Source organism: Zootermopsis nevadensis, unplaced genomic scaffold (genome assembly GCF_977971745.1).
Source record: "Zootermopsis nevadensis isolate Lab colony 2312 unplaced genomic scaffold, Znev_1.0 Znev_ptg000093l, whole genome shotgun sequence".
NCBI classification, from domain to species: domain Eukaryota; kingdom Metazoa; phylum Arthropoda; class Insecta; order Blattodea; family Termopsidae; genus Zootermopsis; species Zootermopsis nevadensis.
Window position 1 is genome coordinate 1 of NW_028259224.1, and position 116,202 is coordinate 116,202.

Genomic DNA, 116,202 nt, shown 5'->3' on the forward strand with positions numbered 1-116,202 from the left:
GACGCCCTTAACAACATATCCATGGCTATAATATTATCTCATAGAGCCCAAAATCTCTTAACAGGAAATGATCACCAACCAACCAATAGTGTGCATCCCTTCCAGATGCGGGGTGATGACTGCATTACGACCATCGCATCATTGCGATGGACCAATTGACTTTGAGCTCAGCTTAAGGCGCGTTCCCGCCGTTGTGGGGGAACGAATCAGGTCGCAGCTTTTAAGCCAAATTCAATGACAAATTACGTAATGCAGGGGTATTTAAGCGCGATCGTGGTTGCGGGGCGCTCTCTAAAGTTTTGGTCCTTCGGTTGAGCGGGGGTGTTTTTCTTAACAAACGTACGACAGAACAAAGGAACAGCCGAGCCATCCAGCTGCCTCCGTGAATAGTGCTTAAAAGATATATATGTTCCTGCGCGTATTAAGGAAAAATAAAGTGTCGTCGATCAGTGCAACACAGAAAGACTTTGTTGTCCATTTGTGTAGAAACCTGCTCCACCTTCTAATTCCCGTATATTCCCAGGGAGTCGGAAACTCGTGCTCACCGACAACCTCTCACCATCATCAACAATCCCTTTCTGTATCTTTACATATCCCACGTCAAGAAGCTGTAATCATATGAGCAAACCAGGCTACGACTACGAGTATACTAAACAAGCAGTGTGACGTGTGGTGGACGGAAAGGGACGGTTACAAGTCACCAGGGAAAGGTACCTACTAACCTAACGTAATTAGGATACGACAGATATTAGAAAGTTTGAAATGTATGAACTGTGTTTGAATCATGAAAAAGTTTGTACTCTCAAAGACTAGACCAGCAAACGAAAGACAGAAGTAAGGGGGGGGGGGAAACAACAACAACAACAGCATTCGCAGTAAATGTGAAACATGACTGTCGGAAGTAACGTTCTTATAAAGAATCCATTATTATCACAGACGTTTAGGGAATCAAAAATACAAGCTGTATCATACTTAACTTCATCATAAATGTTTTTTTCAAACCTGAGGTCCTAAGGCATTCTTCTCCCAACAGGCGCGCTACCTTCAGGACCACAGAGTCCCTCAAGTCCCCTTGACTTGGGTGCGGGGCATGCAGTTATATCAGTTCTACCTGCCTGATGAACTGCCAGAATTTGATTCCTACCGTGTCACTAGCATCACCGCTGATGTTGAATGTCTGCTGAAAAGGATTGCCTCTCTGATACCTCCTCATTATAATCCAGGTGATATATATACTATTACTCTGATTTTTAAAAAGAAAAGCAATTTTGTAGGACAATATCTGCTGTCTGTGATAGCCACTTTAATGACGTGGTTGACTTCGTGAAATGCAGAAGGAATATCTTCATGTTGGGTCGTACTGTAAGGCCATATACGAAGGATTGTAAGGCAAACTGTAAACGGAACTCCAGTTTGCCTCCGGCCGTCTTCACCATCTGAGAACGATCAGCGTGCGCAGCCCCCTGCTGTGTGTTTAAATATTTCACAAATGGTCCCGACCCCGCGGCGACACTCAAAGTGTCTCTGATCGGGATGCCGTCTGTTCACCATACAATATCGCAGCATCTGCAGAATTCTGTGCCCACATCTGCCAAGAGCTGGCTAGCCCACCGTGCATGGTATTCCATTCTGACACTTCGGTACCGGTAACAGCTGTTAGTCGTAACAGCGACCACACGCAAGGGGCTCCACAATGTTGACGTACCTGCTTCTGCCCCATCTATATCGGCTACTGCGAGCACGTACAGAACTGATATGAATTTGTGTTGCTTTCAGCACATCTGGTGGAAAAAGTGATGGCATATATCGATGGGACGAGCCCGTCTTTTCCCGTGTTGGGAGATGCTCGTAGTCAGTTGCCTCGCTCCATGTCAGCGATCTTCTACCTCTTGGCTGACTATTATTTCAAAGTTAATGAATGGGTAAGTAGTTGATAAGATATGTGAATTGTGCTTCCTTTAATCTTAATTTCTTTGGATTCTCTTTTTGAATATTCTACCTTCCTTAATGCCCTCGCTTCACTTCTGTACTGTAACACCAAGACAGACATTTCATTACAAAACTTTGTTAGCATTTCTTCCTTGATTTTGTCTTCAGTGTCCTTGTAAGTATGAAGCTTGTAATTTAGTCCTGTCAGTAACTGCTTCAGGTCGTGTGGGGTAATTCCTGTAAAACCCATATCTTACTTTTCTGTACTGAAATTTTAAAATTGTGCCATGCACATGAAATGTTCGACTCGAACACGAACCTTTGAAGTTCCTCTCCAGAATTATTAATGGACATACATAAGTGTTTGTGGAAGAGTCCTTAGTGTTATCTGAATGATTTTGACACCGATTATTGCCGTGCAGTGTGGAAACAGTGAACACAAGGTTAAAGTGCGGAGTGTCTGTTGCAGGGGAAGGCAATTAGGCACTACCTGCTGGATGTTTGTGTCAATCCTGTACGCATCGACTCCTGGGCAGGAATGGCGCTTGCTCGTGGGAGTCAACTGGAAACTAAACTTAATTCTGTAAGTAAAATATTTACAGTGCGTTCCACTTAATGTAATCACTTTTGCAGGATGTGCATGAAGTGAATGCATGTGTGTGGCTGGTCATATCTGTCTGCGTGATTGAACTTGAGACCCACTGGATGGATTTTGATGAAATTTGGTATGGACTTATGCCATTGGAGTGTACTCTGACTTGCCAACTGCATGGGGCAGAGTCCTGAGACCAGTGGAGTGCCACATGGGAAAAGCGGATCCGCCACTGGGAGCAGACTCCTATGTGTATAATTTTGCTAGTAGCAATCAGTATTTTGTAAATAGGTAAGGTTCAACACAATTTTATGTCGCAGTGTGAACCATTGAAGAGCGAGATGGACTTTTTGCGTCAAGCGTCTGCTGCTCAGCGTTGCTTTCAGCGTGCTCTGGATATTGAGGCGAATCATTCATTGATGTGGATCGAGTACGGCTCCTTTGTCTATATGGTGCATTCCTTCTGTTCCCGCCTGCTTAAACAGGTAAGATAAAAGAGCGTTTCTTGTAGCTGTAAACTCGCTTTTGAGCTTCACTGAGAGCAAGAGTCGTATAACAAGTAACTGAAAATGCTGTCCACTGTTTGATGCTGATGACGGAGGATGTACGCAATAGAATATTCTCAGGTGATTGGTCTATCAGTTTGAAGCAGAGGTACGATTTATAATCTCCACCATCAGGGAATGGTGTTTATTGACACACACACACACACACACATTTACAGATTCACTGGGGCCTACATTTGTGACAACCATTGACCTTTGAAGGTTAGGTTACTTATGCAGAGTAAAGTATAAACTCATGTCGTCACCATTAAGCTCACTGATTCAAAACTTGCAAAAACAAGTTAGAGTGACGCACTTATATGATATTTTTCTGACCTTCTGACATGCATAGTTTTTTCTTCAGAAGCAAGATGGCCTTTCTGAATGTTATTCAACATTCTTGTGAACCTAACCTAACCCTGCTGTGGTTTCTTGGAGTATGTTGGTGAGCTCTTCAAAGTCAGTCCTTGCACCTCCCAGATCATCTTTCAGTTGTCCCAGTATGTTAATACTCTTCTTGTTCAGCCACTGCATTGTCTTGATGTTATTTGTGGTGAGAAACTTGCTGATATCTCCAGAGGAGGAATGCGTATGAGATATTGTGACCATGCCAGTCTTTTGCTTCTCTCTCTCTCTCTGGTTTATCTGTGATGTGCTATAGCCATCTTGTTGGAATGATTTCCATCGATGTTTTATTTACCATTCAGACTTGGCCCAGACGCATTTGCTGTAGCAGAACACAGTACAGAAAGGCAATTCAGAGTGAAGTAGGAGAAGAGTCAATGAGAAACATTTTAGGAACCATGTGAGTAGGAAAGTAGGTGGAAGAGTTTTAGTGACCCAGTGGTTGAAAGTGCGTTAGTTCTGCTGAGTCAGTCACTGCTGGTGAGGCTTAGCAGTTGCTTGATGAAGGTGTCTGAGTGGTAGGTCTGGTTAGAAAGGTGATAAGAGTCTTTACTCGGTCTGTACACATCTTTACAGTTGAAGTTTTGAAGGTGCTCTCTTATTTCAGTGGTTTCCCTGATGGTGCAGGTGTGACTGATCCTGTTGTACATGCCCAGTTCTTGATTTTGGAGTTGTCTGTCCTCTGTGGAACCGAAGCAGACGACTCCAGACTCAAAGATTGGCGTGCACAAGATCCTCTGCTAATGCAGTAAGGTTTACTTGACCAAATGGGTCTTCATATCTCCACCAGGAGTTGGGAACACATTAGAGACTCCAGACTGGAGATTGGCTGTAACAAAACTCTCCACAGAGATGAAACACTGCGTCATCTTTGACAGACAGAACAGAAGACATAGCCATTATCTGCACCTACAATTTCACATCATCAGGGAAGCCATTTAATTAACAAAACATTCTCATTATTGCATTGTAATTTTTGTAAACCATTGAACACTGTGTGTCTGCAGGAAACAGACAGCCTCAGCCTGGAGATGTTTGAGATATTGGAGAATCGAAAGGAGAAGATGTTGGACACGGCAGAGAAGTGTTTCACCACTGCCAGCAAGGTCAGCGGTCAAGTGAATCTTTGTTTGTTGTTTCGCTGTTCTGAGTGTTTTTATTTTTAAAATTGCAGATGTAGGCCATTTATCTCATATGACTAACTCCATGGAGCAGAGTTTATCGTAAGAAGCTCGTAGTCTCTCGGGTAATGAAGAAATTCCCCATCTTGCGTGCGATCGGAAGGTTCATTATCGTGATGACCAAGTATGTACGACTGGCCCCTGACCAGTCCATTCCTAAGGAACTATTAAAAATCTATTTTAATATTATCCCTTATCCAAGCCTTTGTCTTCCATGTGGTCTGTTCCTTTCAAGTTTTCTGACTAAAATTTTGTATCTATTTCTTATCTCTCCACGTGTTTACCCATTTGATAATTCCCTTTGATTTGTCATCAAAATACAGAAAGGCAGCTCAAAGACTAGGTATGCTTCGCCCTGTCTTTAATAGGAGAAATCGCATGTCCATCGGAAATGGCGTGCTGTTTTGTTAGACGGTCATATGTCCTATGATAGATTATACTTCAGCTATAATTTTTGTGGCTAAAATATCAGGACTGGTGTATGTTGACAGATATGGTATGCTGCAGGAGAGGATTGTGGAATACAAGATGAGCGCTGGGTAAAGTGGCAGAGAAGAGAGACCACAATCCAAGAGTTTTCCTTAGCCATTTTGCAAAGGTAAGAGCAGTAGGCTTCCTTGGTGTTTTTATAAATGGATTATAATTATTCTTGGTGTTGTGAAATAAGAGCCCGGTTAGAGTCAGAGGTAAAATGATCAAGAGAATGGGGTTTGTGAGTGGGATCCTGGGAGGGCTGGCAGAGATGGCTTTGAAACTCCTCCACAGACGACGCGAAGTGGGAAATGCCCTCAGGCAATTTGTCTAGGGAGGCAGGATTGGACTGGTCTGAAACTTTCCTGTCGGCAAGGTCACGAGTCCCGTAGGTCAGCTGGCATAGGCGCATCATAATCCTGGTGTACTGATTAGGAAAAATGTTGTCAGCCCAAATGTAAGTTTCTATTTCCTGGATCTGATTAAATTTATTGCACAAGGTTAACAACTCACCAGAGGTTTGATGGAGTCCGAGGCGGACGCGTGAATCTCGCTGCCTGCTAATCACCTAAATATTCTTGGAGGCCGGTGACCTTCCGTATGTTGATCTCATATTCCAGCTCATCCTTCCTGAGGTAGTCCAAATTCGGAAGTGCACGATCCATTGTAAAGATGATAAACAGCTGACAGATTAACAACAATTCACAATAATCAGTACAAAAGAAAAAAATGTGAGTGCAATAACAGAAGACCTTGAGTTAGATAGAATCACAAAACCACGCTCTGTGCTACCACTTGATATGCACAAAGGCCCAGAACCCTTGATAAGAAAATGGTTTATTAACAAACTATGAACTGAACAAGAGTATGCCTGTTGAATATAGACGCGACGTTTATTGCAGGCTTGCGAACACCTTCATCAGACGCAGGCTAGTTATGCCCGTAGGATAAGCTACAGTAATCCACAGAACTTGGCAGTTGAAGCCTTAGAAGTCTACTATAGGATCCACGCTTGCATACTTAAATATTTGGAGCAGAATGAAGGCAGAAAGCTCGATGACAATTTGAAGACGCTGTTTGAAAAAATGCTCAAGGATGCTGCCGCAGGACCATTCATGGCTTCTAATTTGAGAGAAATAGAAGGGTAAGCGTGTTTCTGTGTCATAAGCTACCGTATTGCTTATTAAAGTAACTTGCAGCAGGTGTGTTGTATGACAGCCTTGTGAATTAGTTTTGTTAGAGTACCCGAAACTGTTGTCAAGTCTTTTAAATTATAGATTCCAACAGAAAGTGAGTGAGCGAAAGAGTGATTCATTTGTGGAAATTTGCTTGTGTTTATTGATTGTAGCTGCTAATTTTAACATGTCTTTATCTGAAATAAACATGATTTTCAATTTTTTTTATTTTTGTTGTAATACTATGTGGGGGCTTTTTAAATGTTTGTGGAACTAGGAAGTTGTTTGTAATAAACTGAGAATTTTCTTTAGTTCCATATTTGTAAGTATTCTCTTAAAATGTCTCTGTTGTTTCAACAGGTTTATAATTTTCTTTCGTATTCCGTATTTACTTGCTTTAGGAAAGCCGAGAGTGACGAAGAAACGACCGCCCGTGTCTTTGGATATTTTCGAAGAGGTCCCATTTACAAAGAAAGCACGTCTGGATTTGCCTCTGGTTAGATTATTATTAAATATAAAGCACTATATATAGTAACAACTGTGAGCACATATTTAAGAATGCCTCATTGCAACTTCTTTAACAATTTGTAACCCAGTGTCAGCTGGCAATTGACGTGACGGCGTTACGCCACTGCAGCGCAAAAGGTTGTAATATTTTACTTCTTAATACAACGTTTGCAAGTTACTGACAACAACAGTTACGTGTGTTCTTATTGGTGGTCAAGTGTAGGAATTGAGGCAGTGGGACACAGGAATAAACAGAATATGGGAATAGCTGAGGAGAAGAAGATTAATTGATCCTTGGGATTTTACTCGGGGGAAAGCTGTCTGCCACCTGTCCAGCCTACTGCTTGCCAGGAAATCAGTGGATTATGTTCAGTACACTTGGCAGGCTCACTTCATATCTCAACAGAAAATTGGCTGAGATCATGAAGGGCACTCCTGTCTTCTACAGATGTATCTGTCTCAATTTGACGTGCATTGTGTAAGTACACTAGCAATATGATGTATTAGATGTGCTTGTCATGTGATAGAGTTAAGTCTGTCCAAGAATATGTGGCACTGTTTATCATTACAATGCCCTTTGTAACTTGGTTGTTGTATTTCTTGTGGTATAGCTCTTTTGCAAGATGTTTGTTAAAATATTAGAGTGTTCGAGCTGTCTGTTAGTAAAGATTCCTTTGCATATGAATCTTTATCAGAAAAGCTATCAGACTGGTAAACATTTATTGACATATATTGAGGTTGACACTGCATCAGCACAAATTTTTTTTAAGTTGAATGGTTTATTGAGGACCACTACATGCTTAAACCTTAATTTTTAATCTTCACTATTGTCTCTTTAAGTGCTTGAATGTAAGAGACAAGACTGCTAAGTCGTGTACATGTTTGAAGCAGATAACTTTCGCATGGACCCATTGCAAATGCTTTACGATTATTCATATGAGTTATTTACCAGGAAGCATGGGATGTCTGAGCTAGAGTAGAAACACAGTTTTTTCACCAGGTTTAGAAGCACATGCTGAAATGGAAGGGAGAGGAATTTAAGTGGTGTAGCTCTTTTGCAGGATGTTTGTGTTCGAGCCATCTGTGAGTGAAGATTCCTTTCCGTATGAATCTTGGAGGTAGAAGGTACCTTATTGATCTTGATATTGGGTAGTCAATCAGCATATGATTATCATGTTGAAGGGGTCCCGGGATCTTAATAAACATTGTGACCACAATCCGAAATTGTTGTGTAGACACGCTGTCAATTCAGTAATCAGCGTGCACTAAAACGCATATCGTAAAACTGTTTATTGACGTAATGTCAGATATAAAGGTATTGTTTTGTGGAATGGCCTCTGTGGTAAGTTGCATTCTTTATTCTGTTCTGTTTCTGCTTGTTAAAGTTGTTTCATAGAGATTGCTGCTGGTGTGTCATGGAGAGATGTTTCCTCAAGGTAAGGCATTTTGGTGCGCTCTCCTTTACTTAGTGGGGAATCCCCACGTCCACAGTACAGAGTGTCTAAGTATTTGTGACCAGGTTGGTGGCCTCAGCACTCTGCCAGTTTCTCATAGTAACTAGCTCCTTAGCACCTACAGTCATCATTCCATCACTTCTGCATGATGTTCTGGCAGATGCATTTCTCTCCTAATCTTCTGTGAGCGTGGAAATGAGCCTTTGTAAAAACAAATTTCTTGACTAGCTGAATATCAAAGTATTCAGAGAAGGTTTTGCGTCATGGACGTGTTTAATTCGCCATTTTGCAAGCAGGACGTGATCAAGATATTTCCTCATCAGCACAAATCTAAGGTTGCCAAGGAGACAAATATTACCAATTTAATGACTCAAGCCTCAACTTCGGCGCTTGTTTCCACACATTTGCTCGACATTTTTTAGAGCGGGTTACCTTGGCATCTCACTAATTGTTGAATACCTATGTACGCGCATCTAATTATAGGGCTGATACTAACCAAATGTAACACAGACGTAATTAGCTATAAGAAGATGAAAGGGGTTTGGTAAGCATTTTGTAGTTATTGCAAACCTTTTTATACATTTTCAAGATTTCCATCACCAACTGTTTTGATATGGGCGACAGGAAGTCTTTATCTTGTCCACTGAAGACAAGTTTATTGTTTCGTCTTCAATTACATGCACAGCTGCAAATGGCCCGCTGAGGTCAGCACGCCCGGACTTTGAAGGGTCAGAGAAGGTTGTCAACACTGCATCTTTCAAATTACACGACATATTATTTGCAAATGATATCTTATGAAGCCAACTAATTGACTATATGGCTTACCGAACCCGAAGGTTCATCACCGAATTAACCAAAGCCCTGTCCTGGGCCAACAAAATCCAGGCTCCTTCAACTTCTGTCTCCCATAGATCCCGCCTGACATTATCCTCCCATCTACGTCTAGGTCTACCCAGCGGTCTCTTCCCTTCGGGTATCCCAACCAGTACCCGGTGCACACCTCTTGTCTCATCCATGTGCGCTACATGCCCCGCCCATCTCATTCTTCTCGACTTAATCACCCTGACAATATTGGGGGAGGAATATAAATTTTGAAGTTCATTATGCAGTTTTCTCCAGACCCCATCGTCTGCTCTCCTAGGCCCAAATATCCTCCCTTAGAGTGAGAGACCACGTTTTGAACCGATGCAAGACAACTGGCAGAATTATTGTTTCGTATATTATAATCTTCAGGTTCTTAGAAATCAGTCGTGAAGACAAAATATTTTGAACTGAGCAGTAGCAGGCATTTTCGGAATTTAGCCTCCCCCTAATTCCGTCGTGAATAAATTTTGATTTGTTATTGTTGTTTCATTGTTCCGTAAACCCGCGTACTATATAGTAACAGTATCAGAACTTTAACCTGATTTTCGACCACTTTCAAGGTCACTGACAATTTATTCTGGCCGATTAAACGCACGACGTCGCTTTCATTGCTATCGTAAACCACGTGCACTCTTAGCTTCGTGTTGTTGATGATGTGTCCGTGCTATGAATGCTTTTACGAAATCTTGTGACGTATTCGAGTATGGTGACCAAAGAACGTAGAAGCGAAAATCAAGGTAATGCATCGTGGAGATGTACTTTGTATGTCGACTGTTGAACGTTTGAATACAGTCTCGCGAATAATGGTATACGTTGTAAGTGTGCGCGTAGATGTGGAAATGGAGTGCTGACAAGAGTAGGTTTTCTCTCTGCGTTTCTGATAATGTCATCTCTGGTCGCGACGACGATGGCGCCATCATTCTACTTCGTGTGTTTGGGATTGTTTGACTAAGATATTTTGTTGTGACTTCTGCTTCTGTTTTGTAGCGTGATTATTAATCTTTTCTGTATTTGTTAAGAAATATTGAAATAATTTGCTAAGAGCTTAATATGTTTTATTACATTATCATTTATCTTTATTAATGAGGTCAATATTTCTGTAGAATGTTTCCCTGATTTATTTCTTTCATGTTTTCCAGACTGCTTTTATTTTGTTTTTTTGCTCGAGGCTGTTTAGTCTGGTTGTCACATTTAATCTGATTTAGACCTCGAGAAAGTAAGTATCTTATAATATTTCGTGCAGTGAATTTTCATTACTTGGTTGTTCCACTATTGACAAATTAGGTAATCTTTTTTTATCTTTGTGATCCAGTCATTCTTTTCAGATATTTTATCACTGTTTTGGTGGTGAAACTTGCTTATACATTTTTAAGAGATTATTTAGGAATGTGTTGAATTTTGAATCTACATCAAGGCTGTTTAATACTGAGTGCCAATTTTCATTCGATGTGTTATACATTCTTTAATAGTGTCTTCATTTCTGAGTCTGATTGATATTCTGTACTTATGATAACTGGAGATCGACTTTTTTATTATTAATATTACTAGAAGTCATACATCGTGATCAGATGGAGTAATTTTGGATTCTTATGGGGAAATTAACTATTGCCATGACATTGGAAGATGCTAGTCGATCATTTTACACATTTTTATGGTGACTTTCAATAAGATAATTTGTATTGATGATAATGGGACCACAGTTGACGATGTTGTGCTGTAGGTTTAAAAAGATAATTTATAATGCTTTGTAACTTGTTTAGGAAAGTCAGCATTGCCAGTGGGGGCTCTATGTATAGCTAGGACATATATGTTGGAATGTTTAGATTCCAATTGCACAATGCAGCATCTATTTCTTGTTATTTTAGTGACACAATACATTTATCTAATTAAATTTTAGGTTCTTTTTGGCAATAATACTTGCACCTTCTTTTACCATATTTCATCTAGAGTAAGTACCTCCAAAAGTAACATTTTCAAGTTTACCTGTGGTGTTGTGTTAAACACAGATTAGGGTGTGTACTTATTATTAATGGACACTGATAGTTGATCAGTTTTGTTTGAAAGTCCTCTTATGTTATGATGGTGCATGACAGAATTGTTATCTTGATTGTATTCTGAATTTAGAACTGGTTTATTAGCATTGATGTAGACATCTTTCAGGTATTTGGTGACAGATTTGGGCTTAAGCCTAAAAGAAGGGTTAGATCTTACATCAGTGATTACAGGTATCGAGTTTGCACCTAATCTAATTAGCAGTGAGTTGCACAAGCTTCTCCTTGCCCTTTGAGTTACGTTGTAATCCATGTCTGGTATGATCATTCCTATTTCAGGATGAATTGTCAGTTAATCCAATATGTGATTTGTCTGCATTGCAAAGGGCACACTCAAGTAGAATATTTCCACTCCCCACCAACTTGTCTATATTGGGCTTGTCATGGTTGCAAAAGGAAAGTACTAGAAATCTGGTGACTTTGTAGGTTATGATTGCGTAATGTCATGAAAGAGAAATTTATGGGTTTTTACTTGTTCAATAAGCTCCTGATTATGAGTGTTTGGAATATTCATGCATTACTTCTTTTTTAAATAAGCACAGGTGAAATAGGCCTTCAACATCTTACTTGCCTGTGGGGTGGGGCTGGGGGTTCTAAAGAAGATGGATGAAAATCATAATAAAATTCAAGTGACAGTAAAACAAAGGCTTCGTGTACTTAGGAAATTTGAGAACAAAGAATGGGCAACAGAATTTATAATAAAAGTATGTGATAGGGATTGAGTGATTCCATCCTTGAAAGAACACCATATACCAGGCTGACCTACTGATGGCGTATTTTGGGCATAGTTTTCTGGGAGTCCAGTAACACTGGTTTGATTAAGGGGTAAACTTTCTCCAGAGCTAGTAAGAAATCAGGAAATCAGAAGTTCATGTCATGGTGTGTGCTATGAGAAGTTTTGAAAAGATTGACAGTGAACTGAAAAATGGCTTCAGAGTGGTGCGTGTGAAGTGGACTTCCGGCACATGACAGACGGACATTGTAAGAGCTGCCGTGAGACAAATGACAGTGAAGTTCATGCTGTCATGAGGGAGAGTCTAAAGAGATTTCAGAACAAGTGAGCATTACAAACTGTTTCGTAAAAAAGGTCTGTTGTGTAAGAAACGTTAAGCAGTTTGTGAAGTTCTGTGAATGCACCAAACAAAATAGTTTGGATTAACTCTCTTTTTTTATTATCTATGCATCTTCTACCCTTCATTAGCCCTGATAATCAATACAACAGGTGGGAAAGGGAAATTCTTGAAATCTCTTAACTTTTTTGGTTATGGTTGTAAAAGAAAAGTTGTTTAACTGTGATGTCTTCGTTATTATTGTATAAAATATGAAAGACATTTTCTTGAAATCAGTTTGGCTATTATTCTGTAATTCATACTCATGTAATTCGTATTTGTTTCAACGTAAATAATTACACGTTTCCCCAGCGCGTGGGGTTTTATCTAATTTTTTTTCTACATTATTTAGCTTATTTAAAAACTCTGGTTTCCCTACAATAGGCATAAATCTTTTGCCTTTTACTAAAGTTTTCTGTTGAGGGGAACATATGATTCATACTGTTTCATTCTTACATTTGAATTACTGGTTGATTTTTTTAACTTTGTTGTATTGAGAATGTCAGAACAAAAATGTCTACTCTGCAGTTATGAGATCTAACGTAATATTAATCTCAAACACTACCGTGTACTTATCAATTCACTGTTACAAATTCCATTGCTCATCTTAAATCCTAGATGAAAACTTCTTGTATGTTCTTTCTACATGCTGTATGTTCACAGGTGTGGGGTATGGAGGGTCATCGGAGGAAGCAAAAGAAGCAGCTGCTAGATCAGTTTTGGACAGGATCTTAGTTGCTTCCGAAGAGTAAGTGCTCATCATTACTTCTCTCTGATGTACAGAGAATATTTCTTTCAGCACAGGGAACCTGTAAAAGTATGAAAGTAAACCACCAGGTGTATCTGAAGTCTTGACCTGATAACCGTCTGTCCTTTTGTTTGCTAGGAATTCTGACATCCCGCTCGACCCCAATTATATCACTAGATACTTTGTGTCTCTCTCGAAATTGGCCGTCTCCTTCTTATAAAGGAGGACTCGCTGAGCAAGGCTCATACACCTGTTCGTGTATTGTTACCAAACAAGAAGAAGAAGAAGAATATTTGAAGCTTGAGGAAACTGGTTAGTTGAGTCATAGCACTGGGTATACGAAGAGTGGTATGTTTGTGAATGTGTATGCTATGATGTGGTTAGGAATACCAATAGGTGATGATTTTGTGTCGTCATAGTAATCTATAATTTCCCTAGAAAATTTTGAAATTATTTTTAATATTTATATGAACCTTACTGTTTCATTCTTACATTTGGATTACTGATTGATTTCTTAACTTTGTTGTATTGAGAATGTCAGACAAAAATGACTACTCTGCAGTTATGGGATCTAACGTAATATTAATCTCAAACGTTACCGCGTCCTTATCAATTCACTGTTACAAATTCCATTGCTCATCTTAAATCCTAAATGAAAACTGCTTGATTTTTCTTTATAGATGCTGTATGTTCACAGGTGTGGGGTATGGAGGGTCATTGGAGGAAGCAACAGAAGCAGCTGCTAGATCAGTTTTGGACAGGATCTTAGTTGCTTCCGAAGAGTAAGTGCTCATCATTACTTCTCTCTGATGTACAGAGAATATTTCTTTCAGCACAGGGAACCTGTAAAAGTAAGAAAGTAAACCACCAGGTGTATCTGAAGTCTTGATCTGATAACCGTCTGTCCTTTTGTTTGCTAGGAATTTTGACATCCCGCTCGACCCCAATTATATCACTAGATACTTTGTGTCTCTCTCGAAATTGGCCGTCTCCTTCTTATGAAGGAGGACTCGCTGAGCAAGGCTCATACACCTGTTCGTGTATTGTTACCAAGCAAGAAGAAGAAGAAGAATATTTGAAGCTTGAGGAAACTGGTTAGTTGAGTCATAGCACTGGGTATTCAATGAGTGCTATGTTTGTGAATGTGTATGCTATGATGTGGTTAGGAATACCAATAGGTGATGATATTGTGTCGTCATAGTAATCTATAATTTCCCTAGAAAATTTTGAAATTATTTTTAATATTTATATGAACCATACTGTTTCATTCTTACATTTGGATTACTGATTGATTTTTAACTTTGTTGTATTGAGAATGTCAGACAAAAATGACTACTCTGCAGTTTTGGGATCTAACGTAATATTAATCTCAAACGCTACCGCGTCCTTATCAATTCACTGTTACAAATTCCATTGCTCATCTTAAATCCTAGATGAAAACTGCTTGTATTTTCTTTCTACATGCTGTATGTTCACAGGTGTGGGGTATGGAGGGTCATCGGAGGAAGCAACAGAAGCAGCTGCTAGATCAGTTTCGGACAGGATCTTAGTTGCTTCCGAAGAGTAAGTGTTCATCATTACTTCACTCTGATGTACAGAGAATATTTCTTTCAGCACAGGGAACCTGTAAAAGTATGAAAGTAAACCACCAGGTGTATCTGAAGTCTTGACCTGATAACCGTCTGTCCTTTTGTTTGCTAGGAATTCTGACATCCCGCTCGACCCCAATTATATCACTAGATACTTTGTGTCTCTCTCGAAATTGGCCGTCTCCTTCTTATGAAGGAGGACTCGCTGAGCAAGGCTCATACACCTGTTCGTGTATTGTTACCAAGCAAGAAGAAGAAGAAGAATATTTGAAGCTTGAGGAAACTGGTTAGTTGAGTCATAGCACTGGGTATTCAATGAGTGCTATGTTTGTGAATGTGTATGCTATGATGTGGTTAGGAATACCAATAGGTGATGATATTGTGTCGTCATAGTAATCTATAATTTCCCTAGAAAATTTTGAAATTATTTTTAATATTTATATGAACCATACTGTTTCATTCTTACATTTGGATTACTGATTGATTTTTAACTTTGTTGTATTGAGAATGTCAGACAAAAATGACTACTCTGCAGTTTTGGGATCTAACGTAATATTAATCTCAAACGCTACCGCGTCCTTATCAATTCACTGTTACAAATTCCATTGCTCATCTTAAATCCTAGATGAAAACTGCTTGTATTTTCTTTCTACATGCTGTATGTTCACAGGTGTGGGGTATGGAGGGTCATCGGAGGAAGCAACAGAAGCAGCTGCTAGATCAGTTTTGGACAGGATCTTAGTTGCTTCCGAAGAGTAAGTGTTCATCATTACTTCTCTCTGATGTACAGAGAATATTTCTTTCAGCACAGGGAACCTGTAAAAGTATGAAAGTAAACCACCAGGTGTATCTGAAGTCTTGACCTGATAACCGTCTGTCGTTTTGTTTGCTAGGAACTCTGACATCACACTCGACCCCATTACGTCATTGGAGACAATGTGTCTCTCCAGGAATTGGCCGGCTCCTTCCTATGTAGGAGGTGTTGCTGTGGGAGGCCTATACACCTACACGTGTATTGTGATCAAGCGACAAGAAGAAGAATATTTGAAGCTTCAGGAAACTGGTTAGTTGAGTCATAGCACTGGGTATACGAAGAGTGGTATGTTTGTGAATGTGTATGCTATGATGAGGTTAGAAATGCCAATAGGTGATGCTGTATGTTCTCAGGTGTGGGGTATGGATCTACTGAAGATGGAGCCAAAAGTGAAGCAGCAAAAGTTATTATTGACAAGTTGTTTATTGGTTCATAATAAGATTCAGATAATTGTACCTACAAGATGTCCGAAGTTGTGTTCATCATTTTTGTTTATAATCGTTGCAGCGCACTTATTGCATGTGCTGTAAATTTAATTTAATTTCTGGTACATTTTGTCTACATACAGTGAAACGTCTATCCATCGTTCCCGGATGCATCGTCTGTTTTGTTCGGTCCCGGATACATCCCATATAAAATAATGTTATATTTTCCCGCTTCTATCGTTTTATGGCATCGATCGTCTAAAAATCTTAGTCCCGGCCCACAATTTTCCCGCAATGATCGTTTCTGAGAATTTAAAATGCTGGGTTTTGAGATAAATTAATACCGAAAGACGCACAATGTTTTTGGAATACGCAGTAGCGGTAACATGTTATGTTGCCCAACCAGCACAGATTCTTTTGGAATGAGTGGTCAGCGGTGCAGGGGTGATAGTTGGAGTGAATGTCGGTGCTCATTGTCAGAAATTTTATGAGTTTAATCAGGGTGCACTCATATTTCGTTCCAGCGATGCCAGATGGCATGTGCAGTGTGAATTTCTTCACAAATGCTTTTATTATAAGTACAAAGGAAAGGCCGGCGACACTTTTCATTCTTCTGGTTCATCTCGTTTCCAGTGGTTCAGTGTCTTCTACAGCTACGTTTCGTCGTGTTCGGCAGTAACAGTACTTCCATTCTTCCTGTTATAGTTCCATTCTATACTTTTGTAGTTGTTCCCGTAAATATTTTGTTATTCCTGTTACTACTGTTAATTATTTTGTTATTATTCCTGTACCATCTCTCGCCCAGTAAAACAAGTCAGAATTCTTCTAGAAAGATTAAAAATCATAGAAGAAGTGGAGAAAAATGCATTTGAAAAAAGAATCGACTTTGCTAAACGCCTTGGATTAGCACCATCTACTTTAAATTCAATGATTGCAAAGAAGAAATAAATCCGAAAACAAACTGACAAGTGCGGTAATTCATGCAAAAAAAGGAAAACCGGAAGGAAATCAACTTTCAGTGAGCTAGAAAGTGTCCTCTTCACTTGGTACCAGCAATCGCGGGCCTCAGGAATTCCTGTTGATGGCAACATCTTGCGGGAAAAAGCCAAGACGATAGCCGCAAGACTGAATATTGAAAATTTTGCAGCGTCGAATGGCTGGATTAGTAGATTTAAAGAACGACATGGTATGGTCTACAAGAAGTTAGCCGGCGAAAGTGCTGCTGTGGATGTGGAAAGAACGGAGCTGTGGCTCGAGAGTCTGCTGGAGGGACATTTATAATGCGGATGAGACAGGACTTTTCTACAACGCCCTCCCGGATAGGACGCTGGCATTGAAAGGTGAATCTTGCCACGGGGGAAAACGTGCAAAACACCGAATTACTGTTCTTCTGTGTGTTAACAGTGACGGTAGTGACAAACGGGTTCCGATTGTAGTTGGAAAATCACTAAAACCGCGTTGTTTCAAAAACATGAAAAAACGTCCGGTGAAATATCACGCCAACAAAAAGGCTTGGATGACCACAGACATCTTTACGGCGTTCTTAAGTTCTCTGGATGCCTCCATGGGCACACAAGGCAGAAAGATTTTGCTGTTTGTAGATAATTGTGCCGCTCATCCGAAGGACACGACATTTCTACGAAATGTGAAAGTCGTGCAGTATCCAGCAAATTGCACGAGCGTTTACATACGCTTGATTTAGTCTTTCTTTTATGCGCATAATATTATTGAACGTGACGAGGAAAACATTTTGAATGTGGAAAGGTCTCTGTTTGGCTTAAAACGTAAAGTTTCGACAAACCATTTGTCCATTAAAGACTTTTTTGGTAAAAAGAAGTAACTTTGAAAGAGAAACATTGCTTTTTTTAAATTTTTAATGCTTTCCCGTATTCATCGTTTTTATTTCCCACCCCCGCCGAAACGATGCATCGAGGTTTCACTGTATATGCTTGAAAATGTCTGTTACGCACAGGCACAAAAATGAACACACAAATGGTACAATTATCAGTTCTGGGAAAACACCAATAATAACTTTAGTTTGCTTACTTTAGGTGAGTGCCACTAAGAAATCTGTGAATCATCTCTTCCTATAATCCTGTCATCAGCTTGCTGAAATAAGCTTAACATTTCTTCTTTATGTTTTCAAGGTTATGCCTGCAAGCCTTGTTCACTAAAATGTGTGCGATGTTTACCAGTGTCTCTGAATGGATTTTAGCATTAAAAATGGCTGTCTTCAGCATTGTAGCGTCGTGTATTCTGGTGAAAGTTTACCAGCACGGCACTACAACCTGGATGACAGCCATCTTCATACTCGCCAATTTGAGAATCTCAAATCTTGCAGTTTATGTTTTATCTGTTTGTTAATAATAAGATTGTCATTCATTATTGTTGTGAGGTTTAAGTAAGCAGTAAATAATACTTAAAATGCAGTTTATACCTCAAAGGCAATTTAACGTGTGTCTGTTACGAATATCAGTTAGCTGTGCATTTGAGGGAAATTATCACTGTTTATTCCAAGAAAAATTAATGGAAAACAGGTGCACAGTATCCGGTTTGCAGATTACGAGGTGCGATCAGAAAGTTTCCAGACTGTGTCAACAGAGGGCGAACCGGATGTAGTACGAGCTTCTGCCGCTAGGGGGTGCGGCCTACAATCATAGTGAATCAGTGTGCCAGCCGGCATCATCGAATTAGCATTTGTTTCTTAGTTACGGGCGTTTTGGTAGTGCATTACACCGACCCTCCTGCAATTTCGGAATGGCGTGTGCATCACATTTTGCCAAAGACTCGCCAAAACGGCTACGGAAACCTATGAAATTCTAAAGCAAGCATTTGGGGAGTCCGCAAACTTTTGTGTGGCATTCACGTTTTAAAAATGGCCGAACCTCTGTCGATGATGACGAGCATTCTGGACGACCATCTTCGAGCACAACGCCCGAAAATGTTACGAAGATCGACGTCGTACCATCAACGACTTGTGCGACATTGTTGGGATAGGCTATGGGACCTGTCAGCTGATTCTAAAGGAAGAACTCCACATGCGACGCATCATGACAACGCGCCAGCACACACCGCCCTCAAAGTTCGGCAGTTTTTGGCCTCAAACACCATGGCTGTCATCCCGCACCCTCCTTATTCGCCGTGTGACTTCTTCCTCTTGCCAAAGATGAAAATTCAGCTAAAGGGAAGGAGATTTGAGACGATAGAAGAGATTCAGGCAGAATCGCAGATGGTGCTTGACAGGCTGACAAAGAAAGATTTCCAGGGATGCTTCCAGGCTTGGCAGCGGCGCTGGGAACTACTCCGAGGGTGATGGATGAATTTAATACCTGAGATAAGTGTACAGGTTTTTATAGGCGCAGTCTGTAAACTTTCTGATCGCACCTCGTACATTGCAATAATAGCAAATTGATAAGGTGAAATGAACAGGATGTTTGGAATGTTTAACAAAAAACTAGAGAAGTTCCAGCTAAAAGTAATGAACTTGACAGTGACTGTCTTGTGGATATGGATATGGCATGATCTTACGTGTTTGACAGCTGTTGAGGCATCTGCAAATTAGCTGATGACAATAGGGAGGGCTTCTTGAGCCCATAGCACAGTATGGAGTCAGCATTTGTTTAGTAGCCTCGTTTCTGTGAAACAAGTGATTACTGACTGAAATGCTTCAAGCGCTCGTATTCACGCTGATTTTGATGAGGCGTTGTATATTTTACGTGCAGAAGTTTGGAAATTGCATGATCTGTGAAATAATCCTACAAAATAGACGATGCGGTACTTTTGACTGATTTGTGGATTTTAGACGATACTGATCAGGTCTTTCTGACACAAAGATCCAGATGCATTCATTGGTCTGGCTGCATTGATTATGTATTTAACAAGAAACAGCAGCGACATGTCGCATCATTCCCTGTAGGTTTCTGAAATGCTGGACTTTGCTCCAGATTGATGCTGCTGGTTGCCTGAGAAGATTTTATCACATTTAGTCACTGTGAAAGCTTCAAGTCATTTCTGACTGATGTTCAGTTTTGAAAAGTTTATCATTATCATACTTTTGACTATGTTATGTTACAAGTTATGTGATTATGTTTGATTTTCAAGAATGGTGATATAGGAAGTCACATTTTCAAATAGTTTATATGTATATATATATATATATTATTATTATAAAATTATGTTTGCTAAGAAAGCAAAGCATTACTGAAAGAGGGAACTTATTTCATATGTACATTGTTTTCAACAGTAACTAGCCAGTTAATGTGTTTAAAGCAAATATATATAATTACAAAATTATATGAGATATTTAGTAATATTACTATTTTCATGTATTACATGCAATTGATATGTATATGTGTCTTCCATGAATGAAAACTGATGGAGCAGCATTTTGCATTTATGTATACATGCATATATGTCTTTATATATGTACACCTAATAAGTGCATACATGCTTATACAGTGTACATGAAATGTGACCATTAAAAGTTTTGGAACCCGTATTTACAAATTTCATGGAGAATTGATTTTTGTATGTGAAGAATCTCTTATGTATGGGTGAAACCATGTGGATGGACGTCTGTTGAGTAGAAGTGAATGTTGCAGTTTGAATATCATAGAGTCGAGTTCTTTTAAGTATATATCAGGTTGCGTGCCAGAGACAAAGTTTTCTTAGTAATTAAAAGTTTGATCTCGTTTGCTTGACACAGAAGAAGAGGACAGTGCAGGCATCTGCAGTCACTGTCGTGATGTTGAATGCCTGATGATAATACACAAGATTTATATAGGAATTTGCTATTCTTGTATTTATATGCAGTCCTGTATGTCAAAAACAATACTGAATAGTTTTCATAGTTTCCATAGGGCCATGCTCTTGGATACCTATATTTATGTTAGTTTTTTTAATGGCAGATCAGAGTTATTGCTTTGCTGTTCTGTTTGCCTTATTGACATGAATTGTTCGTTATATGTTCATGAGTAGGTATTGATTAAACGAGTTGTGATTGTGTCTTTTCACTATACACTTATTGTATAATAAAATGAAAAAGCATAGTTAAAGACTAGTGATAATTCACTATATGATATGAATGAGCAAATAAGGATATATTTGCTTTTAGAGACAATTGGGCATTAAAATATCAACATGTGACTTGTGCGTAACTGAAAAGTTGTTCAGATTTGAAAGGATTCATGAATGTTCAATTGACAGTGCCTGTATCTTTCACCCTTATTGTGCATTTACAACCTATTTGTAATTTTAATTTAGTCCTTATAACCCCTAGTGATTACTGGCTTTAAGATACTTAGAGTAAAGGTGTATTACTGTAAACCTCATTTGCTATACCTTGTGTTCAAAGAAGGATGCATTAAAGAATAATCAAGTTTAGTGTGGATAAAATATCCAGTAACTTCTCTGTTATGGCATCTGACTATGATGAATGGCACAAGCACATTATTGAACCACAGTTCATTATCGAGGTGTCTTACAGGGATTTGGGGAAGTTTTTCCCAGTTTTGGCAAGTGGCCTTGAAAGAATGTGATCGTGGATTTAAAATAACTGGCTGTGATAAAATATTGCATACTGTTTTTACTCTGTATAGCAGCTAAATGTTTTTGAGAAGATCATATTACTCTGCTTGAATTTCAGAAGTATGGATGGAGGATGTCTGAGGACTGGTAAAATACAAGTATCATTGCTTATCTTGTGTCACTTGAAACACTGCGTGCCTCTACACGCCTTTACTGGTAATTGTTTTTCAATTCTCCTGCATGAAATGCATGACATTGCAATATTTTACATTGGCCAAGCTTGCCTCTTTGTGAAATTGCCATTTCTTTTGTAAGTCACAAACCCTCAAGGTAGACATGCTTGAAGAAAGGTGAAAGTACTCACACTGGGACAAATAGTTATTGGGGATTGTCTTTACAAATAAACCAATCTACATCACATACCTTGTGCAGTGATAGTTACACAATTCATCTCTTGGTTTCACACAGCATTAGAAATTACATACACTGTTCTGTCAGAAGTCTTTGTAGAACAAAGCTTGCTATTTCTTTGTGTTGAGAAACTGTTGATAATCTCTGAATATATATATATATAAATTGTAAAAGTGGTTAAAGGCATGTCAGAAACTGTTTCGTTTAAAGTTAAAATGTAATTTCCAGTATTGATGATGTTTGTACTGTTTGTTGTAAGGAATACTTTGTTGTCCATGTGGAATCCCAGGTTTCCCCTTTTTTTAGGGCAAGTGTAGAATTTTCTTATGGATCTGTCAAAGAATTACTCTGTTTAAAGTTATATGTCTCTGCAGCTATGCGTGTGCAGTTTTACAATTTTTGTTAGCAATAATGTTCATAATTTAGCAATATAAAGCAGTTGTACTGTTTAATGGACAGACAGGTTATGTAAAGCTGATGGCAAAGATCATATTAACAAGTAGTTTGAAGAAGTAAGTAAAGTTTGTCCCACTATACGCCATGTAGGCGTTTGGGGTGAGAGGAGGTATAGCTCCTCTCTTCCTTGACCTCGGCACTAGATGGGGGTGAGTGGTCAGCATCACGCCCCGGCCGGCTTTACCCCCGGGAAAGGACCCCGGTACCCATTGTAGAGGAGGCTGGGTGGGCCCCAGAGCCGGTCTGGACGCAGAGGCTAGAGGAAAAATCCTCTGCCCCCGTCGGGGATCGAACCCCGGCCGTCCAGCCCGTAGCTAGTCACTATACTGACTGAGCTATCCCGGCTCGCAGTTTGAAGAAGAGGGGATGTTACTGAAATGGTTGTGAGAGTGTGAACCAGGTTGAGTAACTATGAATGTAAACACACACACAGAAACAGTTGTTTAATGCCCACTTGTCGTGTTGGTGTCAGATTTTTGTCTTGAATGTTATAAAAAGGAGAGAGTAGTCAGATTGAGATTGTCGTTGTCTATTTTGAATTAATTTTGTTTCCTGCTTGTTTCCCTTAACCTGACGTGTGGACTCATTGCAGACAGTTCAATGTTCATAAAGAGCATGCATAGGAAAACTTTGAAAAGCATAATATTGTACCTTAAATGAGCATAAGAGTTTCAGCAGGATCTAGGAAAGAGCATTTAACAATCCTGAATCCATTAAGTCGTGTAATTGAATATTTTATGTGAGAGTGATTATGAATATGAGGAAGTAACAGTTTGAAACTCAGTGGTTCTAATGCGAATGAAGGCTGGATGATCTTTTAGCTTGGGTGTAAGCGACAAGAAATGCATCAGGAATTGTTGGGGTTTCGGAGGAGGAAGCAGACTTATAAAAAGAGGGAAGATGTTAAATTTTGTTATTTTTGACCCAGTTTAGTGTCATCTACGTGGCTACTGTTTGTCCTGGCTAACAAGTCTCATTGGTCGGGTCAGAGCATATAGCACAAGGGAACATGGCTTCTGGTCATGGCTTAGCTCAAGTGTGTCAGGGTCAGTGTCTGCGATAGGTCACATTAGAAAGAGGTAAAATAGTTTTAGGGGCAATCACAAGAGCATGAAAGATTATAACCATCTATTTTTACTAATTCCGAAGCTTAAACTTGGTGTTTGTTTGTTATTCTTGTATATTCCCACATGTTAATGAAATGTGAATTTCATTTAAACAGCAGTACACAAGTAGCTGTCGGACATGTTATTTGAAACATAATTTTATATTAAAACTGTGAGATTTGAGAGCTGCTGTGTGGAATCTCATAAAACATTGAAGAGGACCCCGTGAGCTGAAATGTTTGGCAATGCCTGGTGTAGCTGTAGTGACATATCACACACAAACCCAAGATGGGGAGACCTCAGTTTGAGGTGCAGTGGGTTGAATGTTCTGTGGGAATGTGAGCCATACTTGACTTAGTGCGTTTGAAATGTGGAGGTGCAGATGCAGAGGTAGTAGTTTGTTAACCTCTAATGTATGAGAACTAGGGATTTAAATGCGAATACTTGAGGCTGCTAGCTGGACTCCAATTCTGGGCCGAGGCATAAGACCATTGAAGTCAGATTGTCACAGGAATATTGAAGTGTCTGAGGTACAGTGTTGTATCCCTTTTGCTTCTGTTTATAGTTATCAAGTGTTACGGATTTCGGAGCAGTTCATGTCTTATCTATATTTCAAGATTGTCAGTTGTTAGACAGCGGTCAGTAATATATCTCTTCAATAACATTGAAGGAACCCCACTTCTTGCAGGTAGCTTTGTGAGAGCTGAATATGTAGAGTTTATAGCCTGTTGTGTGTTAAGGGAAAACGATTTTTGTTTTTCTGGTGCTGATATATTCATAGGTTATTTAGCATATAAACTGTATGTCATTTATATGTTTAGCGTTGGTTGCAGTTCCTTTGCCAGCTTCTGAATTAGGTGGTTTGTAGGCTGTATGGATACCTTGTATGGTGATAATAAGTATTTGAATGGAATTGTGTGTGTGTTTTAGCAACGATCTAGAAAGTGGTTACTTTGGGGACTCAAATGGTAGTGGGAACATGATACTAACATTCACGGTTGTCCTGATATGTCCAGGGTATGAATTTGTGTGAACATTGAATTTGATTGAGCGTGATAGGGGGATGAGAAACGTAGACTGGTGAACAGAGACTAGGCAGATACAAGAAGGAGAGGTAGGAAAGGCCAAAGAGGAAGTTTAAGTGGTGGAAAATGAAGATGGTCACTATTTTTGGAATTTGAGTGTAGAGTCCTAATTTACTATGTTCCTGTTTATAAGTAGGAAGATAGAATAGGTACAAATCTTTAATGCAGCAGAAGGTTTGGCTCCTGTTGGGATGGTGGATATTCTGCAGTGTTTTTTGAACCCTTGGTATGGCAAAGCAGAGAAAGTGGCCTTGAAAACAGTGTTTAAAATTACGTAAAATATAAAATGTAATTAATTGCTTCATATTGTGAAAAATAAATTAAATTATATTAAATCCTTTAGTTTTACCCTAAACAGAAGAATTAGGAAAATAAATAAAATTTCACTTCATTTTAGTGTGCTAATTTAGAGGTTTAGGGTGATTAGATAACACATTTTCCAAATTGGAAAGTCTGACTGTGAGGCATATGATGTTCCACTTTGAGACATGTATAAATACATTTTGGTGTTTCCCGATAGGAAGAGAGACAGTCATATCCATCACATCTTGTTGGACAAAAGACAGCATTCAATTATACTTGATATAAAAGCTTTCATAGAAATTTACTGAGATAACGATCAATATCCAGTGGTTACAACAGTTGGGGAGTGACTGTTACAAAACCAGTGAGTAGCATAAAAGCTTAATAGGGAGAGATTTAATGCGAAGAAAGTACACAGTGTGAATATTAAAGACCAGGAAACAACTTTACAACTTCAGAAATATTTGAAAAAGTGTTATAGTGAACCTAACATTCTCTACCAAAGAGAATGTATGTAGTTACAAATTGAAGCAGCATAAACTATGTTTTGATGAAGAATTCTGAAAATTAACATTAATAGCAGGGGGATAGTTTTCAGTTGTAGCAAAATCAAGACAGGATGAATGGAGATAGCCTAAACAGTATAACATGAGAAAAGTTGATGTTTAACAACAGAGAAAGGGAGACAATTTGAAAAATAAAATCAACTTGAACACAAAGGAAGAACAAAAAATATTGCACATGTGTTTGAAGTGCTGACGAGAATAGTGGTTCTCTCTGCGTTTCTGATAATGTCATCTCTGGTCGCGACGACGATGGCGCCATCATTCTACTTCGTGTGTTTGGGATTGTTTGACTAAGATATTTTGTTGTGACTTCTGCTTCTGTTTTGTAGCGTGATTATTAATCTTTTCTGTATTTGTTAAGAAATATTGAAATAATTTGCTAAGAGCTTAATATTTTTTATTACATTATCATTTATCTTTATTAATGAGGTCAATATTTCTGTAGAATGTTTCCCTGATTTATTTCTTTCATGTTTTCCAGACTGCTTTTATTTTGTTTTTTTGCTCGAGGCTGTTTAGTCTGGTTGTCACATTTAATCTGATTTAGACCTCGAGAAAGTAAGTATCTTATAATATTTCGTGCAGTGAATTTTCATTACTTGGTTGTTCCACTATTGACAAATTAGGTAATCTTTTTTTATCTTTGTGATCCAGTCATTCTTTTCAGATATTTTATCACTGTTTTGGTGGTGAAACTTGCTTATACATTTTTAAGAGATTATTTAGGAATGTGTTGAATTTTGAATCTACATCAAGGCTGTTTAATACTGAGTGCCAATTTTCATTCGATGTGTTATACATTCTTTAATAGTGTCTTCATTTCTGAGTCTGATTGATATTCTGTACTTATGATAACTGGAGATCGACTTTTTTATTATTAATATTACTAGAAGTCATACATCGTGATCAGATGGAGTAATTTTGGATTCTTATGGGGAAATTAACTATTGCCATGACATTGGAAGATGCTAGTCGATCATTTTACACATTTTTATGGTGACTTTCAATAAGATAATTTGTATTGATGATAATGGGACCACAGTTGACGATGTTGTGCTGTAGGTTTAAAAAGATAATTTATAATGCTTTGTAACTTGTTTAGGAAAGTCAGCATTGCCAGTGGGGGCTCTATGTATAGCTAGGACATATATGTTGGAATGTTTAGATTCCAATTGCACAATGCAGCATCTATTTCTTGTTATTTTAGTGACACAATACATTTATCTAATTAAATTTTAGGTTCTTTTTGGCAATAATACTTGCACCTTCTTTTACCATATTTCATCTAGAGTAAGTACCTCCAAAAGTAACATTTTCAAGTTTACCTGTGGTGTTGTGTTAAACACAGATTAGGGTGTGTACTTATTATTAATGGACACTGATAGTTGATCAGTTTTGTTTGAAAGTCCTCTTATGTTATGATGGTGCACCACAGAATTGTTATCTTGATTGTATTCTGAATTTAGAACTGGTTTATTAGCATTGATGTAGACATCTTTCAGGTATTTGGTGACAGATTTGGGCTTAAGCCTAAAAGAAGGGTTAGATCTTACATCAGTGATTACAGGTATCCAGTTTGCACCTAATCTAATTAGCAGTGAGTTGCACAAGCTTCTACTTGCCTTCTGAATTAAGTTGTAATCCGTGTCTGGTATGATCATTCCTATTTAAGGATGAATTGTCAGTTAATCCAATATGTGATTTGTCTCCATTCCAAAGGGCACACTCAAGTAGAATATTTCCACTCCCCACCAACTTGTCTATATTGGGCCTGTCATGGTTGCAAAAGGAAAGTACTAGAAATCTGTTGACTTTGTACATTATGATTGCATAATGTCATGAAAGAGAAATTTATGGGTTCTTACTTGTTCAGTAAGCTCCTGATTATGAGTGTTTGGAATATTCATGCATTACTAATTTTTTAAATAAGCACAGGTGAAATAGGCCTTCAACTTACCTGTGGGGTGGGGGTTCTAAAGAAGGTGGATGAAAATGATAATAAAATTCTACTGACAGTAAAACAAAGGCTTCGTGTACTTAGGAAATTTGAGAACAGAAAATGGGCAACAGAATTTATAATAAAAGTATGTGATAGGGATTGAGTGATTCCATCCTTGAAAGAACACCATATACCAGGCTGACCTACTGATGGCGTATTTTGGGCATAGTTTTCTGGGAGTCCAGTAACACTGGTTTGATTATGGGGAAACTTTCTCCAGAGTTAGTAAGAAATGAGGAAATCAAAAGTTCATGTCATGGTGCGTGCTATGAGAAGTTTTGAAAAGATTGACAGTGAACTGAAAAATGGCTTCAGACTGAGAGTGAAGATACTGTGCCTGTTACAGATTTATTTTTATGGAAGCCCCACAACCCAAATGTTACGTCGAGTTTGAAATCTGTGTGTGTATCTTGTGTTTTCTTTTGATTTGTTTGCCAGCTTTTCCAACACAGACCTTGCCCATGAATTTAAGGTGCAGTGTGTCTTTTATGTGAATGTTCGTTGCTGGTCTTGCTGTTGTTCATTTTGTTTGAGAACATTTGTTGAAACTATCTTCACTATACCAGTGTTGAAATCTTGCAATGATTGTGACTGGATGTTGATGTGCTGGTCAGGAGATTGCTTCTGCTTTGCAAGAATTCACATGCCCATATTATTCACTTGTTACAGAACTTTCATTCAGAATTTGAATGACTTTTTTATTGTAATGACAGCTTTTGAGCACGTATTTAAATACAAGGATACAATTTGGTCCAATATAATATGGGCTTTTATAGAAATTCCCTCAATGCACAACATTTACATTTTATGATATTCGTGCAGAGATAACCGTATGGAAATGACAGATGTAACTTGGGACACTCTTAATGTCTGTCACATCTATCGTAGGTGATATACCATTGCCATTGGTTTAAATTTTTGTCATGTTCATCTTCATTGATGAATTGGTATACTAGTTTGCAGGCTGATCAGCATTGATAATTTTGCTAAAGAGCATTCACCAGTTGATTAGGCTGTTTTTTGTTAGAAAAAGAAAGTTGATTTTTAAATATTATTTGCACGAGTTTCAGCTGCAAAAGGTTAAAGTTTATACTTGAGGAAGCACCCCACTGTTTCAAGGTACCAGATTGTAAGTGGTAGGGTGTGTGTCATTACATGTTTTGGGGCGGAATTCTGCAGCATGGCGTCGTTACATACTGTTATTTCATTATACTCGTATTTCTTTCAACGTCAATAATCACACATTTCCCAAATGCTTGGGGTTTTATCTAATTTTTTGTTCTACATTATTTAGCTTATTTAAAAACTCAGGTTTCCCTTGATATTCGCATAAATCTTTTGCCTTTTACTGAAGATTTCTGTTGAGGGGAACATATGGTTCATACAGTTTCATTCCTACATTTAGATTACTGATTTATTTTTTTAACTTTGTTGTATTGAGAATGTCAGAAAAAAGAAGACTTCTGTGCAGTTTTGGGATCTAACGTAATATTATTCTCAAACACTACCGTGTCCTTATCAATTCACTATTACAAATTCCATTGCCCATGTCAAATCCTAGATGAAAACTGCTTGTATTTTCTTTATACATGCTGTATGTTCACAGCAATGGAACCTGGTCCATCAAGAAAGAGAGTAAAGCATGTTGTTCAGGATCAGCTGTCTGGCTTGCAGGAAGATCCAGCTGCGTGTGCCAGCGGCCCGTCTAAAGGGTAAGTGTTCATCATTACTTCTCTCTGATGTACAGAGAATATTTCTTTCAGCACAGGGAACCTGTAAAATTATGAAAGTAAACCACCAGGTGTATCGGAAGTCTTGACCTGATAATTTTCTAGTGATGTGTAGTGCAGTGAAATCGGCTTTCCTGTGTTATGTACCGTGGTGATACTTTATTGAGAGTGTATTGAACACGGCCTATTGAAGCAACGCATGTGGGGTCAGGATGCTCAGTCATGAGCAATTCGGTTAGAGAGAGAGAGAGAGCGGCTTGCTTGCACGAAACTTGTGACTGCTGGCAAGTGACGATGTCTTGCGCTTGCGCAGGACCCCGCCTTGTTTTAGTTTCTTTGTGTTTTGAGGGTCAGTTCCCTTCATAACTCTTGGACCCAGGTATTAAATCAGAATATTCATTGCAGTGTGGATCGTTATGGTTTTCCTGTTGTCATTCGGTTATCCTTTAAGACGCTGCAACGTACGTTCATATTCGTTTTTTGCAATTTGAGGTTGTGTTGTGTTGAGTTGTTTGCGAATGTTGTGCGGGCGGTGATTGGAAGAAGAACGCTAGAAATTGACTGCATATTCGAATGTATGTGACTTGGGCAAGGGAAATTGAGTACGTTTATGCATTAATATTGTGGGTATTTTACACGTGCCATTCTGAGAAGTAAATAACTTCACTCGATTCACGCGTAATGACAAAGCCGCTAGAAGAAATGAACTAACCTTCTGCATAAATACGACTCTCCCACCTCTACCAGAGTTTCAGGCACATTCTTCGATATGAAGTAATTTCTCTGGCAAAAATCACCTGGACCACTTGTGGCGCATGAGTAATGTTCTCAGTCGCCATTACAACCCGAAGCCGACACAAAAGCAAAATTACGAAATTCAAGATTATCACGAGCGAGCATGATCTAGTCCGCGTCACAGGCAAAAGTTTGCATGGCGATGAGTTTATTTATGTATTATTGTTTCTTCAAAGTGGGCGTATAGACTTATGAAGAAGTGAGCCCACGAAACTTGTCTGCGCGTTGTATCATCCATGAATGCAGATGTGAGTTCAATTGAAGGACCATAAGAATTGCATTCATTGTCTCTCTCTTGATTTCATTTTATCGTTGGGAGTGACCAGTCGACCGAGGCTGTGGTGCCTCTGTACGCCTTTGGTTGCTGAGCGTGTCCTGTCTCTTGATTGGAGCGGTGGCTTCGGTTGTCGAAACTAGGTCCTGGGTTCGATGGCGCTGAAGCACTTTGTTGAGAAATGTTACAACGTCCGGTGTGTTTCTCGGTTGCGCAACGACCAATGGTCTTTGCCCCTGAATCGGAAAGTGGTGTCAATTGTTACTAATATTTCAGCTTCTCATACGTTACGTGTCGATGAATAGTCATTCTAGGTTCCCACTTTCTATAAAAGCATTTATTCCTGGAGCATAATATTCTTCATATTTGCGTGGAAACAACACACTCCCTCGAACTCGCCAAATAAATTCCTAATTAAAACGTATTGGAATATAAAAAGCCTGTGACGCTGTATTTAAGTCGCGGACCGGGTAGCGAGGCTCCGTTGAAATGTGCGTTTTGGGGTCACTCTTGTGTACAATTCCATGTAGACAGTGAATAAAGAAATCAGATTTATTGGTGACATTTGAGGTTCTGACGGCGCTGAAGACGTAGCTTAGTCATCGCACTGTTGAGCCGTGTATGGCTTAAGACTCGATTGTACCGGGGAAGAAGTCGTGGTGGACTGCATCAGCACGTGCCAATTGTGCCTGTTGCCATGGTAGCAGCAGACGTTCCAATTTTCACGAAAGAGCAACACCAGGCAGGCCAGTGGCGGCACACTTAGATGTAGAACCGACAAGCCTGGGGCACGGAATGTGTTATAATAGTTTTGATCGGTGTATCTAGCTTAATGTTATCCAGTTTCCTCACACAAGAGACATATTCCAAGTATTACGTCTTTATTAGTGCGATTTACTTCTCGGATGGAATGTGCCTGAATTAAAACTTGATGTCCGTACCCTGAACAAGGTTTCAGGAATGTAACTTTGCCTAACCCGTTAGTGGTTACGTCTGCAGGATCGGGCTCTGGACAAGTAACTGTGATGCGTTCGGCGTATGGAGGTGCTACATACACCCAAACGTCCTCAATGTCTTGCAATTCAGTTCTGGTATTCCAGAATCGTTGAATTTAAGGAAAGTCTTACTTCACAGTCTGCAACTGAATGGAAGATCTTGCTTACTCACTCGAGGTTGCAATGACGGGTATAATATTGTCTCCTTTTGTCTGTCAGTACAAATTCCTCCTCAGGTCGAGTGAATGTGACCTTAGCAGTCGACCCGTTTGTCCTATTGGGGAAAGAGTGCACATGATTTGCGAACATCGCTTGATTACTCTCAAGGTTGGCCGCCACCAACTATTGAAGGAAAACTCGCCCTCGAACGCAAGTTCAAGCAATACTTTGTTGTGAGAAAACAGGATGAGGACGAGCACTTGAACCATCAGGAAACAGGTTAGATGAGGCTTAGCACCCACTGGGTATACGATGAGTGCTATGTGTGTGAATGTGTGGTTAGGAATACCGATAGGTGATGCTGTATGTTCACAGCTGTGGGGTATGGACGGTCATCTCAAGAAGCAAAAGATGTATCAGCTAGATTGCTTTTTCACAAGTTGTTTATTCGTTAATAAGGTTCAGGTAATTGTATCTCCAAGATGTCCAAAGTTGTGTTCATCATTACTACTCAATGATTTATAGAGAATATTTCTTTCAGCACAAGTAAAGTAAAGTTAAGTTTGTCCCGCTATGCGAAAGGTAGGCGCTTGGGGTGAGAGGAGGTCTAGCTCCTCCCTTCCTTGACCTCGGCACTAGATGGGGGTGAGTGGTCAGCATCACCCCCGGCCGGCTTTGCCCCCGAGAAAGGAACCCGGTACCCATTGAATAAGAGGCTGGGTGGGCCCCAGAGCAGGTCTGGACGCAGAGCCTACAGGAAAAATCCTCTGCCCCAGTCGGGGATCGAACCCCGGTCAAAGACAAGCTGACCGCCTCGCAAACGAAGACTGTCGCAGAAAAAACGAGAGAAGGTCGACTCGGATGGTACGAAGACAGAACAATCGCGAAAATCGGACTACAACTGCAGGTGCGTGAGGTATGGATCTTCAGAACAAGAAGCCAAAACTGAAAGTTATTATTGACAAGTTGTTTATTGGTTAATCAGGTTCAGATAATTGTACTGGTGAAATTAATTGTGGCTGTAATATTCCTCTATGCGCGTGCAGTGCGTTTTTCAGAGGCTCTTAATGCATGTTCGCGTGTCTTGATTGACTTTGATGTATTTCCTGTCTCTGACTCTCCCCTTGCAGGAATGTCTGCAATGGGTACCGGGTTCCTTTCCCGGGGATAAAGCCGACCGAGGCTCTTAATGCATGTTCGCGTGTCTTGATTGACTTTGATGTATTTCCTGTCTCTGACTCTCCCCTTGCAGGAATGTCTGCAATGGGTACCGGGTTCCTTTCCCGGGGATAAAGCCGGCCGAGGCTCTTAATGCATGTTCGCGTGTCTTGATTGACTTTGATGTATTTCCTATCTCTGACTCTCCCCTGGCAGGAATGTCTACAATGGGTACCGGGTTCCTTTCCCGGTGGTAAAGCCGGCCGAGGCTCTTAATGCATGTTCGCGTGTCTTGATTGACTTTGGTGTATTTCCTATCTCTGACTCTCCCCTTGCAGGAATGTCTACAATGGGTACCGGGTTCCTTTCCCGGTGGTAAAGCCTGCCGAGGCTGTTAATGCATGTTCGCGTGTCTTGATTGACTTTGATGTATTTCCTATCTCTGACTCTCCCCTTGCAGGAATGTCTACAATGGGTACCGGGTTCCTTTCCCGGGGGTAAAGCCTGCCGAGGCTGTTAATGCATGTTCGCGTGTGTTGATTGACTTTGATGTATTTCCTATCTCTGACTCTCCCCTTGCAGGAATGTCTACAATGGGTACCGGGTTCCTTTCCCGGGGGTAAAGCCGGCCGAGGCTGTTAATGCATGTTCGCGTGTCTTGATTCACTTTGATGTATTTCCTGTCTCTGACTCCCCCCTTGGAGGAATGTGTTAATTGTTTCTTGAAGCTTCAAATATTCTGCCTCTTGTTGTTTTATTACAACACAGGTGTAGGTGTATGGGACTTGGTCAGCAAGTCCTCCTTCGTAAGATGGAGATGGCCGAGGCTGTTAATGCATGTTCGCGTGTCTTGATTCACTTTGATGTATTTCCTGTCTCTGACTCCCCCCTTGGAGGAATGTGTTAATTGTTTCTTGAAGCTTCAAATATTCTGCCTCTTGTTGTTTTATTACAACACAGGTGTAGGTGTATGGGACTTGGTCAGCAAGTCCTCCTTCGTAAGATGGAGATGGCCGAGGCTGTTAATGCATGTTCGCGTGTCTTGATTGACTTTGAGGTATTTCCTATCTCTGACACTCCCCTTGCAGGAATGTGTTAATTGTTTCTTGAAGCTTCAAATATTCTGCCTCTTGTTGTTTTATTACAACACAGGTGTAAGTGTATGGGACTTGGTCAGCAAGTCCTCCTTCGTAAGATGGAGATGGCCGAGGCTGTTAATGCATGTTCGCGTGTCTTGATTCACTTTGATGTATTTCCTGTCTCTGACTCCCCCCTTGGAGGAATGTGTTAATTGTTTCTTGAAGCTTCAAATATTCTGCCTCTTGTTGTTTTATTACAACACAGGTGTAGGTGTATGGGACTTGGTCAGCAAGTCCTCCTTCGTAAGATGGAGATGGCCGAGGCTGTTAATGCATGTTCGCGTGTCTTGATTGACTCTGATGTATTTCCTATCTCTGACTCTCCCCTTGCAGGAATGTCTACAATGGGTACCGGGGTCCTTTCCCGGGGGTAAAGCCGGCCGAGGCTGTTAATGCATGTTCGCGTGTCTTGATTGACTTTGATGTATTTCCTGTCTCTGACTCTCCCCTTGCAGGAATGTCTACAATGGGTACCGGGTTCCTTTCCCAGGGGTAAAGCCTGCTGAGGCTGTTAATGCATGTTCGCGTGTCTTGATTGACTTTGATGTATTTCCTATCTCTGACTCTCCCCTTGCAGGAATGTGTTAATTGTTTCTTGAAGCTTCAAATATTCTGCCTCTTGTTGTTTTATTACAACACAGGTGTAGGTGTATGGGACTTGGTCAGCAAGTCCTCCTTCGTAAGATGGAGATGGCCGAGGCTGTTAATGCATGTTCGCGTGTCTTGATTGACTCTGATGTATTTCCTATCTCTGACTCTCCCCTTGCAGGAATGTCTACAATGGGTACCGGGGTCCTTTCCCGGGGGTAAAGCCGGCCGAGGCTGTTAATGCATGTTCGCGTGTCTTGATTGACTTTGATGTATTTCCTGTCTCTGACTCTCCCCTTGCAGGAATGTCTACAATGGGTACCGGGTTCCTTTCCCAGGGGTAAAGCCTGCTGAGGCTGTTAATGCATGTTCGCGTGTCTTGATTGACTTTGATGTATTTCCTATCTCTGACTCTCCCCTTGCAGGAATGTCTACAATGGGTACCGGGGTCCTTTCCCGGGGGTAAAGCCGTTCGAGGCTGTTAATGCATGTTCGCGTGTCTTGATTGACTTTGATGTATTTCCTGTCTCTGACTCTCCCCTTGCAGGAATGTCTACATAGGGTACCGGGTTCCTTTCCCAGGGGTAAAGCCGGCCGAGGCTGTTAATGCATGTTCGCGTGTCTTGATTGACTTTGATGTATTTCCTATCTCTGACTGTCCCCTTGCAGGAATGTCTACAGTGGGTACCGGGGTCCTTTCCCGGGGGTAAAGCCGGCTGAGGCTGTTAATGCATGTTCGCGTGTCTTGATTGACTTTGATGTATTTCCTATCTCTGACTCTCCCCTTGCAGGAATGTCTACAATGGGTACCGGGGTCCTTTCCCGGGGGTAAAGCCGGCCGAGGCTGTTAATGCATGTTCGCGTGTCTTGATTGACTTTGATGTATTTTCTATCTCTGACTCTCCCCTTGCAGTAATGTCTACAATGGGTACCGGGGTTTTTTCCGTGGGGTAAAGCCGGCCGAGGCTGTTAAGGTATCTTCGCCTGTCTTGATTGACTTTGATGTATTTCCTTGAACTGCGTTTAATGAATTGTCCCTTTGCCTATCGCTGACACTCCCCTTGCAGGCATGTGTTCATTGCGAGGTTCGTCGTTGAGGGTTCGGTTTAATGCGTTTAGTGCATTCTTCAGAGGCTGTTGATGCACGTTCGCGTGCAACTCACCAAAACCATAGGACTGATTCCTACTTTGTCGATATTGTTAATCGCACTGGTTCCTTATTTTGTAGTTACCACAAACAGACATTAAATTTTCTTAGATCACACTAACATAAGCAAATGCAGCGGTGAGGCATAAGCCTCGTGTCCCGCAGGTTTTGTTCTTGTTTCAGCCTCCCAGCAGCGCTGTTTCTGAGAAGAAGTTGAGTAGCCATGGAACTTTGCGATCGTGAAGGTCTGGGGGCGCAGTGGTCACCAGCCAACATTTCTGGATGTTTTCTGTTTCAGAGGAATAAAGAAACTTGCAAAGAGTTGCTGAGGAAGTGTCTTGAGAGTACAGACTGCTATAGCAACAGTTTCAAGTACAGGCATTCTGAAAAGTTAGTTGCAGTTGAAAGTCTTATTCGCTGCACTATGGCCTGTTACGGAGGCCTGAGGAATCATTGGGTAATTTCAAGTTATAAGATGGCTGTCTTCTGAGTTTAGCACCATGTAACTCGTCACCGTGGTGATGGAGGCAGCAAGGACCTCTGAAACACTAGGAAACTTCTACCAGACTACACGGTGCTGCAACTCAGAAGACAGCCATCATTGGACTCACTGCTGGAAGAACCTTAAATATAAGTTCAGGTTACTTTTTATGATAATACTTATCGACAATCTCCTCAAATTTATTAATATTCTTTTGGCTTTAGAGTCAGATAAAGAGTGATAATTTTACATCAACTTATTTATGCTGATAGCAGAATTTAGTTGTTTTAATTAATAAAATTAAAACAAGTTTTAAAATTTAAAATCAAGAAACCTGGTGATGTTTGTGTACGTCTGTGTCATTACGTAAATTCTTTGGTACAAGTTTCAATTGCATTCTTGAGGAGTCTTGGTAGTGAATGCAAAACTTGTGAAGAAACGTGGCCTGGTGTACAAAAAGAGATTGGCCTGTAACCCCGTATTGTCGTTTAGTTTAGCGCAATTTCAAAATCGACTTTGCCACCACATTTGTGGACGTGCCGTAATTATTCAGTCTCCTGAGTCCTCGCACCCATCACACATGAAGTGAAATTGATCCACCACTATCACTGAATCCATTTGACAGCATTCTTCTTCTTATTGTTGTCCAAATACAATCCACCACATGAACCTTGGGGGGGTGGGGGGGTGAGATTGATTGTTGCTGGTGTGGGCCTGGTTCGAGAAAATATTTCTGCAGATGGATTGTTTGCAGACAGTTCGCACTGTTTTTTACTCACAGGCAGCACATGTTCAGTGTTGACTGGGGTTTTATTCAACTCTTCAACCACCAATACCAACCAGCCATTGACTTTCATAAATAAATGGATAGTTTATCCCTTCAGCTTCAATAACATTGTAGGCTGCCCATCTGACTTGATTGATGGTTAGTCCGACAGCCTTATGCTTCCACTTCATACTTTCGAAGGATTAGAAATGGTTTTTCAGTCTTTTCCAGGTTCAAACTTGCAGGATCGTCCGGATGCTTTTTGTAAGTAGTCTTTTAGAGTGCAACATGGTGTATCATATGACTTTCTTTTGTAAGGTGGCCAGCCTTCATTTTTCATCAGTCATACTGCTTCCTACATACTATGAGCAGTGTATGGGTCTTTATATGCCATAGTCCAAAAAACAACGGATCATAATCTTGTGGAAGCTAAGAAAACTGCTTTTAAATCTAAGGCTTCTGTCGTGGAAGCTATTGCACCTACTCGCGTATCATTCTGACGTGTGTACAAAACACCTTCAACTGACACAGAAAAAGAGACAGTCCATGCCACTGCATCCAACTCCAGGACATCTGTATCCTGTCTTCAAGATCTGGATACATGGATTGGCTGGTCAGGGAGGCCGTCAAAATTGAATTGCATCCCAACAACTTCAACAGGGAGGATGAACTTTGCCTGAGCCGGTGATGGAAGCCCCTCATTCACTCCCTCCTAAGGCTCTGGAAGCATCCCAGAGAGCATTGCTTATCCCACCCACCAATATTCTGCCCTTTTCCGGCGAAATCCGTCCCCGGCCAGTACTCCCTTCCACTCTCCTGCTTCCCTCCGCATCTTGACCACCCAACTCCCGTGTGTACCACAAGATGGACTCCTTGAGGCCCTCAAAAGGGTTGTCCTTCGGACCTCTCTCTCCATCTCTCGCGCACTCTACAACTTGCCCAAGCCCTCCTATTGGTTGCCACCCCCTGCCTGATTCTGACACTGGTTAGGATTTAGCTATTCCTTTTAATGTCCTGTTCCTATAAATCTAGCGCTTTCCTCTCACATGGCTCATTCATTGCCCTGATGATGAAGGCAGCATGGACCTCTGAAACGTTGGTGGACATCTACCAGACAACCCAGAAGGCAGCAATCTTCAGACTCACTGCCCTGAAAACCTCAAATCCCACATAGTCTACCAGAACACTGGCAGAATATTGACTGTAGAAATTAATGTATTTGCCTTGACAAACTCACTGCACAACTGTTATCACAATGAGTACTTTGCCATCTAGTGAGGGCAAAATTATCACAAATTTACCCTACAGTCAGTATCAGGCATCGGTCACTTTCAAAAGAGGAATTTTATACACTAAGCAGTTCATTATCACTAATTAATTTGGTGAAAGCTTTATGAATTTTAGTGAATTTCAATTTAAAGATGTCGGTGTTGAGGATTTACAAATGAAACTGAAAGCCTTAAACCATCAAGTTCTGGATAAAAGTTTCCATTGCTGATTGGCCTTCGTTTTAATGTGTACTGTACCAGTTACCGAACTGTGTTACAATTGAGTGTATAAGTGTAAAGGGAATCAGTGTTTAAGCAGACTAGATGGAGAGGTAACGGCATCAGCGGAAGTCAGCTTCGACGAGCCAAGCACTCACCTGAGATGAAGAAGCAGGAACTGCTGTAAGCCAAGATGGAACAGAACCAGCTTTTTGTGGGTCATTCATATTTCTTGCCTCAGCCTTGCAGAACAAAACTGTTTGGAACAAAGGAGACTCTTTAAGTCACACTAAGATTGAGTGTTTCTTTGGTGACGAAACTATTACCTGGTGTGTTTGAACTTTGTGTTTCAGCAGAAACTGAGAGTGAGATGTAAAGAGTAATTCATGTGTAATTTTATGTTCAGTTCAGTTTTTTACTTCTTATGCCACGTGATCAAAAATTCACGCAAGAAAACCCACTGAGGTCACATCATGTAAGCTGGTCTGTTGTGTAGGTGCAAAGATATCTTTTTCATAAGTGTAACGAGTGTTTGTCATCAAACACCATATGGCATCTCGCTTGAACTTAACTCTCCAGAATGATACATTTTCTGATTCTCCTGTGCCAAACAAATCGAGAATGTTGTCTCATGAACCGATTCTATAGCAAAGTTGCACCTCACTGGCTTTTTCAGACATGTTTTAAAGAATGAATGCGTGAATTGCTGAGCACAGTGGACATTTCTGACACACAATATAAGTGTTTTTGTTTTCTGATTTCAATGTAATTTTATTTTTATTTTTAGACCATATGTCAGGAACAGGTTGCTTGACTTTTTGATCACTCTGCTTATACTAATTTCATTTGTCACTTAGCCACACATTTAAATCAATGCCATTTAAAAAAGTGTGCTAATGTAGGAAGTTGTTTATGACAAAGGAAAAGTGTGTTCACATTAGTGAGAATGTTGACCAGGAGCTGTCAGGGCAAGCAGAATGTTGGCCGTAATTAGAGTTTTGGAGATGTATTAACATTGTAACTTTATCTAAATCTGAAATTATTCCATTGGTTTACTATTTCGCTACTGAAACCCAAGAGAATGCTTCTGAATGAGTGTGCATGGCCTCTGGCGTGGTGTAAATCCCCGTAAGCCAAGAAGATGTTACATGGCCTCTGGCGTGGTGTGAAAACCCGTAAGCCAACAAGAGATAAATAGAAAAGACTGTGATGTATCAACTTACAACACAGTGTTGTATCTTGGTTGTGTGAAAGAGAGTGTGATACAAAAATCAGACTGTCTGACTTTGTAGTACTAAGATGTATCATGATTTTGTATGGTAAATGCTATCCAGATATTGTATAGTTTCATTTGGTTGAAAAATTAGGAATTAGGGGGAAGACACATTCCTGTTAGTCACATGTTAGGCATTTGTTTTTTGCCCCAAGGAGTCACATTTATTTCAGAACAGGATGTAGAAGCCACACCCCAGGCAGTGCTTACATGCTCAGCATTCTCACACCCTGACCAAACTGTTGTCACGTTTGGCTAAGGTTTACTCAATTCTTTCCTTTGTGTGAGGTGATGTGGGAACTGCACTTGCAGCAGAATCCTAACACCAAAATTTGTGCTAAAGAACCCCATTTCAGTTTGTCTTATACCTGATTGGCTGACAATTAGGTTGTTGCTCTTCATGTTTGAATTGCTACTCCTCGAAAGTTGTAAAATACATGATAGATCTGTTTTGTGTTAATTTTGGGAAAACATTAATGGGAGTCAATCAGCACATTCAGTCTACAGAAGGAAACGATCAGTAGCCATAAATTGTAAGTGGTTATAGAAGTTTGTATTGTACAATAAACCAGTTCCTATGTATGGGCTTGTACACTTTCTCTGATCCTTACTGTCAAAGCTCCTAAGGTATATTAGGTTTCCCATATTTTTTATTCAACATTTCAAGCTTTAGAGGCTCTTTAAGGACTCTCATAGATTCACAGGTTTGATAATTTTGTTGGTTGATCAGAGCACTTGAAATAAATCATTTCTTTGTTCTAGTACCATAATGTCAGAAGAGGTATAGTACATTGATCTGAATCATTCAAACAAAGATTTCTTTGAAACAGGAAGTCAGAATGATGTTCATAAGAACATAAAACATGCTAATGGTAAGAAAGTTAAAACTTCCTGGCCACCACAGGTCCTGGAGGTAAGACTTACAGTGCAGTCATACAATTTTAATCATCCGAAGCTGTCGTATATTGGTCTGGTGTGGTCCAGCGAATGAGTAGAGAGAGCTATTTGAGCTCTGAATTAGGACAGGCTATGGACAGAAGGAAGCCATGATGCCTTACCTCGTCGTCATGTCGATTAGATTAATTTTTATGCAAGTGGTGCTCGGAGGTCTTTCCCCTCAGAGCATAAAGTTGGCTGTGCGTGCACCTATGAACAAGTTACACCACCAGACCTACACACTGACATATTGTTGTTAGAGTGAGAAGATACATTACTATTTCATAGAGAATATGACTTCAGGGATTAAATTATTTGATCAGTTTAGGCAGTGCCTGACATAGATAATATTCTCAAACACTTTTAGAGATACAGAAAATTACATGTATTATGGAAACTGTTAGGAAAGATTGGATTTAGCTATTCTAATGTCTTTTTACCCTCTGTTCCTCAGTGTGGATGCTATACTGTGTTTGTGATAGTAATTACTTAAAAATGATTGGATGTTCCCTGTACTCACAGATTCAATTTCCAGTTTTATTTATTTATTTTGTATCCGAATACACCGTTCAAAGTAGAAATCATTAAATAGAATAATATTAATACCATTGAGATAAAAAGAGGAGGTGGGATAAAATTTAATGTAGAATAAATATGAAAGTAAATTTACAACATATACAAAACTATATTTGAATCCAATATCAGGCATGAAGAATGGCAGTGTCTGTACATGTAGCCAAATCTTCGCTTGTGCAGGGAGAATCTAAGATGGAGGAAGCCAGGAGGTGACCACAGGAACACTGGTCCCTCACACAAGGATAACCCCACCTCATTAGGTTTGCCGCACATCTGCCAGTATAGGTACGGAGTCTGTTCAAAGTTTTCCAGGTGGGCCAGTCTATTTCACTTCTTATTTTCCATAGCTTGGTTCTTTCATCTTTCTAGTTCCCCTGGAGTGGCGAGGTTCTGGCAAGGAAATTCCTTCTAGATTTGAGTCCTTGGTTTGGGAGAATTTGCCCCTTTCCAGTAAGGTAGATTGTATTCTTGCCATCAACACCTTTCACTTAAAAACAGATAATTGCAGTATTTCTCCATACAGCTGAGTTTATTTTACAAGCTTTCAAACAGTTTTGATTTCATGTCATTGTTAATTTTATAAAACTAAAGTTATTACAACCACAGTAATGTTTTTGTTGTTTTGTTAAATTGTGTATGGTTTGAATGACGGAACAGCATACCTTCGCACAGTAATGTGATTTAACATTATAGGCCTGCATATACAAAATGTTTATATATAGTTTTTCTATGTGTGTATGCATGAGTGTTCCTAAGCAGCAGAAAGTTTCTGCCCCTCTTGTTTCGGCTAATTCCCAAATCATGTGAGGGCTGGAGGGGAGGAAGTTGTAATTCAAGAGTACTTGGAGGGACTGAGTGAAGTCAAAACAGTTTTTTTGTTTTTTATCATTGCAATGATCAAGATCCAAACTGTATGTACCTGTCATCTAACAAAATGTTTGGTGGAAGTAATTGAATATTCACACACTGTCTTGTCAAGTAATCTCAGATTTAGTGTGATGGTTTCTCATTTATTATATGAGGCAAAAATTAAATGATTAAATATGCTGAAATGTAATTCTTTCATTTGGAATCAGCAGTAATAATGATACAACATACTTTATATTCACTTTGAGTATGCATGGTGGAAACAGTAAATGAATACATTCTGTTTTGAAATCCTCCCTGGAAGACCATTTGGAATACATATAAACATTAAAATTGATGATGAAGAAATAGGCAGTCCATTGTAAATTTCTTGATTGAATAATTGTCAAGAATTCAAGGTGACAATATTTTTGTGGATAATATAAAACTAAGCTCATCTACATTTACCTTAATAAATTCATCAACTACTATAGTACATTTGGAACAGAGAACTGTAAAAATAATGACAGCCATTCAGTTTCAAATTCTACTAAAAAACTAAACTTGGAAAACTGTTCAAAAAAGACAGTTATAGCAAGAATAAGTTTAATTCATTTTGTTGTAAAGAGGGCTGTATTCTGGGTTATTGCACTGTGTAGTCTGGTAGAATGGTACAACAACCTAGAGATGGCCATTTCATGTTACCACCATGAGAACCTGAAATCTCACTGATCTACGTATACTTTTCTGCAGTATTTGTAGCCAGTTTTCTGGTTAAATATTAAAGTACGCACAAGATAATGAACTGGATTACATAATAGAAATATCTTACAAATGTAAAATGAGGCTTTTATATCTACAACAGGAACACTAATGATCCAATAATAACCATTGTAAAATCCTTAATAAAGTTACAAAAAGGGGGAAAAGTTTTATAGTAAACTTCGAGCAAGATATAATCATAAAATAAAAACAACATGTAACTTGGTAAAGTAGGAAACAACAAATACATTTAACTGAACAGATGCCCTCTTTTTATAAACAATAAAATGTTATAAGGGTCCAGAAAAGATGCTGATGCCTTCAGTAGTTTCTTTCTAACAATAGCAGAAAGATAAGTTAACATGAATTAGGAAAAGAAGATGTGATTTCATTTTTAACATTTATTTCCAATGAATTCCTTGGTTTAAAAATGATTCCAACAACTGAATCTGAAGTTAAATGGAAATATAATTCCTTAAAAAAATCATCAGCATGCGACGAAATAACAAATAAAATTGTGACAACTCATTCTCATCTAATTAATCACTCATTAAGTAAACATTCCTTTATTTCCTACATAGTTTAACTAATGATACCATCTCCAATTATTTTTCCATTTTGTCCATTCTTTTTGCATGTCCTTTCCATAGTTCGTTGATTCTGCTTTAAATTTGATAACTGGATTAGTAATAAAATGTAATTTCGTTTGTGGCCTAAGTAGTATTCAAACTGCAGTTCTCATAAATTTCAGTTTATATTGTGGATTATTCAAAATTGTGTGTGTGTGTGTGTGTGTGTAAGAAATAGCAGGTCTTTTAATCAGCTGAGCTAATGTAGCAACCAACCGTGACACTAATAACTGATAGTTGGCAGAAGTGGAATTGCAGATTAGTAATATTTCATGTAAGGATGTTGGTAACTAAGTGGAAGAGAGAGTTATTCAAGATGTCGGATGTGAGAAGTCGAAGAAAAGGCTATTTCCGTGTTAAATGGATAGTTGAGTGGTGTGCACGAGTGACTTCGTTATATAATACTAACAATTTAATGTTTTTTTAGACAATTCTGATGTAATTTATACATGTTACCGTAACAAGTTTGGTGCCAATTGTGTTTGCAAACTTACAAAAGAGAAACTCAAAAGAATAAATAGTTCCTTAATTATAAAAAATTGAACATTTCAAAAACAAAGCTGCAACCTTTATACATTGGCAAAACAATTTCAGATTTGGAAGTTTTGCACAACTTTGATGAATTTACAATAATTTATTCACCGTCTTTACACAAGCTTAAAAATTGTTAAAATCACTTAAAATTATAACAGTATAACAGTATCAAATGAAGAAATGTTATAATTTTAAGTGATTTTAACAATTTTTAAGCTTGTGTAAAGACGGTGAATAAATTATTGTATTGAAGAACACAAGCATGACGCAATTAAGATATAAAAAATTTGATGAATTTATCAAAGGGAAAAAAGCAATGATGTCAGTAATTTTATGTTATATACATTATGGGTTTTAACGTTAGAAATAGAAGGATTAGTATGTGAAATGATTTTAACTCTTCATTTTGTAGGCTTTGTAATTCAGCCAAAAAGTTGCTTGACACAGAAAAATAATGTAGGCGTTCTGGTGATCAGGAATTGAGTTACATTCATTACGTGTTATATCTCATTGTGGTGACCGTGATTCAGAAATCATATGAATATCAGAAGGAAAAGGACGATTTGAATAACAAGCTTGGTTCACAGAATATAAAAACTGCAGTGGATTTTGCAGAGAAGCTTGCCAACAGCTTGGAACAAAGATGAATGTAATATGTGTATTATTTACATTAGTTTTGTTTTCCTTTTAATGTCTGACTTCTTCTTCTTCCCTAGCTCTACAGTCTGACATTTACATGATGTGTGGGTACATTTTTTCTGCATTGCAGAATTTAATTTAGTTAATTAAGTTAATTTTTTGTTTAATTATGTCTGATTTATGGTGATTTTGAACCTCCTTTAAAGAGGATTTGTCAACATTTGCATTTAATTTTATAGACTAGTAACAGTACACAAGCATTTTTAGTATTTTCTATTTTGCTTTATAATAGGATTCTGAGAACATGCTGAATTAGTGAGCTGGGGTAGCCTATTGAAAGTACTGTCTGACTATCGACTGAATAATGGGTTCGATCCTCAGCAGGGTCCATTTAGCATATGTTTTCAGTTCAGCTCTTGTATTCACCCAGTCTCATATCCAGTGGGTACTGGTATTTCTTTCTCTGAAAAGGGGGACATAAAGTGCAGCCAGGGGGTGATGGTGACCAGGTCAGTGCTGAGGTCAGTAATGAGTAGGAGCTATACTGCTATCCACACAAGTATGCTAAATTGCATCCTCAAGTGGACAGTAACAAGTGAATACTAAAGTAACATTTTAAGGCCAGAAGGAGCGTGAAGTGAACATTGGGTTTTGACTGTGTGATATTACATAGAGGCAATTGACTGAAGAGGCGACACATGGTTCTTCAGCATTCTTGACTGTAGGAAGGAGAAATTGAGCGTGGAAATAGAATATGGTTACTGGCATGTAATAAAGAATAGGATAATATGAGTACATGAACCACAAATTCAGAAAGTGTGATCCATTACAAAACATGAACAGTAAAATAGAATTACACAGCAGTTGTGAAAATTGTAATAGGGAGATCTTGACAGAAATAAATAAAATGAGTCTAAATGAGACTTGGATTACATTTAAATGTGTGTAGTTCCAAGAATGTGGAGTTAAAAGTTAACGCATTCAGCAGTGATATAACAGAACTTCACTCTAGTAATACATAAGAGCCAAAATATTTATTATGGACAGTATTCAGATGCCTGTTGGACCATTGAAATAATATGTCTCAATTATTACAGTATCTGCGTCATTGTCCACTTATTGTTTATTTTAGGATTGCTGAAACAGATGTTGAAGTCCAGCAGCGATTACAGAAGTGGGATAAATTTTTGGGATCAGGAGAAGTTGCAGCTGGAGAAAATAAAACTAATCATACAGAAAATGTAAGCAGTGCAAGTAATGAAGAGCAGAAGGGTGTTGTTAAGAATTATGTCAATACTTTAGAGATAAACAAGATTCAAGGTAAAAAGTATTTGCCAGAGGTCATTTAGTTTGTGGATGCTTAGTTACAGTTTATGGTGAACTGGTAAGAGGAGCGTGGTATTAATGCTATTGAAGTTGGCTGTCTTCTGGTTGTTGCGCTGCAGCAAGGACCTCTACAACATCGGTACCGGACTGACTACACGGTGCAAAAACCCAGAAAACAGCCTCACCAACTTGAAAACCTTAAATCTTACATTAGTGCTCTTGTTCAACATTTTATGTTGTTTTAACAGTACCTTCCTAAGTGATTACAGTAATTGTATATTCATCAGCACACTACTTGGTGTGTGAGCTACTGTTACGAGCAGTTCATAATAATTACAGTAGAAGTCTTGGTCGCACCTTGGGTTTCATTTCGGAATGGCACGAACTTTTGTGCATTCAAGGACATGACTCATATGTGTTTTTAATGACTAGTAGAACTGCCCACACTCCCAGTTGTTTACCAATACCTGTTATGTGTTGAACAAAAGTTTAATAAATCATGTCACTCTGTCATGAGAAACATCATGAAACAAGGGAGGCTCTTGATGTGCTGATACCTGCATTCTGTAAAATGTGTGTGATATCAGTAGTTGTTCACAAATTCTGAGTAAACATGGTAAGTGTTTTGTCACCAAGTGATCTCAAAGGAACACGCAACAGCAGCTTGGATTCCTCTGTAGTGAATTCATCACCGGTGTCAGACATCTTACTCATGCTAAGATCATTGACCTCAGACAGCTCTGGTGTTACTTGTGCCTTTCTCAAGTGTCAATGGTAAAACTCTGGTAGACGTTACAGAATTGCTATGCCATGTGTGCATTTCATAAATTGTTAAATTTAAATTTATCTTGATTTCACAGTGAGATATGTACACCAATTCTCCTATGTAGGATTTTAAACTGTTGCAAAGCAGGATGAGTTGGTAGCAGAGCCCTTACCTTGCCTTTTGTGGTTCATATTCGAATCCAAGTTTCACCCTTCCCACCCAGACAAATGTGATAATACCTAAAGGATATTAGGCAATACTGTCCCGCAATTCACCCTTGGCGTTTTGTTGTCCGAGAAAAACAATCTGTCTCCTCATACATTAAGATTAAGGCATGAGGAGCATTGAAGGTAATTAGCATGCCTCGGTGTATCGCCACCCTTGCATTACATTGCGCCTATTGAAAGCCTAGGAAAATAAATTTCATGTGCAATTTCAAAGGAAATTACCTGTTGAAATTGCATCCCTGCTAGCTGCCATGTACCAGTGCCATTAGTGTTATAGTCGGGATGCATGCAGCACTATACCATTTTGCTTCTACCAGGTATGTAGAAGTTTAGTTGTAAACAATACTACAATACTGTACACAACTAACTTCTACTTTAACAAGTCAAACCTATTTAGTTGAGAATCCACCTGTAGCGACATGGTGAGGGAGTTACATTGTTACTCACAATCAATGGTGTAAAGTCACATTTCAAATCCAGGCAGTTAACAATAAATGAACATGTTACTGGGAGGGGCATTTATTGAAAGATGGAAATATTACTAAGAATATGTTGGAGATTCACCTATGTAATTAAACAGTAAAATGCTATTTAGCTTATGGGTTGTCATAGGACTGGTTTCTTGTGTGGTAGATGGACTGTCAACATGACACTCAACACACAACAGAATGCATCCCATAAAACTCGGTAAATTAAGTCGTTTGTACGGCCGCCATTTGTGTGTCAAAGCTGTCGAATACATGTCTATACAGGTTGAGTCAGAAGTATGTTTACAAACTTTGTGTGCGTGTTCCAGGATCAAAAATAAGAAAAAAATGTTCCTATGAACATGGGTCGAAAATGTTTAAATTTAGAAATAATAGCCAAAAATAAGTTTCAATGAACTGGCTTTATATCAAAGCGAATCCAGCTACCGGGAAAGATCTTCAATTAACGTTAGGGCAGGAATTGTTGGCGACATGCTTATTGGTCCACACTTGCTTCCATCGCGTCTAAGAGGACACTTGCCACGTCTCTTTGAAGATGTGCCACTGAATACAAGAAGACAAATGTGGTTTATGCACGACAGAGCCCCAGCACACTTCTCCCATCACGTCAGATATCATCTCAATGAACAGTACCCCCAGCGATGGATTGGGTCACTTGAAGTCCGTCGTTTGTGCAACACCCATAAACAATGATGACGACCTATGGGAATGTGTGTAGAATGCGTGCCAGATGATTCGAGGAAACCCTGGCGTGTACGAACGAATCCGTCAATCTTGTGTACGTCGTGCTCGTGTATGTGTGGAAAATGGAGGGAAAACTTTTGAGCATCTGTTGAAAATTATTTTTGGCTATTATTTCGAAAATGAAACATTTGCGACCCCATGTTCATAGGAACATTTTCCGTTATTTTTGATCCTGGAACACGAAGTTTGTAAACATACTTCTGACTCACTGTGTATATGCACGGACATTTTTTTATTTTCAATATGTCATACAAATCCATTTGCGTTTCGTTACTATTCAGAATACTTGATAAGAATGTTTGACTTCTGTTGCAGAATGGTTACGGCAAAACTTCATTTCTTTGTTGCATTTTGCCTGAGTAGAGTAGAGTAGAGTAGAGTTTATTTACATTCCATAGATCCTTCTTAGGACTCAACCAAAGGATGTAGAACATGTCATTTCATACAATGTACATACACTTCAGAACTTTCAACACAAGTACAAGAACGTATTTCACATATCAATGTACATAAATTTCAGATTCTGCAATACAAGTATGAAAAATAATTTTACAAATTAATATATATAAACCTCAGAATTTTAAATATAAATACAAAACTTGCTTTACATATACATAGATTATGGATATAAAGCTTAAACATTTTCAGCAGAGATGAAATCATCTACAGAATAGAAGGAGTGAGTAAAGAGGTAATCTTTCAATGCAAGCTTGAATACCTTTATATCATAATTTAGACTTTTAATTGTTGGTGGAAGATTATTAAACAACTTGATACCTGTATAGTACACTCCTTTCTGATATTTAGTAAAGTTATTATTTGGCACATAGAGATCATGTTTACGTCTTGTATTTAAATTATGTACATCTGTATTTCTTTTAAATTTATCCATGTTTTCCACCACAAATGATAGCAAGCAGAGTATAAATTCACTTGCAAGTGGAAGTATGTTAAATTTACGAAATAATTTTCTACAAGATACCCTGCTTTTGACACCGGCCATTATTCTAATTATTTTCTTTTGCATGTAAAAAACTTTATTACTGTCTGTTGAATTTCCCCAGAAGATTAATCCATATGACAATACAGAGTGAAAGTATGCAAAGTAAACTAGCTTTAAAGTATCTATTGTCATGAGTGGTACGACTGTTCTCATGGCAAAGCATGCAGAGCTTAATTTGGGAATAATGTATTCAATGTGTTTCTTCCAATTTAAGGTACTGTCGACTTGTAAGCCAAGGAATTTGTTTGTTTCAACTTCCACAGTTAATTTTTCTTCAAAACCTATATTTAATCTAGGATATGTCTTGTGCTTAATAACAAATTTTATGAAGTTTGTTTTTTCAAAATTTAGTGCCAGTTTGTTAGCTCTAAACCATTTATTTATGTTGGCAAAGACATCATTCATGATATTTTCAAGATAGATCAATTCTTGGTGTGCAATAATGATACTTGTATCATCAGCAAAAAGAATAGGTTTGGATGTAGAGGTCACAGTTGCCGGCAGGTCATTGATTTATATGAGGAAAAGTAAGGGCCCAAGAACTGAACCTTGTGGCACTCCGTGATTTACGATACCCCATTCTGAATAGGTATTATGATTGGTATGGCGGCTTTTAATTTCTACTCTCTGCCTTCTATTATTTAGGTAGGATTTATACCTCGAATTCCATAAAATATCAATTTCATTAGTAATATTTCATGGTTTACACAATCAAATGCCTTGGCTAGGTCACAAGATATTCCACCCACATGGATTTTATTGTTAAGGGCACATACAATTTCATTAGTGAAACTAAATAGAGCCTTTTCTGTTGAGAGATTTTTTCTAAATCCAAATTGCTCCTCGACAAGGATGTTGTTTGAGTTTAAGAATTTATTTGCTCTCTTGCATATAACTTTCTCAAAAATTGTTGAGAGGCAGAAAGTTTTGTTTTGAGGAACCGAATGGTTTATTGTCATGTAAAACATGTATACGTGCATGTTATTTTGTAGATATGTAAATTGTGTATTGTGATAAAACATATTTTTCAGTGCAGTGAAAATGCAGCCATCTTCAAATAGGTAAAATTGATATGCAAACCAAAATAATGTTATTGTTATGTCATTTAGTATGTTAGTGTGTGTTCTTATAATAAGTGAGTTGGGGTAGTTCAGCCAGAATAGTGACTGACTACGGACTGTACTACCGGGGTTCAATCTGTGACAGGGGCAGCCTTTGAGACTAGACCGGCTCCGGGGTTCACCCAGCCTCTTATCTAATGGGTACGGGGGTCTTTTTCCAGGGGTGAAGCACAGCTGGGGTGTGATGCTGACCACTTACCCTGTCTAGTGCCGAGGTTAAGAATGAGTAGGAGCTATACCTCCTTCCCCCTCAAGCACCTACATGACATATAGTGGGACACCTTTTAAATTTATTTTATGTTCTTATAATAAAATGTGCTATTCTATGACCTGTCCTACACTCTGCTTATTAGGGTCTATGGGGTTTTTCTATATTTATGTACTGGACCATATACTGAGCCAGTTATATATAGATGATAATATTAAAATGGATTTTAAAGAAACTGAGGATGTTGACTGGATTGAACTGGCTCAGTATATGGTCCATTAGCAGGCTGGCAATATACATGAATATAGATATGCCCCAGAGACACTAAGAATACTATTAGAGGTGCTATTTTTATTTCATATAGTATTTGACTTGGAAGTTTTATTAATGATGTGTGACTGATGAATATTTGTAGAATTTTGTTTGAATTCCAGAGAAAGGAAGAGTGTCTGTGTTTGGGAATAACGATTATGGACAACTTGGTCTCGGTCACAAGAATGTTACTGTGAAGCCAAGCTGTGTGAAGAGTAAGTGCATCATTGCCTGCACTGAATTGAAATGTTTTACTGAAAATATTACACCTGTATTACAGCATCTGTAATGAAAGACTGACCCAGTCTTTCTCAGATTATATTGCAGAACCATTTTATTTACAACTGTTTAAATTATGGGTAATTTGGAGGATGCTCTGTGATTCCATATTTAACTTTTATTGACCTTGTGCCAGCTGTCAATGCATTGCACTGGCGGCCTTTAGTTTGGGGATTTAAGCACCTATTATAGTATGAAAAAGGTTAACTCTCCTGGAAATGTAATTTTGTGTTTATGCGTGAAAATGTAATTATTACTTAATGCCTAATATTTGTGTGTGCATTAATTTTTAGGTTTGAAGCCAGAAAAGGCTACTCATGTTGCATGTGGAAGAGCACACACATTGCTCAGTACAGGTTAGTTTGTTTGTGCTGCATTAATTAAGCCTTTGTATGTGAACAAATGGTGAAATAAAGTTTGACTTGATTTTTTAAAGGTTTATAAACGTCTTAAGTTGTGAGATTTGAGGATCTGAAGGTGGAGGTGATACATTTCTCTAAGAGTACAGTGTGCACGTGAAAGTTTTGTCTCTTCACCTTGTAACTTAATTTCTGTATAATATATATATTTCTTATTTCCGTCTATACACAAAACTTAGTTGTTAAAATTGGTGTTATTAAAGTTAAAATTTAAAAACTTAAAATTTGGCGCTCTTCATCGCTATTACGATGTTACAATTTTAGCGCTCATTATTTTATTTCACAACATGTTTCGATACTACCGTATCATCATCAGGTTCTTATCGTTATTTTTATCTTTAAAACTAATGTATATTTTATAATGCAACTATCATTGATTTGTTTGTTTTGTAGTTTTCATTTTGTAGGTTGTTTCTTTTTACTCTTCGTCGTTTTTTATGTTTTAGATCAGTCGTTCTGTAGTCAAAGTTGTGTTTTGTGATGTGTTTGCGTCTGTGGTCGGGTGAAGACTATCCAGGACTCAAACTACAAATTCTGTATAAATGTCAGTTCATGCATTTAAATATTTTTCCTGACTCTCTTTTTTATAACTAAGATTCAGGTGAAATATTTTCATGGGGGAGCAACAGTGACGGACAGTTGGGTGTTGTTGACGTAGCCGATCGTTCAGCACCGACAAGAGTTTTGGGTGTACGTGATGAAATGATTCGGCTGTCAGCAGGATGCATTTCTTCTGCTGCACTCACAGGTAGGATTTCATTTGGTGCACTTTCATGTTTCTTTATGTCTTAAATGAGTGGTTATTATTTTACAGTTTTTGTTATAATAATTTCCTTTTTTTAAGGAAAGTAGTGGGCTTCTGAGATTACAATGTTGTCTTTCTTCCCTTCTTTTTTGAATATTTTGGCCTCTTTCTCTTTTCTCCCCTTTTTTCTTTTTAATTTTATGGACGTTCCTACAATCAGTGGTAGCAACATGACAGACACAAATTTTAGATGTGAGAGCAACAGTAGTGTAGTATAGGGCCCTGAAATGGTGTGTCATAAAATATGCACCTTTGTTAAGGTAATTTCCTTTGTAGAATGTTGTCTTTGTGAAAATTTTCATCACCTTTCTCATTGATAGAATTGGAGGTAAGAATCTGAAATTTTGTGTAAAGATTATAAAAATTTCTACAAGTCATGTTTGAAATAAACGCTTACAAACTTGAGACAGTATGAAACTTTGAGCTGACAAATTTAGTATAAACTCTATACAGTGAAAGTTTTTCTCAAAAAGAAAATAAAACCTGCTGCTGCTACCATAGTAACAGAAACAACGACAACATTCTGTACCTTATTTGCAGTTGTATTCATGTTATGTTATAAACTGTAATGTGTAAATATAACATCAACAAAACTAGAATTCTGTTGTGTTGACTAAATTTTAACAAGTTTTAGTGGAAATAAGTTAGAAATGTCACAATTTATTCTTTCTTTGATGCCTCTGTTCATGGTAAATTATGTCTGTTAAGTCTTCAAAAGAGGTAACTTCTGTCCAACCATTGGTGGTTGGTAAAAAGGTAAGTAAAATGTTAAGATAGTAAGGTTTCATTTTTATTTGCAATCAAGAAAATTTATGTATTTTGTCACAATAATTGTACTTCTGCCAGGATTTGTACTGTTTCATAATATTATAACTGCTGATGCCAGTTTTTGACATTGTTTTTTACAGCTTGTGGACATGTTTATGTTTGGGGTAGCAATTCAGGTGGTCAGCTTGGGCTCCCAGAAACAAATGATAGTGTTTTGAGTCCTGTTTTAATGCCTTTTGACCAGCAGATTGTTCACATCAGTTTTGGATATTATCACACAGCATTTGTTACAGGTGTGTTGGAATCTTTGAGTAATAGAAATTATAGAATTTTGTATAAATGAGTCAAAGAAGTGCATATATACAAACTTTTTCAAAAAATTACTGAATTTAAAGTACAGTTTTCTAGACGTGCAAAAGCAATATATTTTATGTCAATCTGATATTGCATATGGCACATAATGAAGTATTGAAATGCATTCAAAGATGTTTGAATTCAAGTCTTGTTATGGAAAGTTTCCAACAGGGAAAGTCGTAGAGAGTTTAGCTTATGTAATATCTCATTCCATATATGGTAATAGTAATAGTAGTTTATGGGAAATTGTAATGAAGTCTTAGTCATGTGAGCATGGATTGGTTTCTGCCCTGAACATCGGGGATTCACGTGACAGTCTGTCGTAGCTCTCAAGAGCTTGATGTCCCTGTTTGCAAATGGAAATAGGGTGTGAGGTTGTGGACTGGATTTAACTTGCTTAGGATAGGATCCAGCAATGGGCTGTTGTGAATGTACTAGTGAACCTTTAGGATCAATCAGAGGTAGTTTCTTGATGAACTGAGCGTGTAAATTTGTTTGATCGCTAGTATCAAGAATGTAACTGACTTCTTCCACCAGCTTCCAAAAAAATTGAAAGCAGGAACTTTTTTAAATAATTCTGATTCCTTACTTTTTAGAAGTGAATATTCTCACCTTACATAAACTTTTACATTACTGAATGGCGTACTTGTCTGTTAGTAGCATAAATGATGTAATGGAAGCTGAAAATATGAACATAATTATTTTATTTTTTGTCAGTTATTTCCGTACTAGGAGATCTTTGATGTCTTCAGCAAGCAGCACTTTATACACATGTGGAGAAAGTGAATCAGGAAAGTTAGGACTGCCCGACAGCCTTACCAAACATTACCTCTCCTCAGAAAGTGACGCTTGGAATTCCAGTAAAATCTGTTTTCTGTGGTGGATATCACACGGTTGCATTGACGGGTGAGGTTGATGCTGCTCACTTTGGCTTCAAGAGTTTGTTGATTCTTTGTAGAGAAATGTAGTTGAGATAAAATTCTCTCTTTGTAACAAGTGACTGTGGACGTGTGCACATCTAAATGGTGCACTTGAGTACAAGTGGTTTTTGTAGGTGATGGATGAAAATGTTCAAGAAATAACATAGTGATCATGGGGTGCCAAAATATAAACAGGTTTGATAGTTCATTTACAAACAAAATAATGATTGAACCACGTGATAGGGTTTGAAATTTATTGCCTCTGGATTGGTTTAATTGAATACAAAGTGTTTTGTAGTTACAGATTGGTGTAAGAGTCGTGAATCATGAAGCTAAGTATATTATCAATTTCCAGCTGGTGGTGAGGTGTTTGCATTTGGCAATAACTTTAATGGTCAGCTGGGTCTCGGAGTAGATGTTCCTCAAAGTGTACTGCCAACAAGGGTCACAAGTTTAGAAGGTTGTGTGATCAGAGATGTGGCATGTGGTGAAAGCCATACAGCATTTATAACAGGTGGGACATTGCTTCTTTGCAGACCGTTCATACATTAATTAAATTGATTTTATGAACATTGTGCTTCTTCCTATGACATTGCCATGTTAAGAGTTTTGTCTCGCTCATCCACCAGTATCTATTGTCTCTGCATTCCTTCTTTTTGATGTTAATACTAAGCTTTGGAAGTAAAGGGATTGGACCAAATTGCTACAGGTTGCATTGAAATTGTCAGAAGTCTCTATAAGAACATGACACAATGTTCACTTAACATGAAGAGAAATACTGTATTTTAATGTAACTTACAATTGGTTTTGCGGTTCATACCTTTGTATCGGGTAAATCAGCTCAATGCTAAACCACCAGTTACAACTTTATTTTGTACAATTTAAATATTATTTATTGCCATGAATGTTTTGGCCATTTATACGTTGTCACTTATGTTGTTTACATAAAAAGTAATCATTTGTCTTTTTACTTCGAAAGTTTAAAATGTGATGTTAAACTGTTTCAAGGTAAATGTACATATAAAATTCTGTGGTGTGAGCAGTCACCTTTTTTTTATATTAAAACGTTTTCTTGTTCAGTTATGTACACAGTAAAAATCTGTTTTAAACCTTTGTGGTTTTTAGTAGGCTTGTACGTATAATTGAAATTGTGATTTGGTTGTGTGCATGCATGTCACTAGAGTGAATCGGTCAGTAGAAAATATAATTTTTTTGTTCTTCCTTCCTCTCCTATCATCTGTTTACTCACACAATTGAGAGTCTGCTGTAATGTGTTTTAATCTTTTAGATGCAGGCAGCCTGTATACATGCGGGGAAGGTCGACATGGGAAACTTTGTAGTGAACAAGACAACGACAATCAGTTGATTCCATTTAAAGTTACTAAGTTCAAGGGATACACAGTTCAGAAAGTAAGAATGTGTGGATGCACATACTTGAAGATTGTTTCTGCACAATAAACATTTTTGAGACCAAGGACCATGTTCACACTTGCGGGCTACAAGGTCATAAATGAGTAAAATTTATCAAATCTTTATGACAGTTTTTGACAATGATAAATGGGTTTATGTGCCTGTCTAAAGGTTTTTGATGATCTGTCATTAAAGTGATGCAGATTCTTGAGTGCTGAGCTATGTAATGCTGCTTTTCCTTGAGTAATCATTCACTATCCAGTTTATTTCTGTTGCAATTTACATGTACTACTCGCAAGTTTTCATCACTAAAAAGCATCCCAACCATTACTAGCTTGAAGATGGCTGTCTTCAGGGTTGTAGTGCTGTGTGGTTCAGAGGTCCTTGCTACCTCCATCACGAGGGCAAGGACCTCTGAAACATTGATAAATTTCTACCAGACAACCCAGAGTAGGGCCATCTTTGTACTCATCACCATGAAAACCTCAAATCCTACCATCACCATCCCATCACTACCTCATTTCATTAGCATCACCATCATCATTTTGTACCATCTGTCTCAGCAATAATACGTTGGTTAATACAGATGCCCCCGTACCAGCCCAGTTTAATGACTGTGTAAAGACCTCTAAACCAATTGGTTATAATGGCTGTACAGACGGTTTTATAACAACCCCATATCATTGTGATATGTACACCTGCATATGAACCCCTTATAAATTCGATATAGGCCCACTATAATGACTATGTAGAGTTCTGTATACAGCGACATTACAATGGCCATATTCATGCTTCAGTGCCAGCCCATTATGATGGTAACATAGATGCGATAATAGGGCCTCCATACCAGCCAGATGCAATGGTTAAGTAGGTGCCTCATTGAATGCCTTAACAGACAGCTCTGTCTATTCTGAAGGGCTCTGACGGTGATGTGATACAACCCAGGCAGCTCCATGTCAGCCAGTTATGATAATGATAGGGTGGTGAAGTGGTGATGTGAGTGTGTTGGAATGGTGATTGAGATTGATTGTGATGGTATGGAATTGCAATAGAATGTGTTGGTGATGGTGGTTTGTTTATGGGATGGTATGGTATTGGTGATGGAGTGTTCTTGGTGGTATGATAATGTGTTGGGATAGGATTTTTATGGTTTCCTGATGGAATGGGTGACGTGGTGATGGGAATGGATGGGACAGTGATGGAATCATTATTGGATGGTGATGGATTTTATGGTGGTTTGGTGGGATTTGGCAGAAGTGGGTTGGGATGGAATTGTGATTTGTTGATGGTGATCAGTGAGGTGATTCTCTTGACTTCATGTGGGAGCTTGAAGATTTTGGGCACAGTGTCTAGAGGGAGAGGTGGACTTTGAAGCAGGCCTTCTAGTAGTCATCCCATGGAGTAATTTCTTATGTTTGCCTATATTGAGAATGAAATTGTTGGAGAAGGTCTGGCAAGTGAGTGCTGAGGAGTTCGTCTTGTAGTGCCTGAATTGCAGTTTGGAATTTGGCCCTTAGCTGTTCCATTAGTTGTTGCGTTTCCTGCTTAGGGCTGTGATCCGGATTGTAGAACTCGGCCTCGTCCTTTCATTTCATTTGTATATTCATGCATATTATTCACATTAAAGTATAGTGGCCTCAGACATGTTGGTTCATGACCATACTGTGTACTTGCCCCAGACAATGGCCTTGACAACTTATAAACATACATTGTTTTGAATTGCGCCCACATTTATCAGAGGCTTGGTGACAACACACATACAGAACTCCCAGCTTTTAGGCCTTGTTTTGGGGCGAGTACGTGGTAGGCCCAAGGACCGATGTGGCTCAGGCCACTGTACTTCATTATAAATAATTTACATGCATTCGAAAATGAGGCAGGAAAGAATAAAAATCAGTGAATCTTGATAGCAGTGTAGCACTGATTCATGTCCTCACCAAAGTGAAGACCGAAATCCACAGGAGATTCTGGTGTAATGTCAGGCATTGATGACCTGGTAGGGGGCAGTGTTCTAGTAGAGGAAAACTGCTGGCCCATGATAGACCAATAGGCCATCCCATCTCATGTTGCTGAACAACTGGTCACAGCAATGGATAACGCCAAATACTGATTACATGATGATCTCTGATCTCAGGGATGTGTTTTCCATTACACACTTTGACACAGGTCTTAGAAAAATGTATGCAGGCCATACAAAATACATTGGAGGTCCTCGTATTGAGAACCTATGCACTATGAGTTATTGTCTTCTTTTAAATTGAACAGGAAATTTGAATTCATGGAAGTTGGAGTAGTAATGGTTATGGCAATCATTGATACAGGTAGCTGTACCCATGGTCTTACAGTTTTGATACAACAAAAGATTTGTTTAAAGCTTTGGTAAATAAAGAAGTGTTTCAAGTTTATTAAATAAATAAATTATATATATATATATATATTTCTTACATTTTTAAGGTTTGTAAAGGTTCATATTATAAAATTAATTGCCGAGCGTGAAATGTTGTTTTATTGTGTGTAGGTTGCTTGTGGTGGATGCCACGCAATGGTCTTAGCCAGTGCAAGGCAAGATGATGAAAATGGATTAGACCTCATCAGTCATTCACTTGAATCTGAAAGTGAGGTAATTCATTGTTTTCTTTCTCAGAGTATTTTTGTTTGACTTAAACCAGAGCTAGGCAGTGAGCCATATTTAGAACATGTGACTATTGAAAAAGGGGCTTATTTATTTATTTATTTGTGTTTCACTAATAACATTTCTTCTAATTTCCTCAGTCACATGAATCGCTATGAATGTAACGTTTTTGTGAGACTAGCAGAGTGTCCATTCAGTTTGAATTGGAAATTCAAGAGACATTATTACAATCGTTAGTATCTGAATGCAAGTAGCATTCCTCATGTTCCAGTTCAGTGGGCAGTCCTCTTTGAGCCTTGGCACATTTTGTTTTGTAGTGACCACCAGTTGCAAATGTAGCTTCTAATAATTTTAGGAGAATTCAGTCTGGCCCATCAATAATTGGAATACATTACCACCTTTGCAACATATTCCAGTTCAAAGTCCCAATAACAATACAGAATCAATTCGATCCTTCCAAGAAGATCTAAGTAGTCGTGTGGATGAGATGGTGATAGAAAGAGATCTTGAAGTGAAGTCTGCTTTGTCAGGAAGGAAGGAGAGCAGTGGTGCGGATGATGATATTGATGATGAAATGTCAGCAAAGTCTGCCAAACCTAAAAATGGTAAAAAGGTACGTTATTTGAAAAATTTAAATTATTCCTGCCATAATAATCTGATTGTGGTACATTTTGTGGTAGCTGTCATCATTCTCATGTATGGTTTTGGGGAGACCAGAATTAATTGTCTCTCTGTGTGTGCGTGCATGCACGGGTACATGAGTTGTCTATTTATCTAAGTACGTAAAGCTTTTAACAATTAAAAGGACGTCATTGTCTCATTTGGCCTCTTACAAATTTGTGTTATGGGACATGATGTACCTTTTGGCCTTTAAAGGTTAAAGTGTACAAGGACATGCATTTCTTAAAAGAGTAATGTCGTTCATGCAGCTGTGTCTGTTGATGTTTCACTGTATTGCAAAGCTCTGTCTGTGCTTTCCTCCATAACAGTGGGTTTAGTAAGTACGTACAAGTGCAGATGTACACAGTATATTGAATTTACAGTTCTTATTTAATTTGGTCTTAATTATTTATTTTAGGAAGTTATTTCAAAGTCAATGGGTGTTACTGAAAATTCAGATGTCAATGATGAAATAAAAAGTACTGATGATATGTAAAAGTGAAGGTGACAGAAGTAACTGTGATAATGGTGGTAATCAAGAGGACAACAGTGATGTAAAAATGAAATCAGAGGAGAATAAAGGTCAAGTATCTTTATTTATGGGTCTTTGATAGTAAAATAGAAACGTCTGCCTGAGCATAAACACACATCATTTTAACATTTTTAATGCAGTTACAATATATATGACTACTGTAAAGTTTTCTGGATGTCTTTGAATGTAATCAAATTCTTCAGCACGTGGGTTGCTATTGCAACATGAGAACTGTTAATATATACTTACTCTGACGTTTCTCTGTGACAGAAAGTTGCTCACCACAGCTTTCAAATCCAGCAGACTGTGCTTAAGATGGTTTCTTGCGACGAAAAGCACTGAAGAATCGAGCTACTCTACCCTCTGTTCACAAATATAACAAGGCTGTTTTATAGAATGGCATAAAACAAACAATTCTTCATCTCAAAAAGTGAAGTATAATTACAAGTCAATGTTCAGTAGCAGACTACTGTAGGCTGAGGACCTCTCCAGTCTCAAAATCATATTTCTCTTTCTAGTTTTACTGGAGTCCCGAAATGCTGCATCTTTCATTTGTAATTTTTGGTCTGCTTTTACCATATTTCGTCCAGAGTAAGTACCTCCAAAAGTAACATTTTCAAGTTTTACCTCTGGTGTTGGGTTAAACACAGATTAGGGTGTGTATTTATTATTAATGGACACTGATAGTTGATCAGTTTTGTTTGAAAGTCCTCTTATGTTATGATGGTGCACCACAGAATTGTTATCTTGATTGTATTCTGAATTTAGAACTGGTTTATTAGCATTGATGTAGACATCTTTCAGGTATTTGGTGACAGATTTGGGCTTAAGCCTAAAAGAAGGGTTAGATCTTACATCAGTGATTACAGGTATCCAGTTTGCACCTAATCTAATTAGCAGTGAGTTGCACAAGCTTCTCCTTGCCCTTTGAGTTACGTTGTAATCCGTGTCTGGTATGATCATTCCTATTTGAGGATGAATTGTCAGTTAATCCAATATGTGATTTGTCTGCATTCCAAAGGGCACACTCAAGTAGAATATTTCCACTCCCCACCAACTTGTCTATATTGGGCCTGTCATGGTTGCAAAAGGAAAGTACTAGAAATCTGGTGACTTTGTAGGTTATGATTGCATAATCTACTTGAAGGAGAAATTTATGGGTTCTTACTTGTTCAGTAAGCTCCTGATTATGAGTGTTTGGAATATTCATGCATTACTTCTTTTTTAAATAAGCACAGGTGAAATAGGCCTTCAACTTGCCTGTGGGGTGGGGGTGGGGGTTCTAAAGAAGATGGATGAAAATCATAATAAAATTCTACTGACGGTAAAACAAAGGCTTCGTGTACTTAGGAAATTTGAGAACAGAGAATGGGCAACAGAATTTATAATAAAAGTATGTGATAGGGATTGAGTGATTCCATCCTTGAAAGAACACCATATAACAGGCTGACCTACTGATGGCGTATTTTGGGCATAGTTTTCTGGGAGTCCAGTAACACTGGTTTGATTATGGGGTAAACTTTCTCCAGAGCTAGTAAGAAATCAGGAAATCAAGAGTTCATGTCATGGTGCATGCTAAGAGAAGTTTTGAAAAGATTGACAGTGAACTGAAAAATGGCTTCAGAGTGGTGCGTGTGAAGTGGACATAGTCAGTGCTGCCATGAGACAAATGAGAGTGAAGTTCATTGCTGTCATGAGGGAGAGTCTAAAGAGTTTTCAGAACAAGTGAGCATTACAAACTGTTTCTTAAAGAAGGTCTGTTGTGTGAGGAAAGTTAAGCAGTTTGTGAAGTTCTGTGAATGCACCAAACAAAATAGTTTGGATTAGCTCTTTTTTTTATTATTTATGCATCTTCTACCCTTCATTAGCCCTGATAATCAATACAACTGGTGGGAAAGGGAAATTCTTGAAATCTGTTAACTTTTTTGGTTATGGTTGTAAAAGAAAAGTTGTTTAACTGTGATGTCTTCGTTATTATTGTATAAAATATGAAAGAGAATTTCTTGAAATCAGTTTGGCTATTATTCTGTAATTCATACTCATGTAATTCGTATTTGTTTCAACGTCAATAATTACACGTTTCCCCAGTGCGTGGGGTTTTATCTAATTTTTTATTCTTCATTATTTAGCTTATTTAAAAACTCTGGTTTCCCTTCAATACGCATAAATCTTTCACCTTTTACTAAAGTTTTCTGTTGAGGGGAACATATGATTCATACTGTTTCATTCTTACATTTGGATTACTGATTGATTTTTTAACTTTGTTGTATTGAGAGTGTCAGACAAAAATGACTACTGTGCAGTTTTGGGATCTAACGTAATATTATTCTCAAACGCTACTGTGTCGTTATTAATTCACTGTTACAAATTCCATTGCTCATCTTAAATCCTAGATGAAAACTGCTTGTATTTTCTTTCTACATGCTGTATGTTCACAGGTGTGGGGTATGGAGGGTCATCGGAGGAAGCAACAGAAGCAGCTGCTAGATCAGTTTCGGACAGGATCTTAGTTGCTTCCGAAGAGTAAGTGTTCATCATTACTTCTCTCTGATGTACAGAGAATATTTCCTTCAGCACAGGGAACCTGTAAAAGTATGAAAGTAAACCACCAGGTGTATCTGAAGTCTTGACATGATAACTGTCTGTCCCTTTGTTTGCTAGGAATTCTGACATCCCACTCGACCCCATTAGGTCACTAGAGTCGATGTGTGCGTCTCGAAATTGGCCGTCTCCATCTTATGAAGGAGGACTCGCTGAGCAGGGCTCATACACCTGTACGTGTATTGTGATCAAACAACAAGAAGAAGAATATTTGAAGCTTCAGGAAACAGGTTAGTTGAGTCATAGCACTGGGTATACGATGAGTGCTGTGTTTGTGAATGTGTATGCTATGATGTGGTTAGGAATACCGATAGGTGATGCTGTATGTTCACAGGTCTGAGGTATGGATCTTCAAGAAGCCAAAAATGCATCAGCGAAAGTTATTATTGACAAGTTGTTTATTGGTTCATAATAAGGTTCAGATAATTGTACCTACAAGATGTCCGAAGTTGTGTTCATCATTTTTGTTTTTGTGCATTGCAATGCACTTATTGTAGGTGCTGTAAATTTAATTTAATTCCTGGTAAATTTTGTCTACATATATGCATGAAGATGTCTGTTACGCACAGGCACAAAAATGAACACACAAATGGTACAATTATCAGTTCTGGGAAAACACCAATAATAACTTTAGTTTGCTTACTTTAGGTGAGTGCCACTAAGAAATCTGTGAATCATCTCTTCCTATAATCCTGTCATCAGCTTGCTGAAATAAGCTTAACATTTCTTCTTTATGTTTTCAAGGTTATGCCTGCAAGCCTTGTTCACTAAAATGTGTGCGATGTTTACCAGTGTCTCTGAATGGATTTTAGCATTAAAAATGGCTGTCTTCAGCGTTGTAGCGTCGTGTATTCTGGTGAAAGTTTACCAGCACGGCACTACAACCTGGAAGACAGCCATCTTCATACTCGCCAATTTGAGAATCTCAAATCTTGCAGTTTATGTTTTATCTGTTTCTTAATAATAAGATTTAATTCATTATTGTTGTGAGGTTTAAGTAAGCAGTAAATAATACTTAAAATGCAGTTTATACCTCAAAGACAATTAAACGTGTGTCTGTTACGAATATCAGTTAGCTGTGCATTTGAGAGAAATTATCACTGTTTATTCTAAGAAAAATTAATGGAAAACAGGTGCACAGTATCTGGTTTGCAGATTACGAGGTGCGATCAGAAAGTTTCCAGACTGTGTCAATAGAGGGCGAACCGGATGTAGTACGAGCTTCTGCCGCTAGGGGGTGCGGCCTACAATCATAGTGAATCAGTGTGCCAGCTGGCATAATCGAAGTAGCATTTGTTTCTTGGTTACGGGCGTTTTGGTAGTGCATTACACCGACCCTCCTGCGATTTCGGAATGGTGTGTGCATCACATTTTGCCAAAGACTCGCCAAAACGGCTACGGAAACCTATGAAATTCTAAAGCAAGCATTTGGGGAGTCCGCAAACTTTTGTGTGGCATTCACGTTTTAAAAATGGCCGAACCTCTGTCGATGATGACGAGCATTCTGGACGACCATCTTCGAGCACAACGCCCGAAAATGTTACGAAGATCGACGTCGTACCATCAACGACTTGTGCGACATTGTTGGGATAGGCTATGGGACCTGTCAGCTGAATCTAAAGGTAGAACTCCACATGCGACGCATCATGACAACGCGCCAGCACACACCGCCCTCAAAGTTCGGCAGTTTTTGGCCTCAAACACCATGGCTGTCATCCCGCACCCTCCTTATTCGCCGTGTGACTTCTTCCTCTTGCCAAAGATGAAAATTCAGCTAAAGGGAAGGAGATTTGAGACGATAGAAGAGATTCAGGCAGAATCGCAGATGGTGCTTGACAGGCTGACAAAGAAAGATTTCCAGGGATGCTTCCAGGCTTGGCAGCGGCACTGGGATCGTTGTGTTCACTCCCAGGGGAACTACTCCGAGGGTGATGGATGAATTTAATACCTGAGATAAGTGTACAGGTTTTTATAGGCGCAGTCTGTAAACTTTCTGATCGCACCTCGTACATTGCAATAATAGCAAATTGATAAGGTGAAATGAACAGGATGCTTGGAATGTTTAACAAAAAACTAGAGAAGTTCCAGCTAAAAGTAATGAACTTGACAGTGACTGTCTTGTGGATATGGATATGGCATGATCTTACGTGTTTGACAGCTGTTGAGGCATCTGCAAATTAGCTGATGACAATAGGGAGGGCTTCTTGAGCCCATAGCACAGTATGGAGTCAGCATTTGTTTAGTAGCCTCGTTTCTGTGAAACAAGTGATTACTGACTGAAATGCTTCAAGCGCTCGTATTCACGCTGATTTTGATCAGGCTTTGTTACTTCCGTTGTATATTTTACGTGCAGAAGTTTGGAAATTGCATGATCTGTGAAATAATCCTACAAAATAGACGATGCGGTACTGGAATGTTTAGATTGTGTCATGTCGATGACCTGCTGTGGGACATCGGAGCGTAATGAGAGATGACTGATGAAGTGTCTGGTACCTGAGTGCCTGAATGTGAAATGTGTGGCTGCTACGTAGTTTATGATACTGACTGATTATAAAATCTTCTCGGGCAACCAGCCATGTCAATTCGCAGCATAAGTCAGATGTTTCGGGGACCTTTCCTTTCTCCGTTATCAGGGAGTGGTGTGATGGATAACCAGTGTTGTTCATGTGCATAATTGATTCCCCTTCCCATGTGGCCATTGAGCAACTGGGGTAGTTTAATCACGCTGAGCCAAGCACAGAACCTGCTCATTAACGTGGGGCAGAAAGCAAATAAGGTTAGGCAATGCTAGGACCGGACAGGGCTGGAGAAGACGGAGGTCATGTTAAGTGACACAGAGACCAAAAGAAGCTGGAGGTGTTACTGCAGTTTCAGATGATGGTACTTTTGACTGATTTGTGGATTTTGGACGATACTGATCAGGTCATTCTGACACAAAGATCCAGATGCATTCATTGGTCTGGCTCCATTGATTATGTATTTTAACAAGAAACATCAGCAACATGTCACATCATTCCCTGTAGGTTTCTGAAATGCTGGACTTTGCTCCAGATTGATGCTGCTGGTTGCCTGAGAAGATTTTATCACATTTAGTCACTGTGAAAGCTTCAAGTCATTTCTGACTGATGTTCAGTTTTGAAAAGTTTATCATTATCATACTTTTGACTATGTTATGTTACAAGTTATGTGATTATGTTTGATTTTCAAGAATGGTGATATAGGAAGTCACATTTTCAAATAGTTTATATGTATATATATATTATTATTATAAAATTATGTTTGCTAAGAAAGCAAAGCATTACTGAAAGAGGGAACATATTTCATATGTACATTGTTTTCAACAGTAATTAGCCAGTTAATGTATTTAAAGCAAATATATATAATTACAAAATTATATGAGATATTTATTACTATTTTCATGTCTTCTTCTTCTTATAGCGTTATAACACTGTGTGGGTCTTAGCTTGTTCAATGATTTTTTTCCATACTGTCCTATCATTCACAATTCTTCTCCATCCTCTTACTCCCATCGTCCTCACATCCTCCTCCACGTCGTCTATCCATCGTTTCCATGGTCTCCCTCTCATCGTTCTTCCAATCGGTCTCCATTCCATCACTCTTCTAGTTACCCGGTTTCCTTCCATTCTTGCAACATGGCCAAGCCAGGCTAACCTTTTGCTTTTGATCAGCCTCACAATATGTGCTCCCTGTATGATACAATCTAGTTCATGATTCATCCTAATTCTTGTGAAAAATAAATTAAATTATATTACATCCTATAGTTGTACCCTAAACAGAAGAATTAGGAAAATAAATAAAATTTCACTTCATTTTAGTGTGCTAATGTAGAGGTTTAGGGGGGATTAGATAACACATTTTCCAAATTGGAAAGTCTGACTGTGAGGTGTATAATGTTTCCACTTTGAGACATGTATAAATACATTTTGGTGTTTCCCGATAGGAAGAGAGACAGTCATATCCATCACATCTTGTTCGACAAAAGATAGCATTCAATTATACTTGATGTCTAAGCTTTCATAGAAATTTACTGAGATAACGATCAATATCCAGTGGTTACAACAGTTGGGGAGTGACTGTTACAAAACCAGTGAGTAGCATAAAAGCTTAATAGGGAGAGATTTAATGCGAAGAAAGTACACAGTGTGAATATTAAAGACCAGGAAACAACTTTACAACTTCAGAAATATTTGAAAAAGTGTTATAGTGAACCTAACATTCTCTACCATAGAGAATGTATGTAGTTACAAATTGAAGCAGCATAAACTATGTTTTGATGATGAATTCTGAAAATTAACATTAATAGCAAGGGGATAGTTTTCAGTTGTGGCAAAATCAAGACAGGATGAATGGAGATAGCCTAAACAGTATAACATGAGAAAAGTTGATGTTTAACAACAGAGAAAGGGAGACTATTTGAAAAATAAAATCAACTTGAACACAAAGGAAGAACAAAAAATATTGCACATGTGTTTGAAGTGCTGACGAGAATAGGGGTTCTCTCTGCGTTTCTGATAATGTCATCTCTGGTTGGGACGACGATGGCGCCATCATTCTACTTAGTGTGTTAGGGATTATTTGACTAAGATATTTTGTTGTGTCTTCTGCTTCTGTTTTGTAGTGTGATTATTAATCTTTTCTGTATTTGTTAAGAAATATTGAAATAATTTAGTAAGAGCTTAATATTTTTTATTACATTAACATTTATCTTTATTAATGAGGTCAATATTGCTGTAGAATATTTCCCTGATTTATTTTTTTCATGTTTTCCAGACTGTTTTTATCTTGTTTTTTTGCTCTAGGCTGTTTAGTGTGGTTGTCACATTTAATCTGATTTTGACCTCCAGGAAGTAAGTATCTTACAATATTTCTTGCAGTGAATTTTCATTACTTGGTTGTTCCACTATTGACAAATTAGGTAATCTCTTTTTATCTTTGTGATCCAATCATTCTTTTCAGATATTTTATCACTGTTTTTTTTGGTGAAACTTGCTTATACATTTTTAAGAAATTATTTAGGAATGTGTTGAATTTTAAATCTACATCAAGGCTGTTTCATACTGAGTGCCAATTTTCAATCCATGTGTTGTACATTCTTTAATAGTGTCTTCATTTCTGAGTCTGATTGGTATTCTGTACTTATGATAACTGGAGATCGACTTTTTTATTATTAATATTACTAGAAGTTGTACATCGTGATCAGATGGAGTAATTTTGGATTCTTATGGGGAAATTAACTATTGCCATGACATTGAAAAATGCTACTCGGGCATTTTACACATTTTTATGGTGACTTTCAATAAGATAATTTGTATTGATGATAATGGGACCACAGTTGACGATGTTGTGCTGTAGGTTTAAACAGATAATTTATAATGCTTTGTAACTTGTTTAGGAAAGTCAGCATTGCCAGTGGGGGCTCTATATATAGCTAGGACATATATGTTGGAATGTTTAGATTCCAATTGCACAATGCAGCTTCTATTTCTTGTTATTTTAGTGACACAATACATTTATCTAATTAAGTATATTGCAGCAAACTACAAGGTCGATTCTGAAAAGTTGGCGTCGTTCATCAAAAAGTACCTCAAGTCAGCCGTAGCATCGGGAGAGCTTGTGCAGACCAAAGGCAAAGGAGCTTCTGGTTCGTTCAAGTTATCCTCTGGTAAGCCTGAGAAGGCTCCGACAGTAGTTACTACTGCTCGCGGCAGGAGTTCTTCAACGTCTGCACCGAAGGAAAAGAAACAGCAGCAACCTACAAAGGCAAAGCTGAAATCTTCGAAAAAACGCCGGTGAAGAAGACTCCTGAGAAAAAGAAGCAGGTTCCAGCGCCGAAGGCCAAGAAATTGCCATCTAAGGCTAAGAAAGCTACAAAAGTCCCTACCAAGAAGCCGAAGCGCCGAGACCGAAGACTACTGCAAAATCCAAGGCAACGAAGAAGGCAGCTGCCAAGAGAAATTGGCACCTTCTTTTACCATATTTCGTCTAGAGTAAGTACCTCCAAAAGTAACATTTTCAAGTTTTACCTCTGGTGTTGGGTTAAACACAGATTAGGGTGTGTATATATTATTAATGGACACTGATAGTTGATCAGTTTTGTTTGAAAGTCCTCTTATGTTATGATGGTGCACCACAGAATTGTTATCTTGATTGTATTCTGAATTTAGAACTGGTTTATTAGCATTGATGTAGACATCTTTCAGGTATTTGGTGACAGATTTGGGCTTAAGCCTAAAAGAAGGGTTAGATCTTACATCAGTGATTACAGGTATCCAGTTTGCACCTAATCTAATTAGCAGTGAGTTGCACAAGCTTCTACTTGCCCTGTGAATTAAGTTGTAATCCGTGTCTGGTATGATCATTCCTATTTGAGGATGAATTGTCAGTTAATCCAATATGTGATTTGTCTGCATTCCAAAGGGCACACTCAAGTAGAATATTTCCACTCCCCACCCACTTGTCTATACTAGAGCAGGGCGCTCCTTTTGGAGCTCCTAGGGGGGGTTGGTCAAGTTTGTAAAACGCAACCAAACTTGGTTAGTCCCAAAGTGGAGTTAGTTTAGTGTCTCATTCAAGTGTTTTAACCCCTGAGTAAGAAACTAAATTAACCCACCCGAATGGGGGATTTAAACACTTGACCAACCCCCCGAAGGGGGTTGGTTGCGTTTTAAAATCTTGAGTAAGACACTAAACTAACCCGTGTGTAAACAAATATAAGGTGATATTGTTGATGACGTCATTTTTTGTCGACAACGATGGCTAATCCTTTCGGAGAGCTTCCTGTAATCTGATGTTTTAGTTCTTTGCGTAGCTTTTCAGAGGCCAACTGTTCTTGATCAGTCAACTTTCTATGTCCAGCAACACCATTGCAAGTCTTCGTCTGTTTTTTCCTTTTCTCTTCTGTTCCTGTTGTATACGTTTTTCTATGTTTATCAATGTTACTCTCCCTTCGTTTTACTTTATTTGTTAAATAGGTCTGACGGATTAGTTCTTTACGTCGCTTTTCAGAGGCCAACTGTTCTTGGTCAGTCAACTTTCTACGTCCAGCCCCACCCCTGCAAATCTTCGTCTTAAAATCGATCATAAAGTCAGTTTTCATAATAGTTTTCGTAATCGTAATATATCGAATGGGTATCAGTTTACCTTATTGAAGTTGTTGGAGTTGGTACTTCAAATACTTGATAACGTGTTCTTTCACTTTTCTGATGTTTTAGGCCAACTGTCAGTCAATATTCAAGAATGCGAAGTGCTCCTTCTGGAGCAGTGATAATGCGACTGGCTTGATATTTTTTGATTTCTAATCTGATATTTTACTTCTTTACTTCGCTGTTCTTGGTCAGTCAACTTCCTACGTTCAAAACCCAACCTTTGCAAATGTTAGTCTGTTTCTTATCCCTTCTGTTCTTTTTACATATTTTTTTTACGTTTATGAATGTAAGTCTTACTTACCTTTCCTTCTTCTCTTAATATTTTGCTTTAGCTTTTTTTAATTGTGAGATAAGTCTGATCTTTAAGTTTTTACTTCGCTATTGAAAGGCCAAATGTTCTTGGTCAGTCAACTTACGTATTGTTTGTGTTGAAATAGTATGACAAAAGAGGGAAGTGAATTTTTGAAGGCAATATACGAAGACAACAGAATAGAGTAAAGAAATGACCTAAAATTTGTTATTGTATGATTCTTTCGAATAATAAGAGTGTTACACTTTTACATTAATCGATAAATTTCCTAGATTTTGTAATATGATTATCGTCGAAGATAAGCCATTCATCGTTGTAACGTCGCCATGCCTTAAAATGTCCGTCGTTTCCAGTACCGTTAATGTCCACAAATTCGACCGCACTTTGCAATTTCCAATGTTTTCCATACATTAATTGGTTGTTTTGTGTAATTCTCATTATTTGAAATGTGCGTACTCCATTTAGAGTTAATCTATTTATTTCCAAAATCATGTACTTTTGACGGTCACCAACATCAATATCTGTCGTTCCACGTACGTAGTGTTGTTGACATTCCGTACACGTTCCGTTAACTAATCCTTCCCAAACGCTTAAGTTACGTACCAACATGACAATAGCGTTCTTACGTAGTCGCAAATTATGTGGGGGCAGTGATCGTGGTCGCAAAGTGTCTAAGTATTCGGGTGTCACCATTTCACTGAACTTTTCTATGTCCGAGTCTTCGACACCATCAATGCTCGAGTAGATTCGCTCAGTCTTTTCGTCTAGTAAGTCAACAACTCTCTCATTTATTTCGTCGACGTCACAATTTCTTGCAGCAAGGATTGCGGTAGTTTCGAGCATTTCGATGTCATTGTTTCTTATGATATCTCCGCAAATCTTTTCGATTAAATCGCCCGTGGAAACCATGTTTTCAGGCACTTCTACCATGTCGTCGTGGTCGTTGAGGCGTCCTTCGCCGAGGTCGAGTAAGAATTTAGTCCATTTTATAGCTTGGGGTGTGGCGCGCATGTTTTCAGACAGTGACGTGACCTTAAAGTGTTTCCACAAAGGCGAATATTTTATTGTTGAATACAGTGTTGACGTTTTGTTTGAATTGCGTAAGACAGGTAAAATCTGTCTAAAGTCTCCACCGAGCAACATAACTTTACCTCCAAAGGGTAAGTTACAACGTGTGAAGTCTCGCAAAGTTCTATCGAGTACATCCATACAATACCGTGGTGCCATTGGTGCTTTGTCCCAAATAAATACGTCTGTATCTATCAATTCTTTTCCTCTGTTATCCGTTATCGAAATGTTGGTGTTAGAGTCAGGCAAAACAGGAACGGGCAGCCCGGCTACTCTGTGGACAGTGTTTCCTTTAGGCAACAAACTTGCTGCGATACCTGTATAAGCCATCGTAGTGACTTTCTTTTGTCGTCCTACTAACAAATGGTACAATGTTTTATATGTGTAAGTTTTACCGCATCCTCCTGGACCATCAATGTAGAAGTACAGGTTTTTGACAGTTATTTTTTCGTCTATATGATTAAGTATTAAGTCAACGATTTCCTTTTGTTTCTCGTTGAATGATTTGTACATTTCTTCACCAATTCCAATGTGTTCCTCAACAGTTAATTCTTTGTTAATTACTGTCTGTAATTTTTTAATTTCCTGAGGCAGTGTTGGAAAGTCTTTCAAACTTTTCCCTTCAATAATTAACAATTCATTAATATTAGCATGAGCTTTGTCACGTGCGTCAGAGTCAGAAATTTTATCTTGTTTTTTTAAAGTCTTGCGCCATTATATCGATGAAATCATTGAAAAGCTCTTCGGGGTGCAATGGGTGACAATGGATTAGAATCTGAACAAACAACACACGTAGCTGATAAGGCATTTGGTAGATCGCACCTTCTTGCATTCAGCGTCATCTTCGATCAGTCCACGTGCTAAACAGGCTTCTGTGAATGTTTGGTAAGTGACAGTGTCGTAAGTCTTTAAGTCCTCATAGTTTTCTGCGCCTTTCACATTCATCAAAAGAACACGAAGATGGAATGTTTCTTGATCTCTAGGGCGTCCGATTGTGTGTTTACCATCTCTTCGTGGAAACCATGACTTCTGTTTCTTCAAGTTTGTCTTTTGTTCGTATTCAACAGTTTTCTTCTTCATCATTGGTACCTTTCATTCCTGCTCTCCACGTATAGTGCTTTGGAATTTCGAAATAATAATGCACAGGCAGACGTTTGATTGCATGACTGTGTTTGTGCATTTCATTTTCAAGAATGCGATGTGCTGCTTCTGGAGCAGTGATCATGCGACTGTCTTGGTAGTTGGTGATCTCGTCGTAGTGAAGCTCATCTCCTTCGATGATTGTATAGTTTGTCAAATCACCACCTTTAAAAGCATATTTGAATAGGTACTTTACTGAAGTAATCGACGATACGGACTCAACATTGATGTGACAATTTAATTCGTGCATCAAATACGGACAGTATGGAACAACGTCTTGATTTGTTGCGACAAATCCATTTTTTGCGGAGTAAGTGCGTTCATTATTTTGTTGTTTGTAGTTTGGATAACCGTCTTCGACGATTATTGTGCAAGGAGAAAAGTGTTTGGGAAAACCTTTACTACGCTCATTTCCCTTCATGCAACGCGGACTACATTGATGAATCACGTTACGCGTAACAATGTCGTAGAGATTTGGTTCTGTTTCGGGGTCTGGTAGTTCAGCGCAAATGAATTTGTCAACATCTTCATCAGTCTTAATTTTTGATCCTTCTTGGAGGATTAAAAGGATATGTGCATGCGGAAGTCCTCGCTTCTGAAACTCAACTGCGTACACGTAAGCGAGCGACTTTCCCGTAACTGAATGTTTGGTCAGCAAATCCATCAAGTGATTGAGTTTCAACTTGAATGCTCTGTCAACGAAGTCGGGTCTGTCTGGTGGTGTTTTATGTGGTTCGAGATTTTCGCGAATTTCACGCCAATTAGGATTGGTCGTAATGGTGATGAACAAACACGGCGTGCCGAAAGCAGCGACCATTGCCATTGCTGCGTCTTGGTACAGTTCCAACATGTATCGTGGCGATCCAACGAACGATGAGTTCAAAACTTTAATGCGCCCGAGTTTCTTCTTCTTTTCTTTTGCAAGTTTGCTTTCAAACTGCTGCACTTATCTACACGTTTACCTTGTTGGAGTTGGTACCTCAAGTAGTTGATAACGTCTTTTTGACGTTTAATTTCAGTATCAACCAAATATTGTTGGAAAAGTTTCCCACTTTTTGTGATTGGATTAAATTCCTTTTCGCGAGTAGCGATTCTATAGCGAGCGAACATTCCTCGTGTTAAACGATCACCAACTTTAGCATCTTTCAGTCTGAGGTCTTTATGCCATTGCATTGTGCCGTAAGGAAACAGAAGGGGATAGACAAAGGGTTCAACGAATGGATTCATTGTCGAAAGACGTCTGAGTCTTTGCTCCTTGGTACTGTAAACAACAACATACGAATCAGGAATGTCACCGTCGTCGGTTTTAGGACACACAACAGCGACGTCATTGCTCCATTTCGGATTGTACCTGTTTTTGTCGTCTCCAGGAAACATCGACATAACCAAGTTTAGCTCCGGTTCAGACTCGTTGTTACGCTCAGCGTTTTCTTTTTCAAGCTTGTATTGGTAGTTCATCATGCGATAGGATTCTGCGTGGACGTTAATGCGCGAAATTATATCAGTTAATTTCGTGACAATTTCTTCTTTGGTGTCGCCTTTCGAATTCTGACGTGCATTTTCTATTCTTCTTCTTCGTCGATCATAAATAGTTGACCAAAAGTTGCATTCTCATTATCTTTCGGAAAAGATGCCGCATTCATGTTATAATAAATTTGGCCATGCAATTTAAAACAATATGGCCCTGGTCGACTAATTCCGAAGTCCATGAGATTCGCTTGAAATGATGCGAATGCCATCATGTTGTTGTAAACACGACATTTGTTGCGAAAATGTCGAAGAGAAAAGAGTTTTCTAAGTTCATCAGGGTTTCCATGTGCACAACAATCATAAAACGATTTACTGGAACGTTGAGTCGATTCATCAAGCCAGTGATGTTCGTCGTTGTTGAAATGTGCTGCTATTAGCAGTCGTCCTTGGTTCTTCATTACTAATTTACTTTGATATCTAATACTTTCCTTTTCAGCGTCTTGTTTTTTTCTCCTCTGTTCTTACCGAATAAGTTTTTCTACGTGTGTCGTTAATATGGTCTCGTCTATCATTGTAAGTCTTCTTTCGCTCTTCTTTATTTCTTAAATACGTCTGATATTTCAGTTCTTTACGTCGCTGTTCAGAGGAAAACTGTTCTTGGTCAGTCAACTTTCTACGTCTCGTGTATCATTGTAAGTCTTCTTTCTTTCGCTTCTTATTTTCGTAATCGTAATATATCGAGTATATATATGAGTAGTATTATTAGTATCACTTTACCTTGTTGGAGTTGTTGGCTCTGGTACTTCAAATAGTTGATAACGTCTTATTTTAGTTTTCTGATGTTTTCCAATAATGCGATGCCACGTGCTGCTTGTAGAACTGTTATAATGCGACTGGCTTGGTAGTGAAGCGTTATTATTTGTTTACTCGGCATATGATAGCCTACATATTCTTGTGTATTTCATGGTCGGAATTCCTTTAGAGAGAGGCGTTGAAGTCGTGACTGTTCTGCTTCCTGTAGGGAAGAAAATGAACTCAAGTTGCCAAGTAAAGAAATGACGCGAGTGGATTGCGCTAAATAAATATTTGTAGAACCTAAACCATTTGTGATATGTAAAATCTGAAAACAGATATGGAAAGCTCTAGAGGTAATACGTATTTCGTACGCAATATGTCCAGATCCATCTGTTACGGTTTTCGAGAGGCGGGCGCTTAACGCCGCCAGATGCATTGAAAATTGCACACATTGGTTCATTAAAATTACAATAAATATATAAGCAATTATAATTACAACAAAATACATTACAGATTCTTAAAGGTCTTTATTTACTGATCATTTTACATATTGGTTACATTACCCTTACTCTTACCATTCCTGAGGAATGAACATTTAAAGGTGACTCGGCTATGGATAACGCTATTTGATGACGTCATTTCATGAAGACAACGAGGAATCAGAAATTTTTATAGTAAGAAGATAAAAGAAACACAGGTGAAAGCCTTCAACTTGCCTGTGGGGTGGGGGTGGGTGTTCTAAAGAAGATGGATGAAAATCATAATAAAATTCTACTGACAGTAAAACAAAGGCTTCGTGTACTTAGGAAATTTGAGAACAGAGAATGGGCAACAGAATTTATAATAAAAGTATGTGATAGGGATTGAGTGATTCCATCCTTGAAAGAACACCATATACCAGGCTGACCTACTGATGGCTTATTTTGGGCATAGTTTTCTGGGAGTCCAGTAACACTGGTTTGATTATGGGGGAAACTTTCTCCAGATCTAGTAAGAAATCAGGAAATCAAAAGTTCATGTCATGGTGCGTGCTATGAGAAGTTTTGAAAAGATTGACAGTGAACTGAAAAATGGCTTCAAAGTGGTGCGTGTGAAGTGGACATAGTCAGTGCTGCCATGAGACAAATGAGAGTGAAGTTCATGCTGTCATGAGGGAGAGTCTAAAGAGTTTTCAGAACAAGTGAGCATTACAAACTGTTTCTTAAAAAAGGTCTGTTGTGTGAGGAACGTTAAGCAGTTTGTGAAGTTCTGTGAATGCACCAAACAAAATAGTTTGGATTAGCTCTTTTTTTTTATTATTTATGCATCTTCTACCCTTCATTAGCCCTGATAATCAATACAACTGGTGGGAAAGGGAAATTCTTGAAATCTGTTAACTTTTTTGGTTATGGTTGTAAAAGAAAAGTTGTTTAACTGTGATGTCTTCGTTATTATTGTATAAAATATGAAAGAGAATTTCTTGAAATCAGTTTGGCTATTATTCTGTAATTCATGCTCATGTAATTCTCTTGGTCAAGTTTATAAACTTCATATAGGAGTGAATGTTCTGAAGGGAACATACCAAGCTCAGATCTTAATAACACTGGTGTTTCACAGTGATACAAATCTTATAAACTATATCTGGCCAAGGTGTATTCTGGATTTGTGCAAAGTGAAGACTTGAATGTGGAAGATTTCATAGATAAAATTTTGGCTGTGACGCGTACTGCTTGAGTGCGTTAGTCGCCAGGTACCGACTGAGGGCGAAGGTACTGTGCCTGTTACAGTTTTATTTTTATGGAAGCCCCACAGCCCAAATGTTACGCCGAGTTTGAAATCTGTGTGTGTATCTTGTGTTTTCTTTTGATTGGTTTGCCAGCTCTTCCAACACAGACCTTGCCACACATGCAAGGAATTTAAGGTGCAGTGTGTCTTCTATGTGAATGTTCTTTGCTGGTCTTGCTGTTGTTCATTTTGTTTGAGAACATTTGTTGAAACTATCTTCACTATACCAGTGTTGAAATCTTGCAGGGATTGTGACTGGATGTTGATGTGCTGGTCAGGAGCCTGCTTCTGCTTTGCAAGAATTCACATGCCCGATTTATTATTCACTTGTTACAGAACTTTCATTCAGAATTTGAATGACTTTTTTATTGTAATGACAGCTTTTGAGCATGTATTTAAAGTACAAGGATACAGTTTGGTCCAGTATAATATGGATTTTTATAGAAATTCCATCAATGCATAACATTTACATTTTATGATATTCGTGCAGAGATAACCGTATGGAAATGACAGATGTAACTTGGGACACTCCTACTGTCTGTCACATCTATCGTAGGTAATATACGATTGCATAACGCCTTTGAAACACAGTGGTAATAAAGTGTACCACAAAGAGCGTTCAGTGATAGTGCCATTTGGCCACAGAGTATAATGTTTCTGCTTTCTATCATTCTGACAGTAGCATTGATAATTTCGCTAAAGAGCATTCACCGGTTGAGGAGGCTGTTTTTTGTTAGAAAAAGAAAGTTTATTTTTAAATATTATTTTCACAAGTTTCAGCTGCAAAAGGTTAAAGTTTATACTTGAGGAAGCACCCGACTGTTTCAAGGTACCAGATTGCAAGTGGTAGGGTGTGTGTCATTACATGTTTTGGGGCGGAATTCTGCAGCATAGCGTCGTTTCGTACTGTTATTTCATTCTACTCGTATTTGTTTCAACGTCAATAATTACACGTTTTCCCAGCGCGTGGGGTTTTATCTAATTTTTTATTGTACATTATTTAGCTTATTTAAAAACCCTGGTTTCCCTTCAATACTGAAGATTTCTGTTGAGGGGAACATCTGATTCATACTGTTTCATTCTTACATTTGGATTACTGGTTGATTTTTTTAACTTTGTTGTATTGAGAATGTCAGAACAAAAATGACTACTGTGCAGTTTTGGGATCTAACGTAATATTAATCTCAAACGCTACCGCGTCCTTATCAATTCCCTGTTACAAATGCCATTGCCCATGTCAAACCCTAGATGAAAACTGCTTGAGTTTTCTTTATACGTGCTGTATGTTCACAGCAATGGAACCTGGTCCTTCAAAGAGGGTGAGGCAGGAGGAAACGGCTGCATGTGCCAGCAGCACGTCTGAAGGGTAAGTGTTCATCATTACTTCTCTCTGATGTACAGGGAATATTTCCCTCAGCACAGGGAAATTGTAAAAGTATGAAAGTAAACCACCAGGTGTATCTGAAGTCTTGACCTGATAACTGTCTGTCCTTTTGTTTGCTAGGAATTCTGACATCGCCATCCGTTTGCTGCAGTTGATATGCATTTGCCGATGTTGGCCACCTCCTGCTTACCAAGGGCAGCTGACGCATGATCGGAAGTTCAAACACTTCTGCATTGTGCGGAAGCAGCGTGAGGAAGAGCAAATGAAGCTTCAGGAAACAGGTTAGTTGAGTCATAGCACTGGGTATACGATGAGTGCTATGTTTGTGAATGTGTATGCTATGATGAGGTTAGGAATACCAATAGGTGATGATTTTGTGTCGTCATAGTAATCTATAATTTCCCTAGAAAATTTTGAAATTATTTTTAATATTTATATGAATCATACTGTTTCATTCTTACATTTGGATTACTGATTGATTTCTTAACTTTGTTGTATTAAGAATGTCAGACAAAAATGACTACTCTGCAGTTTTGGGATCTAACGTAATATTAATCTCAAACGCTACCGCGTCCTTATCAATTCCCTGTTACAAATGCCATTGCCCATGTCAAATCCTAGATGAAAACTGCATGACTTTTCTTTATACGTGCTGTATGTTCACAGGTGTGGGCACTGGCCAGTCAATGCAAGAAGCCAAAGAAGCAGCTGTAGGTTTCTGAAATGCTGGACTTTGCTCCAGATTGATGCTGCTGGTTGCCTGAGAAGATTTTATCACATTTAGTCACTGTGAAAGCTTCAAGTCATTTCTGACTGATGTTCAGTTTTGAAAAGTTTATCATTATCATACTTTTGACTATGTTATGTTACAAGTTATGTGATTATGTTTGATTTTCAAGAATGGTGATATAGGAAGTCACATTTTCAAATAGTTTATATGTATATATATATATATTATTATTATAAAATTATGTTTGCTAAGAAAGCAAAGCATTACTGAAAGAGGGAACTTATTTCATATGTACATTGTTTTCAACAGTAACTAGCCAGTTAATGTGTTTAAAGCAAATATATATAATTACAAAATTATATGAGATATTTAGTAATATTACTATTTTCATGTATTACATGCAATTGATATGTATATGTGTCTTCCATGAATGAAAACTGATGGAGCAGCATTTTGCATTTATGTATACATGCATATATGTCTTTATATATGTACACCTAATAAGTGCATACATGCTTATACAGTGTACATGAAATGTGACCATTAAAAGTTTTGGAACCCGTATTTACAAATTTCATGGAGAATTGATTTTTGTATGTGAAGAATCTCTTATGTATGGGTGAAACCATGTGGATGGACGTCTGTTGAGTAGAAGTGAATGTTGCAGTTTGAATATCATAGAGTCGAGTTCTTTTAAGTATATATCAGGTTGCGTGCCAGAGACAAAGTTTTCTTAGTAATTAAAAGTTTGATCTCGTTTGCTTGACACAGAAGAAGAGGACAGTGCAGGCATCTGCAGTCACTGTCGTGATGTTGAATGCCTGATGATAATACACAAGATTTATATAGGAATTTGCTATTCTTGTATTTATATGCAGTCCTGTATGTCAAAAACAATACTGAATAGTTTTCATAGTTTCCATAGGGCCATGCTCTTGGATACCTATATTTATGTTAGTTTTTTTAATGACAGATCAGAGTTATTGCTTTGCTGTTCTGTTTGCCTTATTGACATGAATTGTTCGTTATATGTTCATGAGTAGGTATTGATGAAACGAGTTGTGATTGTGTCTTTTCACTATACACTTATTGTATAATAAAATGAAAAAGCATAGTTAAAGACTAGTGATAATTCACTATATGATATGAATGAGCAAATAAGGATATATTTGCTTTTAGAGACAATTGGGCATTAAAATATCAACATGTGACTTGTGCGTAACTGAAAAGTTGTTCAGATTTGAAAGGATTCATGAATGTTCAATTGACAGTGCCTGTATCTTTCACCCTTATTGTGCATTTACAACCTATTTGTAATTTTAATTTAGTCCTTATAACCCCTGGTGATTACTGGCTTTAAGATACTTAGAGTAAAGGTGTATTACTGTAAACCTCATTTGCTATACCTTGTGTTCAAAGAAGGATGCATTAAAGAATAATCAAGTTTAGTGTGGATAAAATATCCAGTAACTTCTCTGTTATGGCATCTGACTATGATGAATGGCACAAGCACATTATTGAACCACAGTTCATTATCGAGGTGTCTTACAGGGATTTGGGGAAGTTTTTCCCAGTTTTGGCAAGTGGCCTTGAAAGAATGTGATCGTGGATTTAAAATAACTGGCTGTGATAAAATATTGCATACTGTTTTTACTCTGTATAGCAGCTAAATGTTTTTGAGAAGATCATATTACTCTGCTTGAATTTCAGAAGTATGGATGGAGGATGTCTGAGGACTGGTAAAATACAAGTATCATTGCTTATCTTGTGTCACTTGAAACACTGCGTGCCTCTACACGCCTTTACTGGTAATTGTTTTTCAATTCTCCTGCATGAAATGCATGACATTGCAATATTTTACATTGGCCAAGCTTGCCTCTTTGTGAAATTGCCATTTCTTTTGTAAGTCACAAACCCTCAAGGTAGACATGCTTGAAGAAAGGTGAAAGTACTCACACTGGGACAAATAGTTATTGGGGATTGTCTTTACAAATAAACCAATCTACATCACATACCTTGTGCAGTGATAGTTACACAATTCATCTCTTGGTTTCACACAGCATTAGAAATTACATACACTGTTCTGTCAGAAGTCTTTGTAGAACAAAGCTTGCTATTTCTTTGTGTTGAGAAACTGTTGATAATCTCTGAATATATATATATATAAATTGTAAAAGTGGTTAAAGGCATGTCAGAAACTGTTTCGTTTAAAGTTAAAATGTAATTTCCAGTATTGATGATGTTTGTACTGTTTGTTGTAAGGAATACTTTGTTGTCCATGTGGAATCCCAGGTTTCCCCTTTTTTTAGGGCAAGTGTAGAATTTTCTTATGGATCTGTCAAAGAATTACTCTGTTTAAAGTTATATGTCTTTGCAGCTATGCGTGTGCAGTTTTACAATTTTTGTTAGCAATAATGTTCATAATTTAGCAATATAAAGCAGTTGTACTGTTTAATGGACAGACAGGTTATGTAAAGCTGATGGCAAAGATCATATTAACAAGTAGTTTGAAGAAGAGGGGATGTTACTGAAATGGTTGTGAGAGTGTGAACCAGGTTGAGTAACTATGAATGTAAACACACACACAGAAACAGTTGTTTAATGCCCACTTGTCGTGTTGGTGTCAGATTTTTGTCTTGAATGTTATAAAAAGGAGAGAGTAGTCAGATTGAGATTGTCGTTGTCTATTTTGAATTAATTTTGTTTCCTGCTTGTTTCCCTTAACCTGACGTGTGGACTCATTGCAGACAGTTCAATGTTCATAAAGAGCATGCATAGGAAAACTTTGAAAGCATAATATTGTACCTTAAATGAGCATAAGAGTTTCAGCAGGATCTAGGAAAGAGCATTTAACAATCCTGAATCCATTAAGTCGTGTAATTGAATATTTTATGTGAGAGTGATTATGAATATGAGGAAGTAACAGTTTGAAACTCAGTGGTTCTAATGCGAATGAAGGCTGGATGATCTTTTAGCTTGGGTGTAAGCGACAAGAAATGCATCAGGAATTGTTGGGGTTTCGGAGGAGGAAGCAGACTTATAAAAAGAGGGAAGATGTTAAATTTTGTTATTTTTGACCCAGTTTAGTGTCATCTACGTGGCTACTGTTTGTCCTGGCTAACAAGTCTCATTGGTCGGGTCAGAGCATATAGCACAAGGGAACATGGCTTCTGGTCATGGCTTAGCTCAAGTGTGTCAGGGTCAGTGTCTGCGATAGGTCACATTAGAAAGAGGTAAAATAGTTTTAGGGGCAATCACAAGAGCATGAAAGATTATAACCATCTATTTTTACTAATTCCGAAGCTTAAACTTGGTGTTTGTTTGTTATTCTTGTATATTCCCACATGTTAATGAAATGTGAATTTCATTTAAACAGCAGTACACAAGTAGCTGTCGGACATGTTATTTGAAACATAATTTTATATTAAAACTGTGAGATTTGAGAGCTGCTGTGTGGAATCTCATAAAACATTGAAGAGGACCCCGTGAGCTGAAATGTTTGGCAATGCCTGGTGTAGCTGTAGTGACATATCACACACAAACCCAAGATGGGGAGACCTCAGTTTGAGGTGCAGTGGGTTGAATGTTCTGTGGGAATGTGAGCCATACTTGTCTTAGTGCGTTTGAAATGTGGAGGTGCAGATGCAGAGGTAGTAGTTTGTTAACCTCTAATGTATGAGAACTAGGGATTTAAATGCGAATACTTGAGGCTGCTAGCTGGACTCCAATTCTGGGCCGAGGCATAAGACCATTGAAGTCAGATTGTCACAGGAATATTGAAGTGTCTGAGGTACAGTGTTGTATCCCTTTTGCTTCTGTTTATAGTTATCAAGTGTTACGGATTTCGGAGCAGTTCATGTCTTATCTATATTTCAAGATTGTCAGTTGTTAGACAGCGGTCAGTAATATATCTCTTCAATAACATTGAAGGAACCCCACTTCTTGCAGGTAGCTTTGTGAGAGCTGAATATGTAGAGTTTATAGCCTGTTGTGTGTTAAGGGAAAACGATTTTTGTTTTTCTGGTGCTGATATATTCATAGGTTATTTAGCATATAAACTGTATGTCATTTATATGTTTAGCGTTGGTTGCAGTTCCTTTGCCAGCTTCTGAATTAGGTGGTTTGTAGGCTGTATGGATACCTTGTATGGTGATAATAAGTATTTGAATGGAATTGTGTGTGTGTTTTAGCAACGATCTAGAAAGTGGTTACTTTGGGGACTCAAATGGTAGTGGGAACATGATACTAACATTCACGGTTGTCCTGATATGTCCAGGGTATGAATTTGTGTGAACATTGAATTTGATTGAGCGTGATAGGGGGATGAGAAACGTAGACTGGTGAACAGAGACTAGGCAGATACAAGAAGGAGAGGTAGGAAAGGCCAAAGAGGAAGTTTAAGTGGTGGAAAATGAAGATGGTCACTATTTTTGGAATTTGAGTGTAGAGTCCTAATTTACTATGTTCCTGTTTATAAGTAGGAAGATAGAATAGGTACAAATCTTTAATGCAGCAGAAGGTTTGGCTCCTGTTGGGATGGTGGATATTCTGCAGTGTTTTTTGAACCCTTGGTATGGCAAAGCAGAGAAAGTGGCCTTGAAAACAGTGTTTAAAATTACGTAAAATATAAAATGTAATTAATTGCTTCATATTGTGAAAAATAAATTAAATTATATTAAATCCTTTAGTTTTACCCTAAACAGAAGAATTAGGAAAATAAATAAAATTTCACTTCATTTTAGTGTGCTAATTTAGAGGTTTAGGGTGATTAGATAACACATTTTCCAAATTGGAAAGTCTGACTGTGAGGCATATGATGTTCCACTTTGAGACATGTATAAATACATTTTGGTGTTTCCCGATAGGAAGAGAGACAGTCATATCCATCACATCTTGTTGGACAAAAGACAGCATTCAATTATACTTGATATAAAAGCTTTCATAGAAATTTACTGAGATAACGATCAATATCCAGTGGTTACAACAGTTGGGGAGTGACTGTTACAAAACCAGTGAGTAGCATAAAAGCTTAATAGGGAGAGATTTAATGCGAAGAAAGTACACAGTGTGAATATTAAAGACCAGGAAACAACTTTACAACTTCAGAAATATTTGAAAAAGTGTTATAGTGAACCTAACATTCTCTACCAAAGAGAATGTATGTAGTTACAAATTGAATCAGCATAAACTATGTTTTGATGAAGAATTCTGAAAATTAACATTAATAGCAGGGGGATAGTTTTCAGTTGTAGCAAAATCAAGACAGGATGAATGGAGATAGCCTAAACAGTATAACATGAGAAAAGTTGATGTTTAACAACAGAGAAAGGGAGACAATTTGAAAAATAAAATCAACTTGAACACAAAGGAAGAACAAAAAATATTGCACATGTGTTTGAAGTGCTGACGAGAATAGTGGTTCTCTCTGCGTTTCTGATAATGTCATCTCTGGTCGCGACGACGAAGGCGCCATCATTCTACTTCGTGTGTTTGGGATTGTTTAACTAACATATTTTGTTCGTCTTCTGCTTCTTTTTTGCAACGTGATTATTAATCTATTCTGTATTTGTTAAGAAATATTGAAATAATTTGCTAAGAGCTTAATATTTTTTATTACATTATCATTTATCTTTATTAATGAGGTCAATATTTCTGTAGAATATTTCCATGATTTAATTTTTTCATGTTTTCCAGACTGCTTTTATTTTGTTGGGTTGCTCTAGGTTGTTTAGTCTGATTCTCACATTTAATCTGATTTAGACCTCGAGGAAGTAAGTATTTTAAAATATTTCGTGCAGTGAATTTTCATTATTTGGTTGTTCCACTATTGACAAATTAGTTAATCTTTTTTTATCTTTGTGATCCAATCATTCTTTTCAGATATTTTATCACTGTTTTGGTGGTGAAACTTGCTTATACATTTTTAAGAGATTATTTATTAATGTGTTAAATTTTGAATCTACATCAAGGCTGTTTAATACTCATTCCCAATTTTCATTCGATGAGAGATACATTCTTTAATAGTGTCTTCATTTGTGAGTCTGATTGGTATTCTGTACTTATGATAACTGGAGATCGATTTTTTATTATTAATATTACTAGAAGTCATACATCGTGATCAGATGGAGTAATTTTGGATTCTTATGGGGAAATTAACTGTTGCCATGACATTGGAAGATGCTACTCGAGCATTTTACACATTTTTATTGTAAATTTCAATAAGATAATTTGTATTGATGATAATGGGACCACAGTTGACGATGTTGTGCTGTAGGTTTATAAAGATAATTTATAATGCTTTGTAACTTGTTTAGGAAAGTCAGCATTGCCAGTGGGGGCTCTATGTATAGCTAGGACATATATGTTGGAATGTTTAGATTCCAATTGCACAATGCAGCATCTATTTCTTGTTATTTTAGTGACACAATGCATTTATCTAATTAAATTTTAGGTTCTTTTTGGCAATAATACTTGCACCTTCTTTTACCATATTTCATCTAGAGTAAGTACCTCCAAAAGTAACATTTTCAAGTTTACCTGTGGTGTTGTGTTAAACACAGATTAGGGTGTGTACTTATTATTAATGGACACTGATAGTTGATCAGTTTTGTTTGAAAGTCCTCTTATGTTATGATGGTGCACCACAGAATTGTTATCTTGATTGTATTCTGAATTTAGAACTGGTTTATTAGCATTGATGTAGACATCTTTCAGGTATTTGGTGACAGATTTGGGCTTAAGCCTAAAAGAAGGGTTAGATCTTACATCAGTGATTACAGGTATCCAGTTTGCACCTAATCTAATTAGCAGTGAGTTGCACAAGCTTCTACATGCCTTCTGAATTAAGTTGTAATCCGTGTCTGGTATGATCATTCCTATTTCAGGATGAATTGTCAGTTAATCCAATATGTGATTTGTCTGCATTGCAAAGGGCACACTCAAGTAGAATATTTCCACTCCCCACCAACTTGTCTATATTGGGCTTGTCATGGTTGCAAAAGGAAAGTACTAGAAATCTGGTGACTTTGTAGGTTATGATTGCGTAATCTACTTGAAGGAGAAATTTATGGGTTCTTACTTGTTCAGTAAGCTCCTGATTATGAGTGTTTGGAATATTCATGCATTACGTCTTTTTTAAATAAGCACAGGTGAAATAGGCCTTCAACATCTTACTTGCCTGTGGGGTGGGGCTGGGGGTTCTAAAGAAGATGGATGAAAATCATAATAAAATTCAAGTGACAGTAAAACAAAGGCTTCGTGTACTTAGGAAATTTGAGAACAAAGAATGGGCAACAGAATTTATAATAAAACTATGTGATAGGGATTGAGTGATTCCATCCTTGAAAGAACACCATATACCAGGCTGACCTACTGATGGCGTATTTTGGGCATAGTTTTCTGGGAGTCCAGTAACACTGGTTTGATTATGGGGTAAACTTTCTCCAGAGCTAGTAAGAAATCAGGAAATCAGAAGTTCATGTCATGGTGTGTGCTATGAGAAGTTTTGAAAAGATTGACAGTGAACTGAAAAATGGCTTCAGAGTGGTGCGTGTGAAGTGGACTTCCGGCACATGACAGACGGACATTGTAAGAGCTGCCGTGAGACAAATGACAGTGAAGTTCATGCTGTCATGAGGGAGAGTCTAAAGAGATTTCAGAACAAGTGAGCATTACAAACTGTTTCGTAAAAAAGGTCTGTTGTGTAAGAAACGTTAAGCAGTTTGTGAAGTTCTGTGAATGCACCAAACAAAATAGTTTGGATTAACTCTCTTTTTTTATTATCTATGCATCTTCTACCCTTCATTAGCCCTGATAATCAATACAACAGGTGGGAAAGGGAAATTCTTGAAATCTCTTAACTTTTTTGGTTATGGTTGTAAAAGAAAAGTTGTTTAACTGTGATGTCTTCGTTATTATTGTATAAAATATGAAAGACATTTTCTTGAAATCAGTTTGGCTATTATTCTGTAATTCATACTCATGTAATTCGTATTTGTTTCAACGTAAATAATTACACGTTTCCCCAGCGCGTGGGGTTTTATCTAATTTTTTTTTTACATTATTTAGCTTATTTAAAAACTCTGGTTTCCCTACAATAGGCATAAATCTTTTGCCTTTTACTAAAGTTTTCTGTTGAGGGGAACATATGATTCATACTGTTTCATTCTTACATTTGAATTACTGGTTGATTTTTTTAACTTTGTTGTATTGAGAATGTCAGAACAAAAATGTCTACTCTGCAGTTATGAGATCTAACGTAATATTAATCTCAAACACTACCGTGTACTTATCAATTCACTGTTACAAATTCCATTGCTCATGTTAAATCCTAGATGAAAACTTCTTGTATGTTCTTTCTACATGCTGTATGTTCACAGGTGTGGGGTATGGAGTGTCATCGGAGGAAGCAAAAGAAGCAGCTGCTAGATCAGTTTTGGACAGGATCTTAGTTGCTTCCGAAGAGTAAGTGCTCATCATTACTTCTCTCTGATGTACAGAGAATATTTCTTTCAGCACAGGGAACCTGTAAAAGTATGAAAGTAAACCACCAGGTGTATCTGAAGTCTTGACCTGATAACCGTCTGTCCTTTTGTTTGCTAGGAATTCTGACATCCCGCTCGACCCCAATTATATCACTAGATACTTTGTGTCTCTCTCGAAATTGGCCGTCTCCTTCTTATAAAGGAGGACTCGCTGAGCAAGGCTCATACACCTGTTCGTGTATTGTTACCAAACAAGAAGAAGAAGAAGAATATTTGAAGCTTGAGGAAACTGGTTAGTTGAGTCATAGCACTGGGTATACGAAGAGTGGTATGTTTGTGAATGTGTATGCTATGATGTGGTTAGGAATACCAATAGGTGATGATTTTGTGTCGTCATAGTAATCTATAATTTCCCTAGAAAATTTTGAAATTATTTTTAATATTTATATGAACCTTACTGTTTCATTCTTACATTTGGATTACTGATTGATTTCTTAACTTTGTTGTATTGAGAATGTCAGACAAAAATGACTACTCTGCAGTTATGGGATCTAACGTAATATTAATCTCAAACGTTACCGCGTCCTTATCAATTCACTGTTACAAATTCCATTGCTCATCTTAAATCCTAAATGAAAACTGCTTGATTTTTCTTTATAGATGCTGTATGTTCACAGGTGTGGGGTATGGAGGGTCATCGGAGGAAGCAACAGAAGCAGCTGCTAGATCAGTTTTGGACAGGATCTTAGTTGCTTCCGAAGAGTAAGTGCTCATCATTACTTCTCTCTGATGTACAGAGAATATTTCTTTCAGCACAGGGAACCTGTAAAAGTAAGAAAGTAAACCACCAGGTGTATCTGAAGTCTTGATCTGATAACCGTCTGTCCTTTTGTTTGCTAGGAATTTTGACATCCCGCTCGACCCCAATTATATCACTAGATACTTTGTGTCTCTCTCGAAATTGGCCGTCTCCTTCTTATGAAGGAGGACTCGCTGAGCAAGGCTCATACACCTGTTCGTGTATTGTTACCAAGCAAGAAGAAGAAGAAGAAGAATATTTGAAGCTTCAGGAAACTGTTTGGTTGAGTCATTGCACTGGGTATACGAAGAGTGGTATGTTTGTGAATGTGTATGCTATGATGTGGTTAGGAATACCAATAGGTGATGATTTTGTGTCGTCATAGTAATCTATAATTTCCCTAGAAAATTTTGAAATTATTTTTAATATTTATATGAACCATACTGTTTCATTCTTACATTTGGATTACTGATTGATTTTTAACTTTGTTGTATTGAGAATGTCAGACAAAAATGACTACTCTGCAGTTTTGGGATCTAACGTAATATTAATCTCAAACGCTACCGCGTCCTTATCAATTCACTGTTACAAATTCCATTGCTCATCTTAAATCCTAGATGAAAACTGCTTGTATTTTCTTTCTACATGCTGTATGTTCACATGTGTGGGGTATGGAGGGTCATCGGAGGAAGCAACAGAAGCAGCTGCTAGATCAGTTTTGGACAGGATCTTAGTTGCTTCCGAAGAGTAAGTGTTCATCATTACTTCTCTCTGATGTACAGAGAATATTTCTTTCAGCACAGGGAACCTGTAAAAGTATGAAAGTAAACCACCAGGTGTATCTGAAGTCTTGACCTGATAACCGTCTGTCCTTTTGTTTGCTAGGAACTCTGACATCACACTCGACCCCATTACGTCATTGGAGACAATGTGTCTCTCCAGGAATTGGCCGGCTCCTTCCTATGTAGGAGGTGTTGCTGTGGGAGGCCTATACACCTACACGTGTATTGTGATCAAGCGACAAGAAGAAGAATATTTGAAGCTTCAGGAAACTGGTTAGTTGAGTCATAGCACTGGGTATACGAAGAGTGGTATGTTTGTGAATGTGTATGCTATGATGAGGTTAGAAATGCCAATAGGTGATGCTGTATGTTCTCAGGTGTGGGGTATGGATCTACTGAAGATGGAGCCAAAAGTGAAGCAGCAAAAGTTATTATTGACAAGTTGTTTATTGGTTCATAATAAGATTCAGATAATTGTACCTACAAGATGTCCGAAGTTGTGTTCATCATTTTTGTTTATAATCGTTGCAGCGCACTTATTGCATGTGCTGTAAATTTAATTTAATTTCTGGTACATTTTGTCTACATACAGTGAAACGTCTATCCATCGTTCCCGGATGCATCGTCTGTTTTGTTCGGTCCCGGATACATCCCATATAAAATAATGTTACATTTTGCCGCTTCTATCGTTCCTCGGACTATCGTTTTATCGCATCGATCGTTCAAAAATGTTAGTCCCGGCCCAAAATTTTCCTGCAATGATCGTTTCTGAGAATTTAAAATGCTGGGTTTTGAGATAAATTAATACCGAAAGACGCACAATGTTTTTGGAATACGCAGTAGCGGTAACATGTTATGTTGCCCAACCAGCACAGATTCTTTTGGAATGAGTGGTCAGCGGTGCAGGGGTGATAGTTGGAGTGAATGTCGGTGCTCATTGTCAGAAATTTTATGAGTTTAATCAGGGTGCACTCATATTTCGTTCCAGCGATGCCAGATGGCATGTGCAGTGTGAATTTCTTCACAAATGCTTTTATTATAAGTACAAAGGAAAGGCCGGCGACACTTTTCATTCTTCTGGTTCATCTCGTTTCCAGTGGTTCAGTGTCTTCTACGGCTACGTTTCGTCGTGTTCGGCAGTAACAGTACTTCCATTCTTCCTGTTATAGTTCCAGTCTATACTTTTGTAGTTGTTCCCGTAAATATTTTGTTATTCCTGTTACTACTGTTAATTATTTTGTTATTATTCCTGTACCATCTCTCGCCCAGTAAAACAAGTCAGAATTCTTCTAGAAAGATTAAAAATCATAGAAGAAGTGGAGAAAAATGCATTTGAAAAAAGAATCGACTTTGCTAAACGCCTTGGATTAGCACCATCTACTTTAAATTCAATGATTGCAAAGAAGAAATAAATCCGAAAACAAACTGACAAGTGCGGTAATTCATGCAAAAAAAGGAAAACCGGAAGGAAATCAACTTTCAGTGAGCTAGAAAGTGTCCTCTTCACTTGGTACCAGCAATCGCGGGCCTCAGGAATTCCTGTTGATGACAACATCTTGCGGGAAAAAGCCAAGACGATAGCCGCAAGACTGAATATTGAAAATTTTGCAGCGTCGAATGGCTGGATTAGTAGATTTAAAGAACGACATGGTATGGTCTACAAGAAGTTAGCCGGCGAAAGTGCTGCTGTGGATGTGGAAAGAACGGAGCTGTGGCTCGAGAGTCTGCTGGAGGGACATTTATAATGCGGATGAGACAGGACTTTTCTACAACGCCCTCCCGGATAGGACGCTGGCATTGAAAGGTGAATCTTGCCACGGGGGAAAACGTGCAAAACACCGAATTACTGTTCTTCTGTGTGTTAACAGTGACGGTAGTGACAAACGGGTTCCGATTGTAGTTGGAAAATCACTAAAACCGCGTTGTTTCAAAAACATGAAAAAACGTCCGGTGAAATATCACGCCAACAAAAAGGCTTGGATGACCACAGACATCTTTACGGCGTTCTTAAGTTCTCTGGATGCCTCCATGGGCACACAAGGCAGAAAGATTTTGCTGTTTGTAGATAATTGTGCCGCTCATCCGAAGGACACGACATTTCTACGAAATGTGAAAGTCGTGCAGTATCCAGCAAATTGCACGAGCGTTTACATACGCTTGATTTAGTCTTTCTTTTATGCGCATAATATTATTGAACGTGACGAGGAAAACATTTTGAATGTGGAAAGGTCTCTGTTTGGCTTAAAACGTAAAGTTTCGACAAACCATTTGTCCATTAAAGACTTTTTTGGTAAAAAGAAGTAACTTTGAAAGAGAAACATTGCTTTTTTTAAATTTTTAATGCTTTCCCGTATTCATCGTTTTTATTTCCCACCCCCGCCGAAACGATGCATCGAGGTTTCACTGTATATGCTTGAAAATGTCTGTTACGCACAGGCACAAAAATGAACACACAAATGGTACAATTATCAGTTCTGGGAAAACACCAATAATAACTTTAGTTTGCTTACTTTAGGTGAGTGCCACTAAGAAATCTGTGAATCATCTCTTCCTATAATCCTGTCATCAGCTTGCTGAAATAAGCTTAACATTTCTTCTTTATGTTTTCAAGGTTATGCCTGCAAGCCTTGTTCACTAAAATGTGTGCGATGTTTACCAGTGTCTCTGAATGGATTTTAGCATTAAAAATGGCTGTCTTCAGCATTGTAGCGTCGTAAATTCTGGTGAAAGTTTACCAGCACGGCACTACAACCTGGATGACAGCCATCTTCATACTCGCCAATTTGAGAATCTCAAATCTTGCAGTTTATGTTTTATCTGTTTGTTAATAATAAGATTGTCATTCATTATTGTTGTGAGGTTTAAGTAAGCAGTAAATAATACTTAAAATGCAGTTTATACCTCAAGGGCAATTTAACGTGTGTCTGTTACGAATATCAGTTAGCTGTGCATTTGAGGGAAATTATCACTGTTTATTCCAAGAAAAATTAATGGAAAACAGGTGCACAGTATCCGGTTTGCAGATTACGAGGTGCGATCAGAAAGTTTCCAGACTGTGTCAATAGAGGGCGAACCGGATGTAGTACGAGCTTCTGCCGCTAGGGGGTGCGGCCTACAATCATAGTGAATCAGTGTGCCAGCCGGCATCATCGAATTAGCATTTGTTTCTTAGTTACGGGCGTTTTGGTAGTGCATTACACCGACCCTCCTGCAATTTCGGAATGGCGTGTGCATCACATTTTGCCAAAGACTCGCCAAAACGGCTACGGAAACCTATGAAATTCTAAAGCAAGCATTTGGGGAGTCCGCAAACTTTTGTGTGGCATTCACGTTTTAAAAATGGCCGAACCTCTGTCGATGATGACGAGCATTCTGGACGACCATCTTCGAGCACAACGCCCGAAAATGTTACGAAGATCGACGTCGTACCATCAACGACTTGTGCGACATTGTTGGGATAGGCTATGGGACCTGTCAGCTGATTCTAAAGGAAGAACTCCACATGCGACGCATCATGACAACGCGCCAGCACACACCGCCCTCAAAGTTCGGCAGTTTTTGGCCTCAAACACCATGGCTGTCATCCCGCACCCTCCTTATTCGCCGTGTGACTTCTTCCTCTTGCCAAAGATGAAAATTCAGCTAAAGGGAAGGAGATTTGAGACGATAGAAGAGATTCAGGCAGAATCGCAGATGGTGCTTGACAGGCTGACAAAGAAAGATTTCCAGGGATGCTTCCAGGCTTGGCAGCGGCGCTGGGAACTACTCCGAGGGTGATGGATGAATTTAATACCTGAGATAAGTGTACAGGTTTTTATAGGCGCAGTCTGTAAACTTTCTGATCGCACCTCGTACATTGCAATAATAGCAAATTGATAAGGTGAAATGAACAGGATGTTTGGAATGTTTAACAAAAAACTAGAGAAGTTCCAGCTAAAAGTAATGAACTTGACAGTGACTGTCTTGTGGATATGGATATGGCATGATCTTACGTGTTTGACAGCTGTTGAGGCATCTGCAAATTAGCTGATGACAATAGGGAGGGCTTCTTGAGCCCATAGCACAGTATGGAGTCAGCATTTGTTTAGTAGCCTCGTTTCTGTGAAACAAGTGATTACTGACTGAAATGCTTCAAGCGCTCGTATTCACGCTGATTTTGATGAGGCGTTGTATATTTTACGTGCAGAAGTTTGGAAATTGCATGATCTGTGAAATAATCCTACAAAATAGACGATGCGGTACTTTTGACTGATTTGTGGATTTTAGACGATACTGATCAGGTCTTTCTGACACAAAGATCCAGATGCATTCATTGGTCTGGCTGCATTGATTATGTATTTAACAAGAAACAGCAGCGACATGTCGCATCATTCCCTGTAGGTTTCTGAAATGCTGGACTTTGCTCCAGATTGATGCTGCTGGTTGCCTGAGAAGATTTTATCACATTTAGTCACTGTGAAAGCTTCAAGTCATTTCTGACTGATGTTCAGTTTTGAAAAGTTTATCATTATCATACTTTTGACTATGTTATGTTACAAGTTATGTGATTATGTTTGATTTTCAAGAATGGTGATATAGGAAGTCACATTTTCAAATAGTTTATATGTATATATATATATATTATTATTATAAAATTATGTTTGCTAAGAAAGCAAAGCATTACTGAAAGAGGGAACTTATTTCATATGTACATTGTTTTCAACAGTAACTAGCCAGTTAATGTGTTTAAAGCAAATATATATAATTACAAAATTATATGAGATATTTAGTAATATTACTATTTTCATGTATTACATGCAATTGATATGTATATGTGTCTTCCATGAATGAAAACTGATGGAGCAGCATTTTGCATTTATGTATACATGCATATATGTCTTTATATATGTACACCTAATAAGTGCATACATGCTTATACAGTGTACATGAAATGTGACCATTAAAAGTTTTGGAACCCGTATTTACAAATTTCATGGAGAATTGATTTTTGTATGTGAAGAATCTCTTATGTATGGGTGAAACCATGTGGATGGACGTCTGTTGAGTAGAAGTGAATGTTGCAGTTTGAATATCATAGAGTCGAGTTCTTTTAAGTATATATCAGGTTGCGTGCCAGAGACAAAGTTTTCTTAGTAATTAAAAGTTTGATCTCGTTTGCTTGACACAGAAGAAGAGGACAGTGCAGGCATCTGCAGTCACTGTCGTGATGTTGAATGCCTGATGATAATACACAAGATTTATATAGGAATTTGCTATTCTTGTATTTATATGCAGTCCTGTATGTCAAAAACAATACTGAATAGTTTTCATAGTTTCCATAGGGCCATGCTCTTGGATACCTATATTTATGTTAGTTTTTTTAATGGCAGATCAGAGTTATTGCTTTGCTGTTCTGTTTGCCTTATTGACATGAATTGTTCGTTATATGTTCATGAGTAGGTATTGATTAAACGAGTTGTGATTGTGTCTTTTCACTATACACTTATTGTATAATAAAATGAAAAAGCATAGTTAAAGACTAGTGATAATTCACTATATGATATGAATGAGCAAATAAGGATATATTTGCTTTTAGAGACAATTGGGCATTAAAATATCAACATGTGACTTGTGCGTAACTGAAAAGTTGTTCAGATTTGAAAGGATTCATGAATGTTCAATTGACAGTGCCTGTATCTTTCACCCTTATTGTGCATTTACAACCTATTTGTAATTTTAATTTAGTCCTTATAACCCCTAGTGATTACTGGCTTTAAGATACTTAGAGTAAAGGTGTATTACTGTAAACCTCATTTGCTATACCTTGTGTTCAAAGAAGGATGCATTAAAGAATAATCAAGTTTAGTGTGGATAAAATATCCAGTAACTTCTCTGTTATGGCATCTGACTATGATGAATGGCACAAGCACATTATTGAACCACAGTTCATTATCGAGGTGTCTTACAGGGATTTGGGGAAGTTTTTCCCAGTTTTGGCAAGTGGCCTTGAAAGAATGTGATCGTGGATTTAAAATAACTGGCTGTGATAAAATATTGCATACTGTTTTTACTCTGTATAGCAGCTAAATGTTTTTGAGAAGATCATATTACTCTGCTTGAATTTCAGAAGTATGGATGGAGGATGTCTGAGGACTGGTAAAATACAAGTATCATTGCTTATCTTGTGTCACTTGAAACACTGCGTGCCTCTACACGCCTTTACTGGTAATTGTTTTTCAATTCTCCTGCATGAAATGCATGACATTGCAATATTTTACATTGGCCAAGCTTGCCTCTTTGTGAAATTGCCATTTCTTTTGTAAGTCACAAACCCTCAAGGTAGACATGCTTGAAGAAAGGTGAAAGTACTCACACTGGGACAAATAGTTATTGGGGATTGTCTTTACAAATAAACCAATCTACATCACATACCTTGTGCAGTGATAGTTACACAATTCATCTCTTGGTTTCACACAGCATTAGAAATTACATACACTGTTCTGTCAGAAGTCTTTGTAGAACAAAGCTTGCTATTTCTTTGTGTTGAGAAACTGTTGATAATCTCTGAATATATATATATATAAATTGTAAAAGTGGTTAAAGGCATGTCAGAAACTGTTTCGTTTAAAGTTAAAATGTAATTTCCAGTATTGATGATGTTTGTACTGTTTGTTGTAAGGAATACTTTGTTGTCCATGTGGAATCCCAGGTTTCCCCTTTTTTTAGGGCAAGTGTAGAATTTTCTTATGGATCTGTCAAAGAATTACTCTGTTTAAAGTTATATGTCTTTGCAGCTATGCGTGTGCAGTTTTACAATTTTTGTTAGCAATAATGTTCATAATTTAGCAATATAAAGCAGTTGTACTGTTTAATGGACAGACAGGTTATGTAAAGCTGATGGCAAAGATCATATTAACAAGTAGTTTGAAGAAGAGGGGATGTTACTGAAATGGTTGTGAGAGTGTGAACCAGGTTGAGTAACTATGAATGTAAACACACACACAGAAACAGTTGTTTAATGCCCACTTGTCGTGTTGGTGTCAGATTTTTGTCTTGAATGTTATAAAAAGGAGAGAGTAGTCAGATTGAGATTGTCGTTGTCTATTTTGAATTAATTTTGTTTCCTGCTTGTTTCCCTTAACCTGACGTGTGGACTCATTGCAGACAGTTCAATGTTCATAAAGAGCATGCATAGGAAAACTTTGAAAGCATAATATTGTACCTTAAATGAGCATAAGAGTTTCAGCAGGATCTAGGAAAGAGCATTTAACAATCCTGAATCCATTAAGTCGTGTAATTGAATATTTTATGTGAGAGTGATTATGAATATGAGGAAGTAACAGTTTGAAACTCAGTGGTTCTAATGCGAATGAAGGCTGGATGATCTTTTAGCTTGGGTGTAAGCGACAAGAAATGCATCAGGAATTGTTGGGGTTTCGGAGGAGGAAGCAGACTTATAAAAAGAGGGAAGATGTTAAATTTTGTTATTTTTGACCCAGTTTAGTGTCATCTACGTGGCTACTGTTTGTCCTGGCTAACAAGTCTCATTGGTCGGGTCAGAGCATATAGCACAAGGGAACATGGCTTCTGGTCATGGCTTAGCTCAAGTGTGTCAGGGTCAGTGTCTGCGATAGGTCACATTAGAAAGAGGTAAAATAGTTTTAGGGGCAATCACAAGAGCATGAAAGATTATAACCATCTATTTTTACTAATTCCGAAGCTTAAACTTGGTGTTTGTTTGTTATTCTTGTATATTCCCACATGTTAATGAAATGTGAATTTCATTTAAACAGCAGTACACAAGTAGCTGTCGGACATGTTATTTGAAACATAATTTTATATTAAAACTGTGAGATTTGAGAGCTGCTGTGTGGAATCTCATAAAACATTGAAGAGGACCCCGTGAGCTGAAATGTTTGGCAATGCCTGGTGTAGCTGTAGTGACATATCACACACAAACCCAAGATGGGGAGACCTCAGTTTGAGGTGCAGTGGGTTGAATGTTCTGTGGGAATGTGAGCCATACTTGACTTAGTGCGTTTGAAATGTGGAGGTGCAGATGCAGAGGTAGTAGTTTGTTAACCTCTAATGTATGAGAACTAGGGATTTAAATGCGAATACTTGAGGCTGCTAGCTGGACTCCAATTCTGGGCCGAGGCATAAGACCATTGAAGTCAGATTGTCACAGGAATATTGAAGTGTCTGAGGTACAGTGTTGTATCCCTTTTGCTTCTGTTTATAGTTATCAAGTGTTACGGATTTCGGAGCAGTTCATGTCTTATCTATATTTCAAGATTGTCAGTTGTTAGACAGCGGTCAGTAATATATCTCTTCAATAACATTGAAGGAACCCCACTTCTTGCAGGTAGCTTTGTGAGAGCTGAATATGTAGAGTTTATAGCCTGTTGTGTGTTAAGGGAAAACGATTTTTGTTTTTCTGGTGCTGATATATTCATAGGTTATTTAGCATATAAACTGTATGTCATTTATATGTTTAGCGTTGGTTGCAGTTCCTTTGCCAGCTTCTGAATTAGGTGGTTTGTAGGCTGTATGGATACCTTGTATGGTGATAATAAGTATTTGAATGGAATTGTGTGTGTGTTTTAGCAACGATCTAGAAAGTGGTTACTTTGGGGACTCAAATGGTAGTGGGAACATGATACTAACATTCACGGTTGTCCTGATATGTCCAGGGTATGAATTTGTGTGAACATTGAATTTGATTGAGCGTGATAGGGGGATGAGAAACGTAGACTGGTGAACAGAGACTAGGCAGATACAAGAAGGAGAGGTAGGAAAGGCCAAAGAGGAAGTTTAAGTGGTGGAAAATGAAGATGGTCACTATTTTTGGAATTTGAGTGTAGAGTCCTAATTTACTATGTTCCTGTTTATAAGTAGGAAGATAGAATAGGTACAAATCTTTAATGCAGCAGAAGGTTTGGCTCCTGTTGGGATGGTGGATATTCTGCAGTGTTTTTTGAACCCTTGGTATGGCAAAGCAGAGAAAGTGGCCTTGAAAACAGTGTTTAAAATTACGTAAAATATAAAATGTAATTAATTGCTTCATATTGTGAAAAATAAATTAAATTATATTAAATCCTTTAGTTTTACCCTAAACAGAAGAATTAGGAAAATAAATAAAATTTCACTTCATTTTAGTGTGCTAATTTAGAGGTTTAGGGTGATTAGATAACACATTTTCCAAATTGGAAAGTCTGACTGTGAGGCATATGATGTTCCACTTTGAGACATGTATAAATACATTTTGGTGTTTCCCGATAGGAAGAGAGACAGTCATATCCATCACATCTTGTTGGACAAAAGACAGCATTCAATTATACTTGATATAAAAGCTTTCTTAGAAATTTACTGAGATAACGATCAATATCCAGTGGTTACAACAGTTGGGGAGTGACTGTTACAAAACCAGTGAGTAGCATAAAAGCTTAATAGGGAGAGATTTAATGCGAAGAAAGTACACAGTGTGAATATTAAAGACCAGGAAACAACTTTACAACTTCAGAAATATTTGAAAAAGTGTTATAGTGAACCTAACATTCTCTACCAAAGAGAATGTATGTAGTTACAAATTGAAGCAGCATAAACTATGTTTTGATGAAGAATTCTGAAAATTAACATTAATAGCAGGGGGATAGTTTTCAGTTGTAGCAAAATCAAGACAGGATGAATGGAGATAGCCTAAACAGTATAACATGAGAAAAGTTGATGTTTAACAACAGAGAAAGGGAGACAATTTGAAAAATAAAATCAACTTGAACACAAAGGAAGAACAAAAAATATTGCACATGTGTTTGAAGTGCTGACGAGAATAGTGGTTCTCTCTGCGTTTCTGATAATGTCATCTCTGGTCGCGACGACGAAGGCGCCATCATTCTACTTCGTGTGTTTGGGATTGTTTAACTAACATATTTTGTTCGTCTTCTGCTTCTTTTTTGCAACGTGATTATTAATCTATTCTGTATTTGTTAAGAAATATTGAAATAATTTGCTAAGAGCTTAATATTTTTTATTACATTATCATTTATCTTTATTAATGAGGTAAATATTTCTGTAGAATATTTCCATAATTTAATTTTTTCATGTTTTCCAGACTGCTTTTATTTTGTTGGGTTGCTCTAGGTTGTTTAGTCTGATTCTCACATTTAATCTGATTTAGACCTCGAGGAAGTAAGTATTTTAAAATATTTCGTGCAGTGAATTTTCATTATTTGGTTGTTCCACTATTGACAAATTAGTTAATCTTTTTTTATCTTTGTGATCCAATCATTCTTTTCAGATATTTTATCACTGTTTTGGTGGTGAAACTTGCTTATACATTTTTAAGAGATTATTTATTAATGTGTTAAATTTTGAATCTACATCAAGGCTGTTTAATACTCATTCCCAATTTTCATTCGATGAGAGATACATTCTTTAATAGTGTCTTCATTTGTGAGTCTGATTGGTATTCTGTACTTATGATAACTGGAGATCGATTTTTTATTATTAATATTACTAGAAGTCATACATCGTGATCAGATGGAGTAATTTTGGATTCTTATGGGGAAATTAACTGTTGCCATGACATTGGAAGATGCTACTCGAGCATTTTACACATTTTTATTGTAAATTTCAATAAGATAATTTGTATTGATGATAATGGGACCACAGTTGACGATGTTGTGCTGTAGGTTTATAAAGATAATTTATAATGCTTTGTAACTTGTTTAGGAAAGTCAGCATTGCCAGTGGGGGCTCTATATATAGCTAGGACATATATGTTGGAATGTTTAGATTCCAATTGCACAATGCAGCGTCTATTTCTTGTTATTTTAGTGACACAATACATTTATCTAATTAAATTTTAGGTTCTTTTTGGCAATAATACTTGCACCTTCTTTTAACATATTTCATCTAGAGTAAGTACCTCCAAAAGTAACATTTTCAAGTTTACCTGTGGTGTTGTGTTAAACACAGATTAGGGTGTGTACTTATTATTAATGGACACTGATAGTTGATCAGTTTTGTTTGAAAGTCCTCTTATGTTATGATGGTGCACCACAGAATTGTTATCTCGATTGTATTCTGAATTTAGAACTGGTTTATTAGCATTGATGTAGACATCTTTCAGGTATTTGGTGACAGATTTGGGCTTAAGCCTAAAAGAAGGGTTAGATCTTACATCAGTGATTACAGGTATCCAGTTTGCACCTAATCTAATTAGCAGTGAGTTGCACAAGCTTCTACTTGCCTTCTGAATTAAGTTGTAATCCGTGTCTGGTATGATCATTCCTATTTAAGGATGAATTGTCAGTTAATCCAATATGTGATTTGTCTGTATTCCAAAGCGCACACTCAAGTAGAATATTTCCACTCCCCACCAACTTGTCTATATTGGGCCTGTCATGGTTGCAAAAGGAAAGTACTAGAAATCTGTTGACTTTGTACATTATGATTGCATAATGTCATGAAAGAGAAATTTATGGGTTCTTACTTGTTCAGTAAGCTCCTGATTATGAGTGTTTGGAATATTCATGCATTACTAATTTTTTAAATAAGCACAGGTGAAATAGGCCTTCAACTTACCTGTGGGGTGGGGGTTCTAAAGAAGGTGGATGAAAATCATAATAAAATTCTACTGACAGTAAAACAAAGGCTTCGTGTACTTAGGAAATTTGAGAACAGAAAATGGGCAACAGAATTTATAATAAAAGTATGTGATAGGGATTGAGTGATTCCATCCTTGAAAGAACACCATATACCAGGCTGACCTACTGATGGCGTATTTTGGGCATAGTTTTCTGGGAGTCCAGTAACACTGGTTTGATTATGGGGAAACTTTCTCCAGAGTTAGTAAGAAATGAGGAAATCAAAAGTTCATGTCATGGTGCGTGCTATGAGAAGTTTTGAAAAGATTGACAGTGAACTGAAAAATGGCTTCAGACTGAGAGTGAAGATACTGTGCCTGTTACAGATTTATTTTTATGGAAGCCCCACAACCCAAATGTTACGTCGAGTTTGAAATCTGTGTGTGTATCTTGTGTTTTCTTTTGATTTGTTTGCCAGCTTTTCCAACACAGACCTTGCCCATGAATTTAAGGTGCAGTGTGTCTTTTATGTGAATGTTTGTTGCTGGTCTTGCTGTTGTTCATTTTGTTTGAGAACATTTGTTGAAACTATCTTCACTATACCAGTGTTGAAATCTTGCAGGGATTGTGACTGGATGTTGATGTGCTGGTCAGGAGATTGCTTCTGCTTTGCAAGAATTCACATGCCCATATTATTCACTTGTTACAGAACTTTCAGTCAGAATTTGAATGACTTTTTTATTGTAATGACAGCTTTTGAGCACGTATTTAAATACAAGGATACAATTTGGTCCAATATAATATGGGCTTTTATAGAAATTCCCTCAATGCACAACATTTACATTTTATGATATTCGTGCAGAGATAACCGTATGGAAATGACAGATGTAACTTGGGACACTCTTAATGTCTGTCACATCTATCGTAGGTGATATACCATTGCCATTGGTTTAAATTTTTGTCATGTTCATCTTCATTGATGAATTGGTATACTAGTTTGCAGGCTGATCAGCATTGATAATTTTGCTAAAGAGCATTCACCAGTTGATTAGGCTGTTTTTTGTTAGAAAAAGAAAGTTGATTTTTAAATATTATTTGCACGAGTTTCAGCTGCAAAAGGTTAAAGTTTATACTTGAGGAAGCACCCCACTGTTTCAAGGTACCAGATTGTAAGTGGTAGGGTGTGTGTCATTACATGTTTTGGGGCGGAATTCTGCAGCATGGCGTCGTTACATACTGTTATTTCATTATACTCGTATTTCTTTCAACGTCAATAATCACACATTTCCCAAATGCTTGGGGTTTTATCTAATTTTTTATTCTACATTATTTAGCTTATTTAAAAACTCAGGTTTCCCTTGATATTCGCATAAATCTTTTGCCTTTTACTGAAGATTTCTGTTGAGGGGAACATATGGTTCATACAGTTTCATTCCTACATTTAGATTACTGATTTATTTTTTTAACTTTGTTGTATTGAGAATGTCAGAAAAAAGAAGACTTCTGTGCAGTTTTGGGATCTAACGTAATATTATTCTCAAACACTACCGTGTCCTTATCAATTCACTATTACAAATTCCATTGCCCATGTCAAATCCTAGATGAAAACTGCTTGTATTTTCTTTATACATGTTGTATGTTCACAGCAATGGAACCTGGTCCATCAAGAAAGAGAGTAAAGCATGTTGTTCAGGATCAGCTGTCTGGCTTGCAGGAAGATCCAGCTGCGTGTGCCAGCGGCCCGTCTAAAGGGTAAGTGTTCATCATTACTTCTCTCCGATGTACAGAGAATATTTCTTTCAGCACAGGGAACCTGTAAAAGTATGAAAGTAAACCACCAGGTGTATCGGAAGTCTTGACCTGATAATTTTCTAGTGATGTGTAGTGCAGTGAAATCGGCTTTCCTGTGTTATGTACCGTGGTGATACTTTATTGAGAGTGTATTGAACACGGCCTATTGAAGCAACGCATGTGGGGTCAGGATGCTCAGTCATGAGCAATTCGGTTAGAGAGAGAGAGAGAGAGAGAGAGAGAGCGGCTTGCTTGCACGAAACTTGTGACTGCTGGCAAGTGACGATGTCTTGCGCTTGCGCAGGACCCCGCCTTGTTTTAGTTTCTTTGTGTTTTGAGGGTCAGTTCCCTTCGTAACTCTTGGACCCAGGTATTAAATCAGAATATTCATTGCAGTGTGGATCGTTATGGTTTTCCTGTTGTCATTCGGTTATCCTTTAAGACGCTGCAACGTACGTTCATATTCGTTTTTTGCAATTTGAGGTTGTGTTGTGTTGAGTTGTTTGCGAATGTTGTGCGGGCGGTGATTGGAAGAAGAACGCTAGAAATTGACTGCATATTCGAATGTATGTGACTTGGGCAAGGGAAATTGAGTACGTTTATGCTTTAATATTGTGGGTATTTTACACGTGCCATTCTGAGAAGTAAATAACTTCACTCGATTCACGCGTAATGACAAAGCCGCTACTTGTCCTTTGTTCGTGGGTTGAACGCATATCGCCATCTTCATAACTGAGGACTGAGTTGGAAATATGTTTGTAACATACTTTATTTTTGTAAAAAGCCTGGAATGTCATTGCCCAAGAATCTCTACTGTTATTGTTTGTGTATGTATGCATTCAGGAAACTGGATATTTTGGATGTGAATGTTTTTTGTCATTCTAGGAACACTACTAGAGGCTTACTTAATTCTTCAGAGTCTGCTGAGTGGCAAATTGTGTGTCACCTGTGTTTGTGCTTGTCTGAAGAGCAGTGCAGCATCACTTTGCGGGCCCACATGATATCACAACCCAAATTCAACCATAAACTTGACCTGTGTTCTTAAGAAACCCCATGTCACTCGCCCCCTCTTTATGTGCGTGTGCATACTGTATGTGGGAGTTTAGTTGGTCCAAGATAATGTGCTTTCAATTAACACTCAGCCATTTTCCACTTCCTAGTAACATTTTCTGGAGCTCAGTTTTCACATAATTGTATTTCTGAAAAAACACATTAACCAAAATGTGTATAACAATAATTAAGAGATGAAAGTGGTTACCACAGAAGTTGCTCAGGGTGAATTTGGTGTCTGGAATAGGAAGAAAATGTGATGGTGATGTCAGGAATCCAGTCAACTAGTCTTCAAAGGACTTTGTACATTTTTGTTTTCAGGACTGGAACAGTTGCAGCCTGGGGCCTTCAAGGTGAGCGCAGAAGTAGTCGTAGCAGCTGGAGTGTAACAAGTAAGTGCCAGTATGACCTGGAGCTTTCCTTTGCAAGTAAGATTCTTCTTAGGTTGCCAGCCATGTCGTGTGGTTGAAAGGTAATCTTAAAACCTTGCATACAAACAAAACTGTCTCCACTTTGAAGGACGCTAATGCGAAATGGGTTTTGACCTCTAGAGGTCATCAGTGTCAAAAAGATTATGGTTTTTAACTGAGCATAAAAGGCGTGTTCTTTACAAAATCATATTTGTGTAACACCTCACTGGATGTTGGTGCATTATATTGAGCACTTGGCTGTTTTGTCCACCGGTCTGTTTGCCGTAGTTGCATCACCTGTGCCTGTGACCTTGATGCGTGGGTGTTACTGTTGGTTTTAAAAATGTATAGGGTGTATATTAACTCTGGAATCAGGGTGGCCAACTATTGCATAAGAAAAGTAGTGTAAGATAATGGAAAGAGCCATTTTGTTTCATGCGCACACATGCTTCCACTATTTTACTGTCTTTGCTGTGATGACTCTGGTTTAGTGCCATTTATGTAGCAGAATCAAATGAATTCATGTCCCTCAATTTAGCAAGTGCCAGGATGAGGGAGTAACATTCATATGGCTACAAGAAAGAGTTTGGCTATTTATCTAACCTTATAAGCTTCAAGCATTATTCCCTTCCAGTATTTGAACTGAACTGCTGTTATGTTACTCCAGTTATGTAGAACATAATAAAATTACGTTGTATTCTGCTTGGAATTTTATTTGTGTTTGTGTCACACAGGCAGAGGTTATTAAACATGCAGTTTATGTACAAAAATTTGTGAAAGAGTATTGAAGGGGAAATCATTCCCTAGGGCGGCATGCACACGTCAGGAGCTCTTGTATGAGCCTGTGAGAGAGGGAGCTTGTTGTTTGAGTGTCAATACCCATATTTGAATTGGTAAGTTGTGTATCCGTTTGTTTGTAGTGATCATGACAAAATTTGCCTTGTGAAAGTGGAAGGAGTGTGTCCATTGGCTGAGGTAGAAATGTTAACTGTGTGAAGAAGTAAAACTTTTTGTTCTTAGAGGAGTGTGATGCATGTACGGAGGAATCTTGATTTGTATAATGTGAATGTATTTTGTCTTTCTAGGGGTAGCGGATTACAAGAAATAGAATGTTCCTCCAGATTCTACTGGGCGGCGTGCTGTGTGTCACCTGACCTGCGTACTGCTTGCCAGAGAAGCATTGGAGTATGTGCGGCAACAGTTGGCAGACTGAGTTGATTTCAGAACAGGAAACTTACTGCCATGACTGGCGTATGTAGTTCATGTGCAGCGAGTTGGTAGCGAGGATGTTTCCATGTGGGAGTTTCGGTTTCTAGTTTGTTCTGTGATGTCTCTGGTCTGTTCTTTCCGCGCATCACGTAGTTCATTTGGGTCGGCACTATAATTCTTTGTGGCCACGTTCTTAGAGATGTGAAAGAAGACTGGCATTGGGAATATTTGTCTCGGTTGGTAGTGAGGTCGTGCTTCGGTTTAGTTAATGTTTGAATGCTAAAATGATTTTGAGTTCATAATGGCAAATATTTAGTCTCTTCAAATGCCTTAATGCAAGAATCATTGCTGTAAGTTTCTGTGTGGGAACAGTGTGCCTCTTGGGTTGTAAGTGGGTTACGGAATTATCTGGTGTTCTCATTTGTCGGTAGGTGTACAATCAACTGCAGAATAAGAGTGCTGATTCTGTATGCATTTCTGTCTTTTGTGGGGGGGTGGGGTGGAACTAGTTGTGTTGAATCTCTTATAAAATTCCAAAGACCAAAGGCGGTAGGCCGTAGGCCGAAACCTAAAGACGTAGGCCCGAGGCCGGAGGCCGGAAGCCTGTCGCTGGAAGCTGGAGGCCCGAAGCCGGAAGCCGGTAGGCCGTAGGCTGAAAGTGGAGTGCAGAATGCCTAAAGCCCAAAGCCGACAGGCAGTAGCCAAAAGCCGAGAGCCGAAATCCCAGAACCCAAAGCCCGAAGTCCAAAACCGAAAGTCGTAAGTGGCATAGGTTGGTTAGTTTAGTGTGCGTCCAATGTAGGCGACCGGCTGACGTGAATAGGTTCTCTAGCCGAGGCTGCTTCAAGCAGCTGGGAGTCGTATGTTGGTCAAGGCTGCATGTGAAGTAGGTTAAGGGTATCTAGATGTGTTGAATCTCTTATCAAATTCCAAAGTCCAATTCCAAAGACCAAAGCCCAAAGGCGGTAGGCCGTAGGCCGAAACCTAAAGACGTAGGCCCGAGGCCGGAGGCCGGAAGCCTGTCGCTGGAAGCTGGAGGCCCGAAGCCGGAAGCCGGTAGGCCGTAGGCTGAAAGTGGAGTGCAGAATGCCTAAAGCCCAAAGCCGACAGGCAATAGCCAAAAGCCGAGAGCCGAAATCCCAGAACCCAAAGCCCGAAGTCCAAAACCGAAAGTCGTAAGTGGCATAGGTTTGTTAGTTTAGTGTGCGTCCAATGTAGGCGACCGGCTGACGTGAATAGGTTCTCTAGCCGAGGCTGCTTCAAGCAGCTGGGAGTCGTATGTTGGTCAAGGCTGCATGTGAAGTAGGTTAAGGGTATCTAGATGTGTTGAATCTCTTATCAAATTCCAAAGTCCAATTCCAAAGACCAAAGCCCAAAGGCGGTAGGCCGTAGGCCGAAACCTAAAGACGTAGGCCCGAGGCCGGAGGCCGGAAGCCTGTCGCTGGAAGCTGGAGGCCCGAAGCCGGAAGCCGGTAGGCCGTAGGCTGAAAGTGGAGTGCAGAATGCCTAAAGCCCAAAGCCGACAGGCAATAGCCAAAAGCCGAGAGCCGAAATCCCAGAACCCAAAGCCCGAAGTCCAAAACCGAAAGTCGTAAGTGGCATAGGTTTGTTAGTTTAGTGTGCGTCCAATGTAGGCGACCGGCTGACGTGAATAGGTTCTCTAGCCGAGGCTGCTTCAAGCAGCTGGGAGTCGTATGTTGGTCAAGGCTGCATGTGAAGTAGGTTAAGGGTATCTAGATGTGTTGAATCTCTTATCAAATTCCAAAGTCCAATTCCAAAGACCAAAGCCCAAAGGCGGTAGGCCGTAGGCCGAAACCTAAAGACGTAGGCCCGAGGCCGGAGGCCGGAAGCCTGTCGCTGGAAGCTGGAGGCCCGAAGCCGGTAGGCCGTAGGCTGAAAGTGGAGTGCAGAATGCCTAAAGCCCAAAGCCGACAGGCAATAGCCAAAAGCCGAGAGCCGAAATCCCAGAACCCAAAGCCCGAAGTCCAAAACCGAAAGTCGTAAGTGGCATAGGTTGGTTAGTTTAGTGTGCGTCCAATGTAGGCGACCGGCTGACGTGAATAGGTTCTCTAGCCCAGTCGGCATCAAGTAGCTGGGAGTCGTATGTTGGTTAAGGCTGCATGTGAAGTAGGTTAAGGGTATCTGTAATTTTTTTGAGGCAAGCGAGCTACATCGTAGCGTGTTTAATTTTCTGATAGTTGGCTGCGTTCTAAGCAGCATACACGCTTAAGTGCATAGATTGGTTGGAGTAGGCTACGTCCGTCGCTGGTTACGTGCTCAGTTCGAGACTTACGTTTGGCTATCCTTCGTCTGCAGCGGTCTGCTCTGTTATGGAGGCTTCTTGCTCGCGGTCTTAGGTAAGTCGGGTTAGGCTGCTTCAGTGGCTGGCTACCTGACGAGTGGCATAGGTTGGTTGTTTTATGCTGCGTCCTGAAAAGCAACGCCCGGCGACTGACAAGTCACGCTTCCTTGAATCGTAGGCCACATATCTCTGCTGACAAGCCACACATACTTCGTCACAGGCCACCAAACTTCACCGACCTCTTGGCAGATGATCCAGAAGTGGTTTGCCATTGCCTTCTTCTGTGTATGTGCGGCTGATTTCGTACCACTACAGGAAATTTGCTGTGATCATGAAGGGCTTTGTGTAAGTACATGAGCTGTATGATGTATTAGATGAGCTTGTCATGTAATAGAGTTAAGTCTGTCCAAGAAAATATGTGGCACCATTTATCATTACAGTGCCGCTTGTAACTTTGATGTTGTATTTGCTGGTGCTGAGATTTCGAATGTCACCATATTTGTGGAAAGGAGAAAGGCTTTAAAGCACAGTGAAAGTAAAATATGTGGCAACAGAAGTTGAATGGGGCTCATCTGATGTGTGTGTGGGAAGTAGTTGCAGAGTTTTTAGTGACAGTAGTGGCTGCTGTTAAATGGCCTGTAACACCTTGTTGCTATCCACCTGACACAAAATAGGATGTTGGGGACCAATATTTCTCCAAGACACAGCATATTAATTGGCCCACAAAATGCAGCTCGTAGTTAGATCCACATAACTGTGTGTTCATAAGAGGGAACAGTACAACAATGCAATAATACAGACTGGTGTAAAACAAAGTGCTCAAATGCCACAATAAAAATAGTACAGATTTGAAGCTCCATTGTCAATAGGCATAGGAAACAGAATGAGGATAGACATTCGTAGCCTTTGGAGAAAGATTCCTCGTCACTAATGTGCGATGTACAGGAATATCAGTATGTTCGTCTTGCAGCGTCAAGTAATACGTGTTTAGCAATGGTGCCCGAGTGGTGTGCTCCCAAGACTGCAAGTAGGTGTTCGATCAACTGTGTAATAAGAGTGTTGTTTCTGTCTTTTTTGGGGTGGGGCGAACTTGATATGTTGAATGTGATAGCATTTTTTTTCTGGTGATAGCTGCGGAGAAGCAGCTTGATTGATCCATGGGACTTTACTGAGGTTGAAGGCTGCGTCACCTGACCTGACTACTGGTTGCCAGGAAAAGAGTGGAGTATGTGCAGAAACACTTTGCTGGCTCTCTGATATGACAACAGGAAATCGGCTGTTATCATGAAGGACCTCATGTCTGCGAGAGATTGATCTCTGTCTCAACTTGACATGCGTTGTGTAAGTATACGAGAAATATGTTTATCAGATGATTTACACAATCGAATTCTTTGGCAAGATGACTAAATATTCCACCAACATGCACTTTATTATTTAGTGCATTTAAGATTTTATGTGTAAAATTGAACCGCTTTATCAGTTGAGAGATTTTTTCTATCACCAAATTGTTCACCTGCAAGGACGTTGTTTGAGATTAAGTTTATACATGTCTTTTTAAAATATTTTAGAGAATGCCGTTTGTAATGTAATTTGTCTATAAGTAGACATTCATTATTTTCAAACATGTTTTTCTCTGTTCTGATGGGGAAACTTGCTTGAAAATATTTTAAGAAGATATTTGGGATTGTGCTGAATTTTGAATCTGACTCCCAGTTTTCGTTATTTACGTGTGTCGTAAATTCTTTAATAGTGTCTGTATTTATAAGACCGAATCGTTTCCTGTAATTATGATAATTAGATATCGGTTCTATTTTTTTTATATATATATATATATATAATTACAAGTTGAGCGTAATGCTCAGAGAGCACATTTTTTTTCTGGTTCAGTAGAAATATGATCTTTCCTGGAACTGTCTATAAAGGCATTATCAGTAGCAGTACTGGAGTAATTTTGAGATTAAAGGATGTTAGCAGGGAGTTGAGACATTGTTTGTGGTAGCTTTCGGCAAGACAAGTAACTTTAAAGTCACCAGAAGTGAAAAATTATTTTTATACTTTATTCTCATAACTTTGTAGTGAAAGTTTTTATTCCAGGTATGATATATCTATATATATTCATACAGGTTGTGACCAGTAGCTAAATTGTGAGTTTGTTAAGGATTTGAGATGATTTATTGTATATGTATACTTGCCACTCTGGTCAGATTTCTGAGTTATTCTTATAAACTTTCTGTGAAGCAAAGCAGCATCTTTCAAACACTTGCCCTCAATTTAGCAAGTGCCAGGATGAGGGAGTAACATTCATATGGCTACAAGAAAGAGTTTGGCTATTTATCTAACCTTATAAGCTTCAAGCATTATTCCCTTCCAGTATTTGAACTGAACTGCTGTTATGTTACTCCAGTTATGTAGAACATAATAAAATTACGTTGTATTCTGCTTGGAATTTTATTTGTGTTTGTGTCACACAGGCAGAGGTTATTAAACATGCAGTTTATGTACAAAAATTTGTGAAAGAGTATTGAAGGGGAAATCATTCCCTAGGGCGGCATGCACACGTCAGGAGCTCTTGTATGAGCCTGTGAGAGAGGGAGCTTGTTGTTTGAGTGTCAATACCCATATTTGAATTGGTAAGTTGTGTATCCGTTTGTTTGTAGTGATCATGACAAAATTTGCCTTGTGAAAGTGGAAGGAGTGTGTCCATTGGCTGAGGTAGAAATGTTAACTGTGTGAAGAAGTAAAACTTTTTGTTCTTAGAGGAGTGTGATGCATGTACGGAGGAATCTTGATTTGTATAATGTGAATGTATTTTGTCTTTCTAGGGGTAGCGGATTACAAGAAATAGAATGTTCCTCCAGATTCTACTGGGCGGCGTGCTGTGTGTCACCTGACCTGCGTACTGCTTGCCAGAGAAGCATTGGAGTATGTGCGGCAACAGTTGGCAGACTGAGTTGATTTCAGAACAGGAAACTTACTGCCATGACTGGCGTATGTAGTTCATGTGCAGCGAGTTGGTAGCGAGGATGTTTCCATGTGGGAGTTTCGGTTTCTAGTTTGTTCTGTGATGTCTCTGGTCTGTTCTTTCCGCGCATCACGTAGTTCATTTGGGTCGGCACTATAATTCTTTGTGGCCACGTTCTTAGAGATGTGAAAGAAGACTGGCATTGGGAATATTTGTCTCGGTTGGTAGTGAGGTCGTGCTTCGGTTTGGTTAATGTTTGAATGCTAAAATGATTTTGAGTTCATAATGGCAAATATTTAGTCTCTTCAAATGCCTTAATGCAAGAATCATTGCTGTAAGTTTCTGTGTGGGAACAGTGTGCCTCTTGGGTTGTAAGTGGGTTACGGAATTATCTGGTGTTCTCATTTGTCGGTAGGTGTACAATCAACTGCAGAATAAGAGTGCTGATTCTGTATGCATTTCTGTCTTTTGTGGGGGGGTGGGGGTGGAACTAGTTGTGTTGAATCTCTTATAAAATTCCAAAGTCCAATTCCAAAGACCAAAGCCCAAAGGCGGTAGGCCGTAGGCCGAAACCTAAAGACGTAGGCCCGAGGCCGGAGGCCGGAAGCCTGTCGCTGGAAGCTGGAGGCCCGAAGCCGGAAGCCGGTAGGCCGTAGGCTGAAAGTGGAGTGCAGAATGCCTAAAGCCCAAAGCCGACAGGCAATAGCCAAAAGCCGAGAGCCGAAATCCCAGAACCCAAAGCCCGAAGTCCAAAACCGAAAGTCGTAAGTGGCATAGGTTGGTTAGTTTAGTGTGCGTCCAATGTAGGCGACCGGCTGATGTGAATAGGTTCTCTAGCCCAGTCGGCATCAAGTAGCTGGGAGTCGTATGTTGGTTAAGGCTGCATGTGAAGTAGGTTAAGGGTATCTGTAATTTTTGGGAGGCAAGCGAGCTACATCCTAGCGTGTTTAATTTTCTGACAGTTGGCTGCGTTCTAAGCAGACAACACGCTTAAGTGCATAGATTGGTTGGAGTAGGCTACGTCCGTCGCTGGTTACGTGCTCAGTTCGAGTCTTACGTTTGGCTATCCTTCGTCTGCAGCGGTCTGTTCTGTTATTGAGGCTTCTTGCTCGCGGTCTTAGGTAAGTCGGGTTAGGCTGCTTCAGTGGCTGGCTACGTGACGAGTGGCATAGGTTGGTTGTTTTATGCTGCGTCCTCAATAGCAACGCCCGGCGACTGACAAGTCACGCTTCCTTGAATCGTAGGCCACATATCTCTGCTGACAAGCCACACATACTTCATCACAGGATACTAAAATTCACCGGCCTCGCTACAAGCATATGTTGGTTAGGCAAGGTTTCGTTAAAGGAGACCAACTAAAGAGGGTCTTGAGTTATTTTCCGTAAACTGCTTTAGCAGAAGGCTGCAAGCTTTTGCGTATAGATTGCTGAGGGATTGCTGCGTCCGAAAGAGGTACTAGGTGTTAAGCATTATTTGTTCGGGCTAGGCTGCGTCCGCTGTTCTCTACATTCGTTCTGCTCTCCCGCATCAGCATATGTATGTCTCGTTCAAAGGAGCCCTCCAGAGAAGTGTTACGGGTTAGTTCGTGTATGGTGCATTTGTTGCAAACCGTTTCTTCGAGGATTTCAGTGTTTTGCGATATGTGTTGCATAGGTTGAAATTTCTAGGCTGTGCTTTACGTACAAGAAATAGAGTGATCCTTGAGATTCTACTGAGCGGCATGCAGTGTGTCAACAAGACCTGTGTACTGTTTGCCTGAGAAGCAGTGGTGTATGTGCAGCTCATTTCATACTGCAACAGGAAATTGGCTGTGAACATGAAGGGCCCTCCTGTCTGCTACAGATGTATCTGTCTCAACTTGATGTGCATTGTACCGCTTGTAACTTTGTTGTTGTATTTCCTGGTGCTGAGATTTCAAATGTCACCATATTTGTGGAAAGGAGAAAGGCAATAATGCTCAGCAAAACTAAAATATGTATTTTGCTGAATGATATTGAGAATTTTGATTATCATAATTCCTCATAATTAGAGCATTTATTATGTTTATTATGGGTGAACATTGTATTTGCTGGTTTTATTTACCTGTGAGTGTTGAAAAACTGGATGGAACTGGTACAGGACTTGTGCTGCTTTAGTATATATATTTTGTGACCCTTGGACTGTGTGCATTTGAAGTTGGTGCTTGTGTTCATGCTATCTACTGTTATTGTACTGTAATCATGTTTCTTCCCCTTCATTTCCCTGTGCTGTTACTGAATAAAATGGAAGCATTGTCACTGCCCATACCCTCTCCCCTAAGCTTACAGGTTATATGGCAGCCTTTGGATTCAGTAATATGATGGCAATGTTTGCCTCTGATTACTCAGGTAATGTACAATAAGTGTTAATTGGTTTTTTTTTTGGGGGGGGGGGGGGGTTTGTTGCCTAGATGGCTAAGTACTGGAGGAATAGTAAGCTAGTTGATGTAGTAAGAAGGGTGTAGGTACGGAGGTTATTTACAGTTTAATTGTTGAGTTGAGATTTGTCAGCAATGTAGCATTTTTTTTGTATAGATTCGTAAATACAATAGTTTGAGAAGTGGATCCATTAATATGCTGTTTGTTTTGTCAGTGGAAGGTATACGGGGTCACGAATCTGTTAAGGGAAGTTGCATTCCACTAACTAGGTTAGAGGGAAAGTGCGTATATATGTTTTTTTGTGTGTGCATTGAGGGGTTGTAAGAGAGTGGGAAGTAAAGGTAAGTTATACAGAGAAAGTGTTATGAAGGTAGTTACGCAGGCATCCTTGTAAGGAGATAGGTACTTATGCAGGTGAGTGAACTGGAGACACTCACGACCACCTTCAGGAAAGACGGATACAGCAACCGTCAGATCCAGAAAGCTGTCGATCCGCCTGCGAGGCTGTCACCGCCCGCTGGAAAACCAGCCTCAGTTGCCTTCCTGCTCTACGTCGGGACGACCTTCAACTGCATAAGCAGGTTGCTGGCCAAGCACATCAAGTCTGTTGGTCTTCCGCCAAAGAAAATTCCCAGTTTTCTCCGGCCGGTAAAGGACGACCTAGGACTGAAGACGACTGGCGTATACAGCGTTCCCTGCGAGTGCGGTAAAGACTACATCGGCCAGACAGGCCGTTCTGTTGAGGCCAGGATCAAGGATCACGAACGCCACATTCGGCTCGGGCGGCCCGAGAAATCTGCGGTTGCTGAATACCATATACAGCTCGAGGACACTTCTATCCTCTCCTCAAAAACCAGCTACATGGATCGGATAATAAGGGAAGCCATCGAAATCGAACTACATCCCGATAAATTTAACAGGGAAGATGGACTTCACCTGGAAGCATCTTATTCACACACTTCGAGGACTCCGAGAGCGAGCAAGAATGCGCCGCCAGAACCAACCAGACCACTGAAATGCCCCCTTTTCAGGGCCGTGATCCATCCAACCAAACCCAACCTTGCTATCTCCACTTTCTTTCCCACTCTCATCCCCAGACCACTATCTTAGCCCTTTCCAGGGCGCAGATCCATCCAACCAAACTCAACCTTTCTCTCTCTACTTTCTCCCACGTGCTACCATTGGTCCACTCCCATTGCCTCGGGGCAGGCTACACCTTTCACTTTCCGGCCTATAAACCTAGCACCTCACACCCCATTGGCATGGATAGGTTAGAGTATTGGACGGCTGATTATTTGGGATAGTTGTCCACGGAGAGTTCATCAACACTCGGCGAGGCATGGAAGGAGGTGAGCTGGCCTTTCTGAAGGCCCACCTCCCTGAGCTGTTCCAGCAGGTCCGGAAGCAGCTCCTGGACGCCATCGCCGCGGAAAAGAAGAGAGCGGGCAGCAGCAACAGCCGTGGTCGGAGGGCCTACTCGAGCCAACGAGTTGCACTTGTCCAACTCGAGCGGTTCGTTGGAGCCCGGGCCACTGTCCGGAGCCGGCGAAAGTTCATCGGCCCGATGGCCAGGCGGTAGCAACAACCACCTCCACGAGCGAACAAGCCACCTCGCGTGGCCGGCAGCTATGCCGAGGTCAGCGCGGCGTACACCGGGGTAGTGGCTGGGCGACTGCTGGGTTGGATTCCTCGGCACCGCTCCCCACTAAAGCCGCGGCCTCGCAAGAAGTTAAAGGAGTGAGGGACGTGAAGTCGTCCCGCGGACCTCACCCCGCCAAGCGGGACAGTGAAGCTCTCAGCCGGGACCCGCTTCCTCGATGGAGGAGAGGCACTTGGGTGCAGGTCTCCCCGGGCCGCTCACTGGCGTGTCATCTGACGCCGCTTCTTCGCACGCTCAAGTGGATTCGCGCGGAGTCGGCCTGCGGGATCGTGGCGCAGATGAAGGGAGATCTCGTGATTCTTGTGCGTGAGACCGCCGACGGGTTCCGGGCCACCGTCAGGGTCCTACGGTCCCTTGGTGAGGGCGAAGGTGTGAGTTTTCACACATTCTGCCTCCCCGAGGTTCGGTGCGTGCGCATGCCCGAGGCCGAGATACGCGATGAGCTGGCCGCCATGCACATTGCTCTGCAGGGAGTCCTGCAACTGCGATCGAGGCGCCGGGCCATGGACCAGGACGGTGACCGTCCCCTTTCGCCACATTTCATTGTGTCGGTAGCACGGGGACCGACGTGGCGGGTCAAGGTGGAAACGTATGTCGCACCGAAGGGGTCCATGCAGTGTAAGCGGTGCCAACGCTTCGGGCACACGCAGCGGAACTGCGGTTATGCACCCAGGTGCGGGGACGCTCACCCATCCGGGTCGTGTGCCACCCATAAGCAGCAGCTTAAGTGCTGCGGGGGCAAACACACTGCGAACTATAGAGGTTGCAGTACGTGGAAGGAAGCCAAGGCGGCCGCTGCACAGCGTGCGAAAGAGGAACGCGGCCGAAAGGACGGCATCTCCACGCGCCCACATCGGCGCCAGCTAAGCCTTCCCTCGAACAGGAGAACTTGGGCCCTGGGTGGAACCACGTAGTCCGTGGTGGCCGCGTCGTCAAGGCTGCGGCTATGAAGAACCCCGCCCAAACGTGGGAGATGTCTCAGGACCCTGTTCGGTATACCGTTGGGGCCCGGAGCCTTGCCAAACTTGAGTCCCTTTATGGCCTGGGCGGCCTCCGAGGGACTGGTTAATTTCGGTTCACTGTGCGCTTTTTGGACGATTTCCCACGTTATTTGATTTTTCGAAAAAATTGAAATTTCTCAAAAAATTAAAAATGGCTCCAAATGGCATGAAACGCACAGAAACCAAAAATTTCGGATAATTCGAAAAAAAATTAAAAGTTGAAAATTTGCAAATATTCTTAGTTTTGTGCGCTTTTTGGACGATTTCCGACGTTTTTTTATTTTTCGAAAAAATTAAAATTTTCAAAAATCTTCGAAATTTTAAAAAAATTAAAAATGGCATGAAATGCATAGAAAACTAAAGTTTTTGACAAAAAATTTTCCACAATATCTAGGCCAGGACCGGTCTTGGACGACCCTGTCACTGCCGATCCCTTTCTCTGTCGGACGCGGTGTCTAACGGACTCGCTCTCTGCAAGATACGTTCTCTGTATCACCCGACATATGCCAGGCCGTCTGTGCACACACCTGGTTCAGCAGAGACCGGGTGAGGCACAATCCCGAAACAAGCAGAGAGGTGTGAGACAGAGAGAGGCGAAGACGTGGTGAGTCAGAAAATGGGAAGCAGAGATCGGGTGAGGCAGAGACCGAGTCAAGCACGTACATGCTGATGCACACACCGCATCAAGCAGAGACCGGTGAGGCACAGGACGAGTGACGCAGAGACCTTGTTAACCAGAGACGGAGTCAAGCACAGACGTGTGAATTACACACCGTGTAAAGCAGATACCGGTTGCCTCACAGACTAAGTACGGCTTAGACTGTGTGAAGCAGACAGTCCGACGGAGTCTAGTCCTGATAGGGATGGGCCGTGTCAAATTTAGAAGAAAAAAATTTCAAATTTTTCCAAAAATTAAAAAAACGCTGCAACTTTTAATTTTTTCCGAATTTTCCGGAAATTTTTGTTTTTGTGCGCATTTCAGAAGGTTTGCAGCGTTTTTTGATTTTTCGAAAAATTTGAAAATTTTTCCTTCTAAATTTGACTTGTCCCATCCCTATCAGGACTAGACTCCCAAGTCTTGAGAAGTCCCAAGTCTTCAGAAGTCCTTGTCCCAAGTGTTGAGAAGTTCTTGTCCCAAGTCTTGAGAAGTCACTTGTCCCAAGTCTTGAGAAGTCACTCGTCCCAAGACTTGTCTGCTTGTTTAGGGCTGTGCCTCACCTGTCTTAGCTGAATTCAATTTTTTTCGAAAATTCTTAGTTTTCTTCGCGTTTCACGCCATTTGCAGTTGTTTTTAATTTTTTTTAAATTTCGAAAATTTTTGAAAATTCTCAAAGGGGTACCCCTTTGAGAAATTTCAATTTTTTCGAAAAATCGAAAAACGTGGCAAATCGTCCAAAAAGCGCACAAAACTAAGAATTTTTGAAAATTTTCAGCTTTTAATTTTTTTCCGAAAATTTTTGGTTTTGTGCGCATTTCAGAAGGTTTGCAGCGTTTTTTGATTTTTCGAAAAATTTGAAAATTTTTCCTTCTAAATTTGACCTGTCCCATCCCTATCAGGACTAGACTGCCAAGTCTTGAGAAGTCCCAAGTCTTCAGAAGTCCTTGTCCCAAGTGTTGAGAAGTTCTTGTCCCAAGTCTTGAGAAGTCACTTGTCCCAAGTCTTGAGAAGTCACTCGTCCCAAGTCTTGAGAAGTTATTGTCCCAAGACTTGTCTGCTTGTTTAGGGCTGTGCCTCACCTGTCTTAGCTGAATTCAATTTTTTCGAAAATTCTTAGTTTTCTTCGCGTTTCACGCCATTTGCAGTCGTTTTTAATTTTTTTAAATTTCGAAAAATTTTGAAAATTCTCAAATTTGAGAAATTTCAATTTTTTCGAAAAATTTCGAAAAATCGAAAAACGTGGCAAATCGTCCAAAAAGCGCACAAAACTAAGAATTTTTGAAAATTTTCAACTTTTAATTTTTTTCCGAATTTTCCGAAAATTTTTGGTTTTGTGTGCATTTCAGAATGTTTGCAGCGTTTTTTGATTTTTTGAAGAATTTCAAAAAATTTTCCTTCTAAATTTGACCTGTCCCATCCCTATCAGGACTAGACACCCAAGTCTTGAGAAGTCACTTGTCCCAAGTCTTGAGAAGTCCTTGTCCCAAGTCTTGAGAAGTTCTTGT

At 38.9% G+C, this 116,202-nt stretch overlaps 5 protein-coding genes, 3 long non-coding RNA genes, 2 other non-coding genes and 4 pseudogenes across 20 annotated transcripts; all 14 read left to right on the forward strand.

Moving 5' to 3' along the window:
• Positions 1–1,033: 1,033 nt before the first annotated feature.
• On the forward strand, positions 1,034–6,526 carry LOC147870824 (calcineurin-binding protein cabin-1-like; the record flags this gene model as incomplete). The annotated part of the gene is made up of 7 exons (XM_087341833.1): positions 1,034–1,223; positions 1,777–1,922; positions 2,399–2,512; positions 2,842–3,006; positions 4,479–4,577; positions 5,144–5,250; positions 6,026–6,526. Coding segments are annotated over 7 exons (870 nt in total), but the record flags the coding sequence as incomplete, so codon positions are not given.
• Positions 6,527–11,078: 4,552 nt separating this feature from the next.
• Positions 11,079–12,216, forward strand: LOC147870825 (uncharacterized). The gene is made up of 2 exons (XR_015533146.1): positions 11,079–11,348; positions 12,110–12,216. It is a non-coding gene; the product is annotated as an uncharacterized LOC147870825 (long non-coding RNA).
• Positions 12,217–12,644: 428 nt separating this feature from the next.
• On the forward strand, positions 12,645–12,758 carry LOC147870826 (U5 spliceosomal RNA). Its single transcript, XR_015533147.1, has one exon. It is a non-coding gene; the product is annotated as a U5 spliceosomal RNA (small nuclear RNA).
• Positions 12,759–14,889: 2,131 nt separating this feature from the next.
• On the forward strand, positions 14,890–67,715 carry LOC110840904 (uncharacterized). Its single transcript, XM_087341834.1, has 6 exons — positions 14,890–14,906; positions 15,291–15,375; positions 15,514–15,683; positions 61,638–61,722; positions 61,861–62,030; positions 67,355–67,715. The coding sequence occupies exons 3-6, from the start codon at positions 15,557–15,559 to the stop codon at positions 67,612–67,614; spliced, it is 642 nt and encodes a 213-aa protein (XP_087197960.1). The 5' UTR covers positions 14,890–14,906; positions 15,291–15,375; positions 15,514–15,556; the 3' UTR covers positions 67,615–67,715.
• On the forward strand, positions 22,402–29,628 carry LOC147870827 (uncharacterized). The gene is made up of 2 exons (XR_015533145.1): positions 22,402–26,602; positions 28,918–29,628. It is a non-coding gene; the product is annotated as an uncharacterized LOC147870827 (long non-coding RNA).
• On the forward strand, positions 28,615–28,727 carry LOC147870828 (U5 spliceosomal RNA; annotated as a pseudogene).
• LOC147870829 (X-linked retinitis pigmentosa GTPase regulator-like) lies at positions 44,724–59,629 on the forward strand (annotated as a pseudogene).
• LOC147870830 (U5 spliceosomal RNA) lies at positions 61,338–61,450 on the forward strand (annotated as a pseudogene).
• LOC147870831 (uncharacterized) lies at positions 67,667–80,299 on the forward strand. 3 transcript variants are annotated; one of them, XM_087341836.1, is made up of 4 exons: positions 67,667–67,808; positions 76,807–76,879; positions 77,018–77,178; positions 77,564–80,299. In XM_087341836.1, exons 2-4 carry the CDS (start codon positions 76,809–76,811, stop codon positions 77,617–77,619), a joined length of 288 nt encoding a protein of 95 aa, XP_087197962.1. In that variant the 5' UTR covers positions 67,667–67,808; positions 76,807–76,808; the 3' UTR covers positions 77,620–80,299. The 3 variants fall into 3 exon arrangements, with proteins under 3 accessions (XP_087197962.1, XP_087197961.1, XP_087197964.1); XM_087341835.1 differs by lacking the exon at positions 67,667–67,808 and adding an exon at positions 74,072–74,102; XM_087341838.1 differs by lacking the exon at positions 67,667–67,808 and adding an exon at positions 74,441–74,929.
• A 3,106-nt stretch (positions 80,300–83,405) lies between these two features.
• LOC147870832 (uncharacterized) lies at positions 83,406–85,275 on the forward strand. The gene is made up of 2 exons (XR_015533144.1): positions 83,406–83,662; positions 84,949–85,275. It is a non-coding gene; the product is annotated as an uncharacterized LOC147870832 (long non-coding RNA).
• A 428-nt stretch (positions 85,276–85,703) lies between these two features.
• On the forward strand, positions 85,704–85,817 carry LOC147870833 (U5 spliceosomal RNA). Its single transcript, XR_015533148.1, has one exon. It is a non-coding gene; the product is annotated as a U5 spliceosomal RNA (small nuclear RNA).
• A 1,684-nt stretch (positions 85,818–87,501) lies between these two features.
• On the forward strand, positions 87,502–94,759 carry LOC147870834 (protein Loquacious-like). The gene is made up of 3 exons (XM_087341849.1): positions 87,502–87,656; positions 87,795–87,964; positions 88,069–94,759. The coding sequence occupies exons 1-3, from the start codon at positions 87,562–87,564 to the stop codon at positions 88,149–88,151; spliced, it is 348 nt and encodes a 115-aa protein (XP_087197975.1). The 5' UTR covers positions 87,502–87,561; the 3' UTR covers positions 88,152–94,759.
• A 2,788-nt stretch (positions 94,760–97,547) lies between these two features.
• On the forward strand, positions 97,548–114,828 carry LOC147870835 (uncharacterized). Of its 9 annotated transcripts, none has more exons than XM_087341847.1 (6): positions 97,548–97,630; positions 100,905–101,010; positions 102,421–102,491; positions 103,595–106,365; positions 107,152–107,361; positions 108,843–111,141. In XM_087341847.1, the coding sequence occupies exons 2-4, from the start codon at positions 100,907–100,909 to the stop codon at positions 103,615–103,617; spliced, it is 198 nt and encodes a 65-aa protein (XP_087197973.1). In that variant the 5' UTR covers positions 97,548–97,630; positions 100,905–100,906; the 3' UTR covers positions 103,618–106,365; positions 107,152–107,361; positions 108,843–111,141. The 9 variants fall into 9 exon arrangements, with proteins under 9 accessions (XP_087197973.1, XP_087197972.1, XP_087197974.1 ...); XM_087341846.1 differs by having other exon boundaries at positions 97,581–97,729; XM_087341848.1 differs by lacking the exon at positions 97,548–97,630 and adding an exon at positions 97,759–97,858.
• LOC147870836 (U5 spliceosomal RNA) lies at positions 100,602–100,714 on the forward strand (annotated as a pseudogene).
• Positions 114,829–116,202: the final 1,374 nt, after the last annotated feature.

Coding starts and splice junctions, on each gene's coding strand:
- LOC110840904 (XM_087341834.1), top strand. CDS start 15,557: ATGTGTCTCTCCAGGAATTGGCCGGCTCCTTCCTATGTAGGAGGTGTT. Junction 15,684..61,637: donor TTTGAAGCTTCAGGAAACTG/GTTAGTTGAGTC, acceptor GTATGTTCACAG/GTGTGGGGTATGGAGGGTCA. Junction 62,031..67,354: donor TTTGAAGCTTCAGGAAACAG/GTTAGTTGAGTC, acceptor AGTATATTGCAG/CAAACTACAAGGTCGATTCT.
- LOC147870831 (XM_087341835.1), top strand. Junction 76,880..77,017: donor GCCAGCAGCACGTCTGAAGG/GTAAGTGTTCAT, acceptor TTTGTTTGCTAG/GAATTCTGACATCGCCATCC. Junction 77,179..77,563: donor AATGAAGCTTCAGGAAACAG/GTTAGTTGAGTC, acceptor GTATGTTCACAG/GTGTGGGCACTGGCCAGTCA.
- LOC147870834 (XM_087341849.1), top strand. CDS start 87,562: ATGTTCACATGTGTGGGGTATGGAGGGTCATCGGAGGAAGCAACAGAA. Junction 87,657..87,794: donor ATCTTAGTTGCTTCCGAAGA/GTAAGTGTTCAT, acceptor TTTGTTTGCTAG/GAACTCTGACATCACACTCG. Junction 87,965..88,068: donor TTTGAAGCTTCAGGAAACTG/GTTAGTTGAGTC, acceptor GTATGTTCTCAG/GTGTGGGGTATGGATCTACT.
- LOC147870835 (XM_087341840.1), top strand. CDS start 111,787: ATGCAGGTGAGTGAACTGGAGACACTCACGACCACCTTCAGGAAAGAC.